We start from the raw sequence: 144,179 nt of genomic DNA, 5'->3' as shown, positions 1-144,179 counted from the left end.
CTCGGAGCCAAAATTTGTACTTTTACTCCACTACAATTATTTAAAAACTTTATTTACTAGTTACTTTGGAGATTAAAAATTTGATTAGAAAACATAACATTACCACTTCAACCCTATACATTTCGGCCATTTGAAAATAGCCGATCTACAAGCTCACAATGCGTCGCGCGACGCATAGATTTTCTACACATTTTGAACTTTTACTACTTTTACTTTTAGTAGGCTACTTTTAGTACATTTTGATGCCGATACTTTTGTACTTTTACTCAAGTACATTTTCAATTCCGTACTTTTACTTTTAATTGGCAGCGGTGACCGAACGGATTGCGGAGCGGTCTTGATACCGGAAGGTCGCCAGTTCGAATCAGCGGTCCGACACGTTACAATTACCACCGCTGAAGTGCTCTTGAACAAGGCATTGAACCACTACGATGAAATGTTCTATGAGCAGGGCCTGGCTGGAAACAAGTTCTTGAGCTTAGCCCAGATACCCTGGGTAAATATAGTAATCATTTCATTACTTGTAACGAAGTAGTTCTAAATTGCAGTATTGGTACTTTTACTTAGCCTAAGTAAAACAATTGAGTACTTTTTCCACCGCTGGATATTTTATAGTCTAGAGTCTCTAGACAGCGCATTGCATAGATAGGACAATATCCGCTATCGAACGGACCTGATTTCCTTACCGCTAGCAGGTGGCTTCATGTTGTGCGCCTTTTCTACAATAATCCTGTTTGCGTTGATGAACGGCGAGACCCGCAGCAGACATGATGCGACTACCAACAGACTCAACCACCGGGGACCAGTCACAGAACCCATGGTTCAACTAAATACGCGCCTCAAACTAGCCTACTGCTTCTTATCATCTCTTGTGGACAAGTGCCAGTGCCTCCTCCCTGCCCCACCTCCTATTCTCTGTCAAATAGCTTAATTTATCTCTTTAAACTTCATGATCTCTGCGATTTTTATTTAACTCATCACACCTTGCCCAATGTGAGGTGTGAGGTTGTGGTCTTTTTTTTCTTCTTTTTTTTAATTATAGGATAGAGTATTGATTGATTGATTTTATGATGAATTCCTGTTCTTTGTCTATATAGAAGTGTCTATTTGTACGTCTCTAAATGTTTTGATGAATTGAACATGGTGGACCCTCTTGTAAACAAGTGTAATGCTTAATTGGGTCGTCCACTCACAGTTAACAGTCTTTTGTGCTTGAAATGTAGGCCTACTGTAATTCTGCAAACTGTTAATAAATATTTCAATCAATCAATCAATCAATCAATCAATCAATCAATCAAATTGATCGATTGATCATTGAAGTAGGCTATTTATTAATAGTTTGCAGAATTACAGCTAGCCTACATTTCAAGCACAACTCCATACAAACTGTTAACTGTGGAACGACACCATAAAGCATTACACTTGTTATGCCTCCTATACGATATAGGCGGCATGTGTATTTCTTCAGTGCAACGAAACAATTATAGCATACTTTCTCCAGGGAGTTATCAATTCATGGCAATAACATAGTTCTCAAGAGCAGTACAAAACCCTATAGGCCTGTGCCTATTTATAGCACATTTGTGATGTAGATGTGTTCTATATTGCAAATGTTTCTAATTTAGCCAGCCATATATGGAGTGTGCCATGAGGCGTGATGTGGCGTGACGTGTCACGATACGTGACCATATATGGAGGCGTGACATGACGCGAAACGACTGACGGGAAATGCAGGTTTTCATAGTACGTCGCAATAATGACTACGGTGCCAGTCAGTGATGACAAGTTATAGCTTATTAATCATCGCTGTTCTGACTTTCTGGAGTTTAGTGAAAGAAAGGGGGGTTGATTGTGTTGCATAATGTGAGTTTGTGTTGTGATAGCTCATTGTTGTGTGTTGGGGGACTTCATTCAGAGGGATTTAGGTCTGCTGTCCAAATGAAGCACAAAAAAAGCAGAAGACAATACAGCACAGGAATGGCTACTGGGCAGGCTGGCAGGGCTATGTGGAGTTAGATTGTAACTGAAATATAGGCAATGCAATGGAAGAAAAAAAAGCAGCTTTCATGGCTCAGTGGAGCTGGACAGCATGCAGGCAGCAGAAATGAAGTGATAGCGAAGGACTATCACATTGTTTGTGTCGTGTGACGGTTTGAGTATGAAAAGCCATGGATGGTAGAGGTCTGTTTAGTTTGTGTGACAGTATGATGATGATGGTCCCAGAGTGTGGAAGCATACATGAGTCACTGTGAGTCATCACTTGATCCAGAGAGACTGGAGATGACTTCAAACAACAGCAGGATGAGTGAGATTATTGGTTGTGTGAGTTTCATTCATAATAACTTTAAAGAAACGCAAACGTCTGGTGTCTGGATAGTGCATCATCCACATGTGATTTCAGCTGGAGGCCTATAGCTGCTCCACGCTCCCCTCAGTTGCCCTCAGATTTCATGTCTAAAGGACGGAAGGACGGAAGGACGGAAGGAAGGACACACACACACACACACACACACACACGGACGGAGTGCAAAACATACTCTCTCCCCATGCCTTCGGCCTGGTGGAGACAATAAAGCAAAAGAAAACTGTTTTTGCTTTAGAGCTGCCGTGGGTGATAAAGTATGTTGTCAGAATTAACCCTAGCTCATGCTCTCAATTTACAATTACAATTGTGTATATGTTATAATTTAGCTATTGAAAAATAGCAGATCTACGAGCTTGTAGGTCTGCTATTTTTGAAAAATCGTGAAAATATTTATTTCAGAAAATTGGAGGATTTAGAAGATTTTTTTTAATTTCGAGGTCAGGCCTAAATGGGTTAACCCAGAGCGACTTACAGTAAGCAAGAACAACACAACGTAATAATACATCAAATACAGAAATAGTCATCAAGAATCACAAGGTAAGAACCTAATCTAACAGTAGATTATCTGTACTGCGAGGCCTATGAGTATACATCTTAGAGTGCTACGTCTACATAAAATGTTAAATTACACATCTAATAAATTGCTAAAATATAAATATAAATTTCATAAGTTTAGCCTGTGCTACGTCGGGCCAATCTCTATGCACACAGGGCATGCATTTCATTCTTTCTATAGGCTTCTTGTGTAGGGAAGAACTGGGTAAAATGCATGTTTCAGGGAATGCGAAAACAATATGCAGTAGCCTACCAATTACAGGTTGATATTAATATATACAGCAGCTATGTGATGGTTCGGATCATGTTATCTTTTTCTTTTTAGTGCTTGGCACTAAAAAGCCAGCCCACTGCCAGCCCACTGCCAGCCCACTGTCTGTCCCTCCTCTATAAGAAATATAAAATAAAGGCGAAAGCCATAAAAAAAAAAAGAAACTGCATCAGGCAGTGTTTATGCTTGTAAACTTGAGGTTATAGATCAGACATAGTATTTATTCTGTCCTGCCATTAATTTATGAAGAGACAGAAAATGTGTGTTTTTTGTTAATTTTGACAAATCCAATGTGTTGTTTTTTTTTTAATGATTTTTTTTTCTGGCCGTGAGTGCCAATGACAAATATAAAAAGTGGAGAGAACCCGCAGTTCTTTATTTCTAATATTTTAGTCGGGTGCTCACTGACCCTGCATGCACAGCCAAATGAAGGACCTTGTGTCTCTCTACTCTCTGATGACTAAATCCAAAGATCCCCGTGTATCTCGGTGAGAATTTTGCATTGCCTCCACATTGTCAATGAGCTCAAAGCAACGCCTAAAGCAATAGCTTCCTCTGAATCCTTTGAGCTCTGTCCATCTAGGGACTGCACACATTTCAAAGTGTCTGCTGCGGCTACACTGCTCAGCATTGAAATCCACACGTCTGCCTCCAGAGTCCTGAGTCTCCCAACCTCTTGCATTGCCTCACCAACCTAATATCTAACTCACACACATCAGCAGCCTCTCGGTCGAACGTCAGACGAGCCCACCATCATCCCAGCAAGCACGGTCAGGACCTGGACTATTGGGGCCAGATCAAGTCAAACCAAGACTAGTCACATCTGACCCAGAATATCACCTGATTTCAACCAACATAAATTCTGCCCACTAAGACGGACGTCCCTGGATGAATCAGAGAGTGTCTGATCGAGGCCAGATCAACTTAAGTCATATCATAACTAGTCAGATCTGGCCCAGAATAAGCTATATTATTTCAACTGGTGAAGACGTCCTAGAAAAGATGTAAATGTCATCCCCATATGGACTGGGATCTCATGGCCTAGTCCTGAACGTCACCGGAGTCACCGGCGGACGTCATCATAACGTCATCATGACGTCATCATGACGTCATTTGGCTTGCTGGGATTGCTTCCAGTCATCGGCTACTATCGCCGTTTTGCGAGGACGCACACAATTTGCTGGCTGGCAGTTCTTGATGTCTTTGGCACTGTCCTGCTATAGTCTCATTCTCCTGGTTGCAATTTGCTGGAACACCCTTGGTATTCCCTCATACAGAATCTTGTTGGTAACATGCAGTGGCGTGCACAGATAGACACTAGGGGGTGCTAGAGCACCACCTGCCCTTGCCCTCTGGACAGCACCCTTTAAAAAAACACACAGTACATACATACAGTGTACAGTATGTGCACCATGGTGACATTGATCAATTCTTGTTAAAAAAAAAGCTTCTAATATATTATTTATGCCCCAAAATCTATAGATCTCACACTATTAAGGCAACCGTCCGGTTCCATGTGCTGCACAAGGTGCCCTTTTTTCACTTGAGCACCTGCCCCTCTGAATGTCTGTGCACGCCACTGTTCACCTGCCCCTCTAAATGTCTGTGCACGCCACTGGTAACATGTACCCTCTTGCTGATGGCCTACTGTAGTAGGCCTACTGCACGCAACATTCTGGTATAGATGCAGCAGCCGTCGTCACATCAAGAGACTTCTGCAGGGTTGGCTTCAGGGTCCAGCATTCACAGATGCCTTATAGAAGAATACACTCCACCATATAGCGTAGAAGAACTGAGTATTATTTTAACGGGGAGGCTCATGGAGTTCCATACACTGGTCATGCCGCTCAGGGTCCGGCCTCCATGCAAGTGCCTTCCTCACGTTCAGGTCTTATTGTTGCTCGGTCGGTGCAGATCTAGAAGATGGTATAGCAGCAAATATTGCTCACGTCAGTTCAACTTCAGTTACAGTTTTACACTATCACTGACCTGACTGATATGATAATGCAGATGTGTGTGCATGTGTGTGCGTGCGTGTGTGTGTGCGTGCGCGTGACTGTGAGCAGTGCACAGTCACACAAAGGCAACCAACCACCTGGCTTATCCCCATTCGACCCAAAAGTCTCAACTCTGAAAACATGCATGCATGGTTGCACATATTCCTGCAGAGGGCACAGCTTCTCTATCTGTGAAAAGGAACATTGACTACATATATGCATGCACCACCCTCATATTGACTTCAAATCAGTTTACAGAGATTATTTCTGTGGGAGATTTGTTTGTTTTTATTTTAAAAGGATATCCCAAACACAGCAAAAATACAACTTTGCAGACAGTGCTGTTACAATGTTCCGTAGTGTGTGTATAGCCATATAGGCCCTGAAACATGACTGTCGTAGAGCGTCATGTGTGAACCATGTTATGGCTATTAATTGGCTATTATAGGCTAATAATGTAACTCGCACGACCTGTGGTTCCACCACCAGCTTCCACCAAAGTACAATTCTACCCTGGTGTGAATTACTGTGTGAAATGAGAGAGAGAGAGAGAGAGAGAGAGAGAGAGAGAGGGAAGAAAAAAGAGAGAAAAAAAGAAATTAAGGGGCAATAATGCGGTAGCCTAAATATTTTTCTCAAGTCTCCTTTCCTGATTGGCTATCCAGGGGTAAACCCAACATTCCGCAGCAGTTCGCCTTTACAGGCTTTCCACTCTTAAGGAAGCACTATATCCATTCTCTCAACTCTAATATCTTCATAAACGCGTTTTTTGTTTACCAGTGGGACTTCACCTCACGGCACGGGCTTTGAGGACTGAATTTAAACTGCATCTTTATTCTTGGATTGGGAACTTTAGAAAATGTTTGCGTCACCAGTTATTGTCGTCATGGCCCTGTATTTCTGTCACATCCACCCTGCATATACACAGGTGAGCTATACCTAATATGGTGTCCACACAGTTTAATAGGCTATATTAGATTGGATATTGGCCATGTATGCTATACTCTGCAGACTGCACAGATCAAATAGCTATAACCTATTGCCTTTATAAGAACTGATGATGACTCACTGCATGAGGCTTTAAATATAATTTCGATGGCTATTTTATTAATTAATAGATACAAGAAAACAAAATTCAAATTGAACTGTAGGTTAATGATAAAAAAAATAGGTAGGCCTAAATGTTCTCAATTATACTACAGCATGTATAGGCTATACGCACGCTCTCTCTCTCTCGCGCGCACACACACACCCACACACACACACACACACGCACACGCACACGCACACACACACACACACACACACACACACACACACACACACACACACACACACACACACACACACACACACACACACACACGCACACAGCTTATCAGCATTATCAAAGGCAGGCAGGACAAAAGGCCTGACAACCATAGTGACCTACAGGCCTTAATTGCTGCATGTATATATATCAGACTGTATATATCAGGCTGATATTTTTGCACTGCTTTTGAAGAAGTGTTGCATATTGTGCAGTGAATGACAGCAATGTGATCAGCCAGATTTGAACCAATACTGTGATGAGAGGCCAGCGGGTTTAGAGAGGGGCTAGAGGAGGACAACCTTCAACCCAAATGTGTAAGACTGTTAAATGTAAAGGACCACTTCACCACTTTTCAACCTATCTTCATATAATAGGTCCTCACTAATAATCATGATAAAATGGCACGATTTTTTCCTACTCTGTATGTGTCTCATATGAAGGCTGTGGGCAGTTTAGAAACCGTCTTCTTTTTTTTTAAACAAGATTGTTTTTACAAAAATGTTTAGATTTTCATTATCGTGAGAACGATGGCTTCCATTTTCGCATTGCAACTTTTCAGGACTAGAAATCCTGCAGTTTCTATTAGCTTGGATTCCCCATCGATGATGTCACTGGAAGACGGTTTCTGAACTGCCCACAGCCCTCCTATGAGACACAGACCGAGTAGAAAAAAATTGCTCCATTTTTTCATGATTATTAGTGAGGACCTATTATATGAAGATAGGTTGAAAAGTGGTGAAGTGGTCCTTTAATTAGCATAATAGCATTCAACTCTTTTCAACTCTTCGGGTACAGAAATCATTCTCCCATACCAGATGCAAACCAAAACAAGTGTGTGCAAGTGTGTAGCCTACAGAGTGTCAGAGGGGCAGGGGCTGAAATCCCGTAAGAGGGCACTTTTGGACAAAAATAGCAAATAGCTGATCTACAAGCTCTCAACGCGTCGCGCTGCGACGCGTTGAGAGTTTGTAGATCAGCTATTTTCGGGGCGAAACCCAGCACTCTTTAGCTATCTAGATGCAGTGTGACGACATGGATTTCCAAACAAATTTGTTCAACGCAAAATAATGTGTTCAAGTTCAGGAGTCTTCAGAAAAATGGCAATTCTCCTGAACGCTGCCTTCGATATGTGGCATGGAAATGAGTGTCATTTGCATTTCATTCACCATGTAGTAAATGCTGCATTCGTGGTCTGGAGAGGGCAGTTGTTTTACAGACGGGTAAAAGGGCAGGGGCTGACGCCCCCTTTGATGTCTATGTGTGCACGTCCCTGGTGTACAGACAGTATACACTATAGGCCTATATGTGTCTGTCTGTCTGTCTGTCTGTCTGTCTGTCTGTCTGTCTGTCTTCTACTCTGTCTGTCTGTCTGTCTGTCTGTCTGTCTGTCTGTCTGTCTGTCTGTCTGTCTGTCTGTCTGTCTGTCTGTCTGTCTGTCTGTCTGTCTGTCTTCTACTCTGTCTGTCTGTCTGTCTGTCTGTCTGTCTGTCTGTCTGTCTGTCTGTCTGTCTGTCTGTCTGTCTGTCTGTCTGTCTGTCTGTCTGTCTGTCTGTCTGTCTGTCTGTCTGTCTGTCTGTCTTCTACTCTGTCTGTCTGTCTGTCTGTCTGTCTGTCTGTCTGTCTGTCTGTCTGTCTGTCTGTCTGTCTGTCTGTCTGTCTGTCTGTCTGTCTGTCTGTCTGTCTGTCTGTCTGTCTGTCAGAGGTTCTGAATGATTTCATGTTGAGGCTGGCTCCTGATCTTGTATTAAGAGAAGACAACAGTAAAACAAGAAGAAACCACGTACCTATAAACTCCAAAATGTTCATTTTTCAGAAAATGAAAAATATGCATTTTTGTAAACAAAGCAATACTGCCTCATTGGTGTTGTATTGTGAGTAACTATCAATTACTTGCATGGGGAGAGGTGTTGGAGTTGGCTGTTTTAGCAGACAGTTTGAGGGTCCAATGGAATTAAGAGGTTTTGTCCGAAGCGCTTTTTTATACTTTCCATTGGTTCAATATCTTTGAGGGGTGCTGCTAGCGTGCTAGCGTTTTTAAAACAAACTTGTGAACGGGTGTGTTTTTTTACCAACACAGTAAAGGGTGTTCAGTAAACATCTAAAACATGGAGTTATAGGTTTTTTCCTCCTGAGTTCAGCAACCACTGTAAAGGTTCAACGACAAGGATTTATTGAAAGTTCCACCAACTAGTTAGTCAGTTTAGATTTTGTGATTCGGAATGGATACCGAGTGTAGAGAAATCCCAAGTCGTGTTAAACCAGTAGACAGTGACTCTAAAATCATCTAGGGCGGGTCGATATGGACAAAATACAATCTTTTTTTTCAATATTTGCATTATCATAACTATCCCAGCAAGCCAAATTACGTCATGATAACGTAATGATGACGTCCTCCAGTGACTCCGGTGACGTTCAGGACAAGGCCAGATCACAGCCCATATGGGGATGATCTTTAAGTCATTTCCAGGACATCTTCACCAGATTAAATAATATAGTTTATTCTGGGCCAGATCTGACTAGTTATGATATGACTTAAGTTGATCTGGCCTCGATCAGACTCTCTCTGATTCATCCAGGGACGTCCGTCTTAGTGGGTAAAATCTATGTTGGTTGAAATCAGGTGATATTCTGGGCCAGATCTGACTAGTCTTGGTTTGACTTGATCTGGCCCCAATCGAAACGTCACTGATTCGTCCAGGTCCTGACAGTGCTTGCTGGGTAATCTCTCAAAACATCACAAGCTTGTACTGTAAATCCAGCTTTTTATGCCATTTTTTTTTAAACGTTTTATTTTTTCAACATGTTTTTGATACAAAATAGGGCTTCTTAAATGCTATAATATCACTTATATCCAACATCCCAGATTCATATCACAATACCGATATAATCGCCCAAGCCCAAGCCCTTAACCCATTTTGGGCGGGAACCCCTTTTGGTGTTTTAAACATTATGTTATAATTTAGCTATTGAAAAATAGCAGATCTACAAGCTCGTAGCGCGCCACCGAGTGGCGCGCTACGAGCTTGTAGGTCTGCTATTTTTGAAAAATCGTGAAAATATTTATTTCAGAAAACTGGAGGATTTAGAAGATTTCTTTTAAATTTCGAGGTCAGGCCTAATATAAATGGGTTAACATCATCCATTTGAAGCCACATGAAATATGCTGCTGAAATAGAAAGAGAGCTTTCAGACTTGTTCATAAACACCAACTCCCCCAGACCCCCGCTAACCCGACTGAAGCCTCTAGCAGTTCCCAGTCCTGTCCCAATCAAAAAGGTGTTTTCAACAAATATTGACTTTTCTTATATAACTCTTGTTGGACGCAAACACTCGTTTGCTGTGTGAAAACACCCATGCATGACTGAGAGGACAGAGCGGTGGAGGCAGAGAAGGAAGTTGTTGAATGAAAAAGAGTAATGAAGGAAAAAGGGAATTAGATGGAAAACAAGCTACTACTACCACCACTCCCCGGCTCTTTGAGCCAATCAGAAAAGGAGGTTGTTAATACAGGTGATGTTTACCCTAAGGGTTGTTTATGCCATACTGACTGACCCCACATCGCACCGCCCATTGCCCCATCAGCACCGCCCATTGGCCCATTTCCCCATCAGCACCGCCCATTGCCCCATCAGCACCGCCCATTGGCCCATTGCCCCATCAGCACCGCCCATTGCCCCATCAGCACCGCCCATAGGCCTATCTCACAGCCCCCTTTCTCTGGAGAATCTAAGTACATTTCCTAATGTAAAAATGTGACAGACCAATATTATTATGAAGCAAACAAGATGGTAAATCAGCTCGAACAGATAGAACAAACCTTACCTTGAGAAAACAAAAGTTGTAGACTTCTTAAATTACCTCTGTTAACATGTAGTGTCTATGGAGTGACGTCACGCTATCACCACTAACGCGGAAAGGGGGCGTATTAAGGGGGAGGGGAAATTCTGTGAGATAGGCCTATTGCCCCATCAGCGACAGCTTGTTGTGAGAGAATAGAGGGTATGCGCGCGACATCATCGTACCAGGAAGTTATGCGGGAACGCCCACTGAGTGGCAAAAAACTACTTTCTGGCGTCGACAGCCCATACATCCAAACAGAAAAGTCTGATTGCATTAAACAATGTTAAACTCACCAACATTGCAGCTGTACGAAAAGCTTGAATTATCCTCTCTCTATCTGCAACGTTTTTGTTTCATAAAAATCCACCATAGAAACGTTATGAGCTACTTTCTGTCAAGAAATGCCCTGCATTTGATTATTTTTCTAAGTATCAGAGTTTGGAAGTGCTTGTTTTCAATAACACAACATTTTGCTGTCTACTGCATTATGTGACATTTAGAAACAGGGGCTCGCAGGACGGTTGAGTGATTTCCAACGATTTCCAAACTCCAACACTCCATGCTGCTCAATGTTTTGCCACTCAGTCTAGATGAGGGGGGCGTGTCCTGATGGGAAAATCATGCATGTGCATACTCTCTAATCGGCTCACAAATGAACAGCCTAGATCAGATCTTTAAGAAACAGGTGCTTAAAGGGGCATTCCACTCATTTTCAACATTTTACTATGTCATTAATGTACCTGTTGTGTGGAAATAATACAAAAGTTCCCCCATTCTGTGTTTCCTAGAACTAGAGGTCTGAAAAGAATCATTAACATGGTGAAACACATCTTGATGATGTCATCAAGATGTGTTTCACCATGTTAATGATTTTTTTCACAATTACATTTCTAGGAAACACAAAATGGGGGGACTTTTTTATTATTTCCACACAACAGCTCTAAGGTATATTAATGACATAGTAAAATGTTGAAAATGGGTGGTTTTCCCCTTTAACAAAGCATCCGATCTGATGCTGCTCACCCTACATGGAGAGTACATCCTTCTCCCATCCGGCCTTCGCTTGCGAGCCCCTTGTGCCACAAAAAACAGGCACAAACATTCCTTTGTCCCTGTCTCTATTTGCACACTAAATGCTGCTGTGGGTAGATCTAGGACATAACTTATGATAAGCACTTTTACGTACTTACCTTCATACTTTTTTACTTACTTTATTTGTCTCGTGCCTAATGCCTATGCACTCGCACTTTTATGACTATCGCATAGCACTTTAACGCCTGCACTTTATTGGTTTATTGGTTATGTGCACCTTTGTACTTTGGTATGATCTGCTATGTGAACTGTTTGTTTATGTGTACTGTCTCATTGTTTAATGTACGTCTATGCTGCAACCCAATTTGCCCTTCGGGGACAATAAACTTGAACCTTGAACCTTGAACCTCTCTATTAGGGGAATACACTAGATAGGCCTAAAGCAGTATAGCTGATTTCTTCCATGCTCCAAAAAAGTACCCAAAACATTTTATATCAGTGCCTCTCAAGCTCACAATGCATGTGAGCTTTAAAGATCTGTTATTTTCAAATAGCAAAAATGAATACATAAGTAGAATTGGGCTCATTTTGCTGGGTGTGTCCCCCCCCCCCCCTCCACACACACACACACAGCCCTTCAGATACCCCACTTTAGAGTAGGCCTACATGTAAAGGTGTTTGGTAATCTTCCTTCCTGCAGGGCCCTCATTCCATTGAATGTCAAAACAATTACTGCTGCTGTAAATGACAGGGATAGCAAACCATGTTCATGGTCCTATTATGCCAAGCACAACCTTCAATCCTGATTCCTGAAATGTGTAATACTGATGCCAAAATGAGCCGAATACAAGAATACAAGTGATAAATTAACTTTCATGAGTCAAAGCTCAAGTGAATTAAACGTCCATAATTTCTGCCAGGATCTTGTTGAATTACTAATCGTAATAACTAATAGTTCACCCTATAGTTGGAACAAAACATGGTGAAGCAGCATTTCACTATTATGCACCACAAACCTGGAATAATATTCCAGGTTACATTAGGAAATCCCCAACCATAGCCGTTTTTAAGTCCAATTTAAAAACGTATTTATTTAACATTGCCTATCCAAATGATGTCTAACAACAGCTAGGTCTTGCCTGGGCTTTAAATTAGCTGTGTTTTCTGTTTTTATCAAAGGTGGGAGTATTTGTTGTAATTTATATGCTCCTATATCTTATTTTAATTGTATCTATTATAATCTGTATTCATTTTAAAGTGCACTGTTGCAATCTGTATTTGTTTTTATTCTGTAAAGCACTTTGAATTGCCTTGCCTAAAAAACATAAAACAAAAAACAAAAAATGAAAAATGAAAAATGAAAAATGAAAAATGAAAAATGAAAAATGAAAAATGAAAAATGAAAAATGAAAAATGAAAAATGAAAAATGAAAAATGAAGAAACTTAAAGACGGTTCTTCACATTGTTTGTTCTTCCCTGAACCTCTACGCCGGTACAGGACTGTCCCAGTCGCCAGGAGATGGAGAGCTCTCTGAAGCAGGTCCAGAAGCTTCTCTCAGCCCATGAAGCCTCCTACCTGCAGAGCCTTCGTACTCTGAGGAAGAAGATCAACCTTCTGCAGGCTGCGTCTAAGCAGCCTGCTGCAGCCAGAGCCAACAACAGTAAGTAGACCAGGGCTGGGCAACTTTGACGATGGAGAGGGCCACTATAGTTCCACACTCACACCAGATGGCCACGTTGCATATTACTGTCGTAGCAAAAATAGCCGATCTACAAGCTCAAAACGCGTCGCAGTGCGACGCGTTTTGAGCTTGTAGAAACATTAAACATCATCAGGCATGTAAGAATGAACATGAGTGTAGTACCATGGTAATACGCATGCATATGCGCCCGTGGCCAAGGCATGAAACCCCTCGAGTATGACTGACTGAACTAACTCCGCAAGCTACGTATCATTCATATAGACTGAAGTAATGAAAGCGGGTTATGTTTGGAATTGTAACAGCTGAAATCAATAGTATATCACTGAGGGCCACATTAAGTGAAGGTGAGGGCCGTATGTGGCCAAATCCGGCCCCTGGGGGAGCTTTCTTGTGGCCCAATTCCAGATTCCAATGTGAATATTTATTACTTTTTTGGTGCGAAGGTATAGCTATCACAGCCACCATGTTACAGCCATATAGCTATCACAGCCACCATGTTACAGCCATATATCTATCACAGCCACCATGTTACAGCCATATAGCTATCACAGCCACCATGTTACAGCCATATAGCTATCACAGCCACCATGTTACAGCCATATATCTATCACAGCCACCATGTTACAGCCATATAGCTATCACAGCCACCATGTTACAGCCATATATCTATCACAGCCACCATGTTACAGCCATATAGCTATCACAGCCACCATGTTACAGCCATATATCTATCACAGCCACCATGTTACAGCCATATAGCTATCACAGCCACCATGTTACAAAGCTACAAGTGCTTTAATGATTTCTGCAATTCTGCCCAATTATTCTGCCTTACACATTAATTAAACATGGAGAAATAAACAGTGGCGTATAATGTATTTGGAATCCATACCTGAGTAGTAATGCAGTTAGAGATAATGTTTTACTCCAGTTGAAATCATTAATTAGAATGGGTCGCTTGGATCAAAGTGTTGTGGTTCAGAAAGGTATCTGGCGTTATTATCAAAATCAAAGCCTGTGCACAATAAGGACCGCCACAGACATGATCCCATCAGACATAAAAAAGAATGCAATACGAAGCACTTTACTTTATTTGTTTATTTTGACGGGACACCGCATATCAATAGCCAATAGATATCAATTTGAGAAAATCTGCAAAATGACGAACCCCCCCCCCCCCCCATAAAAAAGAACAAAGAAAAAAAGAAAAAGATAAAACTACAACATAAAAACAGACAATAGAGTACATTACATTACACAGGCCCTACCATACAGACAGGAGTGTCGTAGTCCCGCCCCCGGAAAATAAATCCCTGTTCATTTTACTCATAGACTTTTCAGAAAGTATTTATTTAAAGACGTTTACGCCGCGGACAAAGCCAACTCTTGTCGTGACAAATCATGACAATAAACACAATGTTTTGGGCCAAACAAAGAATTAGAAAGTAGAAAAAAACGGCAGGTTACAACACTTTTTTTGTTGTTTTTCTTCTTTGTAATTATTTGTTTGGTCCAAAATATTGTGTTTGTTGTCATGATTTGTCACGACTCGAGTTGGCTTCGTATGACGCTACTTTTTGAAATGTCTATGGGAAAAATGCATTGGGATTAATTTCTTGGGCCTGGCGTCGTCATGAAAGGGGGCGGGACTGCAACGCTCTATAGCACACACATGGTCAAGTGGTTAACCATTTTTGTCGTAATATAGTCTTGGCCCCTGACTTAAAGTCATTTTACAATTGTGGCCCCCTGAATACCTCTGAAGTACACTGACACCGCCGGTTGTATGAGGAAAATAAATGCTAATTGTACCATGATGTGTTGTAAGCTTGTATATCTGCTATTACTTCATTTTTCAAAATGTTGATGTTTTCTTTATTTTTTTTATGTGGAAATGTTCACCTATTACATGCAAAAAAATAAGGACGGCTGGTTGAAAGTGATCAATTGTTCTACCTTTTCACCAACCACCTACCCACCCACGACTCAACACACATTCTCAACAGGCACCTGCCCAAAACTGGATGCGCCCATCAACGGCAGAAGATTGGGCAAGGCCCAGACCGTGGGCCATGAGGTGCACCTCCTTTGTGACGCCGGCTACGAACTGCTGGGCTCGGAGAGCAGGGTTTGCCAGGAAAGCCTGACCTGGAGCGGCCAGCAGCCCACCTGTCGTAGTGAGTCCCATCATGACCGCCTGCTAGAAGACGCTAACTCGCTAGACAGCATGCAGTGTTGCATTATTCTATTTTAGTTTAGTCATAGTCTTTGAAACTAAACTTCATTTAGTTTTAGTCATATTTTAGTCACCTGGAATGCTTTAGTGTTAGTCTAGTTTTAGTCGACTGAGTGTCATGCGATTTTAGTCGACTACATCTACAGTTGATTTAGTCGACTAAAATGTATTTTGGCAGGCCTTGATGCCGTTGTAATGACAGATTTTACACTTGCTGAAAATAGCTAATTTAGCCGAATGTTCGCTCCCATGTATATGAAATGTGCGTCACGCCGAGGATTTTGCTGTGCACTATGCCTTTCTCATTGCTTCTGATAACATCTCCCATCCTTTCTCTCTCCACTTCGGCCCATCACTCATCCCTGTATCCGCTCCGCCAATCTTCTCTCACAGTCTTGTCTTCTTGTCTTCTGTGTGGCCCCCCATCCTTCTCTCCACCTTCGCTCCTCTCGTCTAGATAAGATATAATGTCGCATGCATCGCATGATCATGTTTCCCTTTTCTTCGGAACACTTTCTTGGTCATCCAGAGAGGTTATTCATATGCAGCGATATCTGATATTGTGACTCGCGTCCCTTCTGACAGCTTGCCAACTTTCGAGATATTGCTTCAAAGGCTGTTTTGGTATGGCTTTAGTTTAAACATTGACTCGTTTTACTCCGTCTCGCTTTCTCTCTCTTCCTTATTCATCTGTCTGTCTGTCTGTCTGTCTGTCTGTCTGTCTGTCTGTCTGTCTGTCTGTCTGTCTGTCTGTCTGTCTGTCTGTCTGTCTGTCTGTCTGTCTGTCTGTCTGTCTGTCTGTCTGTCTGTCTGTCTGTCTGTCTGTCTGTCTGTCTGTCTGTCTGTCTGTCTGCCTGCCTGCCTGCCTGCCTGCCTGCCTGCCTGCCTGCCTGCCTGCCTGTATCGCACCTCCATACACGCACGCAAACACACACACACAAAGTTAAACGTATAGCCGACGGTTTTACCTTGCATAACCCTCCTCCCTGCCATCTTCTTCCAGACATTAACGAGTGTTCATCCTCGCCCTGTCTAAATGGAGGAACCTGTGTGGACGAGGTGAACCAGTTCACCTGTACCTGCGCCAAAGGCTGGGCCGGAGCGACCTGTCAGAGCCCCTTGCCAACATGTAGGTATATATATATTCATTCCACTGCACACCGCAGGGGATCACTTACTGCATGACGGCATGCGGTACGTGCAGCTAAGTGTAGTTTTGTTATGCAATTTCAGATCACACTTATGCCACTGGCAATCAAGCTCCCCGGCCGGGCAGCTGCAGGCATGGAGTCACACTGACCTCTATATTATAAGGACATGCAGTACTACTGTATATCAAGCAGTTACACATTAACCCATTTAGGCCTGACGTCGAAATAAAAAAAACGTTCGCTCCGAAAGAATATATATTCAAAGATTTGTGCCGCATTTTTACGATTTTTCAAAAAATAGCAGACCTACAAGCTCGTAGCGCGCCACTCGGTGGCGCGCTATGAGCTTGTAGATCTGCTATTTTTCAATAGCTAAAGTATAACATAATGCTTAGTTGAAACACCAAAAGGGGTTCCCTTTTGGTGATTCTGAAAAAAAAAATTCTATGTCAGTCGTTCTCAAACATTTTCATGTCAAGGACCTCCAAAAATATATGTAATTGGCCGCTGACCCCCATCTGAAAATATGTCGTTCCAGTGACCTTCCAGAAGCAAATATTTGAGTTAAAAAAACGTTCGCTCTGCAAGAATATATATTCTTCAAAAATAGCAGATCTACAAGCTCGTAGCGCGGCACTCGGTGGCGCGCTATGAGCTTGTAGGTCTGCTATTCAATGACTAAAAGCATAACCAAATGCTTTAAAAACACAAAACAGGGTTCCCGTACAGAATGGGTTAACCCCAGTGTCCCTATTTTGAGCATGTTGTTATAGGGCCAAAACATCTCAAAAATAGCCTGAGCATATATGCTTAACGTACACTCCGTCGTACGGCGCGGTCACACTGTGAAAATAGCAAACGGACACTGTCATGCTTAACGTGGTTAAATTATGTACAAATGCATGTATACCAGAAAGACATCTGATGCGATGTTAATATTCTGATGCTCCCTCTCTAAAAAATATATATTTACATCCATTCATTTAACTTGTCAGTAGGTATAGAATACATCATATTAACGTTTAACCCATTTTGGGCGGGAACCCCTTTTGGTGTTTTAAAGCATTGTGTTATACTTTAGCTATTGGAAAATAGCAGATCTACAAGCTCATAGCACGGCACCGAGTGCCGCGCTACGAGCTTGTAGGTCTGCTATTTTTGAAAAATCGTAAAAATGCGGCGCAAATCTTTGAACAAATTCTTTCAGAGTGAACGTTTTTAACTCAAATCTTTGCTTCTGGGGAGGTCCCATGGAACAACATATTTTCAGATGGGAGTCGGCGGCCAATTACATATATTTTTGGGGGTTCTTGACATGAAAATGTTTGAGAAAACCACTGACCTATAGAAACAGAAAACTGTCATGATTTAGAACACATTTTGTAGAATCGGTCTCGGTCGAAATGGGTTAAATAACATCAGTTGAGACTGTTGGTTTGAGCTCCACGCAGCTCCCTGATGTGGCTGTGGCAGTGCACACTGAATCAGTGTGGCGGAGTTTGGTTTTGTTTCTCGGTGTTTATTTTCATTCCATACAGTATGGTACTGTAAAGAGTTAGATGCTGCTGTGGCCCATGTGGGTTTTAAACGGAGCTTGACCATGACAGGACTGTCTCTCAATGCTGACCGGCTCTAACACTGCCAGGCCTGTGTGGCCTTTATTTATACTCTCTGACAGCCCTTCAGTACATCATCTTACACGCACGCACGCACGCACGCACGCACGCACGCACGCACGCACGCACGCACGCACGCACGCACGCACGCGTAGAGAAACCACACACATTGATTTGAAGTATTTATTAACAGTTTGTAGAATTACAGTACATTTCAAGCACAACTCGATACAAAAAACTGTTAACTGTGAGTGGACGACACCATAGAGCATTACACTTGTTTACAAGAGGGCCCACCGTTTTCAATTCATCATAGCATTTAGAGACGTGCAAATATACACTTCTATATAGCCAAAAATCACACCCGTGTGAAGTGAGGGGCGCTAATATGTTAAAGTCTAACTCGTGTTGATTAGGTGATGTAATGGTGATGTAAAACGAACGGTGCTAACACAAACATTAAATGCCATTAATAATAAAGAGACAATATGACGTAATGAGTTACGTCATGGCGTTTATTAACAAACATTGAACTAATGTTTATTAAACAAACATTGAACTAAAGACAAACATTAAACCTGTGTATAGGAGGGGCTATAGCGGCCCTCAAAAAACAGGATATCATCATAAAGGAGGTAAAAAGGGGGGGGTGGGGAATTCAGATTTTACGGGGGCCAGTTTCGAATTGCAGCCGTCCGTAGGTGCCCTTTGAGAGCGGTTTTGAAGCAGCCAAGGGATTCACATGTCTTAATGACAGTTGGTATAGGGCGTTCCACATTTTTGTGGAAACGCACTCTTTCACTCACCCCTGCCAGAGACCCTGTGTTAGTTTAGAATAAGCAGCAGCAGCTATTGAAATTTTGACTTCATGTGGCCAACCTGTCATCTATGGCATCTAGTATGACTTCAAATTTGTGTGTGTGTGCGCGTGCGTGCGTGCGTGCGTGCGTGCGTGCGTGACTGCGTACGTGACTGCGTACGTGACTGCGTACGTACCTGTGTGTCTGACCCCAATGCGCCCCCAATTATCTCACTGCTCAAAACAGCTGCAGGGGTCAATAATAGGTCATACTCGGAGTCGGACGGACATATAGGGACAGCTAGACATAAGGGAGTGCTGTACTGTATAGCCTATATGACTCCATGATAAGCGGTGCATGTGTCACAAATAAAATCAAGGACTCGATTGAACAATTCCCCACTGTGTCTGTCTCTCCTGTCCTCTGGGCATATAGTCTTCATCACGTTGACAAACACGTCCGCGGCCACGTCGTCGTCCCACGCAGCTGCCGCCGCCACCACCTTGCCAGCTGCCACCAGCGGGCCGGCGCCGCACGTCCGTCCGTCGCGCTGCACGCAGGTCCAGGGCACCACCCACTGCACCTGCGAGCCGGGGTACACCATATCTGGCAGAGACAGCACCACCTGCACTGGTATAGGACTAATTAACCCATTTTGACCTGAACGATTCTGCAAATGTCTTCTAAATCCTGACTGTTTTCTTGAAAAAGCTATGTTTTTCTATGTGTCAGTCGTTCTCAAACACTTTCATGTCACTTTTCACGATTCTTCAAAAATAGCAGACCTACAAGCTCGTAGCGCGCCACTCGGTGGCGCGCTACGAGCTTGTAGGTCTGCTATTTTTCAATAGCTAAAGTATAACATAATGCTTAGTTAAAACACCAAAAGGGGTTCCCACTCAGAATGGGTTAAAGCCGTTCAATTCGTCATAATACTTGTTTGAGGTGTAATTTGAGGTGCTGTATCATCGTCACTGTCATGCAGAAACCTCCATATTTCAATGTACCCCCCCCCCCCCCCCCCCCCCACCGTAAAATAAAGCCCTACTACTTTGTTGCACAAGAGTGTCACTCAAGAGTAGCAAAAATAGCCGATCTACAAGCTCACAACGTGCCGCAAAGTGTGGTGTTGTGAGCTTGTGGACGTGCTATTTTCACTATTTTAGAAAGAGTTTGAAATTGAGGTTCTAAATAAATAAATATGGAGCCAATGAAAAGTATATAACCGCATTGCATCCATTGAAACACGTGTTCCTTTTTTCGTTTTCCTGAACAAGTAATGATTTTGGACATACCGTGCGAGGTTTTCACTCGACAGTGATGATATATAGGTTGTAACATGTTGGTGTGTGTGTGTGTGTGCGTGAGTGTTCTTTTACAGATATTGACGAATGCGAGCTCTTCCATAACGGACAGGCTGGCAGACTATGCTTACATGCCTGTGTCAACACTCCTGGAAACTACCGCTGTACCTGCCCTGCTGGCTACAATGTGACCCGTGACGGACGCAGCTGCAGAGGTACGTATGTGTACGCGTTTGTTTGCTTCTGTATTTCTTTTGTTTTTCCTTTTTGAGTGGTGCAAACCACTCCCTTACGGACTTATGCGTGTGTGTGGGTGGGTGCCTGGCTGGGTAGGTATGAGCATGAAAACAGCATGGTTGTTTTTCACCACCTGTGCGCAACCTAACACACACACAAACACACATATTAACTATGATGATTTCGGGTGTGCCAGTACAGTATACAGTACAGTAGAGGGTACAGTAGAGGAACCGGCACACAGTAACTCTGTCATTTCTCAACCGTTTCGGACACGGGGCGGCACGTCGGAACCGGCCCGGCCCCCTGGGCGTGTTCCTGGGGGTCTGGAACTCAACCCCCCCCCTCCCCCGGGGACCCCCACATGGTAACTCTGTCATTTCTCTACCGTTTTGGACGCGGGGTGGCTCGCCGGAACTGAGCCGGCACCCTGGGTGGGTTCCTGTGGGTCTGGAACTCCCCCCCGGGAACCCCCACACGGAGTTGCACCACTGACTTCACACGGGTGTAATTTTTTTTTCCTTTTTTTTCTTTTTACAATTTACAAAACGTTAGCAGCTCGAGCCCCAAAAGAGAAATGTAGTTGTCTCCTTGTAAACCTCAAACATACATCATTTAATCACTTACACCGTAAGCAGTATTTCAAACATAGCTCGCAGTGGGTTGCAATGTGACACCATGAGGCATGCTGTGAGCTTGTTTTGCGACGTGACATTTCTCCACTTTTAGTAACATTTTGGACATTTCTGGAAGGTTTCTTTTAAACGTGATATTCCATTGCGACCCCTTAAAAACAGGTCTGCGACCTGCAGAATTGGTCACAGCCGCATGTTAAGGAACCATTTTGGGCGGGAACCCCTTTTGGTGTTTCAAGCATTCTATTATACTTGTTATACTTTAGCTATTGAAAAATAGCAGATCTACAAGCTCATAGCGCGCCACCGAGTGGCGCGCTACGAACTTGTAGATCTGCTATTTTTGAAAAATCGAAGAACGACTGACATAGAAACATAGCTTTTTCAGAAAACTGTCAGGATGTAGAAGACATTTTTAGAATCTGATCTCAGGTCAAAATGGAACCACTGCAGTGCTGTAGGTATTCACAAGTCTACTTCACGCCGTCATGCAAAAGAGCCAGAGACAAAAACTCTGTAAGACAAGACAACAACACATTCACACTGCGACGCAACATTCATCACCAGCACAGTGGGAACTTTCCACACCACAGACTATAGTTGGATGGCTTTCCTTCAGGCAGGGGGGCTGAATGAATCTAAGCCTGTCCAATTTGTACTCCTGTCCCCTCAAACAAAGGATCGGTGAACAGTTCAATATGAAGAAAAGATGTGAAGTATACCCTGTAGCCTGTCATATCAAATAATCACTCATCCCAGCTCCCTTATAGTGTTCCCGGGCATAGAGTGGGTTATGCTTCAGAGAGAGGGGGTGATGTTGACAGGAGGTTTATGCCAGAGAGAGAGCTATACTGGATCCATGCGTACCCTGGAAAGTAGAAAGTTTACAAACTCTAGGTTTAACCCATTTAGGCCTAAAAATATATTTTTTAAATGTATTTTTTTCTGAAAAACATCAATATTTCATGTCAAGGACCCCAAAAATTATCTGTATTTGGCCGCCGACCCCCCCATCTGAAAATATGTTGTTCCAGGGACCCCCCAGAAGCAAAGGTTTGAGTTAAAAACGGAAACTCTGAAAGAATATATATTCAAAGATTTGAGGCACATTTTCACGACTTTTCAAAAATAGCAGACCAACAAGCTCGTAGCTTGTAGATCTGCTATTTTTCAAAAGCTAAAGTATAACATAATGCTTAGTTAAAACACCAAAAGGGGTTCCCGCCCAGAATGGGTTTTAAATGAGGATTTTCAGAACAAACAAAGAGGAGGTGCTGGTCAAACTTGAAAAAGAAGGAGAGGTCGCACGGCTCGTATAGTCACGATGCAAACGTTGGTGTTTATTTTAAGAACACCAACGTTTTGGCACCAAATAAATGCCTTCTTCAGGGTAGGTAAATTAACCCATTTAGGCCTTACGTCGAAAGAAGCAAAGATTTTAGTTAAAATGTTCATTCTGTAATAATATATATTCAAAGATTTGAGGCACATTTTCACGATTTTTCAAAAATAGAGGGTATGCGACTATGCGTGTGACATCATCACCAAACCCGGATGTTATGCAGGAACGCCTACTGAGGGGCAAAAAACTACTTTCTGGCCTTGACAGCCCATACATCCACACAGAAAAGTCCTATATCTGATTGCATTAAACCACATTAAACAATGTTAAACTCACTTTGCATGTTGCTTTGCCACTCGATTTGCCACTCGATGGGCCATTCACTTTAAGCATGCGCATACCCTCTATAGCAGACCTACAAGTTCATGAGCTTGTAGATCTGCTATTTTTCAATAGCTAAAGTATAACAAAACACTAAAAGGGGTTCCCGCTCAAAATGGGTTAAATGAGGATTTTGACATGAGTGTACTATCAATAAATCACAATGGTTTATATCCTCCATGCTTTACGATAGCTACTGCCTGCACTGTGTTGCATTTTCTATTGTTTTATGTTTGGTTTGTAAATAATCTTTTTGGTGTTTCCAGTCTCAGTGGGTCATTTTTTGTGTCGTTTGGGTTACTTTGTTCTAGGTCTGTGGTGAGACCCACACTGATTGCTTTATGCCTGAAGAAGGTCTGTAACTGAAAGCTATATACAAATTAGAAAGTGACCCTTGAGTGTGCATATAGGCTGCCTTTTACAAAGCTTAAAATTAAAACAAAATACAAGATACAACAAGTAACTCACCCTCACAACTACCGTACATTCAGTACACGCACGCACGCACGCACGCACGCACGCACGCACGCACGCACGCACGCACTCACGCACGCACGCACGCACGCACGCACGCACGCACATTTGTAAAGCAGCAGAAACCAAAAGTAATAAAGCACCAAGAAAAGAAGTGACGGTGGTCAGTCACAAGAGACAACTTTATTATACCTACTGTACTTTTTCTCCAATACCAGAAATAAATTCACCACAAAGAGTGAGAGGGTACAATATTGCACAACATATTCCACGGTTTTTAGCCCCACTAGCGAGGGGATCTGACGCTCTGTAAACAGGGGAGGATTATCCAACGGGCCTGTTGGGCCCAGGCCCAGGGGCCCCTGAGCTAGGGGGGGGGCCCTGAGCTTGAGCGTCCGCGTGACCGCGAAGAGGCTCAAGCTCAGGGCCCCCCCCCAAAAAAAAGGGGTAACAGTGAATAACAGTGACGCACACGGTCCTTGTCACCGTTATTAACAATGGGCTTATTCATTTGTGTCAATAAAATAACCCCAAAAGTCCTAAACCGTCATGATACGGTACATTACTGTGTGTTTACTTTAAACCCTCAGTTTGCATTTATTTGGCTTAGTTTTTGGCTGTTTATTATTTTTAAGCAATCCCTTGCTGTAAATTCTGAATATCGCAGGCCTATATGTCATATTTGTTATGCGTACACGTAGGCAGTATGCGCCACGTCGGGAAGAACAAAAAAAAAGCTCCCGGGGACTGGGGGGGGGGGGGCCTTTTGCATGACGGTGGCCCCAGGGGCCCATAATGTCTAGATCCGCCTAGATGTCTGTAAGCTACAAGCTTTTCGGTGCATGAAACGATGTGCAATCAAGTATGAATCAGGCTTAAGGAGCAGCATGGCTACTGGAGCTGCAAGGGAGGCTTTTTTACACTCTTAGTTTTGTTTGAGAGAGAATTTCTGTGTCAATGAATTTTCCCACCTTAACAGTTTAAGGGCCCCAGACGGAGATCACCATCAAGTTCAAGTTCACGGTCAAGTTGCCCGAGACGGAGATTGATAAATAGGACGGAGATTAATGATATCAAAACCGGTCACATCGCTCCACAGCCTAGGAGCGCTTGTTGCCCAATCCTCGGTGTTGCACAACAGTGACACGTCATCGAAAATGTCCCCTGCCTGTTTAGCGGACGACAACGGAAATCTTAAAACGTTCATAACTTGCGATCTAAATCATCCCGTCTAATTATGAAAAAATATCCTGTGTTAGACGGCCCTCCGCGGTCCAGTCGCTAGTCGCGATAGATTTATTCTTACCTCCCGTTGTTGTCGATCGACTCTAGAGTGGTGTGGCTGTTGTTAGCTGCTACACAGACATTCACAACAACTTCCGGTCCCCCGGTAAAAGTGGTCCAGGCGCTATAAATGATGGGCACATTTTATTAATGGATTAAATAGGTCCGGGCCCTCAAGGTGTTCATTTTAATTTATATTGCGTTCTTCTTTCACATAGGCTGATTGACATGTATTTTCTCTCCCTGCATCAACAGACATTGATGAGTGTGCGGCCAGAACGAGCAACTGCACAAGAGAGCAGATGTGCATCAACACCTATGGAGGGTTCCAATGTGTCCGTGTGGAATGTCCTCGCATCCGCAATGCCACCTACGTCAAGACCTCTCCGTCGTGAGTGCTGTAATATCTCAATTTCTATGACAAATAAGTATTTAAACCATTTAGGCCTGACGTCGAAATTAAAAAAAAACGTTCCCTCTGAAAGAATATATACCTATTCAAAGATTTGTGCCGCATTTTTACGATTTTTCAAAAATAGCAGACCTACAAGCTCATAGCGCGCCACTCGGTGGCGCGCTATGAACTTGTAGATCTGCTATTTTTCAATAGCTAAAGCATTACATAATGCACAAACACCAAAAGGGGTTCCCGCCCAAAATAGGTTAAGCAATAAACCCAAAGATGAAATATATGGCATGCCCTATGAACAAGTAAATTGAAAGAAAATGAAGAGCATTGCTGAAAATAAATGGATTAAAATGGGACATTTCTTAGGCACGCACTTGAGAAAGTTTCCCTGCAGCTCCATTCAACTCCTGCTTATACCTCTGTTTTCCAGACGTTGTGAACGTAACCCTTGTCCCATGGACAACAAGGCGTGTTCTCAGACCCCCAACTCCTTCTCCTACCACTACCTATCGGTCGTGTCGAACCTGTCCACTCCCCGTGTCATGTTTCGCGTGTCAGCCATGCGTCCAATGGGCGACACGCTTCGCTTCTCCCTGCTGGGAGGAAAGCAGGCCCGACGCCACTTCACGGTGCAGCGCTCAGACCGGCAGACGGGTCAGCTGATGCTGGTGAGCCCGGTGCCGGGCCCCCTCACGCTGGAGGCCGAGGTGGAGATGGCCGAGCTGGAGAAACGCGTCCAGCTGGGGAGGTACATCACCAAAGTCACCATGTTTGTGTCCCAGTATGAGTTCTAGTTAGAACGGAAGGTTGGGAAAACTGGAATAGGAGAAAGGAATGAGTACTCCCCACTAGGGTTTATTGGTTAAACAGTTCATGGAGCTTATACAGCTTAAACAGCCAAATGCTCTTCACTACAGTAGGTCAGGTATGTGTGTTAGACTAATATGATGGAGTAATGGACATTTTAAACGTGGTAAGATAAACCTTTAACCTGAATACTAGGGGCTCCATTTTCGTCACCGCTAAACCCCTTATCCCTAAACTTCTTTGCCTTTTTTTACTATTTTGTTAAACATTTTTGAATAGTTAAAATGGCCAGTCTACAAGCTCACAACGTGTCAATGTAGATTGGCTAGTTGAACTATTCAAAAATGTTTTTCAAAATAGTAAAAAAAAAGGCAAAGAAGTTTAGGGATAAGGGGTTTAGCGGTGACGAAAATGGAGCCCTAGGTGTATTGCCACTCAAATAATGGTGGCGCAACAGCGTCGCTGTTTTGCACAGTTGCGTGCAAAGCGTTCGGGAACGGTTGTCTTAACGGCGATGTACGTGGAGAGTAACACGAGAAGAAAGAGACGTGTCTCAGAAGACAGAGCGGATGTTTTGGACGGATCAAAGTTTTGTACCATTTATCGTTATAACAGCAGCAGGAATGAGAAGTGTCCAGTCAGTGTGCATCTTTCTGGCATCTGCTTGACGACGGCTGTGGAGGAATTAGTTTGAGAGTGTGCTATTATGCAGCCGTGCCATTACAATTTAAATGTTATGTTGTATACGGTATGTGATCTCAAGAGGAATCTTGTTTTATTTATATTCTGTTTCAATATAACCCCTGCTCAAAATGTTGCTTTCTACTAATACAAATAATTATTAAACATCGTGAAAACAATAAAAAAACTGTTTTTATTTTCATTTTTAGAATGTGCCGTTCTGAGTCACACGGTGATGTTGTCTGGTTTGATCATTTGTAACCATGTGATGATGGTCACATTTTGTACACTTTCTGGGTTAATCGATTTTGAGCGGGAACCCCTTTTGGTGTTAGCATTATGTTATGCTTTAGCTATTGAAAAATAGCAGACCTACAAGCTCGTAGCGCGCCACCGAGTGGCGCGCTACGAGCTTGTAGGTCTGCTATTTTTGAAAAATCCAAGAACGACTGACATAGAAACATAGCTTTTTCAGAAAACTGTCAGGATGTAGAAGACATTTTTTTAGAATCTGATCTCAGGTCAAAATGGGTTAAATTAGCAATGAGGATTTTAGTATACTGTAGGAGAAGGTTGATGTGTGCAAGCTGTGGTCTGGGAAGCACTTGGTCTCTCTGCAGTACAGAGGTGTTGCTGTTCAGCCGGACAGCCAGCCTAAAGACGCCGTGCTCAAAGAGCTACTATGTCCTTACAGTGCGTGAATGACGTTACCTTTCACTCACACAAAAACAAACAACACACATGAATACGCACGACACACGCGCGGCCCCCTACAAGCCAATAAGTAAGCAGGATGACTTGGAGTTTCTTGACTTATCCTTCAGGAGGAAGTGTACATTTGTGGTGTTTTTTTTTCATTCATCCTTTATTATTTATTTTCTCTGAAATACATTGAGGGCAGATTTTTTTCGATATTTTTTTTCAATAATGATTTTTTTTTTCCAATAATGCCGAGATTACAAAAGGCATAATACTCTAGTCTAGTGTAATAATATTGAAAATAAGAACAGCAGGATACAAATTATTGTGAAAAAAGGATAGAACGGAGTATGAAAGAATACATCTTAATTAAGACAATGACAATTTAGAACAACAAGATTAGCGAGCAAGTTTCTAAATCGCCCCAGAGAGATCACGGAGCCCAACCCATTTTGGGCGGGAACCCCTTTTGGTGTTAGCATTATGTTATGCTTTAGCTATTGAAAAATAGCAGATCTACAAGCTCATAGAGCGCGAGTGGCGCGCTATGAGCTTGTAGGTCTGCTTTTTTTTTTAAATCGAAGAACGACTGACAGGATTTAGAAGATATTTTTAGAATCTGATCTCAGGTCAAAACGGGTTAATAAAAGGAGTGCTAAAAATACGAACACTGTTTTTACTATAGCTCTGTGTTGGCCTTGGGGACCAATAATGGGATGTATTCCTGAGAACGTGTTTGATGAATGGAGGTGATGAATGGTGTGATGTTTTGGAGCACTGGTTCACAAAGTGGGGTCCGGCGGGAACACACAGGTTCTATTCAAACTTTTTTTTTTACAAATATTCTCTTATGGGGGTCCCAGGCACAAACTCTTTTCAAAGGGGGTCCACCATGGCCAAATACGTATCAATTTTAAATAATCATGTAAATGTTTTTCACATATGCTGCTCTGCCCACTAACTGGCGTGTGTGTGTGTGTGTGTGTGTGTGTGTGTGTGTGTGTGTGTGTGTGTGTGTGTGTGTGTGTGTGTGTGTGTGTGTGTGTGTGTGTGTGTGTGTGTGTGTGTGTGTGTGTGTGTGTGTGTGTGTGTGTGTGTGTGTGTTGTTGGTTAAACATCATTGTGGGGTCATTAAGTCTTTGCCGTTTTCATTTTGGGTATATATCAATTATTTCTCCAGGGTATATTCTCAGCCAGACCATTGAAATCAATCCACACTTTATAATTCATTAACACAACGATGACTTTCACAAACATAAAACCAAACAATGATCCGTAGTGTGTTGGATTACGTCCTACTGTATCTCAAGCACGTTTTAAGACGTCACTGCAAGTTGGCTTTAATACTGAAATGACGAGAATCCAGTGGCTTTCTCAAAAATCAAACAAACCATGCAGTATACTTTGGTGATTTTGGTAAATGCTGGTCAGCAGTATCATGTAAGTACACTCTGAGTCGTACCTAAAGTCAGTGGGCTAAACGTGCCCGTTAGTCGAAAGAGCTCACGAGGATAAAAGGACAAGTGTGTGTGCTGCCTAGCAGTGCGTTTGTGTTTGTGAAATGACTACGGTATATTCCGTTAGATTCCACCATAGCAATCATTGCTATAACAGAGGTATTAAATCTCCAGCTCTTTAGTGAACAGAAGATACATTTTCATGTAATTATAACACAAGGCACTTTAGATTTATACTTGTTACTGTGTTTTTATCCAGTTGCAGATTGTAGTTTGTCATTTTAGCAGATTATAGTTTGTTTATTTTGATGTAATCATTTATTATAAATAAAGTTTATTATCCCATTCTGGACGGGGACCCCTTTTGGTGTTTTAACTAAGCATTATGTTATACTAGCAGATACTAGCAGATCAGAAAAATAGCAGATCTACAAGCTCATAGCGCGCCACCGAGTGGCGCACTACGAGCTACGAGCGTAGGTCTGCTATTTTTGAAAAACCTGTGAAAATGCGGCACAAATCTTTGAATATATATTCTTTCAGAAGACTTTTTATTAAATTTTTCGAACTAAATGGGTTATATTACATATCACTGTAAACTAAAAGTACGATAGGTGCTGGCAGTCTGCTTCACTATCATTGTCATCAAGGAAGGCCCCTGCACTGCGATGGTTCTGAGAGAGAAGTCACAGAAGGGGGTTCCATGCTGTGGCTGACATACTGTCTGAGACAAGAGTGATGGCTGAATAGAGGACGTCTGAATAGAAGGCGACTCGCCCCAGCCAGTTACTCACTGGCTGAGTACTACACACCAAATTGACCCAGTGGCTCCTCTTCCCGCGGTGTAATAGACCTCTCACTTTTCTTCACTTTCTATCTCTCCATCTTCTGTCTCCTTGAAAGGGGAGTAAAGTAAGCGAAGGAGAGTTGAACGACAGCGTGCGTCTCCCCACATTGTCTGTCCTTCAGGGAGACAAAAGCAGTGTGGCATGTCCAATTTCTGAAGCGCCACGTACGGCACAGCTCTGCAGTCGACCACCATCTGACCACTCGATCTATTTCTGTGTCATACTTCTTTACCATCTGCTGGCTATATATATATGCGGGCTAAGTAACTCATAAATATACATGATATGCTGCGTGTGGAGACGGCTTCATCCATCCTCAAGGTGATCTGTGAGAGCAACCTGCCGTGGTGTCTATAGCCTACAGTCTACTGCCTTGAAGTGCCTTGCTCTGCTTTTCCTCCCTCCACTGCTCTTTCTTTTCCTATCCCCTTCTACATTATCATGTTACGTTCACTCTTTTCATCATTCTATGTATGGGCTTCCATCTGCATTCCCTTTATCTGTGACTCAGAGTTGTGGGCCGAGTCACGCTGATATAGATAAAACTCCCCTATATACTGAGTGCCAGCGGTGAGTTGGGGTCTGAAATCAATATCTCAGTAAAAACTCTACAGCAGTGATAAGAAAACCACCCCTACTCTCTTTGAAGATGAGACTTGGCCACCATTGGTATATAAAGTGAAAGGAAATACCATGCGCTGGTCTGATGTTAACAAAGGAGTGTTGCCAGGTTGGGTGAGCCTTGAATGGCTGCAGACAGGGCTCTGAAGTGAGCATGGCTTTGGGCCATCCAGAGAGGGCAAACCCGGAAGGGAGGGGGATAGTATGCGTGGTAGCAGTGCCCAGTTGTTACAATGGGAGGTCTGTGTGAGGTATGGTTGGTATGGCCGAGCAACAAAACCCTGCCTGTGCCTAGAGGAGTCACCCCAGCGCAGGTATAGTCTACTGTAAAACAGCTAGGTTATTAAAAACGTGCAAGATTAAGAATGGAAATTCAGGCTTAATTTTGTAACATCAGATGTGCTCTTTTTTTTAAATCAACGATAACAATGGCCCGGGCGGCTAGTGTACCGGTCTGGGCACCTAGCCAGCCTGACGGCGTACGGTGTCGCGGGTTCGACTCCCTATCCCGACGACCTTTGCCGCGTGTCACCCCCCATCTTTCTCCCCCCCATTTCCTGTCACCATACTGTACGTGTACACTATCCAATAAAGGCCGAAAAAGCCCAAAAATATATATCTTAAAAAATAAAAATAAACGACAACAACCGTCTTGGGGAGAGAAAAAATAAGTCCGATCTATATTGGTGTGCGTGCGTGCGTGTGTGCAATCTTGTGTAATTTCTCCAAACCATTGACTGTATATGTATACAAATAGGACGTTGGTTCTGAGGAGTACCACTAGTATTTCTAAATCAATTTCAATCCAATTCAATTCTAAAGGCTTTATTGGCATGAGAAAACATACGGTTACATTGCCAAAGCAAAACGTGGAACAATACAATCAAAACAAAATGTAGTGTACAATTGAAAGTCAGAATCTTCAATAAATCAATTTCTATGTACCGAGATCACTCGATGCAGATGGTGCAGGAATACACACAATGGTTAGTATAGTGGGTGCATTGTCTGTCTTCTTTAGGGAGACAGGTCTGCCTGTGATGGCCAAGACTGTGACCGTGACCACTTCACCTGCACATTTCAACCTATCTTCTTATAATTGGTCCTCACTGATGTTCATGATAAAATGCCAGAATATTTTTCTACTCAGTCTGTCTCATATGAGGGCTGTGGGCAGTTCAGAAACCAGTCTGTGTCTCATATGAGGGATGTGGGCAGTTCAGAAACCAGTCTGTGTCTCATATGAGGGATGTGGGCAGTTCAGAAACCAGTCTTTGTCTCATATGAGGGCTGTGAGCAGTTCAGAAACCAGTCTGTGTCTCATGGGAGGGCTGTGGGCAGTTCAGAAACCAGTCTGTCTCATGGGAGGGCTGTGGGCAGTTCGGAAATCAGTCTGTCTCATATGAGGGCTGTGGGCAGTTCAGAAACCAGTCTGTGTCTCATGGGAGGGATGTGGGCAGTTCAGAAACCAGTCTTGGTCTCATAGGAGGGCTGTGGGCAGTTCAGAAACCAGTCTGTGTCTCATAGGAGGGCTGTGGGCAGTTCAGAAACCAGTCTGTGTCTCATATGAAGGCTTGGGCAGTTCAGAAACCAGTCCAGCAGTGACATCATCGATGGGGAATCCAAGCTAATAAAAACGGCACGCTTTCTAGCGTTCTCACGATAATACAAATCTAAATATATATAAAAGATAAATAAATAAAATCTGCCTAACGATGATGTCACTGGTGGACGGGTTTCTAAGCTGCCCACAGCCCTCCTATGATATTAGACAGATTTATTAAATGAAGAGGAAAAGTGGTGAAGTGGTCCTTTAACATTTGTCTTTGTTTTGGGTCGGTGCTCACTGCTCAGGTATTCTGCCATGGTGTATTCTCTGTTTAGGGCCAGATAGCATTCTACTCTGCTTTTGGGTAAATCATGGTACTACATTGCCCCCTACTGGCTGATGAAGAGATATACACAGACTGTCAGAGACGATTGTTTTTTTGATTGAAATATTTATTAACAGTTTGCAGAATTACAGTAGGCCTACATTTCAAGCACAACTGTTAACTGTGAGTGGACGACCCAATAAAGCATTACACTTGTTTACAAGAGGGTCCACCTTGTTCAATTCATAAAAACATTTAGAGACGTACAAATAGACAGTGGTGTTAAGGTGTTATCTTCTTTCTTTCTTTCTTTTTTTTTTTTTATCGATTTAGACATTTTCTTATCTACGAGAATGTCCTGTGGTCACCGAAGGGACACCAGCGGAGCCCGCAGGGATCCGAACCTCCTAACATCTTGCCCCAAATGTTAGAGAGGCCTGTGGGGTGCTTGTGCAATGTATTAGTCCGTAGTTTTCAATAAAGAAGTGTTTTAATCCTGCCTGTGGCCGATCGCCATCCCCCCCTCGTTTACTTCCTGTTTACATTGAGCGTAATTCCTGCTTTCGCCGGATGCGCCATATTATTGGTTGCCATATTAATGGGCTTGTTTTTGCTTGTTTTTCGAGGTGGGTTAGCTTATTTCTCGCACGAGAGTTGGCAACACTGTAGCATCCCGATCCCAGATGCATTGCGAATTTGCGACACACTCAAGTTTAGTTTACGGTAAGCCGCGCTTTTCAGTTCATTGTGTTTACATTTTAGAGTGTTTACATCTTTAATCTGGACCATAAAACGACAGAACCAGCCATGGAATGATTGCTAACATATTGAGGTGTGTATCCCCCTACTCTATGGTGTGTATGTTAGAAGGTTGGCGGGGCTGTTAGCCGCAATTTGCAACTCTAGATTTGTTTACAATGGGATGAATCTAGAGTTGCAATACCCTCCATTGACTCCCCACACATCCAATTTGGTTTATGATCTGCTTGTCTTAAACAACGTTAAACTCACCAACATTGCAGCTGTAGTCCAAGCTTGAATTATCCTCTTTCAATCTGCCGAGCTTGTTTTTCATAAAAATCCCCCGTAGACATGGTATGAGCTACTTTCTGTCAAGAAATTCTGTGCAGGTGATTCTTTTTCTAAGTGCTGGAGTTTGGAAGCACTCGTCATAAGTTACTGAACGGCCCAGCGTACCACCTGTTTCGAATTTGCACATAATGCAGGAGGCAGCAGCGCGACCCGTTAACAAAAACGAGTGCTTTTTTGATGAATTGAACACGGTGGACCCTCTTGTAAACAAGTGTAATGCTTAATTGGGTCGTCCACTCAGTTAACAGCCTTTGTATTGAGTTTGTGCTTGAAATGTACTGTAATTCTGCAAACTGTTAATAAATATTTCAATCAATCAAAACCATGAATTGTATATTTCATATTTATCATATGCCCTTTATGGACTTTGTTTGCAAAACACAAACTTGTACACAGAGTGTACAAGTGGAATCAAGAGTATGATCCATTGTTGGTTCAGTCAGTGTATGCAGCTTTTGGGCAGTAATGAAATGATTACTATATTTACCCAGGGTATCTGGGCTAAGCTCAAGAACTTGTTTCCAGCCAGGCCCTGCTCATAGAACATTTCATCGTAGTGGTTCAATGCCTTGTTCAAGAGCACTTCAGCGGTGGTAATTTTAACGTGTCGGACCGCTGATTCGAACTGGCGACCTTCCGGTATCAAGACTCCGCAATCCGTTCGGCCACCGCTGCCACTAAACAATTTAGCATGTCCAGTCGGTCCAGATGAAGGCTGTGTTTACTTTTGTGTAGCCAACTAGCCATGGTTCACATGACGCTCGTACTTCGACCAGTCATGTTGGGGCTAACTTTTGTACAATGTAGGGTGTTAAATTCGTAATCGTTTGCTCTATCTTGCAGATCTGTCCACCAACCTCTGCCAAAGCAACAAACACAAAACCAAAGGCACTTTTAAGAGCCACGTGTATTGTCTTTCTCTCTCCCTCGCACTCTCTCTGTGTGTGTGTGTGTGTGTGTGTGTGTGTGTGTGTGTGTGTGTGTGTGTGTGACGTACTTTTGTTTTTCTCGTCTATCCGTTGTCTGTGTTTTTACTCGTCACCATGAGTGCCTCAAAAGATCTGCCCACGAAACTTCCAGAACTGAAGGTAATATTAAAAGATATTGATGCACCTCGGCGGAGTCGCCGTGTGAGAAAGTTGGTAAACAAAGATATTGATGGAAAAACCCAGAAGGGAATATTAAAAGAAGTCGATGACTTGATTCCACCGGAGTCGCAATGGAAGAAACCCCCACCACCAGCAAAGAAGGCAAAGGCACCTCGCCCTGAGTCACAATGGAAGAAACCCCCACCAGCAGCAAATAAGGCAAAGGCACCTCGCCCTGAGTCACAATGGAAGAAACCCCCACCAGCAGCAAAGAAGGCAAAGGCACCTCGCCCTGAGTCACCATCGAAGAAACCCCCACCAGCAAAGAAGGCAAGGCAAGGAAAGGCACCTTGCTTAACAAAGGCACCTAACAAAGATGGCGATGGAATCCCAGAAGAGAAGCCCAGATCAAGCAGGAAACGGTCAAATCAGGGTCAGTATTGTTATTGCATTATATATATATTTTATATTTTGGAGATCTTGATTATTTAGACAGTCAAATCAATTTGTCACTAGTGCCTGCCTGGATAATTGAAAGAGTGGAATTAAGTGTAGTACGTACGGTGCCTATGGATAATTCCATTTCTACTCGTTTTTCATTTAAAGCAAACAAACGGAAAAAAACCCAGTCTTTTTCCATTTTTACTCTACAGCTCAAAGAAATTACACAAGGAATGAAAAGGAACGAAAAACGAGGCACTCTGGTGTGCTTTTAATGTTTTAGGATTTGTAGAGTAAAAATGGAAAAAGACGTTTAAAGAGGTTTTTTTTTTGCTTTAATAATGAAAAAGGCTTTATTGTTTTTCAACTAGAAGTAGAAATGGAATTATCCATAGGCACCCGGCCCAGGTCCATAACAACAGTACTACTAATCTGAACTTTACCGGTTCAAACCCAAAGCTCATCCCAGGTCAATAACCAGGCTGCCACTAGCCTTAGGCAATCTTTCAATCTTATGTTGTTAATATGAGTGTTTTCTGTTTTTTTTTTCCATTTATGTTAACAGCTGGTCCAAGTAGAAAAGCTGATCCTGGTTCAGGTTCTCGTCGCAAGACTGTTCCTGCCACTCGCTGTGAGGTGGCTATTGGTGTGTATTTCATTTAGTACAAAGCAATACGTTCATATTATTATATTGTTATAATCTGTCATTGAGTTTAAATGTTAATTACACATTTGTATTACAAATTTGCCAGGATAATTGGCAACTACACTTTTCTCAGACATTCCACGTATCACACTTTTGATCATGTAAATTGCAACAAAGTCTTGTTTTTCAATATTCCATACTATTTTAACAGATTTTCATACATACATACAGGTTTCATACAAGAGCTCCAGCTCTCACTGAACATTGCCTCAGGCGAGGAGGTTCAGGAAGCACCGACACCATCAGCTCCTCTCCTGGCTTCCAGTGACACACGAAAGCGTCCCTTTGCAGAGAGGTGGCGGACAGAGAGACCGCGTCCAGTGGACAGTGCAGCGGCAACAGAAAACGTAGCCCCACCACACATCTGCCAACAGTGTGCCACCAACCCAGCTGCTGTTCGCTGTCATAACTGTCAACCACGCCCCTTCCTCTGCGCCGAATGTGACGTCACCACGCACTCTAGATATGTGCTCCACAACCGAGATGCCATGACCGCCGGGGTCTACCAGCCATTGCCTCCAACCACTTGCATTGTGGATAAGGCTCCTTGCCCTTGTGGTAAGTTCTTTGTTTGTGAGTGCACACCATAACCTGTTCAGTTCTGATACGTTAAGCGTGTTAGTTGGACCACAATGCTTTATTGTCTTGTTGCTTGATTTTGAATGCCCCATGTCAATCGGATTCCCGAGGCTTTTCAGCAATGCAGTCATTGAATCTATTTGACCTTTCTCAAGAAAAGATTCAGGGCTCTATTTTCATTCGAGCATTCTAAATACACTATTTGGGGTTTTAGCAGTGGGGGAAGGGGCGTTCCCGCACTAAAGTGGCTATTTTGGTCACCTGTCTAAATCCCTAAAACACCTCCGCTACCCGTTACATTATGCATAGGTGTGTTTTGGGCGTTACAATAATGAAACCAATCACCGTGCCACATGCCATATTGCCTTTAAGAGATCCCTTATCCGTTGCCCGTTATGCCCAGTTCTATATTGCTTCATATCCTTATGGTCTAAGGCTGCCTTGAAGTCTCACTTGTGCTGCGTTTTTCTTTCTTCCCCCCCAGCGCACATAGCAAAGAACACATCTTTTAATTGAGTCACAACTCGCTCAGATTTCGCTCATTTTTAACATTTCAAAGTGCAGTGTGATCTGTGTGAGCTTTCATTTGGTATATAGATCGTGCGTGTAGGCCGTCTCTACGAAACGGTATCAAGCGAAAATGAAATGTTGTGAAATCGTATTAATCCCCATTTGCTGCGCTGTGATGAAACCGAACGAGCAAATGGAATCACGCGTAATGGCTGGCACAAGTCAAATAACTTCTTTGAGCTAGACAATTATATAAACACAATGGACACAAGGAAGTGACTGGTCACAGCAGGCACTCACTTCTGCTGATTATAGGAAAATATACAAAGGGATGCGTAGGAGAATAAGGAGTTGAAGCAGCCTGACTCCGCGGACATTTCCATCGCAGGCGCGCAATGAATGGAAATGCTTTTAAACTCATTCTTGGCCAAGTACTTATTGCCATCCAGGCCAAAGGCGTTTTTAAAGGGGGGCGACTTATTATTATTTTTTTAATCTTACAACTCTCTTTCTAAAAAAAATAGAACAAATCTATGTTGGCCTGTGCTGAACTATTGCTAGCTATGGATGAGATAAACTTCACTATCGCCTTCTCAAATGTGTGACCAAAATAGCAATTTCGGGGAAAGCAAGCCAACACGCCCATGACCACACCTCGCAAATACTCCTATACTTGTAATTTTCGGGCAGCGGCTGACTTGCGGGCCGCGTCGCGGGTAACGGGCGACGACGAAAATCGAGCCCTCAGTCTCTTCAGGTTCCAGCAATCATGATGTCTTTCCCATTGGACTTTCATGATCTTAATTCACATCGTGCATGGTGTTTTTCAGAGCGCCTTGTTCCTGTGGAGATGCCTGACACCATTTGTAGCTGTCCAAAAGAGGCATTGAGCGTGAAGCCAGGGAAGTCCGTTTCTCTGGTCACAATGGATGGTAAGGAACCAAAGAGCTCTTTTTGTCCTTTTTTTAAAAAGCATCTTGAAAGAATATTTCTGCACTCAATAATTTGCACAAGGTTTGTCATCGGTATGTATATACAATCACTTGCTATTGACTAATGTATGCCACACTGACTGTACAAAGAACCCTAACCCTGTTTAAGTTGCTACATTTTACTGTGTGTGTGTGTGTGTGTGTGTGTGTGTGTGTGTGTGTGTGTGTGTGTGTGTGTGTGTGTGTGTGTGTGTGTGTGTGTGTGTGTGTGTGTGTGTGTGTGTGTGTGTGTGTGTGTGTGTGTGTGTGTGTGTGTGTGTGTGTGTTCTTTCTAGGACTATATGGTCTCAGCATGCCTGGCCTGAGTTGTGAGGCATGCAAAGCCACGTGGACTGCTGGAGTGGACGACTTAATGAATAGGAGCTACTGGCCTGCTAGTGCTACCCTAACCACAGTTTATGCCACAGATGTTTTCGTGTCATTCGAACAAATGAAGATGGCATCGCCAGGGCTGTCCTGCCAGGCATTTTTTAAAATGCTGGATCAGAGAAGTGTCCACTTTGGACGTGTGAGTATTGAACTTATTATCCCATTTTAGACCTGAGGACGATTCTACAAATGTCTTCTAAATCCTGACAGTTATCTGAAAAACCCTATGTGGTCACGGTGCTCAAACGTTTTCATGTCAAGGAGCCCCAAAATATATTTAATTGGCCGCCGACCCCCATCTGAAAATATGTTATATTATATAGGGACCCCCACAGAAGCAAAGATTTGTGTTAAAAACGTTTTTCACGTTTTTTTTCAAAAATAGCAGACCTACAAGTTCATAGCGCAGCACTCGGTGCCGCGATATGAGCTTGTAGATCTGCTATTTTTCAATAGCTAAAGTATAACATAATGCTTAAAACACCAAAAGGGGTTCCCGCCCAAAATGGGTTAACCTACCTGTTTGTCATGTGCGTTGAATTTCCTGTTAATCTATTTGTTGCACATTAATCTATGTGTTGCACATTATCAGTTGTTGATTTTACTTCTTTTGAAATAGACTGGGACGATTTCAAGAAATAGCTTCCAGAAGAGTTTTTTCGAGTGGAAAGCCGTGCAGCACGAGCTGGAGAACCTCTGCAAGGAGGAGCCATTCGCGTGTCCTGCGTGCACACCGGAAATGGCTGCGATATCACTGGAGGGAAATCGCGAACATTATCGCTTCAAGAGTGCAGCCAGGTACTTCTATACGAGTATATTGTAACAGCATATATATATTACTAACTAGAAGAAGTGCCCTTCTGGGCACAGGAGGCACAGGAGGATAGGAGTGTGTGTGATGTTTGGCAAAATGTTTAGGAGTAATATAAACATGTTTTTTTTGTTTGTTTGTTTCTTGCAACTATTTTCTTCATTTTGTTGAGGAAATGCAGAGTCAGATCACTCATAGCATCTCTGAGGATAGAATTCTGGATGAGCAGGACATGTGCAGCATTTTGTACAAAACGGGCTACTCCTGAAAACTTTGGAAGGCAATCTTAGCTAATCAGTGTAGAATCTGAGAAATCCAACAGGCTCGTCTTGATCACATGCCTACAGAGATCATGTGTACCGATTTGCGTGAGATTTGGATGAAATCTGTGCGACTAACATAAACAATGTGTTTTGCAGAAATCGGCCTCATGGTGGCGCTATAACCGGCAGATGTGGAGGGATACAGGGAAAATGTTTTTCCATGGCCTCTAGTGCACATACATAAGTTGTCGATGCAGTTATAGGTAAAAACAGGAATTGGCCTGTTATAGTGCCACCGTGAGGCTGACTTGGGAAAAAAATGTCGTCCTCAGCCTAGTGGAAATGTGCGTGTATAATTTCATGGAAATTGGACACTGTGTTTGTGATTTGTGGCATTTTGTTCGAAACGGACCAATCATGTGAGCTTTGGAAGCCAATCTTAGCCAATCAGGATGGAAGATGGGAAATTGTGCAGATCTGTGTTGATCACATGACTATGGAGATAGTGTATACCGAATTGTGTGATGTATGGATAAAATGTGTACGAGTTATCTACAGAAATGTGTTTTGCCTAAATCGGACTCATGGTGGCGCTATAACAGGCCGTTGAGGAATATTTGGGGTAGAGGTTCGTCGTTGGCATCCAGGGAGTGTGTGTGCAAAGTTTGGCATGGATCGGGCCAACGGTGCCGGAGATTAGCTGATAACGGACGGACGGAAGGACGGAAGGACGGAAGGAAGGACACAAACACACACACACGGACGGAGTGCAAAACATACTCTCTCCCCATGCCTTCGGCCTGGTGGAGACAATAAGTTGGTGTCTAATATGCACCAAGTAACCTCATACTGTAAGATATTGTAAACTGTATGTTTTTGTTTTCTTTAGATCTGAGGAACAGGCCAACTTCGATGGCATCTTCATAGCTAAGGATGAAGACGTGACAAGATTTGTGGACCACATACACCAGAAGACAACGCTTGTAAGAGTGTATACTATAATTGTGAACGCAGTGATTGCGAACGCAGTGAGCACTAACTATGAGACCTAGCAGACCTATGTGTGTGTGTGTGTGTGTCTGTCTGTCTGTGTGTCACGCTGTAACACCACCCGCCCGCCACCAGAGGGCGCAGCTGTATCACACACAAAAAAACACATACACACAACACACACAAAACTTAACTTAACTTAAAAAAAAACGTATAAAGAAAAAACTTTACTTTACTTTATACGTGCACGACTACAATACCCTCATACGAAAAGGTTTTCATCTTCCATTTTCCATACTGTAGGTCCCTGGAAGAGGCGTTTGTGGAGGGCAGTGGTCAGCGGCCAGAAAGAAGAGGTCAGCGACCAGTAAGAGGTCTGGCAGACCTCTGGATGAAGGACATATGGATGAAGAGGGACTGGAGCTCGCAGTGTGTCGACACGGAGTGCTACTCTGTGCCCTGAACATGTACGGGCGAGACATGTATGCCTACCCCATGTACCTGCAACGAAAGCTGGCCAGTAGCCAAAAAATCAGTTTCTTTTGTATGGATATGACCTGCAAATATTGGCCCTACCTCCAAAAAGTTGTCGATAAGTGTCCAGAGCTGAAGCATCTCTTGAACATGAAGCCCTTCCTGTCCGTGTTTCATGCCAACGCCCACGATTTCAAATGTGAGGTAAGGAAACGGTATCGTTGCATTGAATGACTATCTGAACACCAGTGGGTTTTTTTGGTAGCAAATTTTGTCACCTGGAATGTTTTAGTGTTAGTTTAGTTTTAGTCGACTAAATATCATAAGATTTTAGTCGACTAAATCTACAGTTGATTTAGTCGACTAAAATGTATTTTGGCGGGCGTTGATGCCATCGTAATGACTGTTTTTACACATCGTAATAACTGTTTTTACACAAGCCCTTGTAGATTGGCTTGTAGATCGGCTATTTTCAGCATGCAACCAAGTGTAAAATGACTTCTACTGGATCTCTTGTCCACTGGTCCCTTCCTAACATTTTACTCTAGTTTTTATTTGTTGACGAAATTGTCAGTTTATTTAGTTTTAGTCACCATAGCTTAGTTTCCATTTAGTTTCCGTCAGTGAAAAAAGGTAGTCGACAAACATGTTTCGTCTCAGTTTTAGTCGACGAAAACATCACTGCTGAACACCAGTACACAGTGAATGTCACCATCATCTGAGCATTGTATTTGCTGTTATTAATTATATTCAGGTGAAATGGAGTGGGCAGTATCAGGATGGGGCTGGTCTAACACTAGGGGAGGAAGTGGAGCAGAGCGATGCCTTCCTCTCTAGGATCGCAGTGACCACAAAACACATGTCAAAAGCAGGTGAGATGACCACATAACAGCACTAGTTGTTCACATAAGTATACTTAGGATGTTGACCCATTTAGGCCTGACGTCGAAATTTAAAAAAAAATCTTCTAAATTCTGACAGTTTTCTGAAATACCTCATGTTTCTGTATCAGTGGTGCTCAATATTTGATGTCAAGGACCCCAAAAATGATATGTAATATGCCGCCGACCCCCATCTGAAAATATGTTGTTCCAGGAACCCCTCAGAAGCAAATATTTGAGTTAAAAATGTTCGCTCTGAAAGAATATATTCAAAGATTTGTGCCACATTTTCACGATTTTTCAAAAATAGCAGACCTACAAGCTGAGTGGCGCTCTATGAGCTTGTAGGTCTTCTATTTTTCAATAGCTAAAGTAGAACATAATGCGTGAAACACCAAAAGGGGTGCCCGCCCAAAATGGGTTAACACAATATTATGATAATGTCATAATTAATCAATTTCTTTTGGCAGGACGCAACGACATGTTGACTCTCATGGCTATGAACTGGAATCGGCAAAAGAGGGACAATCTGGCAACCACACTGGCTTGCCGATATCGGAAGGTAATGACGGTGTTGTTTTTGGCAGCAACATTTGATTTTAGTTTTAGTCATAGTCTTTTGAATAGTTTTAATTTAGTCACCTGGAATGTCTTAGTGTTAGTCTAATTTTGGTCGACTATATGTCAGGCGGTTTTAGTTGACTAAATCTACGGTTAATTTAGTCGACTAAAATGTTTTTTTTGGCGGGCCTTGATGCTGTCGTAATGACTGATGTTACACTTGCTGAAAATAGCCGATCTACAAGCTCACAACGTGTCGCAGCGCGACGCATTGTGAGCTTGTAGATCTGCTATTTCCAGCATGCAACCAAGTGTAAAATGACTTATACTGGATCTCTTGTCCACTAGTCCCTTCCTAGTTTTTATTTGTTGACGAAATCGTCTATATTTAGTCTTAGTTTTAGTCATCGTAGCTTACCGTAGTTTTCATTTAGTTTCCATTTCGTTTTTGTCAGTGAAAAAAGGTAGTCGACGGACATTTTTCGTCTTAGTTTTAGTCGACGAAAACAACACGTGTTGGCTATGTTTTATTGGCTATGATACTTTCAAGGTCAAGGTCAAGTTTATTCATATGTCCCAAACTGGGCACTTCGTTTTACAGCAGATAATAAAAGCTCTCAAGACATTACAAACAGTACAACATACATGACAACAGACATACGTATACATTATCACAAGATACAAATGCTACATTAAATATAAAGTGCAACCAGGGCTAAAGTGCACCGAGTGTAACTACATCTTTGTCATCGTAGACCACCAAAGATCTTCAAAGCCAGTTGCAGAACCTCGAGTCAATGAAGGTCCAATTTGCAGCGGCAGAGAGCCAGTTGGAAGAGTGGGTCGAGGACGTAAAGGAGTGGGCAGAAGGTAATGCTGTTCTCACTATAGACGAATTCAGAAACGGGTCTCATGGTCGCAGCTTACGTATTTCCGTACTTTATACCTCATACTTGAAATGCTTAGTATGAGGTATAAAGTACAGCAGCCTTGTGTTCATAAAACAGAAAGATTGGGTATTGGGTAAGACTGACGTTGGGTATCTTTCAGGACCTTTCACTGCTTCGTCTCAACCATTACTCAATGGCTCTGGTCTCAGCCACCGCGTTGGATATTTTGTTTTTTTCTTTATGTTGCCACTACTGTTGGAGCAGCCATAAACTACACGGGTTCATCTCGATGTTCTGGGCATCTTTGTAATGTTAGTGTTAGTAAAAAGCAGTTAAAAGAGTAACGTTTGAGGCAGACTAACATCAGTCACTCTACCGTTCACTGTAGTAGAAGAGGTGCGCCTGGTGAGGGTTTAAACCCCGCAGCTATGTCGAGTCCGCCTACAGGAAATATGTAAGCTGCGACCATGAGACCCGTTTCTGAATTCGTCTATTCAGTATTTTAGCTGTGACGTGAGCGCCCCCTCCTGAGATACTTCCGGGTCCTACTTTTGTGTCGCTTTTGTGTCCCCATAGAGTTATACTGTGACGCTCCGTCGGACTAAATCTGAGACGAAAACAACCACGAAAGTCTCATTTACCGCTTTCCTCGCAACAACAAAGCTGCGCTGCTCTCCCAAATCTGGCTGTGACAGGCCGTCTGCCCCACACGGAATACTATCGCCATTTTATTTCATTGTGTCAACTAAATCCTCATTAATGCAAACTAGATTCAACATACTCAAGCCTGCAAACATTCTAAATATGCCCCCGAAATATTTTACTGAGCAAATGGACTGTTACCACCTTCAATAATAATGATATATAGTCTTTATTGTCTCCACATCACATCATATTTTATTTTGTCATGGAAACTTGTACAAAACATTAATAATTCTACTCGAGTTGGAAGCATTAAGACCCATTTTAACCCTCAATGGCTTCCTTTCTGAAAAATAACGTCATTGTAAAAAGATTCACGCGTTTAGATATTCTATTTACAATGAGATGAGGACGGGAGCTGGTGCCACTTGGACCCGGACGTAACGTGGCACTACAAAATGACGTCGGACTTAAATACTGAATACACTTCTGCCAGGTGACCTCAGTAGAGAATTTAATGTCAGCTTCCACTGACATTGTCTCCTACCCTGTGCCTTGTAGTTTTTGTTTTTATTTTCCTTCATGAGCACCTAGATCCTCTACTGCAGTTTTCCAATGACATTGTGAATATTTGTTCAATTATCGTGGCAACCCACCTATTTCTTCTTTTGCAGCACCGGATGCACATGGGCCCGAGGCCTTGGAAACCAAAATTGAGATGCTGGTGGCGAGTCTCAAGGGGAGTATGGCCGGTAACAAAGGTCGTGCCAGCATCCGCCGCAAGATCAGGGGGGAGAAGGAGATCCTGTCTTCTGTCGTGAAGCAATACAACAGAACGGTTCCAAGCACAGAACACCTGTGCATGGATTCCATCCTGTCTGCCGAGAAAGCGTGGCCATGGCAGCTGGAACACAGTGGTATGTACTTGACTATCAACAAATCTGACTCATAACAACGCATAAGTAATTGTCTCCACCAGGCCGAAAGCTTGGGGAGAGAGTATGTTTTGCACTCCGTCCGTGTGTGTGTGTCCGTCCGTCCGTCCTTCCGTCTGTGAACAGCTAATCTCCGACACCGTTAACCCGGTCGATGCCACATTTTGCACACACACTCCCTGGATGCCAACGATGAACCTCTGCCCCAAAATTTCCGGAACGGCCTGTTATAGCGCCACCAGGAGGCCTCTTTGTGCAAAACAAGTTTTTGGACAGTACACCTACAGATTTTGTCCAAACATCACGCAAATTGGTACACAGTCTCTCTAGAGCCATTCAACGAACTCCCACTAGGCCGAGGAAGAAATGCCACATGAACATTTTCAACTCAGCCTCATGGTGGCGCTATAACTGGCCGAAAAGTGTTTTTACCTCTAACTGCACGGATCTGTGGATAACTTTGTATGCCAACTCCCTAGAGGCCAAGGAAAAACCTTTGCCTGGAATTTTTCACATCTGCTCTTTATAGCGCCACATTTTCTAATATTACTCCTTCCGATTTTATCTAAATTTCACGCACATCAGTACACATGCTCTCCATAGTCATGTGATTAAGACGGGTTTGTTTGATTTCTCATAATCCACCTTCGTTGCCTACGATTGGCTTCTAAACTTTTCAGGAGTAGCCCGCTTTGTACCCGTTTTGTACAAATCGCCACAACTACTCAACGCAGCGTCCGATTGTGGTGAAACTGTGCATGCATATTCCCACTAGGCTGAGGAAGAAATGCCACTTGACAGTTTTCAAATCAGCCTCATGGTGGCGCTACAACAGGCCAAGCCGCGTCTCTCACACACACACACACACACACACACACACACACACACACACATGATTATATTACTCCTAAACATTTTGCCAAACATTACACACACTCCTATCCTCCTGGTGGAGACCTGTTTTCTAGTTGATCATATGCTCTCTTGCTTGTTGAGCTGGGGGAGTGGCCAACTTTAATTGATGTGTTTACAAAATGGCAATTGGCAAATCCTACTCATTCTCCCTGTGAATCTTTGTCTTAAATGTATTCCAGAAACTGTCGATCTGAGGGCGAAGAGAAAGGCGTTCGACATGGTCATGGCTGTGAGGAGACTAGAGGAAGAGAAGAGGATCCTTGTGACGGAGATGAAACACCACTGGAAATGTCTTTCGACTCGTGCCGACGGCCTGACGGAGCTGTCCTGCGTTGCTTCTTCTGAGCCAATGAAAGGTATGTATTGCGATAATAATTCATTAGCCTGGCCCCAGCCAGCCAGCGCGCTTTCTGGTCTAGAGGGGTGGGCGTGCATGGAGCAAGTGCTGGAGAATAGAGCGTCGCAGTCCCGCACCCTTTCATGACGACGCCAGGCCCAGGGAATGCTTCCCAATGCATTTTTCCCACAGACAACCCATTTAGGCCTGAGATCAGATTCTAAAAATGTCTTCTACATCCTGACAGTTTTCTGAAAAAGCTATGTTTCTATGTCAGTCGTTCTTCGATTTTTTAAAAATAGCAGACCTACAAGCTCGTAGCGCGCCACTCGGTGGCACACTATGAGCTTGTAGATCTGCTATTTTTCAATAGCTAAAGCATAACATAATGCTAACACCAAAAGGGGTTCCCGCCCAAAATGGGTTAAAGACCTTATAAGCGACCTACAAAGCCAACTCGAGTTGTGACAAATCATGACGATAAACACAATATTTTGGACAAAAACAAATAATTACAAAGAAGAAAAACAAGAAAAAAAAAGTGTTGTAACCTGCCGTTTTTCTTCTTCTTTCTAATTATTTGTTCGGCCTGAAAAATTGTGTTTGTTATGATTTCTCACAACTCGAGTTGGCTTTGTACGAGGCTTAAAAAGGTCTTTTAAATAAATACTTTTTGAAATGTCTATGAGGAAAATGAACGGGGAATCATTTCATGGGCCCTGGTAGGGGGTGGGACTGCGACGCTCTATATTGGTTCACTGATATTTCATTTTTGAGCTGAATGCGAACGAAAATAAAAGCTAGTGTAGTGTGTACCGAGGCTACTCTCATGACCGTTGTTAAAGTTACTAATACAGGCTTTATCTTGTGTTCTACATCCAAGATTCACCGTGGGGCCTGAGTGAAGAAGGATTGAATGGTCTTCAGAGCATCAACCAAAAGAAGCTGTGGAACATCAGAGAAGTGATGAAGCATACACGGGAACGTTACCTGCAGGTCTTGTCTGGAGCAGAGAACATCGACGTTTTGGACGACAACGATGATACTGAATATGACATTGACTCTGAAATGTCTGATGACTAACTGTAATCAGCAAAAGCCTGTGTCAGAGGTTTCCTTTTTTTAATGTTTATTTTTTTGTGGCTTTCGTCTTTATTTTATTTATTTTTTATGGAGGGACAGACAGTAGGCTGACAGGAAATGGGGAGAGAGATGGGGGGAAGACATGCAGTAAAGGCCGTCGGGATCGGGAGTCGAACCCGCGGCACACTGCCAGACTGGATTACCAGCCACGGTGCCTGGACCGCTGAGCCACGGCCCAGGCGTGTCAGAGGTTTCTAAAGCTGGCCATATGACGAGATGTATTTGGGACTTACAGAAGCAAATGACATCTGCAGGCTTGGATACCATCTAATTTGGCTCTCTCACTCCTATGCACACAGAGTGCTATTCAGCCACACTGGAACACTTTTGTTGATGACGGACTGCTTTTTCCTATTTTGGATTACCACCCTTGGTGTGGATTTGTTGTGGAGTTTTTACCAGTGAAATTGTTACTTTATGCAGACTACATGTGGAGTTTTTACGAGTGAAATTGTTGCCTTATGCAGACTTCTGCTTATGCTACTATTTTTCTCAATAGTGATCTGCTTCCCATGTATTTCCTGCTTTTTGCACAGCAACAAAACACATTTATGCTTATAGTAATAAAAGTATTGTCCAGTATAGTGTGTCCAGTGTTCTAAAGCATACTACTGTTCAGCTGTAAATTACATTGTTTGTTTACATGGCTGCACTGTTGGATAATCTTTTTTTATAAAACCAACACAGACAACAGTGTTTGATTAGACAGCGGTCTGTTAACACCCCGAGCGGCAAAAACTGAGGTCTGTCCTATCAAATAATCCCGCTGCGCGCCCAGGACGGAGATTAATCAAAAGTTCCGTCTTTAATCATATAACGGAGCGCACCAGTCTACACATTTTGATACCGATACTTTTGTACTTTTACTCATGTACATTTTGAATTCTGTACCTGTAACAGGGTATTTCTATATTGCAGTATTGATACTTTTATTTAAGTAAAACCTTTCCACCATTAACTAGTGTTAACCCATTCAGGCCTGACGTCGAAAAAATCATTTTCGGAAAGATTTGAGGCACATTTTAACGATTTTTCAAAAATAGCAGATCTACAAGTTCATAGCGCGCCACTCGGTGGCGCGCTATGAGCTTGTAGATCTGCTATTTTTCAATAGCTAAATTATAACATAATGTTTAAAACACCAAAAGGGGTTCCCGCCCAAAATGGGTTAATGGTTAATGTGGTTAAACGCTAACGTGACATGGATGCGTTCCAGGTCTCAATGGATTAAGTATGTCATGTTTGTAGGGGTATAAATAATTCAGCTATATTTAAGATAACTATTAGTATAAAGTGCTTTACAGTAGCACCAGTGGATAGTTAGTTGCTGCGAGAGTGAGGTCTAGCCAACACCAACTCGGGATTCCTGGATCGCTGCCCTCCACAGTTTCCTATCCAACATCAGGTTCTTGAGCTCTGCAGTGTTGTCAGCCAAGCTGTCGCGCCGCAGCACGTCTATATAGGTGGTACGCTTCTTTCCCCTCCTGGCTTTGCCCTGGGTTGGCTCCCATAGGGTCAATTTACTTGCCTCAAGTTCTGGGTGCCTGACGCAGTGCCCTGCCAGCCTCATCCTTCTCTCTCTGACTTTGTCCGTGACCCGTGGTAGGTCCCCATAGAGGTCCACATTTCTGATGCGGTCCGTCCATGTGACACCTTCTGGCATTCTTGTGTAGACTCCATCCAGGGCTTTTTCCTGTTGTACTGTGAGGGTCCATGTCTCGGCCCCATACAGAAGTACTGACTCCACAGTAGCTATGAAGTCTTCTCCCATATCTGATTTCCACACTCTCCTTATCCCGTGCAAGGCTTTCCAGGCAAGTGCTCTCCGAACCTTCAGATCCTGTTCAGTTGAGGCAGTCCAGGCCCCGAGGTACTTTAACACATTTTGTGCCCAAAACGTCTGTGGACGTCCTGGGTATTACCGCACGTGCATAGCCCAAGACGTCTGTGGACGTCTTTGAAAATATATATATATATATATATATTATTTATTTTTTATTTTTTATTTTTTTTTATTAAAAAAAAATCAGAAAAATCAAAACACTTTTTTTTTTTTTTTTTTTTTTTTTTAACAGGTGGTGCCAAAGTTTGTGTTTTCGCCATTGAGAATGCATTTGGCGTTTAAATTAAATAACTCAAACTAAAACATTTCAAAGTAAAAAGTTCCAGCATGTGTCTCCACAGTCAGCTGAATTATAAAAAATGTGAATGGATTTTCTAGGTGAAAGTGATTTTGGGCAGTTTTGCGTGGGCTCTCAATGTGTTAAGTCCTCAACTGGTTCGAGCACCGTCCCGTCTGCAGTGGCAATGGTTTTGTCCTCTGTGTTGACTGCATACTTTTGTTACCAGTGAATAAACCCAAGGTAAAGAAAAAAATCAGACCTGTCTGAAGTGAGTGGTGCTGTACTTCCACAGCCATGGGGCACTGCATGGCAAAAGCCGTCAATATATTGAAATTATTTATTGGGAATGATCCCTTGATGACATGACTTTTAGAGGCTAATCTTTCCAGTGATAAAATGGCATCTAAAAGTAATTAAAAAAAACAAAGAATGTTATTTTTTGCACAGGATCCCCTCACTGGTCAGTAAGGTAAGAATACATTGAGAGGAGTCTTGCAGGAGAACTGACAACAGCCCTGTATAGGAGGGCTGGCCTGGCCCTGGCGGAGATGTATTGTATGCTCCGAGGAACACACTTTTCTAGTTTTTAATCCATTTTTCTTTTTTGTATTTCTCAGAAGGGACATTTCAATCTAGACAATGTGACAGATCATATTAGGAATTAACCCATTTTGGGGGCGGGAACCCCTTTTGGTGTTAGCATTATGTTATGCTTTAGCTATTGAAAAATAGCAGATCTACAAGCTCATAGCGCGCCACCGAGTGGCGCGCTACGAGCTTGTAGGTCTGCTATTTTTGAAAAATTGAAGAACCACTGACATAGAAACATAGCTTTTTCAGAAAACTGTCAGGATGTAGAAGACATTTGTAGAACCGGATCTCAGGTCAAAATGGGTTAAGGCCTATATTCATACTGACACGGTGATAAAGCCACTCACCCGAACACATCTCTCTGTTTATACTCACCACCACCTAACACTGGAGTATGAATAGACCTTTAACCCATTTAGGCCTGACGTCGAAATTTAAAAAGAATATTTTTAAAATGCCTTTTTTCTGAAAAATGTTTCTATATCAGTGGTTCTCAATATTTCATGTCAAGGACCCCAATAATTACAGTAGGCCTATATGTAATATGTTCCAGGGACCCTCCAGAAGCACAGATTTGAGTTAAAAACTGAAACTCTGAAAGAATATATATTCAAAGATTTGAGGCACATTTTCACGATTTTTCAAAAATAGATCTACAAGTTCATAGCGCGGCACCGAGTGCCGCGCTATGAACTTGTAGATCTGCTATTTTTCAACAGCTAAAGCATAACATAATGCTTAAAACACCAAAAGGGGTTCCCGCCCAAAATGGATTAAACCTATTGCAACACCACATTATACTAGTACAGGAAATTAATTACAATAAAACATCAATTCATCACGCCTCCATACGGCGGTCACGCCTCGTGACATCACACCTCCATATATGGTCATGCCTCGTGACATCATGCCTCCATATATGGTCACGCCTCGTGACATCACACCTCGTGATATCACGCCTCGTGCCGTCACATCACGCCTCGTGACACACGTCACGCCACCATATATGGCCATCTCCATATATGAAGACCTCATCTAACCCTGGATAACCATACATGGAGAAGAATGGATCATCACCTAGATCCGACGAGGGGTTGTGAGTCTCGATTCAACGAATTCAATCTGTTCTGAGGAATTTACCAGTCACAGAACTGCTCCGACTGATTCACATTTTCTCTCTATTAATCGGCCAACACCACACCCAAACAACAGTAGGCCTATCTACTGGTTTGAAAACTAAACTACTTGTTGGATTAAGGAGGTTGCTCAGCACATTTGTGACATCACGCCTCCATATATGGTCACGCCTTGTGACATCACACCTTGTGACACGTCACACCACCATGGCCATCTCCATATATGAAGATCATGACACTGACCTTCCATATGTTGATATGACCTCATCAAACCCTGTACACTCAAGACACGCTCAATATATATGTACAATGAAAAAGAAGGGTTTCTCCTTTCTGTGTGGAGTTTGCATGTTCTCCCCATGTCCCCTAGGGTAGGTACCCTCACAAAAAACATGCAGTAATCCTGGTCTCTAAACTGCCTCCCCCTGGCCAGCCGGGGCGCCTGATGGAGGGGAAAGGAACTGGTTGGAATAACGTGTTCCTTCCACGCGCTACGTCCAACCAGGGAAAATCCCCCCTGTCACGTGTAAAGGAGCAACTTGGACACTCAGGCATGAAGGAAGCATGAGTTCGAGTCCGTTGCTCTCCCCATGTCCCCCATATATGGGGACTAGGTTGGCATGAGGGTGTGTAGAGCCCAGGATCACATTAGATAATTGACACAGGGGTGAAAAATGGGTTACAAAATCATGGGATAAAAAAAAAAGAAAAAGAAGGGTTGTCCGCATACTGTGTATCTGCTCCCAGGAAACTTTATTTAGGTACAAGGTACAACGTTTGGACCCTTACGGGTTTTCGTCGGGTCATACCTGACGAAGACCCATAAGGGGTCGAAACGTTGTACCTAAATAAAGTTTCCTGGGAGCAGATACACAGTGTGCGGACGACCCTTCTTTTTCATTGTACGTATATTTATGTTCAGCACCTGTATAATTTCTGGAGATGTGCGTGCTTCCTTTTGGACCCGCGCTCCATATATGGCCAGTACAGAATTCATTCCATATGTTGATCTGAGCCCCCCCCCCCATGCCAAAGCGCCAATGCTCGCCCAGCAGTCTGCCGTCACCCAGGGCGGATGCGTGCTTCTCGCCCAGCAGTCTGCCGTCACCCAGGGCGGATGCGACCTCGTCCAGCAGTCTGCCGTCACCCAGGGCGGATGCGTGCGACCTCGCCCAGCAGTCTGCCGTCACCCAGGCAGAAGCGACCTTGCCCAGCAGTCTGCCGTCACCCAGGTAGATGCGACCTCGCCCAGCAGTCTGCCGTCACCCAGGTAGATGCGACCTCACCCAGCAGTCTGCCGTCTATGGAGTCCGAATAGTCTCAAAAGACTCACAGCAAATATTACAGATTTGTAACTCACAGGTTCAGATTTGCAACTCACGTGAGTGAACTCACAGGTTCACATTTGTGTTTTGTATCCACAAGTTCAGATTTGTGTTTTGTATCTGTATTTCGCATCTGTGTTTTGTATCCGTGTTTCGCATCTGTGTTTTGTATTTGTGTTTTGTATTTGTGTTTTGTATTTGTGTTTTGTATTTGTAATTTGCATCTGTGTTTTGTATCCGTGTTTCACATCTGTGTTTTGTATTTGCGTTTTGTATCTGTAATTTGCATCTGTGTTTTGTATCCGTGTTTCGCATCTGTGTTTGAAACACAAATACAAAACACAGATGTGAAACACGGATACAAAACACAGATGCAAATTACAGCTGGTCCATAGCTCTAATGCCCTATGACGGTGGGCACACTGGTCCATAGCTCTAATGCCCTATGGCGGTGGGCACGTTGGTCCATAGCTCTAATGCCCTATGGCGGGGGGCACGCTGGTCCATAGCTCTAATGCCCTATGGCGGGGGGCACGTTGGTCCATAGCTCTAATGCCCTATGGCGGGGGGCACGCTGGTCCATAGCTCTAATGCCCTATGGCGGGGGGCACGCTGGTCCATAGCTCTAATGCCCTATGGCGGGGGGCACGCTGGTCCATAGCTATAATGCCCTATGGCGGGGGGCATGCTGATCCATAGCTCTAATGCCCTATGGCGGTGGGCACACTGGTCCATAGCTCTAATGCCCTATGGCGGTGGGCACGTTGGTCCATAGCTCTAATGCCCTATGGCGGGGGGCACGCTGGTCCATAGCTCTAATGCCCTATGGCGGGGGGCACGTTGGTCCATAGCTCTAATGCCCTATGGCGGGGGGCACGCTGGTCCATAGCTCTAATGCCCTATGGCGGGGGGCACGCTGGTCCATAGCTCTAATGCCCTATGGCGGGGGGCACGCTGGTCCATAGCTATAATGCCCTATGGCGGGGGGCATGCTGATCCATAGCTCTAATGCCCTATGGCGGTGGGCACACTGGTCCATAGCTCTAATGCCCTATGGCGGGGGGCACGCTGGTCCATAGCTCTAATGCCCTATGGCGGGGGGCACGCTGATCCATAGCTCTAATGCCCTATGGCGGGGGGCACGTTGGTCCATAGCTCTAATGCCCTATGGGAGGCACGCTGGTCCATAGATCTAATGCCTTATGGCGGGGGGCACGCTGGTCCATAGCTCTAACGCCCTATGGGAGGCACGCTGGTCCATAGCTCTAATGCCCTATGGCGGGGGGCACGCTGGTCCATAGCTCTAATGCCCTATGGCGGGGGGCACGCTGGTCCATAGCTCTAATGCCCTATGGCGGGGGGCACGCTGGTCCATAGCTCTAATGCCCTATGGCGGGGGGCACGCTGGTCCATAGCTCTAATGCCCTATGGCGGGGGGCACGCTGGTCCATAGATCTAATGCCTTATGGCGGGGGGCACGCTGGTCCATAGCTCTAATGGACCAGCCATAGGGCGTTAGAGCTATGGACCAGCGTGCCCCCCGCCATAGGGCGTTAGAGCTTGAGAAACATTGGTTTTTCAGAAAACTGTCAGGATTTAGAAGACATTTGTAGAATCGAACTTAGGTCTAAATGGGTTAAACAATCGTAACCTGTAACCTTGTGTTAAATTAGCAACAGTAGTTTACATGGGCATGTCCTTATTATGCTTAAATTATACACAACACAGTCGTGCAACAGAGTAGGTATACTGTTCATGCAGACATCATTTACATCTATATCTGTTACTTTGTAATGTCATGTATTTACACTTTACGGGATGCTGCTTTACATGGTCCACTTGTTCAACCGTGTTCTTTATTGGACTGAGAATTTTATTTCTGGAATTGACTGTCAATTTCCTCAAGCGCTGCCACTATATAGCGGGACACAGGTGACAAAAGCAAATAACATTTGCCCCCCTCAATGGGGAAAGGGCAGTGGGATTTAGAGCCTTGTGACATTATTAAGTCTTCCCAGGGTTATTGATTGATTGATGGAACAAACTTCAGGACTCTCTGAAACTGGTTCCGTTCGATCGGGCTCCATAGAGACATTGTGAATGCACCGGTTTCATGTAACCCAATATTTTATTTGCATCTGTGACTTGTTTTAACATAGTTCAAATGTTTATTGTTTTTCATTATATTGTATTTTAGAATAACTAGGCTACTTGTTTTCATGCATGTTATTTAATCCATAAAAGGTGACATTTGGATCCACCCGAAACATAAACGTGAAATATCCCAAATCTGTTTAGAATGTTCTGGAAGACTAAATGATTGTGTTGTTTTAACAACAAATCATAGTCTTCCTCAATGTTCCAAAATACGTACTGCTCATTAACAGAAACTAACAAAGGAGCCTAATTATCCATGCAGCAGCATTCATAACGAAAAGTCTGTATTGTTTGTGAGCACATATTTTATACTGAAACAAAACAATAATGAACTAGAAAAAGTGCCCTTCCGGGCACAGGTCTCCACCAGGAGGATAGGAGTGTGTGTGATGTTTGGCAAAATGTTTAGGATGTTTTTTTGTATTTGTTTTTGCAACAATTCTTCATTTTGTTGAGGAAATGCAGAGCCAGATCACTCATAGCATCTCTGAGGATAGAATTCTGGATGAGCAGGACATGTGCAGCATTTTGTACAAAACGGGCCACTCCTGAAAACTTTGGAAGGCAATCTTAGCCAATCAGTGTAGAATCTGAGAAATCCAACAGACTCGTCTTGATCACATGACTACAGAGATCATGTGTACCGATTGCCATTTCTTCATACGCCTTTGATGGCAATTGGATGATTTGAGGCATTTTGTTCCAAAAATGTGTTGTGCAAAAATCAACCTGTTGGTGGCGCTATAGCAGGCCAATGTGAAAAGGGTGGGATATATTCCTCAGCCTAGTAAGAAAATGTGTGAAAGATTTCACGTAAATTGCATGCTGTGTTTATGATTTGAGGCTTTTGTTAAAAACGGGGCAATCTTACAAACTGTGAAAGCCAATTATAGCCAATTAGGATGGAATATGAAATATCGGACAGATCCGACTTGAGCACATGACCATAGAGATACTGTGTAACGATTTGTGAGATTTTTGGACAGAATCTGGAGGAGTAATATCAGAAAATGTGTTTTACAAAAGTCGGCCTCCTGGTGGCGCTATAAAAGGCAGATGCGGAAAATGCAGGTCAAAGGTTTGTCCTTGGCCTCTAGGGAGTGTGCATGCAACGTTTCACGCAGATCGGTGCAGTTTTAGGTAAAACTGTGAAAAGCTGCCTCATGGTGGCGCTATAACAGGCCGTTCTGGAAAATGTTCATCGTTGGCATCCAGGGAGTGTGTGTGCAAAGTTTGGCATCGACCAGGTTAACGGTGCCGGAGATTAGCTGGTAACGGACGGACGGAAGGACACACACACGGACGGACACACGGACGGAGTGCAAAACATACTCTCTCCCCATGCCTTCGGCCTGGTGGAGACAACAATGTGTACAATTATGAAGGAGGTTGGCTAATCCAAATCCAAACATAGATCCAAGGATAACAGGGGCCAGGGACTGAGCCCTGTACTGTATTCACCCATTCTGTCTGTCTGTCTGTCTGTCTGTCTGTCTGTCTCTACCAGGCCGAAGGCGTGGCTATCCACTCGATGCCAAATTCTGATTATCTAAGGGATTGTACTATCTAGTCCTATAAGCTCAACTGCACTTTAGCTATAGGAGGATATTATCGTATTGGCAGTTTAATTTGTTCTCCTGCTATGCCACAAAAATGTGGAATTCCCAATAACATTAACAGTCTTAAAGGGCCTATGACACACCCCACAAATTATCATTATGATATTGTAGGCTACATGTTTTGGATGTCATGGAATGGGCTCTTTAAAGGAGTGTATCCCTGCTCTCCTTTAAAAACGCCCTAAAAGAGCACTTAGGCCTACAGGTGGCTGCAATTTGAAAAAGGTTTAAAGAAGAAGAGAAGAACCCCCCCCCCAAGTGTTTATATGATGTTCTGCATATATAATTGTAAAAAGCCATAGGCTTTCTTGGGTTTAAATCCGCTTAAAACAGACCTTGTATTGAACTGTACTTTACTGTGCTTTCCCCCCCTGCAAATTCAAATTAATCAATCAATCAATCAATCAATCAATCAATCAATCAAGTTGTCATATCAGTCATATTGTCTGCATTATCCAGGCTGTACTGTAACTGTTTGACTAGATGACAACAACATTAGATGGGAGGCAAGCTTCATATATACTCTAAGGAGGCAAGTGAGGCAACCCCCAATGTAAAAGAGCTCCACCCCTGATTCCCAACTTCCAAAACTCTTCAGCAGTCGAACCACACACTAGTTTAGGAAGTTAGGATTCTAGGAACTATGTATGCAAGTAATAAGGCAACATAGCAAAGTGAGTATTGTTTACTATTAAATGAAGATAACTAATTGACCTAAAGGTGTGGTTTAGCTGTAAAGGGTAGAGCAGCATTTTGTTTTATAGACCGCCTCATGTTCCTTGTTTTGCTTTTGTTGTTGAGACAGCTGCTAACAGGCTAACTGTAGCCCCTAGCCAGGAGAGGTACGTTCAACTAGCATTAGCTACACAGCATGTATGTACAAACTTTATAAATTTGATTTGTGATGTCGTGTCGTCATATTCATAGCTGTCCAACAAACAGTTTGGGTGCAAACTATTTAATTAACAAGTTGCCAACTTGGCTAACGAACTGGTTGGTTTATTGGTTAGTTGGTTAGTTAGCGGGCGAACCCCATCCCAATGATCCCATCGCTGATCATGGTTTGGTGTGACTGATGATGAAAGACAACTTCATGCGTACTCCGCATAGACTGTACTCCGTCGTATCACCACCGTGTCGCTTTAAAAGAGGCGACCATCTATTCTACAAGCGACATCACACCGGTGGCATTGGAACATAAATGAATGATGCATTAAAGTATGTCCATTCACATCAGCTAGAATAGTATTAGTAACATGATGGCAGTCTGCGACAGGGAGGTCAGAGCGCAGCAGGGGTCCTACTACCTATCAGAGTCATGGCTCTGGGTGCTACACGTAACACCGACACCAGTAACCTATCATATTATGTGACCCAAGAGGTGGCTGTTTTTGGTGCAAGGATGCTCAGTCTTGACTCTTGATTAATGAGTACTGTAGTTAAGTGGTTCTCAAACAGGTTCATGTCAAGGAAGGACCTTAGGGAAGGACCCCCAAATCGACACTTTTGGACCTGCTGACCCCCATTTCAAAGGCTATATTTGGAAAGATGTGTGTCAGGGACCCCATAAGAGAAGCTTTTTACAGCTCCAGCAGTGATTCTCAACCATTTTAATTTCAAGGACCCCCCCCCCCCCCCAGTTTGATATGCATTAGGCCTCGGACCCCCATTTAATGGCATCTCTGGGACCCCCAATTTATATTGTAAAATAACTCTGAGAATGTACAAATGGAACCAAATGGCCTCGTTAGTGTCCATTTGCAGATTTTCAATCTGAATGCTGTTAGGATTTCCTGCGTTTGAGGGCTTGTGTTCTTATCACAAACAATACAATACAGGATTAGGGCTGACCTTGCTTTAAACCACTGTCTTTTTTGTGGGTCGCGAGTGAACGAAAAAACATGGCACTGAGGACGTATTCTCAGTGATGTATCCCAAGGTCATCGGGGTTTCGGGTCTCGCAACAACATACCCCTCACTCAGGTGACCCAGCCGGGGTGATCAAGTCCCGACTTTACGTCCCATTCGCTACCCATGGTCAGTCCCATTAGGGAAAGACAGGGCCACAGTCCGTTGCTCCAGAACTACTCTGCCGGCACTGGGGGTGGACTCCTGTCCGGGCCTCTCCTACGTCTCACCAGGTCCACTCCTGCTCTCACCAGGTGCGGCTCCCTCGCTGCAGAGCCAGGACCTGTGTGTTGCACCAGACTCCCAGCACCAGACACTTCCGCAGACTCCACCGGGGCCAGCGGCCAATTATAAAATACAAATAATTAAAAACATTCCCTAAATTAGAAAACAAATGTATAAGAATGAGTGAAAATAGAAGATCACTCCTGCTATTTTTAGTTTGGGTCCCAGGCAGACGTCTGATTTCTCTTTTTGTTAGGAACCACTGTGTTAACCCAGTAAGACCTGAGGGCCAAAAAGGTGTACTTTTGATGTTGTCAAAACGTTTCTTGCTGTGGGTGGGTCCATGATTCAGTCACGAGTAAAAGACTAAAGAGAGTCGCCTAAAATGGTATAAATCAACAACCTTTTATTTTATTTTTTAACTTGACTTGTATTATGGTGTAAGCCTGATGTCCTCTCATCATGCATACCAGTTGTTTGGATCAATTTTCTTTTTCAATAGGTGATTTCTATGTGGTCATTTTCGTAAACTTTGGTATTCTGTTCTATAACTTTATTGATGGGCATTATTCTGCATATGTGATACTTGATGATTGATTGTTATGGGTGCCAGCTGGGTCACTGCTGGTCAGCTGACTTAGAACAATGTGTATATACGTAGGTGCTTGTGTGTGTGTATACTTCAATGTCTGATGAAGAGCCAATATGTAAGTCCAATGTAGAGTCCAATGGTGTTAAAAAAAAAGGAACGCAAATATTAGTTTTTAAGCTTTGGAGCATTTCCCGTGTGCAGACTTTATTCTTGTTTATCGATTCTACAAATTCTTTTTTTTAAATAGTTCTCACACTTTCAAGATTTTCAAAACGATTTTCAAACGTTAAAATAGCAGAATCATGTACGAGCTTAAAAGCGTGGCACGAAGTGAGTGCTGTGAGCCTGTGTAGCTGCCATTTTTGAATATCCAACGCTAAAACGCAAAAATGACACTGATGCTATTGCTTTCCCGGTTTTAATGGGTTCAATTTCAGTACTGATTTATCCACAAAACATGCAAGGAATAACAGTCCTATAAATAATAAGTTCCACCCTATCAGGTTTTCAAAAGACATTGTAAATCGGCAAAAGCATTTTTGCATGTAGATCCTTCCAAGTCCTTCCAACCATCAGACCTTTTACTGTTGTTGTTGCTGAATATTTTATTTTTCACAATCTGCTTATTTCTGCGCTTAATAAACGCAACATGTAGACATACACACAGTATGTTTAACCCATTTTGGGCGGGAACCCCTTTTGGTGTTCTAAACATTATGTTATAATTTAGCTATTGAAAAATAGCAGATCTACAAGCTCATAGCGTGTAGGTCTGCTATTTTTCTCAAATCTTTGAATATATATTCTTTCAGAGTTTCAGTCTTTAACTCAAATCTTTGCTTCTGGTGGGCGTTCCCTGGAACAACATATTTTCAGATGGGGGTCGACGGCCAATTACATATCATTTTTGGGGTCCTTGACACAAAATATTGAGAACCACTGATACAGAAACATGAACAAATATATTTAAAAAAGACATGTTTTAAATTTCGACGTCAGGCCTAAATGGGTCAAGGAAAAGTTAGATACTGGAGAATAATATGCCATTTGATCTGGGAAGATCATGATTTTACCATGTCAAATGTAATTGGAATTTTGAATGGTCTTATGTGATGCTCCCATGGCAGTGATTGTTGCCTAGCTACTGCAGCCAGACATGTCTAGTGGACAAGAGATCCAGTATTCATTCATTTTACACTTGTTTGCATGCTGAAAATAGAGCGCGACGCGTTGTGAGCTTGTAGATCGGCTATTTTCAACAAGTGTAAAATCAGCCATTAGGACGGCAAAATACATTTAGTCGACTAAAACTAGACTAACACTAAAACATTCCAGGTGACTAAAATGTGACTAAAACTAAATGAAAACTATTCAAGAGACTATGACTAAAACTAAAATAGAAATTTGCTGCCAAAAACAACACTGGTATACAGACCTCCAATCTAATGACAAAGAGCTGTCTTCTTCTCTACATCAGTGGGGACCCAGTGTGGTCCTAGAGGCGGTTCCAGGGGTTCCCCAGCGAAGGATTAAGAACCAAATGGACTGTTCTGTACTCTTGGGTTTGTAACTGAGTGTACAAATGGAACAAAAAGTAGACCATATGTTTCATTTGTTCAGACTATCAGAGTTACAGACTCATAACATAAGGGTCCATTTGGTTTCATTTGTACACTCTCAGAGCAGTCTGTGGCCTAATACAACCCAAGCTGGGGGTCTAATAATAACACAACGTTTGCGAATCACTGCTCTACACCCATCTTTGTTACTGCCTTTTGCTCAGTAGAAAATACATTTTCTTGCAGTAATCCTGGTCTCTAAACTTCCTCCCCCTGGCCAGCCGGGGCGCCTGATGGAGGGGAAAGGAACTGGTTGGAATAACGTGTTCCTTCCATGCGCTACGTCCGGCCGGTGAAACTCCCCCCTGTCAGGTGTAAATGAGCGACTTGGACACTCAGGCATGAAGGAAGCATGAGTTCAAGTCCGTTGCTCTCCCCATGTCCCCCATATATGGGGACTAGGTTGGCGGAGGGTGTGTAGAGCCCAGGATCACATTAGATAATTGACACAGGGGGGAAAAATGGGTTACAAAATCGTTTGATAAAAAAAAATAAGACATTTGTAACTGATAATAATATCTGTATTTCTCTTCTAGTGAGCTGAATATGACATGTCCATAGCGGTCGCGGCCAAAGAACAGACCATGTCTCCCAAAGTGCCGAGTGGGCAGAGCAGAGGAGGGGAGGACACCGCCGTTCAGGTCGCTGTCCGAGTGCGTCCGCTGCTGCCCAAAGAGGTGCTGCACAGCCACGAGAGCTGCATCACCGTGGACCAGGACCAGCGTCGTGTCACCCTGGGCCACGACCGCCACTTCCTCTGTGACTTCCTCTTTGACGAGACGTGCTGCCAGGAGGAGGTCTACAGCGGGTCGGTGCAACCGCTGATAGAGGCCTTCTTCCAGGGTTTCAACGCCACGGTCTTCGCCTACGGTCAGACGGGCTCGGGCAAGACGTACACGATCGGAGAAGCCAATATTTGTAAGTTTACGTGTTCTCGTTCTCCCCACACGCTCTTGTTTGCTTGAACCTAAATGACGATGAAGTTGACACGCATACTGTACATTTGATTGCACCAAATAACCCATTTAGGCCTGACCTCAAAATTTTAAACATTTCTTCTAAATCCTCCAGTTTTCTGAAATAAATATTTTCACGATTTTTCAAAAATAGCAGACCTACAAGCTCGTAGCGCGCCACTCGGTGGCGTGCTAGGGACACGTGAGTGCACACGTGAGTGAACAATGAACATTGTACTGTAAGCTAACCACTTTCTATGTACTTGGTCATATTACGAATAGCGAAAGTAGGGGATCTACAAGCTCACTTGTCACATCGCGACTATTTTCGCATACCATTTTTTTGGGGGGGCGGAAGATTTTATAGGGTCACCAGAATTAAAGTGGTTAAATCAAGTGTTACACTCTGACTCTGCTTCAGGTTAAGCAGGAAAACTTGAGAAAGCCCAGAGGGGCGAAACGTTGTTGTATTTATAGGTAATAAAAAAAAAGAGGGGAGCAGATATATCGTGTGCGGACATTCCACTTTTTTTCTTCATTCTGCTTCAGGTTAAGCAGCACAAAACCCCTCTGCTTTGTGTATTATGAATATATAAGGCCATGTTGTTCCATGTGTGTAGCTTCATTTAGGGATGAAGAGCAGGGCATCATCCCCAGAGCTGTTGCCGAGGTCTTCAAGCTGCTTGATGAGAATGACCTCACAGACTTTTCTGTCCGAGTTTCCTACCTGGAGGTCTACAAAGAGGAATTCAAGGACTTACTGGAAGTGGAGACGGCCAGTAAGCAAATTAACATCAGAGAGGATAAAGGCAACATAGGTATGGATCAATGTCAACAAGTACTCACGTATTAACATAAAAGTACTGTTTTTTTTGGGGGGGCACAGTTAGAAGGTCCTGGGTTCGATTCCTGCTCGCGGCGCTGTGGGTGCTAGCAGCGTGTTTCCTCCTCCGCGTCATCAGTGCCCATACCCAAGGCGGGGTTAGCGAAAGGGCCTTTCTGTGTGGAGTTTGCATGTTCTCCCTGTGTCCCCTAGGGTAGGTACCCCTCACAAAAAACATGCAGTAATCCTGGTCTCTAAACTGCCTCCCCCTGGCCAGCCGTGGCGCCTGATGGAGGGGAAAGGAACTGGTTGGAATAACGTGTTCCTTTCCACGTGCTACGTCCAACCAGGGAAACTCCCCCCTGTCAGGTGCAAAGGAGCAACTTGGATCAGGCATGAAGGAAGCATGAGTTCAGAGCACAGGATCACATTAGATAATTGACACAGGGGTGAAAAATGGGTTACAAAATCGTGGGATAAAAATTATTAGAAAAGAAAAAGTACAGTTTTTTACTTGATATAAATTAAATCTTGTGCAGGTCAACAACAGTAACCACGATTGTGTCTTGTGTCTCTTGTGTGCATGGCACGTGACTCTGTAGTGTTATGTGGAGTGAAAGAATGTGAAGTGGAGGGTCTCGACGAAGTACTGAGCCTGCTGGAGTCGGGGAACACGGCCAGGCACACGGGAGCGACCCAGATGAATCCCCACTCCAGCCGTTCACACACCATCTTCACCGTGCACATGGACCAGCGTCGCGGCGGCTCGCGACTTTCAGGGAGCGCGGCGGGTGCCGGGCCGCACGTCCTGTACTCCAAGTTCCACTTTGTGGACCTGGCGGGGTCGGAGCGCATCCTGCGGACGGGGAACACCGGGGAGAGGCTGAAGGAGAGCATTCAGATCAACAGCGGCCTGCTGGCATTGGGGAATGTCATAGGGGCACTGGGGGACCCCAAGAGGAAAGGAACCCATATACCTTACAGAGATTCCAAAATTACCAGGTACGTTTGTTCAGAAATTCACAAGTAATTAGTTCTTAACTCATTTTGTGCGGGAACCCCATTTGGTGTTTTAAACTTATGTTATAATTTAGCTATTGAAAAATGGTGAACTTGCGGCACAAATCTTTGAATATATATTCTTTCAGAGTGAACATTTTTAACTCAAATCTTTGCTTCTGAGTGGTTCCTGGGACAACATAATTTCAGATGGGGGTCGGTGGCCAATTACATATCATTTTTGGGGGTCCTTGACATGAAATATTGAGCACCACTGATACAGAAACATGAGGTATTTCATGTTTCACATTTTTTTAATTTTGACTTCAGGCCTAAATGGGTTAAATTAAACCCCTAGCATCCCCTATTCTGTACATGTCATTATAGGCAAACATTCAGCGCAACGTTACGAATACGAGGTGAAAATAGCAGATCTATAATGCGCCTTGTGACCTTGTAGTCAAGTAAAATGAGGAGGCCAAGTATAGGGTTTTAAGTGGTTACTATACATACTGTATGTAGCTTTACTTGGTCAGTGTTGGAATTTATTATTTTTGTTTATGTGGCTTTTTTCCCCCCACTTAGGATCCTAAAAGACTCTTTGGGAGGAAACTCCAAGACACTGATGATCGCCTGCATCAGCCCGTCCTCGTCGGACTTTGACGAGAGTCTGAACACACTGAACTATGCCATGCGAGCTCGGAACATTCAGAACCGGGCCACGGTGAACTGCAAGGGCGAGCCGGACCGGGTGGAGGGGCTGGAGCAACAGATCAAGGCCCTTCGCCGGGCCCTGGAGAACCGCCAGCGATCCGAGACCCGCATAATCTCGCACGCCGATCCGCACAGGAGACCTCGACACGGAGAGGCAGAGATGGGTAGACTGCAGGCCCAGAGCGCCCACTACAGGACCTGTACAGATACTGCATACAGGTTACAGCATAACCACATTATTTACAATATAATGTTGTGTTGTAAGATATTACTCCTTTAACTCCTATTATGTTTATGTGGTATTGACACAAATCGTCTCTTGATACTATTGATAACTTTGTTACTGTGTTAGTATCTGCACTCTGCAGGGTTTGTTAGTATAAATTTGGATTAAAGATACAACTATGGATAGAACTATAAGTTCAAGAAACCACCGAAGTGGAAAAAAAAGCAGCACTCCAAAATGGCAGATGCAAGACAGGCTTAGATGCACATTCTATTTATTGAGAATGCTAGAAAAGAAAAGTATTGTTATAAGAACTCAAAAGACATGCCTTTTTACAGTTTCACATTTAAAACTGGCACAAATATTTCATAGCCACCCTAAATACTAAGCTCATGTATGAAATATTGATCTCAGATTTTAGTTTTTTTAAACATACATTAACACCTTGGAGGCCCAGGGCGGAGTTCTCCGTCCAAGTTCAAGGTCATGGTCAAGTGCCCAACACGGAGATTGATAAATAGGACGGAGATTAATGATAACAAAACCGTTTGCATCGCTCTAGAGCCTTGGAGCGCTTGTTGCCCGATCCGATGACGTGTCAAAAAGTGACACGTCATCGAAAATCTCCCCTGCCTGTTTAGCTGACGAAAACGAAAATCTTAAAACGATCATAACTCCCGATCTAAATCATCCCGTCTAATTCTGAAAAAAGATCCTGTGTTTGGCGGCCTTCCGCGGTCCAGTCGCTAGTCGCGATAGATTTATTATTACCTCCCGCTGTTGTCGATCGACTCTAGAGTGGTGTGGCTATTGTTAGCTGCTACACGGACATGCACTGCACACCAGCTTCCGGTGCGCCGGTAAAAGTGGTCCGTGCGCTATAAATGATGGGCACATGGATGAAATGGATTAAATAGTTCCGGGCCTCCAAGGTGTTAATATAAAGCCTTGTTAGTTTTATTTCACTTAACCAAATGTTGTTTTTTTCCCCTTTCCCCCTTCATTATTTTGTTAATCTCCATGAACTCCCACTCAGGTTACTCCACGAGTTGCAGAGCGAGGAGGCTCTGAGTGCAGACCAGAGTCTCCGAGTGAAGGAGTGGCTCTACTCCGTGGAGGAGGAGAGGAGCGGCCTGACCACGGCCTCTGGACCGGACAGCGGCATCGACAACGAGGACAGCGTTACGTTGAGGACGGGAAGGACTGCTTTAAAGAATCAGGTTACAGTCACAATGCAACCGCACGCACGAATAGGGCTCCAACTGTCATTATTTAGTGATTATTCTATCCATTACTTTTTTTTTTTTATTAACTACACTTTCAGGCCTTCAAATCCAGTCCTATATTGTGCTATGTTCACCCAGTTATGGCCATTTGAAGTGTTTAAACTGCTGCAGTGCCCCATATGTGTTAACAAATAGTTTTGTGGCTATTTTCATGGCAGACCACTGAACAGTGTTTGTGTGGGTTGGAGTAGTAGAGCCCAATGATTTCATTTTTTGACCACCTGCAGTGACCGTCTGTCTGCCGCTCCTGTTTGCAAAAAAATAATGAAGTCCCATTTAGTCCCACACCTTTTATCTTGACCGCTTGTTCCCGACTGCAGGTATTTAAATACCGCTCGCGCCAGCAACATTTGCGCTGGTTCCTGGCGGGTATCGTGGGATCCCACTCCCGATACAGGGCTCTAAATTGGAGCAAGACTGGGGCCCCTGGTGTGGCTATTTCTCATGATCAACCCCAGAACTCGGTGGGGATTAGAGCAACAACGTGTACTGTGGCCCCTGAGAGGCTCGACATGGCCCCGGGGGGCCACTCATGGCCCCTGGTGTGACCATTGTCATGTCAGATCCCTGAACAGTGTTTGTGCTAAGTTTTTTGTGGTCCGCAGTCGACCCACCCTCTAGGCAATTTTAATCCATTTTGGGCGGGAACCCCTTTTGGTGTTAGCATTATGTTATGCTTTAGCTATTGAAAAATAGCAGATCTACAAGCTCATAGCGCACCACCGAGTGGCGCGCTACGAGCTTGTAGGTCTGCTATTTTTGAAAAATCGAAGAACGACTGACATAGAAACAGCTTTTTCAGAAAACTGTCAGGATGTAGAATCTGATCTCAGGTCAAAATGGGTTAATATAGGATTGAATAATCTTGAAGCACATTTTTAAATATATTCTTAATATATATATATATATATCTTTGATGTGTTTCAATGAGTCAATGCAAAAAAATAAACCCCTGTTGTCGTACAAACATTTTATGCGTTGTAAATAATGAGCTCACTTACTATTTTCACTATTTTTGAACAATTCCGCTCAAAATCGATTTTTTTATATTTTAGCTTTTTGTTTTTTTTTCTCTCTTTTTTGTTTTTTGTTCTAAATATTTTTGGTGGAATAGACTGATGATACATAATACATGGTTTAGGACCAGGACCCAGAGGCTACAGGGGAGAAATGGAGCCATGAGAGTGACAGGGAGGAGGTCATCGCCCAGCTTCAAGCCCAGGTCCAGCAGCTGGAGAAAGAGAACACAGACTTCCTCGCAGCCCTCGAAGACGCCATGGAGCAATACAAGCAACAGGTCAGTGTTCATTTCGTTAAGACTAAAACTAAGACGAAAAATGTTCATCAACTACCCTTTTTCCACTGACGAAAACTAAATGGAAACTAAATGAAAACTAAGCTATGACGACTAAAACTAAGACTAAATATACTGACAATTTCGTCAACAAATAAAAACTAGACTAAAATGTCAGGAAGGGACTAGTGGACAAGAGATCCAGTATAAGTCATTTTACAATTAGTTGCATGCTGAAAATAGACGATCTACAAGCCCACAACGCGTTGCGCTGCGACACGTTGTGGGCTTGTAGATCGGCTATTTTCAGCAAGTGAAAAAAAAGTCATTACGACGACATCAAGGCCCGCCAAAATACATTTTGTTAGACTAAATCAACTGTAGATTTAGTCGACTAGAATCTTATGATATTTAGTCAACTAAAACTTGACTAACACTAAAACATTCCAGGTGACTAAAATGTGACTAAACCTAAATTAAAACAATTCAAGAGACTATGACTAAAACTAAAATCAAAATTTTCTGTCAAAAACAACTGCAACAGGTCAGACCAGCTTCATCCTTTGATAAAGCAATAAGCCACGAGAGGTCTCAGGTTACCGGGTATTTTACAATGGCTGGGAGGTGTAGCTACCCGGTAAGCTGTGGCTTATTGCTTTTCTAAAACGGTTACAAACATATAGCAATATTTACCTAATAAAACTATTAAATTCACAAAAGTAGCTACGCTTTGCGCCACCAGAGCTTCCTTGTTTTGCTCGGCAAGTAGGCTATGTGACGGGAGAATAGCGCTTGATGTCTTTACAGGGCTGCCTGGAGCCACACATTCACAGTCATATGAGCCGGGCGGTGCTTTGTCTGTGAATCATCATCATGTTATATATTTTGTGTGTGTGAGTTTGATCCTTGGTGGTCTCTCTCTCTCTCTCTCTCTCTCTCTCTCTCTCTCTCTCTCTCTCTCTCTCTCTCTCTCTCTCTCTCTCTCTCTCTCAGAGTGATAAGCTACAAGAGCAGCAGGACCTGATAGCAGAGCTGCAGTGTCTGCTGTCGACACCGGGGCTACTCGGACTGGGTCTGCAGCTGAGACAGCGGCCTCACACTGCCCCTCTGGGCTCCACGCGGCGCAGCAGCCACAACGGAGTGACAGCCAGACAGGTAAGCACTGCCCCTCTGGGCTCCACAAAGAAAAAAGGCTTCTAAATCCTAATAGTTTTCTGAACAACCCATGTTTCTATGTCAGTGGTGCTCAACCTTTTTCATGTCAAGGACCCCCAGAATTATCTCTATTGGGCCACGGACCCCCATCTCAAAATATGTTGTTCCAGGGACCCCCCCAGAAGCAAAGATTTGAGTTAAAAATGTTCACTCTGAAATATATATTCAAAGATTTGCACCACATTTTCACGACTTTTCAAAAATAGCAGACCTACAAGCTCATAGCGCGGCACCGAGTGTCGCGCTATGAGCTTGTAGATCTGCTATTTTTCAATAGCTAAAGTATAACATAATGCTTGAAACACGAAAAGGGGTTCCCGCCCAGAATGGGTTAAGGCCAAGGGGCCAGTGAGGCTATTCAACGTTGAAGCTCTGGGCCCTAGTGGTAGGAGGAGGGACTACAGGCGGACCTGTGTATTCATGACCGGGAAACCCCGTGCAGCTGGGCTTTAACATGTAGGACCATCACTCCCTACGTCACCCCGGACCTCAAATTTGAGGTCTGGAGGAGGTACTTCCGGCAGTCTTCCGGGTGCTTCAAAACGCCACTGAGCAACTTCCACTGTCATGAATAGCTGGGGGGGCGGAGCTTCGCGCCAGTTCAGTCTCTATCCTTTTATATACTCTATGGTTAAGGCAGACGGCTGTGGAATGTGATGCACAACGGACCTGCGCTTATGACTGGAACAACACAAATAAAAACTTCGGTGAAAACGGAAGCCAGAAGCCCAAACTTCGAATTTCTCTTAACTATTATAAACTTTCACGACAGTAAGCCTACAAATAAAATGTATGCAACTAAACTAAATTAGTAGGCTACTAAATTATACTAATTAGTCAATATAAGTAAAATAATATAGCCTTTCCATAGGAGTTTTTATGTTTTTTCCAAGAAGAATACAGCCCTAAAACATTATAGTGGTTATATTATAGGCTATTATGGGAAATTTTACACTAACTAATTTACCTCAGAGAATGTTTTCATTCTGGATACAACCATAAAATGGTCTATGCTCATAGTGCGCCACTCAGTGCCGCGCTACGAGCTTGTAGAACATAATGCTTAAATCACCAAAAGGGGTTCCCGCCCCAAAAGGGCTTAACTGTGGTTTAATATGAAGAAGTGTATTAATGTGTGGAGGACGGTGTGCTTTCTGTTACAGAGCAGTCCAGTGGGGTATGGTAATGAACCATGGGGGGACCAGGAACACATCTTTGAGGAACACCAGGACCCAGAGGACGCAGAAATGACAAACTGTAGTGAAGAGGAAACTGAAACCAGGGAAGGACGCAAGTATGTTTTGGCACATGAATGACATCAGTGGTTCAAAACATTTTCATGTCATTGACACTAATGACCCTCCATTTGAAGAGATATATGCCAGGGACCCCCACAAGAGAGGGGGCCATTTTTATGGCTCTAGCAGTGATTCTCAACCAATTTATTTTCAAGGACCCCCCAGTTTGACATGCATTAGTCTAGAGACCCCCATTTAACCCATTCTGGGCGGGGACCCCTTTTGGTGTTTTAACTAAGCATTATGTTATACTTTAGCTATTGAAAAATAGCAGATCTACAAGCTCGTAGCGCGCCACTCGGTGGCGCGCTACGAGCTTGTAGGTCTGCTATTTTTGAAAAATCGTGAAAATGCGGCACAAATCTTTGAATATATATTCTTTCAGAAGACTTCTTTTTTTATTATTTCGACGTCAGGCCTAAATGGGTTAACACACAAATCTTAAAACGTTAATAACTCGCGATCTTAAATCATCCCGTCCAGTTCTAAGAAAAGATCACGTGTTAGACGGCCCACCGTGGTCCCGTCGCTAGTCGCATTAGATTTAATCATAGGTAAGGTGATCATACCTCCCTGTTGTCGATCGGCTCTAGAGTGTTTTGGCTACATCCGGGATAACATCCGGTCCGTCTGTAAAAGTGCTCCGCTGCTATAAATCACTGGGCGCTATGATTTAATGGATTAAATAACCCCGGGCAATCAGAGTGTTAATGGCATTTCTATCTCTGGGATCCCCAATTCATATTGTAAAATCAATGTTAATTGACCCCTGGGGGTCCCTGGACCCCACTTTGGGAACCACTGAATTACATGTTATATGAAGTGATATTTGACATTAGTAAGGTCACGTATGACCTGTTTGTTTAAACCCTTTGTGGAAAATGTATTGCCTCCGAAAATGTCCCAAATGAACAGGGGACTCTTTGCAGCGTCTACTGTAGAAGTTGTGGCTTGAGATGCATGTTGAAACGTGTTCATCTTTAGCTTTGTTTGTTGTTTTCATTTGCGCCCATTTATTTAAGCTTAAATCTTTTTCTGTTTTTTCTGCATTCAAGGAGCCTCTTATTCATCTCAGTTTTTCCTGGTATGTCTTATTTGTTGAAATAAACCTGAAAAATAGATTGAAGCACAGCTAGGTCTTATATACTGGTGTGTGTGGTCACATTCGACCAGAACAGGTCGCAACACTTTTATCTTTTATGAATTAAAGCTCTATATTCTAATATAGTAATCATTTCTAGAATGTTTGTTCAGTAACAGATTTTCCCGGGTGGGACACCAATTTCATCCAATCAGGGGAGATTTAGTTTAACCCATTTTGGGGGCGGGAACCCCTTTTGGTGTATTAAACCTTATGTTATCATTTAGCTATTGAAAAATGGCAGATCTACAAGCTCATAGCGCGCCACCGAGTAGCGCTATTTTTTTTTAAATTGCGTGATAGCGAAAATGACGTCGGTGACCTCCATTTAATATACCTTGTGTAAATCACATGTTTCCTGTAGACAGGTGAACCTCACGTGGACGAAGAGGGAGTCAGCAGGAAGTAAAGGGCTACTATTTCAGCCAGACCAGCTCTACTCTCTACACTGCAACAAACAAGCATGTGAGTCCATCCTCCATCCTGCATTATGCTCTCAGAAGAAGACGTCAAGAAGTAGAACTTTTTGAGCAAAAAGATGCACAAAAAAGGAAAACAAAAAGAGACAGTGCTGTGTGTTCTCCCATTAGTGTGCACATTTCTTCCTGTTGAACTTTGTCTTGGAGTCTTTCTATTTCTCCGACCTTCCTCTCTCAGCTCACTGATTTAATTTAAGTTTCATTCATTGCTTTCCTTGTACTGCGACCACATAGTCATTGTGACCATTGTTTACTCTACATTAGAATTATTTCTAATATCTATGGCTGTTAATACTTTTGGCTGAAGAGTTGCTAACTAGTGCAAGACTTGCATGGATATCCTTATTCCTATCTTCAATAACAGACATTTTAAGGACACAACAGCCAGGACAATTCCTGGCAGGAAAATTCCTTTCAACAACTAAAAAGGTTGACTAAACAAAACCATCTCATCCCTTTTAAAAATAGGCAGTTCAGGTTGTTCCTACTTGGCTACTTTTCTATTAACTTTGACTTACTTGACTTAAGCCATTTGCTCCTCTAGGGAGTGTAGGCCGTTGACAAATGTCTTCAATTTCTTTTTTTTTTAGCAGTGGTGTATTTAGTTTTTGTGTATTTTGAGGGTGGTTGTTAGCGTTTTACAATAAAAGCAGGAGCAACAGCATAATGTAACTGTTTATTCCTGGTTTTATCCCTCGGTCTGCTGAGTTAGTAGCTCAACGGGCAGATGAGTGGGTGTGAGTTAGGGCATTAAGCAACTAGTCGACTAGTTTACTAGATCAGGTAGATTATAGTTATAGTCACCAATGTACCCAGTTTTTAAATGTACAAATATTTTAAATGTTTTTTTTTTTTTTTTTTACATAATAGGTAGTTAGTCGACTAGTAAACTAGGCAACTAGTCAACTAGTAAAAAGGACTAGAAGTGAATGCCCTAGTGTGAGTGACAAAACGCATACGTACATGGAGTACTTATTCAGTGTTGGGGGGGACATTTTCACCAGTTTAACATCTTAGGTGATTAAGTAACTAACTTCTTAAACAGTTAAAATATAATATAATACGGAAGATCATGTAGTGTAGGCACCATGTAGGCATGCAGATAATATAGTTTTTTTTTTTGGTAAATAGGATAGAATAGAAACATTATCGTCCCAATGGACAAATTTGCCTTTGCTATTGTAGATCCGAGACAATACGAACATGCTTATATACAAGTAAGACGTGCGAACACGGAAAGCGAAAGCAGCTCGTAAATTGCAATAACAACAATTAGAATAAATTACGTACTTTTTTAAGATAGTTTTTTTACGTTTATTTTTAAGTTCTTTTTTTAGTGTGTGTGTGTGTATGTATGTGTGCGTGCGTGCGTGTTGTTTTTTTGTAAGTTTTTTTTTAAAGTTTTGTGTGTGTGTGTGTGTGTGTGTGTTTTTGTGTGTGATACAGCTGCGCCCTCTGGTGGCGGGCCGGTGTTACAGCGTGACACACACAGACAGACTGACACACAGACAGTTTAGGCCAGCTTCTATAGTTAGTGCTCACTGCGTTCGCAAACATGAAAGAAACGCAACAAGGCTTCAAATCCACATTCCACATTCCAGTCCACAATACAACGCTCTTTTCATATCTCTCTCTTCCACACAGCCTACTCCAATGCAGGGGACACCACCGTACGTGATAGTCTGAAGGGTTTCGAGCGGTGCTCGGAAACGGGTCTTCTCCAGGCCCAGCAGAAGATCAGAGAGCTGTCCGTCACCATCCGCATGAAGGAGGAACTCATCAAGGAGCTAGTCAAGACAGGTACAGTAACCAACCGAGTTTAACCCATTTTGGGGCGGGAACCCCTTTTGGTGTTAGCATCATGTTATGCTTTAGCTATTGAAAAATAGCAGATCTACAAGCTCATAGCGCGCCACCGAGTGGCGCGCTATGAGCTTGTAGGTCTGCTATTTTTGAAAAATCAAAGAACGACTGACATAGAAACATGGCTTTTTCAGAACACTGTCAGGATGTAGAAGACGTTTTTAGAATCTGATCTCAGGTCAAAATGGGTTAAAGGACCACTTCACCACTTTTCAACTTCTCTTCCTATAATTGGTCCTAAGTAATGTTCATGATAAAATACCACCATTTTTTCCTACTCAGTCTGTGTCTCATAGGAAGGCTGTGGGCAGTTCAAAAACCCCAGTTCAAAGACACCAGTGACATAGAAAATCTGCGACGTTACATCGCAAGTTCGCAACACGGCTATTTCTGGCAAAGAGATTTGAAGAAACGTGTGTGTGTGTGTGTGTGTGTGTGTGTGTGTGTGTGTGTGTGTGTGTGTGTGTGTGTGTGTGTGTGTGTGCGCGTGTGCGTGTGCGTGCGTACGTGTGCGTGCGTCATAAAAGGTAAAGACGCGCAGGCTCTGAACCGGCAGTACAGCCATAAGATCTCTGCCCTGGAGGGGGAGGCTGCTCTGGCGCGGCAGGAGTTGCAGGAAGCCCAGAGGCAGCTGCAGGACCTGGAGAGGCAGGAACGGGAGACCAGCGCCACGGACAGGACCAGAGCAGCGCAGGAGTGTCGCAGGAAGATCGCCGCCGCTCAGAGCAAAGTTCAGGTTCGTACTCTTTACACAATTCAATTCAAAAAGGGGTTTTATTGGCATGAGAAAACATGCCATTAACCCATTTTGACCTGAGATCAGATTCTAAAAATGTCTTCTACATCCTGACAGTTTTCTGAAAAAGCTATGTTTCATTTAATTTTTCAAAAATAGCAGACCTACAAGCTCGTAGCGCACCACTCGGTGGCGCGCTACGAGCTTGTAGATCTGCTATTTTTCGATAGCTAAAGCATAACACCAAAAGGGGTTCCCGCCCAAAATGGGATAAAATTGAACGGTACATCAAAATAAAATGTATGTACAATTGAAAGTCAAGAATCTCCAATAAATCAATTTCTATGTACCGAGATCACTCGATGCAGATGGTGCGGGAATACACACAATGATTAGTCTTTAGGGTGGTTGTGTTCCATTAGATATGCTTCTATCACAGCAGCTCACACATCTTGCTGCTGTGTTTGCACATTGTTGTACTTTTCTCAACATCTCTGTGGGTGATTGTAATCTGTGGGAAGTATGTGTATAAATCTATGTCTTAGACACAGATTTATACACATGCTGTTTTTGAATAATGTACAGTTGCATGACTTGAATATTCAAATCGTTTTGTCCATTCCACAAATGTCTTTCTTCAGGGAAAAAACCAAGAAATGTGGTTTGGGTATCATATCTGAATGGCAACGTGCTTGTTCTTAACTGAATGGCAACGTGCATGTGATTGCTTGTTCTCATCTGAATAATGGCAACGTGCATGTTGTGACTGGCGTGTCCTCAGGTCCTCAGCCAGCGTCAGAGGGACACGGCCCGCCTGGCCTCCCTGCCTGCGCTGAGCGAACGGCGGGTGACGGAGCTGGAGCGCAGCGTGCAGAGCATGCGGCAGCAGCAGGAGCAGCTGCAGCGCCGGCTGCGTCAGGAGAGCCAGCAGAAGCGCCGCCTGGAGACGGAGATGCAGCGACGGACGCACAGAGTCAAGGTGTGTGACTTCTTCGCCTCGACACCGAACAACGCCTAATGGTTGCGTTCACACGGGCAGATGCAGAGATGCATTGCGTCGTTGCATCAGTCATGTCGCTGCAGGCTTCCATTGACAATGAATGGTAGACTGCTGTCGTTTGCGTCTGCCCGTGTGAACGCAACATTAAGGAGGACAACCTCCTTGAAGCATATTCTTGTTCTCCTTGTCTTGTCTAATTCTTTCGCCACTTGTCTTCCATAATGTCCGTGGCCCTTCCACTGTCCTCCTTCACTGTCAATCTGGATAAGAGCATCTGTAAAATGCCTACATTTAAATTTGATGCTAAAAGTAATGTAAAGGGACAATATTGGTACAGGGGTTACAGATGGTTGCAATTCTAACATGATTTGAGTGGGTGGCATTTAAGCTGTTCAAGATGAATGCAGTTAAATTCAACCAGTGTAATTGTTGTTGATTGGAAGGGCCTTGTTACCCCATAGGGGTGGATTCAGAATAATAATATAATAAATAAATATGGAGATACAAGATTTCTGCTCGACAGTAACGAAATGCGAAACCAGCCTAAAGGTCTCAATGACTGGTCTTGATTCCATGGAAATCTTTCCACTATTTAGGCCTGACCTCAAAATTTAAAAAAAAATCTTCTAAATCCTCTTCTAAATTTCCTTCTGGAATAAATATTTTCACGATTTTTCAAAAATAGCAGACCTACAAGCTCATAGTGCGCCACTCGGTGGCGCACTATGAGCTTGTAGATCTGCTATTTTTCAATAACTAAATCCACCGTACCATCTCTCCCTTTTAGGAACTGGAGATTAAGAACGAGCAGCAACAGAAGATACTGCGTATAAAGACGGAGGAGATCGCTGCCTTCCAAAAACAGAGACGCAGTGGCAGTAACGGCTCGGTCATTTCGTTAGAGGAGCAACAGGTGGGTCAAGAACCTGGAAAGTGACTTCTGAGCAACGCTGTATAACGGTGTTTGTCTGGTTGTGCTCATTGCGAACGCAGTGAGCACTAACTATAGAAGCTGGCCTAAACTGACTGTCTGTGTGTCTGTGTGTGTCACGCTGTAACACCACCGGCCCGCCACCAGAGAGCGCAGCTGTATCACACACAAAACACACACACACACACACACACACACATACACAAAACTTAACTTAAAAAAAACTTGACTTAAAAAAAAACTCAACTTAAAAAAAACGTAAAAAGAAAAAACTTACAAAAAAAATACTTAAAAAAAAAAAACACACGCATGCACACATACACACACACACACACACACACAAAGAGAACAAAAAAAACCCAAAGTACGTAATTTATTCTAATTGTTGTTATTGCAATTTACGAGCTGCGTTCGCTTCGCGCGTCTTACTTGTATTTTCTGTGTGTGCGCGCACGCCATGCATGCGTTAACTCTTGAGTAGAAGATCGAGGAGCAGAAGCGCTGGTTGGATGAGGAGATGGAGAGCGTTCTGGAACAGAGGAGAGGACTGGAGGACCTGGAAGGAGAGCTCACCAAGAGAGAGGAGATCCTGGCCAAGAAGGAGGCTCTGCTGCAAGAACGCAGTGGACTGGAGACCAAAAGACTCCGCTCCAGCCAGGTAAACACACACACACACACACACACACACACACACACACACACACACACGCCTTTCATTCGCAGTGGAAATGTTTGAGTATCAATGGGCTCTATGCATCCACGCCATTTTGGAAAGAACTTTTGGCCCCTTCTCTACTTCCTTCACAGGTGTTACCGATGATACTAATGAAGGCTCTGTTCCATTCTGGTCAAACAGAGTCAGGGTGCTGCTATTGTGCATGTTGGCTCACTGGAAACACTGATACACCAAGTGGGTCTCAAGGTGTCCTCGAGTGGGTTCCAAATGGCCCCGTACGGGCCTGTAACTCAGACCCGTACAACCAAAAGTTTGAAAACAACTGTACACTAAATGGAACAGAGCCTTAATCAGTATCATCGGTAACCGATGAAGGAAGTAGGGAAGCGGCCCGGAAGCCAGGAAGCTTGGAGAAGGAAGTGTCATGGTCACGTGACTGTGCTGCGCCATGACACTTTCATGGACACTTTCATGGGAGCCAAACTCACACCGGAAGTGCAATGAATACATGGCAGTGAATGGAGCCGGCTGGACCAGCTCATAACAAACATTATTCATGAACAATTGAGACCTTTTGTAAAGTAATCACTTCTGGAAAATAACAGAAGACATATCACAGGTTGTTTTCTAATCACTTACTTTTCGATGTGCACAGAGTGCACAGTATATCATTTTATCTGAGGATCTAAACAGCAGCCGGTATCGTTTCTGGCTCCGAAGTATCGCAAGATTTGGCTGCCAGACAGGAAACTATCTTGCGATACGTGGTGCGTTCAGAAAGGTACTTTGTGCTCTTTAGATACCATACCTCTATAAAAATTACACAGTGTACACATCGAATAGCAACACAGCAGACAATAATGTGTTACATGTCTTCTGTTATTTTCCAGAAGTGATTACTTTACAAAAGGTCTCAATTGTTCATGAATAATGTTTGTTATGAGCTGGTCCAGCCGGCTCCATTCACTGCCATGTATTCATTGCACTTCCGGTGTGAGTTTGGCTCCCATGAAAGTGTCCATGAAAGTGTCATGGCGCAGTGACATGACCACTTCTGTTCCTTCTCAGAGCTTCATTGCCGGAAGCCAAGGAAGCGCTGAGAAGGAAGAGAAGTGGTCAAGCTCATAGCGCGCGACCGAGTGCCGCGATACGAGCTTGTAGGTCTGCTATTTTTGAAAAATCGAAGAACCACTGACATAGAAACATAGCTTTTTCAGAAAACTGTCAGGATGTAGAAGACATTTTTAGAATCTGATCTCAGGTCAAAATGGGTTAGAGGAAGTAGGAAGAGTTATTCTGTGTGCATATAGAGCCCCTTCATGACGTGCTCCTGGCGCCCCCCCTCCCCCTGCAGGCCCTCAGCAAGGACCTGGTGACCCTGTCTGGGCGCATCGAGTCTCTGGAGAGGGAGCTGAGCGAGCGGAACGGCCTCCTCCGCAGCAGCAGCGCTCAGGACTCGCAGCAGGTCCGACAGGAGATCAACAACCTGCGGCAGGAGAAGGACACGCTGCTCAAACAGAGGGTGGAGCTGGACGACAAGCTGCGGCAGGGAAACCTGCTCTCCCCGGAGGTCAGACATTAGGAGATATAAGCTCCGGGCAGGAAAACCTGCTCTCCCCCGGAGGTCAGACATTAGGAGATATAAGCTCCGGGCAGGGAAACCTGCTCTCCCCCGGAGGTCAGACATTAGGAGATATAAGCTCCGGGCAGGAAAACCTGCTCTCCCCCGGAGGTCAGACATTAGGAGATATAAGCTCCGGGCAGGGAAACCTGCTCTCCCCGGAGGTCAGACATTAGGAGATATAAGCTCCGGGCAGGGAAACCTGCTCTCCCCGGAGGTCAGACATTAGGAGATATAAGCTCCGGGCAGGAAAACCTGCTCTCCCCCGGAGGTCAGACATTAGGAGATATAAGCTCCGGGCAGAAAAACCTGCTCTCCCCGGAGGTCAGACATTAGGAGATATAAGCTCCGGGCAGGAAAACCTGCTCTCCCCGGAGGTCAGACATTAGGAGATATAAGCTCCGGGCAGGAAAACCTGCTCTCCCCCGGAGGTCAGACATTAGACCAGGGGTGGGCAACTTTGACGATGGAGAGGACCACTATATTTCCACACTCACTCCCTATGGCCATATATTACTGTCGTAGCAAAAATAGCCGATCTACAAGCTCAAAACGTGTAGAGTTTTTCAATGGTACCCCAACGTTCAACCCCTGAATTTAATGATCCAAAATGTATGTTAAGTTATTTGGATGACCCTAAGGATCATAAAAAAACCTTACTATTGCAATTAATGTTTTTGTCAAATCTCATATTGTTTGGCCTATAAGGAAAGGGCACCTATAATCACCACTGAGCAGTATTTTTATCTAGCAAAAGTGTTTAAAAACACAATCCCCACAATGAAAGTTAATAATAGAAATGTAACAAATGACTTGTAACAATTACAAAATGTACTGTGATGCCCAACATGACCCACCTGTTCACCGAAAAATAAAAATAAAAACAAAGTTAAAAAAATAAAAAATAAAAACACACTCCCAAAAAGTGTGTATATTGTAACTTACATCACCAAGATGACAGTTGGCTGAAAACCGCAGGGGTTCTTGGGTTGGGGCTTGTCTGTTTGGGTATTTTCGGTTGTACTTAAAGGGGAAAACCACCCATTTTCAACATTTTACTATGTCATTAATATACCTTAGAGCTGTTGTGTGAAAATAATAAAAAAGTCCCCCCAGTTCCTAGAACTGTAATTATGAAAAAAACCATTAACATGGTGAAACACATCTTGATGACATCATCAAGATGTGTTTCACCATGTTAATGATTTTTTTCAGACCTCTAGTTCTAGGAAACAGCTCTACGGTATATTAATGACATAGTAAAATGTTGAAAATGAGTGGAATGCCCCTTTAACCCATTTAGGCCTGACGTCGAAATTAAAAAAACGTTCGCTCTGAAAGAATATATATTCAAGATTTGTGCCGCATTTTACGATTTTTCAAAAATATCAGACCTACAAGCTCGTAGCGCGCCACTCGGTGGCGCGCTATGAGCTTGTAGATCTGCTATTTTTCAATAGCTAAAGTATTACATAATGCTTTTAATCTCGCAATTTTCCAAAGCTTCTGTCATACAGTCTGGAGAACGGAAGCTCTGATCATGCAAGCGATAAAGCACGGAAGTGAAGCCTCCTACCCACTTTCGTTTCGTCTTTACAGTCGCGCAAATTTATCCTAATATAAATCGAAATCATCTAAAGCATATATAGCTTGCTGCTTTAGAAGAAATGGAAATAACAAAAATAAAAACGGCTTCCTCGCTCGGATTTCGGGGAGGTGCATTCGTGAGATTGTGGAATAGTTGTCTGGCTACGCGAGACTATAACCCATTTTGGGCGGGAACCCCTTTTGGTGTTTTAAGCATTATGTTATAATTTAGCTATTGAAAAATAGCAGATCTACAAGCTCATAGCGAGTGGCGCGCTACGAGCTTGTAGGTCTGCTATTTTTGAAAAATCGTGAAAATATTTATTTCAGAAAACTGGAGGATTTAGAAGATTTTTTTTTAAATTTCGAGGTCAGGCCAAAATGGGATAAAGGCTGTGACCTCTGTTTCCAGGTAACGGTAGGCGTCTATTCTGGCGTTCGGAGGGAGAAAGGTGGATGATGTAACTGTGTGTGTGTGGCGGGTAATAATAGCGATGTAACTTCCGTTGAAATATCCAGTAAAGTGTGTTGTCGCCCCCCCTATCCGTCTCTCCAGGAGGAGCGGACCCTGTTCCAGTTGGACGAGGCCATCGAGGCTTTAGACGCGGCCATCGAGTACAAGAACGAGGCCATCACTCAGCGGCAGAGACAGCTGAGGGCCTCCGCCAGCATGCTCTCCCAGTGGGAGATGAACCTCATGGACAAGCTCAGTTATTTATCGGCCTCCGAGACCAGAGCTCTGCTGTGCAAGTACTTTGACAAGGTCTGTGTTGGTGCGCTTTGTCTGTTTTGGAGATTAATCAAATGATCGTTTTTTATTGCATCCGCTCAGGGCCACATTATGTGGGAACTGGGAAGCCTGTGTGTGTGTGTGTGCGGTTCATTTATTGCGAACGTGCGCGGTTCATTTATTGCGAACGTGAGTGGTTCATTTATTGCGAACGCAGTGAGCACTAACTATAGAAGATGGCCTAAACTGTCTGTGTGTCACCCCTTTTGGTGTTTTAAACATTATGTTATAATTTAGCCATTGAAAAATAGCAGATCTACAAGCTCATAGCTTGTAGATCGCTACGAGCTTGTAGGTCTGCTATTTTTGAAAAATCGTGAAAATGTGGCACAAATTTGGAATATATATTTTTTCACGTTTTTAACTAAAATCTTTGCCTCTCACAACATATTTTCAGATGGGGGGCCGGAGGCATATGACATATAATTTTTGGGGTCCTTGACATGAAATATTGAGCACCACGGATATAGAAACATGAGGTTTTTCAGGGAAAAAAATACATTTTTAAATGTAATCTTTTCGACGTCAGGGCCTAAACGGGTTGATGTGCGTGTTGTTGTGGACGTGCAGGTGGTGACTCTTCGCGAGGAGGAGCGTAAGCTCCAGCTGGCCTTAGCGGACCTGGAGATGCGGGCGGAGGAGCAGCAGAGGCTGGTGGAGTGGCTGGAGAACGCCCTGGACCGCACGACGCTGGACACGGACCGACGGCTCACGCAGCAGCAGAAGGAGCATGAACGGAGCGTACAGCTGTTACTGCAGCAATGTCGGGGTGGGTACCACTGCTGTAAACTCTCTAAGTACTGGACCCTCGTCTGGTTCTGACAGGTAGTGTGTGCAAGCTGGGTGGTGTGTGATAATCCGGTTGAAGTATTCCTTCGGTACGGCGACTGCGGCGGCGGGCCCGGGAGGACAATAACGCGACACAAGACAGTATCACGCTAAAGGTTCACAAAGTTTATTACACAAACAGGAACATATATAGTGCTGGATCATAATGACGTGACAATAAGATATTGAGACAGAATAACGTGCCTACTGCAGCAAGGCTGACCTTGCTGCCGCTGAGATGTCTCTCGTAGCCTATCTATAAAGTATGCTACAGTACAGGCAGTACACAATACATATCAATTACACTGTATCTCAAGTTCAAGTACATAGACTAAGATGTACTGTGCATGGGCTAATATTATAACAGTCACTATCTGCGGTGATCGGTAAAGATCACAGTGGAAGGAAGGAAGAAGGTGGCAAACTTTAACCCATTTTGACCTGAGATCAGATTCTAAAAATGTCTTCTACATCCTGACAGGTTTCTGAAAAAGCTATGTTTCTATGTCAGTCGTTCTTCGATTTTTCAAAAATAGCAGACCTACAAGCTCGTAGCGCGCCACTCGGTGGCGCGCTATGAGCTTGTAGATCTGATATTTTTCAATAGCTAAAGCATAACATAATGCTAACACCAAAAGGGGTTCCCGCCCAAAATGGGTTACCATCCAAGGCAGCTCTTCATCAGGGTCACCTGGGGGCCTTCATCAGGGTCACCTGGGGGCCTTCATCAGGGTCACCTGGGGGCCTTCATCAGGGTCACCTGGTGGCCTTCATCAGGGTCACCTGGGGGCCTTCATCAGGGTCACCTGGGGGTCTTCATCAGGGTCACCTGGGGGCCTTCATCAGGGTCACCTGGGGGCCTTCATCAGGGTCACCTGGTGGCCTTCATCAGGGTCACCTGGGGGTCTTCATCAGGGTCACCTGGGGGCCTTCATCAGGGTCACCTGGTGGCCTTCATCAGGGTCACCTGGGGGCCTTCATCAGGGTCAACTGGGGCCTTCATCAGGGTCAACTGGGGCCTTCATCAGGGTCACCTGGGGGTCTTCATCAGGGTCAACTGGGGGCCTTCATCAGGGTCAACTGGGGCCTTCATCAGGGTCAACTGGGGCCTTCATCAGGGTCACCTGGGGGTCTTCATCAGGGTCAACTGGGGCCTTCATCAGGGTCAACTGGGGCCTTCATCAGGGTCACCTGGGGGTCTACATCAGGGTCAACTGGGGCCTTCATCAGGGTCACCTGGGGGCCTTCATCAGGGTCACCTGGGGGCCTTCATCAGGGTCACCTGGGGGCCTTCATCAGGGTCACCTATCAGGGTGACCCTGATGAGGGTCTGATATGTTCTCTCTCTCTCCTCACAGAGCAAATGGATGAGGGTCTGATATGTTCTCTCTCTCCTCACAGAGCAAATGGATGAGGGTCTGATATGTTCTCTCTCTCTCCTCACAGAGCAAATGGATGAGGGTCTGATATGTTCTCTCTCTCTCCTCACAGAGCAAATGGATGAGGGTCTGATATGTTCTCTCTCTCCTCACAGAGCAAATGGACGAGGGTCTGATATGTGTCTCTCTCTCTCTCCTCACAGAGCAAATGGACGAGGGTCTGATATGTTTCTCTCTCTCTCTCCTCACAGAGCAAATGGATGAGGGTCTGATATGTTTCTCTCTCTCTCTCCTCACAGAGCAAATGGATGAGGGTCTGATATGTTTCTCTCTCTCTCTCCTCACAGAGCAAATGGATGAGGGTCTGATATGTTTCTCTCTCTCTCTCCTCACAGAGCAAATGGATGAGGGTCTTGATTAAGGCTGTCAAAGTTAACGCGTTAATCGTGCGTTAACTCAAAGTCCTTTTAACGGCGTTAATTTAATTAACGCGCGATTAACGCACGGTGAAGTTTGACAGAACGGTTGAGAGACGCATTCATGTGAATGCAGGCAGCTAGATTCCAATAGCCCCGCCTCTCTCTCATACCCCCCCCCCCCCCCCCCCCACTCTCTCTCTACCATTCCCACTCAGTTGAGTCCGGACTCCGGACCGTCAGTACTATAGGGCACTGGGCAGTTGTCAGTTGAGCTGAATGCCTCCGTTGGGCTTGTTATTAATTAATTTGCTTCACAATGTGTTAGATCAGAAGCTCTTTGAAGTGGGCATTGGGCAAAAGCAAAACTCTGGCAGTTTTGGTTGACAAACATAGTTAGTTAGTTGTGAAAGCTTGATGCTAATCATGCTACACAGACCATGCTAATGAGTGCTAAAGCTAATGTTGACTTGCAGGAGAGAGAGAGGGGCAGGGGCTCTCTCGTGTGTGTGTGTGTGTGTGTGTGTGTGTGTGTGTGTGTGTGTGTGTGGTTGAGTGGTTGAGTTTATGATTTTGTTTCCCTCTTCCATGGCATTTGCAATAAAGCAAGCATTCTCCCATGTTGACTATTTAAAACTTGAAAAGCAGTGGTTCTGAACCAGTGGTCCCTGAGGGGATTCCAGGTGGCCCACAGCTAAATGATGGAGGGTTGGTAACCAAATTAACCCAAGTTATATATCTTTAACTTTTGAGAGTGTAAAATGAAACCAAGTGGGTCCATTTGGTTAAATTTTACACTCAAGAGTTGAATAATTGTTAAACAAATGCATTACTTAAAGTTAATTTACAAGAAGTCTACACAATTAGAGAACTTAGAAAACATGTTATTTTGATCAACATACAGCCTGTTATCTCTCCTAATGGTACACATCAATACAGTTCTTTAGTTTGGGCCTGGAAGGCTAATGTCATCAAATGGTGGTCCGTGGCTCAAATGCAGAATAAATAATGGACCTTGATATGAAAAATCTTGAAAACCACTGATTTAAGGTATATTTAGAACGGATAAAAAATATGTGATTAATTTGCGATTAATCGGCGATTAACTATGGGCAATCATGCGATTAATCGCGATTAAATATTTTAATCGACTGACAGGCCTAGTCTTGATATGTTCTCTCTCTCCTCACAGAGCAAATGGACGAGGGTCTGATATGTTCTCTCTCTCTCCTCACAGAGCAAATGGATGAGGGTCTGATATGTTCTCTCTCTCCTCACAGAGCAAATGGATGAGGGTCTGGAAGCTCTGGAAGCTACTAAACAATCAACTAGGCTATGGTCAGAAACTAAAAACCAGGTTTTCAAACATAAACATCAAATCGGACAACACTCTCATCACTGACAACCTTGATGTGGCCAACTACTTGAATATCTTCTTTACAAACATAGCAACAACTCTGGTTAACAAACTGCCCTCCCACTCTGGGCTCTTTGGTGTAGAGCACATTACAACCTTCTACAGAAACCTAGGTGTTTGTAAAGACGATTTTAAACTAGTTATGGTAACAACTGATGAGGTAATTAAGAAACTGAGTGCCCTCCAACCCCACAAGGCCACAGGCCATGACAACATTCCCTCCAAATTTCTCAGAGACTCAGCCATCTCTATAGCTCCAATCATCACCCACATAGTAAACCTCTCCATCAAACAGGGACAGGTCCCCCAAGTTTTGCAAACTGGCCAAAGTAACCCCCTTGCACAAGAAAGGGAGTAAATTAGACCCCGGCAACTACCGCCCTATTTCTATTCTTAGTTCCATCTCGAAAGTGATGGAAAAAATAGTCTATGAACAGGTTGAAAAGTATCTTGCCACTAATAAATTATTGTACGAGTTCCAATCTGGCTTCAGAACATCCCACTCCACTGACACATGCCTTCTCTATTTGAGCGACCACATCAAACAAGAGGTGGACGCTGGCAAATACTGCGGCATGGTCAAAAGGCTTTTGACACCGTGAACCACTCCATACTGGTTAACAAGCTAAAAGCAATTGGTTTCGATAGCACATCAGTGAGCTGGATGCAATCCTACCTGGAGGGGAGAGAACAGATGGTGGAAGTGAACGGAACACTGTCCCCCCCCCTCCCAGTGAGCTGTGGCGTTCCACAAGGAAGCATACTAGGGCCTCTACTGTTCCTAATATATGTAAAAGACATGACTTCAGCTTGTGACTGCAACTTGTTCCTGTTCGCAGATGACTCAGCACTGCTGGTCTCGGACAGGGACAAACTGCAGGTTGAAAATGCCCTCAGCTCTGAACTCGGTAGAATCTGCACCTGGCTCGCTGATAACAAACTATCTTTACACCTGGGAAAAACTGAATCCATTCTCTTTGGCTCTAATAGTAATCTCAGCAAGGCAAATGGCTTCTTGGTTAAAGTGGGTGACAATGTTATCACACGTAAAGATGAAATTACCTACCTAGGTTCCATCCTGGAGGCTAATCTTTCCGATGATAAAATGGCCACCAACGTAATCAAAAAGGTCAACCATAGAACAAGATTCCTTTACAGGATCTCCTCACTGGTCAAAAAAAACACCTTGAAGACCTTAACAGGAGCCCTTGTACAGGGTTTCTTTGACTATGCATGCACCTCCTGGTACCACAGCACCTCAAAGGCCCTTAAAACCAGGCTCCAGACTTCCCAAAACAAACTGGTCAGGCTCCTACTTGACCTAGCCCCCCGAACCCACCTCACCCCTGCCCACTTCGACAGGCTGGAATGGCTTAGGGTCGACGACAGAGTACAGCATATTGCAATGGGTCTGGTCCACAAGATTCGATACACCACCAAGATACCCATGTACCTGTCTAGATACTTCCTTAATGTTAACGAAGTCCACACCCACAACACCAGAGGGAGTGCAACGAACCATGTACAACCCAGATTCGGCACAAACAAGGGACTAAATTATTTTCGCTCCTATGCCACCAAAATGTGGAACGCCCTACCAACTGTCATTAAGACATGCGAATCCCTTGACTCTTTCAAAACCGCTCTCAAAGGGCACCTACGGACGGCTGCAATTCGAAACTGGCCCCTGTAAAATCGGAATCCCTCAAACACGAACGCAAGGACAACACAAGAGACGGTCGCGGCCACACAGCCAACTCAAGGTATGGCCACTGAGCCGACTTGGGGACCCAACGCAAGGACAACACAAGAGACGGTCACGGCCACACAGCCAACTCAAGGTACGGCCACGGAGCCGACTTGGGGACCCAACGCAGCTCCTCCAAGGAAAACAAACAAATTATCTATAGAAGTGTCTATTTGTACGCCTCTAAATGTTTTGATGATTTGAACATGGTGGACCCTATTGGAAACAAGTGTAATGCTTAATTGAGTCGTCCACTCACAGTTAACAGCCTTTGTATTGAGTTTGTGCTTGAAATGTACTGTAATTCTGCAAACTGTTAATAAATTCTTCAATCAATCAATCAATGATATGTTCTCTCTCTCTCCTCACAGAGCAAATGGACGAGGGTCTGATATGTTCTCTCTCTCCTCACAGAGCAAATGGACGAGGGTCTGATATGTTCTCTCTCTCTCCTCACAGAGCAAATGGACGAGGGTCTGATATGTTCTCTCTCTCCTCACAGAGCAAATGGATGAGGGTCTGATATGTTCTCTCTCTCTCTCCTCACAGAGCAAATGGACGAGGGTCTCGCAGGAAGGCAGAGGCATTACGAGGGATGGATCCACAACCTCAGTAAGGAACTGAACCACTACAAAACATCGAACCTAGAGCTGAGCAGCAAACTGAAGGAGCTTTGTGGTTCAGTCGCCCAGCCAAAAGAACATGCCAAAGGTAAAGTGTGGTGTGTCTGTGGTGTCTGCCTATATACCAGTGGCTTTCAACCCTTTTTCATATCGAGGACAATTATTTATTCAGCATTTGAGCCACGGAGTCCACGGACCACCATTTGATGAGCCTCTCGGACCCAAAACTGTGAATATTTTGTTGCATACGATTTTGGGCACAATTCCATGCTGCATTGATGTGGTACCATAGGTGAGATAATAGGCAAACATTGATAAACATAAACATACTGTAGGCAAACATTATCTAATTGTGTAGACTTCTTGTAAATGAATTAATAAATAATAATAATAATAATAGCTCAGATGTATATAGCGCTTTTCTAAGTACCCAAAGCGCTTTACATAAAACAGTAGGAACAATTTTAATTCAAGAAACAAAAATAAAAAGTAAAATGTCGGTGCTAGGTTAAAAACATGAAAGGCTAAGCAAAGGATGGGGGGGGGGGACATCTTAACCAGACCTCAGCTGGGGAAGGCTATCTTGAAGAGGTGGGTTTTGAGTAATAAGTAGTAAAGTAATGCTGATGTTTAACAATAATTTAACTCTTGAGAGCGTAAAATTAAACGGGTCTATTTGGTTTGGGGATTGCTTAATTTACAAGAAGTCTACACAATTGGAGAGTATGTAGAATATTTGTAAGGGGTCCATTTGGTTTCATTTTTCAGGAGTGTAAAATAAAGGTCCATTTGGTTACCAACTCTCCCATCATTTAGCTGGGGACCACCTGGAATCCCCTCAAGGAACTGGTCTATACTAAACTTGCATTAACCCATTTGTTTTAACTAAGCATTATGTTATACTTTAGCTATTGAAAAATAGCAGATCTACAAGCTCATAGCGCGCCACTCGGTGGCTATGAGCTTGTAGGTCTGCTATTTTTGAAAAGTCGTGAAAATGTGGCGCAAATCTTTGAAAATATATTTCAGAGCGAACATTTTTAACTAAAATATTGGCTTCTGGGGGGGTCCCTGGAACTACATATTTTGAGATGGGGGGGTCCGTGGCCCAATAGAGATAATTCTGGGGGTCCTTCACATGAAAAAGGTTGAGCATCACTGACATAGAAACATGGGTTTTTCAGAAAAACGTTTTAGAAACCTTAGGATTTAGAAACCTTTTTTTTTTCTCAGTCCAAAATGGGTTAATTCCTCAGTCTCCCCAGTTCCCTAAAACATGTCGTTCCTGTTTGTTTCCTAGGGCCGGTATCTGATGGCGGCAGCATGGAGAAGCTCCCCAAGTCCAGGGAGGAGATGCGGGAGCTGGTGAACACGCCTCTCCCGTCCACCTGGAGGCGCTCTTCGCTCCCCACGGAGGAACCCGGGGTCATGGAGGAGCTTCACGCAGCGTCGGGGGAGATCCCCTCCCCCGTCCATCGTGTGGTTCAAACCACGACGGCACCCTGGGGTGGCGGAGGAGGAGGAGTCACGTCACTCCCCCTGGTCAAATCCCGGAGAGAGTCTCGCCGATCCAGCCTGAACATTGGACCACTAATCTCAAACAATGCATTGATCGACGTGCGGAAGAATCCTGTTTAAAATAATGGGGATATGTATTGAGACCCTAAATGTATGTGTATATACCTTCTTTTTCTTTTTTTTCTTTTTTTTTAAATAGTTTTATAAACAAGTCATTCTTATACAAAGCACTTTTACGAAGGTAATATTCATGCTGATCGTATAATGTAACTCCTATCTGGCTTTTCCTCTGTTGTTAAAGTCATCGTGTCTTAATGCTTTGATTCATTGTGTATCATTCTGAAAAATAAATGTTTTTTTTTACTCAGTAAATACAATATAGTATTGAATTTGACAACACATTTTGAACTTATTTAACCACATGAACCCTAGGGTCCCTATACCGGCATGTTTTAACCCATTTAGGCCTGACGTCGAAATAAAAAAAAAGTCTTCTGAAAGAATATATATTCAAAGATTTGTGCCGCATTTTCACGATTATTCAAAAATAGCAGACCTACAAGCTTGTAGATATGCTATTTTTCAATAGCTAAAGTATAACATAATGCTTAGTTAAAACACCAAAAGGCGTTCCCGCCCAAAATGGGTTTTTATAACCAAACATTTGGCAATAGCAGAACTACAAGCTCACCTTACACTGCAAGAAATAACTATTAAAACCTTTGTGTGCGCAAGAGAGCGAATTATCTATGGACTTTAGCATACTACTCTAGCTCTGTCTTTGATGTATTGAACAAGGCGGACCCTCTTGTAATCAAGTGTAATGCTTTATTGGGTCGTCCACTCACAGTTAACAGTCTTTGTATTGAGTTGTGCTTGAAATGTACTGTGATTCTGTTAATGAATATTTCAATCAATCAATCAAAAAAAGCTATATAGACCATGCCCATCTTGAGGCTCATTTGGGCTATTTAAACCCTGGTGGTCAAGAGGTGCAGCACATCCACACATTCCAGCGAGTGCAGGATCCAAAAGAATAACTTAAGAAAGGGAAGAGGAAGATCCACACACCGTTTTAAAAGCTCCCAAAACAGCTTAACCCATTCTGGGCGGGAAGTGGGAACCCCTTTTGGTGTTTTACGGCATTTATGTTATACTTTAGCTATTGAAAAATAGCAGATCTACAAGCTCATAGCGCGCCATCGAGTGCCGCGCTATGAAGGTCTGCTATTTTTGAAAAATCGTGAAAATGTGGCACAAATCTTTGAATATATATATATTCTTTCAGAGTGAGCGTTTTTAACTCAAATCTTTGTTTCTGGGGGGGGTCCCTGGAACTACATATTTTCAGATGGGGGGTTGGTGGCTAATTACAGATAATTCTGGAGGTCCTTGACATGAACATGTTTGAGCACCACTGATATGTTTTTTCAGAAAACTGTCAGGATGTAGAAGACGTTTTATAGAATCTGCTCTCAGGTCTAAATGACAATGACTGAAATGACAACAGAGCGGAAAACAATAAAACGTTTGGGCCTCAGGGGCCTTCGTCAGGTATTTAAACGCATCCCATGATTTAAACTAAAGCACAGTGCTCAGACGATCAGCTCCAAAATGGTTTTATTTTAATCTAGTGGTAATCTAAAGGTGAGCTTTGGAACTTGTGAACTTTACAGAGAGGTCAACACAAAGACCTGTGCCTGTGTTTCGTCCCAGGTAAGACCCATCTCTTTCAGCTCCATCATCACTGTCCTTCGCCAGGTGTTCTTTGGTCTGCCTCTCTTTTTCCCAACTGGGGTCCATCTCAAGGCAACCTTGGGTAACCTTTCGTCGGGCATCCTCGTGATACGTGACCGAGCCATCTTAATCCGCATCTCTTTATCTCAAGGGACATACGAGAGCTGCCCGTCTTCTTATAAAGTTCGTCATTTGAGATTTTGTTTTTGACATCAGAAGATGTTGCAATTTTTGCGTAAGCAGCCATTATGGAAGACGCCAACCTTTCTCATATCCTCTTTGGTTTCTCTCCAGCACTCAGAGCCATATAGCAGGTCAGCCTTAACCCATATTGGGCGGGAACCCCTTTTGGTGTTTTAAGCATGTTATACTTTAGCTATTGAAAAATAGCAGACCTACAAGCTCATAGCGCGGCACCGAGTGCCGCGCTATGAGCTTGTAGGTCTGCTATTTTTGAAAAATCTAAAAAATCTTTGACTGTATATTCTTTCAGAGCAAACGTTTTTAACTCCCATCTTTGCTTCTGGGGGGTCCCTGGAGGCTGGAACAACATATTTTCAGATGGGGGTCGGCGGGCGGCGGCCAATTACATATAATTCTGGGGCTCCTTGACATGAAATAGTTTGAGAACCACTGATATAGAAACATTGTTTTTCTGAAAAGTATCATGATTTAGAAGACATTTGTAGAATCTGGTATCAGGTCGAAATGGTTTTAACAGTACTGTTGTAGAGCCTAGCAACCCTACCCTGGAAAACAAAACCTGTTACAGAAACTCTTACTTGTTTGGTTCAAAGAAAATATAGCTCACCTTCAAGGTGTGCCATCATGTATTAACCCCTGAGGGACTCTGGTCAGCAATCTATATACTGTAGGGATTAATGGTTAAATGTGTGTAATAATAATGAGTAAAAGAGACTCCTAAATTTGACGCCTAACCCTCAAACTGTTATTCATCTACAAAATAATGTAACCATAATCCAATGTCTGATTTATACTTTCATTGACATTAAATTGATATTGATAATAGTATCTATGATAGCCCCCATATAATGTACAGATTCACCATTCTCACGTTGCATAGGCCTTCAACTTTTTCCACTCCTCATTCCCACCACTAGATGGTGGTAATGCACCATCATTGCTTTGGGATCTGATCGCCATACACTGCTGATGCTCTCATGATCCATGTTGGTTGGTTGGTTGGTTTAAAGTTTAAACCAGTGGTTCCCAAACTTTTTCATGTCAAGGACCCCCAAATTGACACCAATTAGCCTGTGGACCCCCATTTGAAATGACATGCCAGGGACCCCCACAAGAGAAGATTTGTATGGCTCTTGCATTGATTTAGACAGTCCTCCGTAGACATGCATTAGTCTACGGACCCCCATTTAATGGCATTTCTTTATATTGTAAAATCAATGCTAATTTAACTCTGAGAGCGTACAAATGGAACCAAATGGATCCGTTAGGGTCCATTTGGTTCCATTTGTACACTCTCTGAGTTACAGACCCATAAGGGTCCATTTGGTTCCAAATTATCATTTAGCTGGGTCCCCCCTGGAACTCCCTCAAGGACCCCTGGGGGTCCCCGGACCCCACTTTGTGAACCACTGGTTTAAACAGTTGGCAGAGTATAATTTAGTATAATGTAAGGTTTTGCCCACTCAAATGGTACCTCGTCAGATAAATCCCCACATAGCCTACAACAACTTCCGTGAACCGACTTCACTGTAGTAGCCTTTTCATAAATTATATTTGTACTTTAAGGCTGTCTGCTGTCGTGAAAGTTTATAGTTAAGAGATATTAGGGACCACCATTTTCAATTCATCCAAAAATTTCATATTAGTATGCTATTAAAAAGTGACTTGGTGGAGATGCACAGTATACAAGCTCATCCGTTTTAGGAGAAAGGTTATGGAAATACAGGATGGCATCTACATTTAAACCTATAAGAACAGAGTAATTCATGATTGTACAATGATGCAGCCTAATTCTGACTGTTGTGGTTTTCAGCTATTAACCCATTTTGGGGGTGTTAGCATTGTGTTATGCTTCAGCTATTGAAAAATAGCAGATCTACAAGCTCATAGCGCGCCACCGAGTGGCGCGCTACGAGCTTGTAGGTCAGCTATTTTTGACGACTGACAGAAACATAGCTTTTTCAGAAAACTGTCAGGATGTAGAAGACATTTTTAGAATCTGATCTCAGGTCAAAATGTCTCGATGTCCCAAAAGCATCGTGGAATATTGGGAACTAATTTACAGAGCAGAATAAACGACAAACCTCTGCTCTGATAAAAGTTGAATTCATGTTTCACTGCAGCCTTGCATTATAGTTCCTGACAACAAAAAACTAAAGTCAGGTCATGGAAGAATAATGGACCAGTTATTTTACAAGCTATACACTTCCAAACTTCTCTATACTTCTATTTTTCTGCACTTCCAATAAGAACACAGTAGCAGTACTGTACTATATGTTTAAATTGCATGAATGTAGGGCTACTTAGTATTGATGTTGTCTCTTACCCCCCCCCCCCTACCATTGACATAATATGTAAGCATATATGTTGAAGTAGGTAGGCTGTAATACTTATTAAACTTATAGCCTATCATCGGGCCTATCCACAAGGCTCCTACGATTCTAATCTCCTTAATATCTCTGTTGAGCAAAGTGGACTGAAAGTTCATTGGTAACAAATGGCCAATATAGTGAACAATATTCAAGATATTCTATTATCCCAAATTGATCCACAACAATTTGACTGGATTGCTCTACTGTCCATTTGAACTGGGTGTGTTTTTAATTATCTCTAAATCCTTACTATGACCTGTCCAACAGCAACACTTCATGATCATCATGTAATAATGTATCAGTATTCAATGTGGTTAATGTATTTTATGACAGAGTGACCAACAAATGCAGCCGCCTGCGAATATTGTTTTGTTTACGTGACAGGTTAGTGTGCTTGCTTAGTACCAGTCAAATGGGACAGTTTGTTCAGTCTGTCTTGAGAGACTAGCTCTGCAATGGTCCAGGCAAAACCACTCGGTTCCAACATGTGGCCTTTTCAGTTCCACATTGGCCTTTTTTGCCACTCCATCTAAGCATCTATCAGTATCAGCTACCTGTGGCTGCTCAGTGCTCATATTAAAGGACCACTTCACCACTTGTCAACCTATCTTCATATAATAGGTCCTCACTAATAATCATGATAAAATGGCACCATTCTTTTCTACTTGGTCTGTGTCTCATACGAGGGCTGTGGGCAGTTCAGAGACCCGTCCACCAGTGACATTAGTTCACCAGTGACATTATAATTAGACCTATTATATGAAGATAGGTTGAAAAGTGGTGAAGTGGTCCTTTAAATGTAATATGCAAATTCTGGCATACTGTAGGATGAATAAAGGCCAGTCAGTTCCGAACCTTCCAACTGACATTTGTGTGATTTAAAACTGCAATATGTGCAAGATGGGGAATTAAGCCCTTGTGTAAAACACAGTCTATAAATGTTCAGGGTTTAGTGATGATTCCATTCTAACCATACATTTGCTATAATTTATGCTTCACCTTGTATTTAAGGTACCATAATCCAGTGACACAATTTATATGTGGCCGGTTGGAATTGAGCCTCAGGGGCCACCATAGGGACAGTCCACTTCCTCATTGACAATCAGGTGATTATTTAAAGGCCCTGTCATCTGCCAAACATCAACGCTGTGGGTCTCGTCTGCTGCTGGGTTTTTATTTATACTAGTGCCAGGGTGAGTAACATGTCTCAAGACTGTTGTTTAAATCATGTTCATTCTCTATCTAAGCGTATCTGTTATCATTCAGGTTGATGTTAATTCATTATGAATCTAAATCTAAAAAAAACTTAACTTAAAAAAAAAAATTAAAAAACGACGTAATTTATTCTAATTGTTGTTATTGCAATTTACGAGCTGCGTTCGCTTCCCGCGTCCGCGCGTCTTACTTGTAGTGAAAGGGATAATTATACAAAGGACATGTATGAATGTGTGGGTATACAGTATGTGCATACAGTATGTACCTACAGTACTGTATACTGTGCGTGCGTGTGTGACTTACTGGTACTAGGATTCTTCTGAGTCCTGTGCTCTATGGTCCTGTGGTGTCGAAGGTCACCGGTGGTCTCCATCGCAACTTCATCAACCATGTTGACTTCAGCAGGAACTTTATGTACCTTCCTCTTCTTCTTCTGAAAATAAACCAGGTCAAAAGCTTACAAACCAAGGCACAGACATTTAAATTAAATAATTACAGACCTATACAGCCATATTGCCTTTCATATCCAATACTATTCAATAAAGTAACCTCTGAGAAGCTCCAAGATGTTATTGAAGGACTTATAACCTTCAATAAAACCTTCAATCTGTTTATCATGGAAAACATGGTATAGCGCGTTTCCGAGTTGCTCATGAACATTCTAATGTGATGTATCCTGGTAAAGGTGTATATAACATATTGTCACGATTGATCATACAGCCTACTTGATTAGTTTATACTTTTTTAGATGATGGTGTCATGCGCTAGCTCACCATGTGTTGCATTTCTCTCCCGCCCCGACCTCACCAAAGTTATCCACGCTTTAATTTACTCCCGTGTAGACTACTGTAATTCCCTATACTCCTGCCTCTCAAAAAAATCCATCAACCGGTTACAACTCATTCAAAATACTGCAGCTCGCCTCCTAACAGGCTCCAGAAAATTCACATCACCCCTATCCTGGCCACCCTACATTGGCTGCCTGTCTCATACAGAATCAATTTTAAAATACTTGTATTTACCATCAAAGCTAGATCCGGACTTGCTCCATCTTATATTTCTGACCTACTCGACCCCTACGAGCCAGCTCGCGAGCTAAGATCATCCGGCACAGCCCTTCTATCAATCAAATCAGGCTGCAAAAAAACTGTAGGCAACCGGGCATTCGCTATCCGTGCACCGTCTCTCTGGAATGCCCTGCCCCTAGAGATCAGGCTTGCCGAGTCTGTGCCCCGTTTCAAATCACTCCTTAAGACTCATTTCTACAAAGCTGCATTCGACCCCCTACCCTTGTGATTTGTGATTTTTTTTTTTTTCTGTTGTTGTTATTTTGTGCATTATTGACAATGTATTTTATTCTATAGTCTGCCTCCTTGCTATGTCTTTATATATGTTTCTCTGTTAAAGCACTTTGTGACTGGTTCTTAAAAGGTGCTATACAAATAAAGCTTTATTATTATTATTATTATTATTGTGAGCTTGTAGATCGGCTATTTTCAGGATGAAAAAAAAGGCTATGAATTAAGACTTTAGAATAATCTAGGCACTTCCAGCAATACTCTGAGGTCTCGACCTCCCTTTTGGTAATTTGGTAAATTGGAATTTGGTCATTAAATGATTAGGCATTACACAAATTTTGTGTAATGCCTAATGACTATTTGTGAGATTGAAGACTGGAATAGCATCCCTATTATGGGGCTAACATTCGGTACTGAAGATACTTAGGGCAGTATTATGCGTGTCTTAAGTACCAGGTCTTATTACTTAACTTAAGACCTGGAGGCGTGGTCAATGGCATTGATCACGCCTCCAGGTCTTAAGTTAAGTAATAAGACCTGGTACTTAAGACACGCATAATACTGCCCTTAGTGTAGTGCGACTACAAGTGTAGTGCGACTACAAACTGCAAAAACAAGCGGTAGCCTAGTATAGAGGCTTTTGGAATCCGGTCAAGTATAGGGTTTAAGTGGACATGAATTCCCTACAGATGAACCCACACTCAATCCTGAAATCCGGGCTGAAATAAAATGTGTGCCGCGGTAAGTGTTTGTAGCCTGGCTAATAAGCCAGACTCAAATCACACTGTCGTGTGGTATTTGAGTCTGGAGATGCTGTGTATGGATCTTGTTTCCCGGGGGGTGGGTTCAAACATTTTCTCTTTGACGCAATTGGTCAGAGCTACTGTCAGTCAAAGGTCTCAAGCATTGAATGTCACTGTACCAAAGCCCGCCCATATTGCATACCGTGTCCCGATTGGCCACACCAGTTCTCTGGTGTAGGAACTGGGCGTACAATTGAGCCTCTCCAGACCGTAATCCGCCGGCAGGCAATTTTTTTTGCCAACGGCTGATTCGGTCTGGCTTATTAGCCAGGCTAAAGTGTTTGGGGTTACCTGTCTCTGGGTGTTGTGGGCGTGATTGCGGGCGTGACTGAGGGCGTGGTCTGTCGACATAGTGTCCTGTAGCTCCTCCTCTCCAACATGACTCGACACACTTCTCACCCTGCCATTTCCATAGAAACTACCACACACACACACACACACACACACACACACACACACACACACACACAAATATATTAAATGTATACAGTACATACACAGCATATCCAATATTGACAAGTTTGAACGTGATTTGTCACTTATAAAACATCTGGGTTTCCGAGGCTACTTATAATGTGGTTTGTAATATCATTTGTCATATTTTTCCTGCTCGGTTATACGGACAGCAGTGTGAGATGGTAAATACAGCATTATTGTTTGTTATACATATCGTAGACTAAAAAGCAAAAATAGTGAATAACGTGCATTATTGTTAGTATGGGTTCTACTTTCAGCATAATAACTTACTCTGTCGCCCCCTGTGCTGCCATAGTGGTAGTGTTCTCTACTTCCATGTCTGGGTTGGTATATCCCAGAGATCCCGAGTAGCTTCCCTCCTGCCACAGAAACCACACAAGATGGAGTGATGCCGTGATTTTTGTACTTTTTTCTGTTTTGTATGTGTCTATGGACAAAATATTACTCTAACCCATTTAATCTTCAAAATCCTCCAATCTATTTTGACGATTTTTCAAAAATAGCAGACCTACAAGCTCGTAGCGCGCCACTCGGTGGCGCGCTATGAGCTTGTAGATCTGCTATTTTTCAATAGCTAAATTATAACATCATGTTTAAAACACCAAAAGGGGTTCCCGCCCAAAATGGGCTAATAGACCCCCAGGTGTGGCTAGAATGTTGAAATATGTCTTCCCTGTGTATTTTTTGGTTTCTCAAAAGGCCCAATCGGGGCCCAGGTCAAAAGGCCCAATCGAAAGGACATATAGTGACATCACAATATCATCCCCTCCCCTAACCCCTCCCCCTTTATCATACAACAACAGCTGTGGATGCAGCTTCACCCATCACCATTATGTTTTATGTGGCCACAGCCACCAGTTCATTAGTATGCCTGGTGGGTGTGGCCACATAAAAACATACCTTTAACACTTTCTGTACACTTCTTTGAAAAATATATATTTTACATAATATGTAAAATATATATTTGAATATTATTTGAAGTGGATTTACCAGTAGTAACTCTCAGAGTTACAGACAGGGGCCATTTGGAACTCCCTCAACAAACCCACCTTTGAGAACAACTGGTTCATTATTGCTTGCTAATTGGTAAGAAATAGGAGGAGTAGTCCCAGTAGTAGCAACAGTAGAGATACTAGAAATAACAGTAACATTAGTAGTCGGAGTGTAGTAGCAATATAGCAAAAGGAACAAGTAGTTACAGTAGCAATAGTAGTGGCACTACCAGTAGTAATATTAGTATTATTATAAGTAGAGGTAGTAATAGTACTAGTCTAGCAGTTAGTAGTATAAGTATTAAGTAGTAGTATCTTTTTATTTTACCTTTAATATATTTAGTGCAGGTAGTCTAGTATCTGATTCTCCTTTAGTCCCTCTATGCTCCTGACGATGGCGCTGACGCACAATGTACTCATAGGTACTCAACCTGTTCCACACTGCAAGCGCCACACACACACACACACACACACACACACACACACAGGTTTTTTTTTGCAACTGAAAGGCTGGAAAATGGAAATTAAGAGTTTACAAATAGTATGATAGTAGACATAGTACATGCATACATTTCTTTAATGATTATATCTGGTTTCAGTATTTATTTATGATGCATTTTCTCTATTATTAGGGTTATTGTAGCGGTCAATTTGTGTTGGGGGGCAGGACGGGGGTCGCGAGACATGGCCAAAGCATTTCCGGGGTTCCCCAGCCAAAAACCTTGAGAACCCCTGACTTAAAAGATGACACAGAATTGGCTGTTTTTTGGACTGCAACTTGCGAGGACAAAATGTGTCCTCCAGATATTGTGCGTTGTGATTGGCTGGAAGGTGTGTCATTCTGCACTGTGATTGGCTGAGCATCGCATAACGTGTGCACCACATGAGCCAATATAAGTGGTGGGGGAGAGAGAGCAAAAATGAGGATTGTGTGGTTAATTTACAATGAACGGTATAAAGTAGTTTAGCGTTTTGTTTAATCTAGAATCAATATTTTACTCTTGCCGTGACCATCCAGCGCTGTATCAGAGTGGCACAGAGTCCAAGTATCAGGTTCTATCAGTCCAACTGATCTAGGTAAGGCTACACCGAACCAGAGTAAGAAACTGACACCCACAATCAACCCAGATCCGGCTGGGTTCGAGTTGGGTTCAAACTACAGGACCTGCCTAAAATAAAAGTTGGATGAGATTCATTCAACCCACAAACATCATAGGCCTCAGTGGTGCCATTTTTCATAGCTGATCAAGCCAGTGTTGGTGGGCTGCCACAGGTGGCTGCACAGGTATTGGCTAGTCAATAATTCATCATCTCAAACTCAGAAAGGGTAAGAAGGAGAAAGTGTGTGAGCTTCTGGGCATTCGGAAAAGACTGATGCTATATGAGGAGGGGAAGAAAGAGGTTACCACCTGAAAACAATGAAAGGAGACTTGGTATGAATGATATGGAATGGAAAGTGTGTTACATTTGAAAAACCTGCTGAATAGAAAAAACGTATAGTGGATGCTGACAGAAGAGAGTGACCTGCACCGCGACATTAAGGCCAGGATCTTAAGAAGCTGGTAGCCTAGAACAGGTCAAATAATAGAACCATCTGGACACTGCAGTTTGACGGAGCAAAGAAAATGTTCTGTGGCATGTTTCGTATGTAGGATTTTATCTCGCGTATCAACAGTTTGTTGATTGTTGACAGTTTAATTCATTAAAAGAAAAGCATAGTGTTTCACAGACTATTCATCTTGAGAACACTTATTTTAGGGGTAGAGAAAGTACAATAGTTATCATGGTGAACACTGGCATGCAGCTGATTAGCTTTACCTGTGCTGTCACTGGCTGGATCATGGCAATCACAGTGACGGCCCTACCACAGTGGAAGGTCTCCGCCTTCATCGGCAGCAATATCCTCACCTCTGAAATCAAATGGGAAGGCATCTGGATGAACTGCATCTACCAGACCACTGGCCATATGCAGTGTAAGACCTACGACTCAATGCTGGCCTTGCCTCCAGACATCCAGGCTGCCCGCGCCCTCATGTGTGTGGCCATTTTCCTGGGCTGGCTCTCCTGCACTGTGTCCTGCTGTGGCATGAAGTGCACAACCTGTGCCGGGGATGACCGCCGGGCCAAGGCTGGCATTGCGCTCTCCGGAGGGGTTCTGTTCATTCTGACAGGCCTGTGTGTTCTGGTGCCGGTTTCCTGGACTGCTAATACAGTGGTCCAGGACTTCTACAACCCTAATGTGCCCCTAATGCACAAACGAGAGCTTGGTCAAGCGATCTATTTGGGCTGGGCTGCTTCGGTTATCCTTATGATCAGTGGAGCTGTGCTGAGCAGCACCTGCCCGCACATGCAGGAAAGGGCTGCTGGGTACAGAAGAGGGTACATAGGCCGAAGCTTTGCTAATTCACCGCAACAAGATCCCCCAAAGCCCATTTCATCCAACAGTCTGCCCATGAAGGAATACGTGTAGAGAGGAAAGGAAGTTTGAAGCTGTGGAAGCAGGAAAGATGGCTGTAGAAGAACAAAGCAAAAAGATGAAAGAACACTAAAGATGAGTGGGGTGGGCATTGAGTTGGACTATTGAATTGCAATTGTTCTCAGCATTTACCTGTCTGTAGTTTAAACCTTGTGAATTTAAGTGGCCTATGAATTAAGTGGAAATCCACTTTTGATGAGGTCAGATCATATTTATTTATTGAACAATTTGCTTATTCTTTTTGTAGATTTACCTCTTAATATTTTTCTGAATTGTCTCCAGTACATCACAACCTTTATACAATATTTAATTTGATATTCGGCCATTACTTGCAGTGTAATAAAGAAATGATGTCCTGCCTATTTTGTGCAACATGAGGAAATATCATTGTGATATTATAGGTCAGTAGGTCAACAAACATTTTACATGTATCACCGTCATGTTTGCTTGTGTTGAAGATTGTAGTGATTTCATAGTTATTTTCGTATGGCAATGACACTGCCTGTCACATTTCCAACATTAAACTTGGTTGAAATTGCATGAATCAAAACTGTTTAAGAATAAAATGTGTGTTTTAATGATTATGTTTCTTACATCTTATTGCATTTCCTCAAAAACATAGTCCATGTTTGAGCTGTATTCAAAAAGGCAATAAATCCAGTAGAATAAAAATGATTAATGGGTTCATAAAATCATTGCAGGAAAGTGATTGTTCATTTTTGTCTTCCATTTCCCTAGTGTTGTTGGGGCAAAATGGTTTTGTAAAAATAGGCTTTTTGATTGATTGAAATATTTATTAACAGTTTGCAGAAAGACAGTACATTTCGAGCACAAACTCAATACAACGGCTGTTAACTGTGAGTGGACGACCCAATTAAGCATTACACTTGTTTCCAACAGGGTCCACCATGTTCAATTCATCAAAACATTTAGAGACGTACAAATAGACACTTCTATATAGACAAAGAACAGAACAGGAATTCATCATAATGGAGGTAAAAAGGGAAAAGAAACATATACAGTGAGGGGAAAAAGGGGGGGGATTCACGTTCAGCTCCGTTCCTTTTTTGTTTGCCTTGGAGGAGCTGCGTTGGGTCCCCAAGTCGGCTCCGTGGCCGTACCTTGAGTTGGCTGTGTGGCAGTGACCGTCTCTTGTGTTGCCCTTGCGTTGGGTCCCCAAGTCGGCTCCGTGGCCATACCTTGAGTTGGCTGTGTGGCCGTGACCGTCTCTTGTGTTGCCCTTGCGTTGGGTCCCCAAGTCGGCTCCGTGGCCATACCTTGAGTTGGCTGTGTGGCCGCGGCCGTCTCTTGTGTTGTCCTTGCGTCCGTGTATGAGGGATTCAGATTTTACGGGGGCCAGTTTCGAATTGCAGCCATCCGTAGGTGCCCTTTGACAAGGCTTACACAAGGAAGGCTCACATTTTACTTGAGTAAGTGGTGTGGTGTGGCTTCTGTAAAGGGTCCATTACATACAACTAATACACATACATCCAGTATGTCCGGATCGGTTTATCCTTCTTTATCAGGATTTCTGCTCCTGTACCGTTTAACCACTTCATAGAAAGGCAATTCAGTCTCTTTTTCTTTCTTCATTGTGACTCCATGAAAAGGGACACTTTGAAGAGTACATCTGAAACGAGACACGATAGTAATTAGTTCACATTTAATCTTAATCTTCATACAAGATGGAAAACATACACAAGTGTTAAATTAACGCCAAGTTATTCAAAACTAAATGTTTTTCAGAAATTCTGAAAACATAAAAGAAGTAACATTACATCAGAGCTGATGTCATGTGAGCACACTTTTTTGTAAGCGTAAGTAAGTACAGTCTTTTCCACAGGAACGATTTGAATTAATATATAATCGTGATATGACAAGTGTTGACTTTTAATAGTATTAATCACTTAAGCCTTATTTTATACTTTCAAAGACATTTTTTTTTAAGCTAAAATACCTAACCCATACAACACAATGCGTTGCGTTATGTGTTGTGAGCTTGTAGATTAGATATTTTTTCTTTTTGGCTATGTTTGAAAAGATAATATCATAGTATGATACCAGTAAGACGCCCTAAAGGGCAAGGTTGCATGCACGCATCAGCCTGCGTGACGGCAGACTGCTGGGTGAGCGCTGGTGCTTTGGCGTGGGCAGTCAGATCAACATATGGAATGAATTCTGTACTGGCCATATAATCATATATGGAGCGTGTCTTGAATGTACAGGGTTTGACGAGGTCAGATCAACATATGGAATGTCAGAACAGGAATGACGGGTGGGGAAGGATCAACATATGGAATGTCAGAACAGGTCAGCTCCATATATGGAGATCTAAGGGTTTGAGGTCAGATGTAGAGTTGCTGGCCGGCTCCATATATGCAGATCTAGGTGATGATCCAGTCTTCTCCATGTATGGTTATCCAGGGTTAGATGAGGTCATTGTCATGATCTTCATATATGGAGATGGCCATATATGGTGGCGTGACCATATATGGAGGCGTTAACTTGAGCCTCATTGCCCCCGCGGGCAATGAGGCAATGAGCCTCTGAACAGCGCTCAGCGGGTCAATGGAGACCCAATCGATCTCCGGTTCCAACTCCGATGTTGCAGATTTTCCCCCTGGACCCCCCTGTGGTTTAAGAGGTTAAGGGTCTCCATGATGTCACAAGGTGTGATGGATTGGCATTTGGCAACCATATATGGAGGTGTGACGAACAGACGGCAGATGCAGGTTTTCATAGTAAATGGTCACAATATCACGGTCATTTGGTAAAAATAGTGATATTTGTGCAAAAAAGGAATAAGATATGCACATCCCCAGTTTTTGAGGGGCGCTAGCCCCCTTCTATAGGTTAATATTTGTTTTAGTTCAATGTTTGTTTTAAAAACGCCATTGACAATGAAGAGAAATTAATGTTTGTTTTGTCCCTAACAAACATTAAATCACATTAACAATAAAGATAATTTAATGTTTGCTTTGACACCGTTTGTTTTACATCATCATTACATCACCTAATCATATCCTCATCCTCCTTGATGTTGTAAGATGATAAGAGCGCCCCTCACTTCACACGGGTGTGATTTTTAGATATGGTGATGGACCCAAAAATGATCAAATGAAGAAAAAAGGTAATTTTGTCCGCACGCGATATGTTTGCTCCCCATCTTCTCTTTATTGTAACCAAACAAAGTTTTGCGCATCCAGGGTTTCTCAAGACTTGAGAATTTTCTTGAGATTTTTTTTATTTTGCCCATATCGCCCAGCCTTAATCTGCGTAACAACAACCCTGTATGATGAGGTCTCACCAGTGATCATCTCATCTCCACTGGGTGACTGCAAGGACTCCCATCTCTTAGGGGCTGATTCCAGAAGAGAGAGGTCATCATGGCTTAGGGTCAGCAGCAGAGTCTTCCTTCTCAGAAATCGGAAAACATATGATTGAGGATAATAATAATTCATTAATGATAATGGGGAGGACAAATTAGACCCATTATTTCCTAAAGTTACAAAACTCTTTAAAACTGAGCTCCCTACCATCTTTCTGTCAGTTCAAAGGAATGCTCCTAAACATTTTTCACTGTGATTGCTCCTGCTTCAATTGATTCATTTTATTTTATTGACTGGTTGTTCTGCATAAAGTTCCTTTGTAATTTACCCTGATTTATACTGTATTGTGTTGGATGTATTTGACTCTATTTTGTGTATTGTAACCTTGGCTGCATTGAAAATGAGGGCCTGCCCTCAACTAAAGGTGATGATGATGATGATTGAAAAGAAATAATGAATCATTATTTCTCTTTGTGTTGATCCTTTAAACAGGGTTTCAAATTCTACTGAAAGCTTATAACCCAAACTTGACCCTGACTATTTGCAGATTTACATCACCCATTCCTAGCATCTACTACGCATCTATAGTTCTTCTGAGGAACCATGTTTTTTAGAGACTGGGTAATACTGTAATACACTCAATCTCGCATAAGGATACTGTTGCCGATAGTATCGCTCTGCATCCTGCAGCCACTCCATCATGTCGGCTACTGACGGGGTGGTGGCAGATCTCTGGGTGCAGGTGGATAGGTCCAGGTTGTCTGTGTTCTCCTCATACAACTGGAAGGCTCCATGCACCTGGTTACTGGTGGCATCCTTCACAGACTGGAGAGAAGCCCTGCCAGAGAGAGAGAGAGAGAGAAAATAATGGGTTTGAGTTGAAGGGTAATAACGGTTGAATCTTGCAGATAAGGACATGTATAATGCACATTAATTGCGTTTAAAAGTCTTGTGAATCAAATACATTACTCACATTTTCTCATTGAGCTTGTCCAAGATTATTACCGTTGCCTCGACGAGCTTGAAGTGCAATCGCTCTTGCAAATCAGGGAAGGAGTTCAGCGGAGTGCTGGACAGTTGGACATTGGAAAGAGCTTTGAACTGCTCTGCTACGTTTCCGAGAGACACGACCAACGGGCTACATTCAGCCAGTACAGTGTTCCACACTTTCTGGTTGCTTTGGACACTGAAAGCACGCCCTCAATTTTTGGTGAAGCGATAGTAACACGGGCTTTGACATTTTAAAGTTTCACAACAGTTTCCACAAGCAAATGCCATCAGATCAAGTCACATATGAACAAAATAAAAATGACCCGGTAATACGAAACGTCTTTCATTTGTTACAACTTCTTCCTTCTCCACAAACCACGTTGTATTCACAAATCAGGTCTGTTTAAGGTTTATTAAGTCACACTGCTGCCATGATGCTCTCGGTCTGTACACTGCCTTCCGGCCTCGTGATGTAAACACGGCAGTTCTATGCTATGATTGGTCGAAATCATTTGTACACTGCAACGTAGACATACCTTTGTTACCAGAATGGGTGCGTTCGGAAATGGCGCAATACAAACTGCCAGTGCGCTGAGTGCGCTCTGGTGCGCCATTTCCGAACGCCCTACCATTTTTGGAACGCCCTACCAACAGTCATTAAGACATGTGGCAGCGGTGGCCGAACGGATAGCGGCGCGGTCTAGATACCGGAAGGTTCCCAGTTCGAATCAGCCGTCCGACACGTTAAAATTACCACCGCTGAAATGCCCTTGAACAAGGCATCAACCACTACGATGAAATGTGTTCTATGAGCAGGGCCTGGCTGGAAACAAGTTCTTGAGCTTAGCCCAGATACCCTGGGTAAATATAGATTTCATTTCATTACATGCGAATCCCTTGACTCCTTCAAAGTGTACTGTAATTCTGCAAACTGTTAATAAATATTTCAATCAATCAATCAATCAACGCACCCAGCTTGTAGATCGGCTATTTTCAAATGGCTGAAGTGGTAAATGTATGTTTTGTAATAATAATTATCAACATCTGCCTCTGAGATCATGATGTAGTGTGAGTAGAAATAAAGGTACTGGAAATTAGAAATACTCAAGTAAAGTACAAATTACTTTACACCACTGGTAAACACGGCCGTTCTATACTGTGATTGGTCGAAATGAAAGTCCGCCGTTGCGCAGTTCAACAAAGCGCCCTGTTTGGCTGATCGGTCAATTTGGCTCCTCCCTCTCCACAGATTCGAAAAATTCTGTTCATTTTTCAGTGAGGCCGTTAAAACCCAGAGGACTAGGAGGGACACCGTCCGGTAGCAACAAAACGACGAGACAACACAAAACACACATTAATACGGTAGGGTAACATACATACAGACCACATATAAGGTTGTGTACATTCCCATTTTATGTAGTACACAGTGTATGCAGCCAGATTATGGTGGAATGAATATGAAAAAGTCAGTCAGCTAGCCTAGCAAACGTGCCCACTTCTCATCTAATAGCGTTAGCTTGCTGTTGCTAACGGTAGCTGTTTAACGTTTAACTAAACAGCAGTGAGTATGGGTGCCAATAGCCGCAATTTGCAACTCTAGATTTTTTTATAATGGGATGAATCTAGAGTTGCAATACCCTCCATTGACTCCCCACTCATCATTTTGCGTTTGCGATCTGCTTGTCTTAAACGACGTTAAACTCACCAACATTGCAGCTGTAGTCCAAGCTTGAATTATTCTCTTTCAATCTGCAAAGCTTGTTTTTCATAAAAATCCCCCGTAGACATGTTATGAGCTACTTTCTGTCAAGAAATTCTGTGCAAGTGATTCTTTTTCTAAGTGCTGGAGTTTGGAAGCGCTCGTCGTAAGTCACTGAACGTCCCTGCATGCATCTGATTCGCATTTGCACATAATGCAGGAGGCAGCAGCGCGACCCCTTAATACAAACGAGCGCTTCCAAACTCCAACATTTCTTCTTCTTGACAGAAAGTAGCTCATAACATGTCTACGGGGGATTTTTATGAAAAACAAGCTTTGCAGATTGAAAGAGAATAATTCAAGCTTGGACTACAGCTGCAATGTTGGTGAGTTTAACGTCGTTTAAGACAAGCAGATCGCAAACGCAAAATGATGAGTGGGGAGTCAATGGAGGGTATTGCAACTCTAGATTCATCCCATTATAAAAAAATCTAGAGTTGCAAATTGCGGCTAGGGTGCCAACTGAGTGACTACCAAGCGTTATTTAAATGTTACTGTACAACACAATTGTCTTGTCAGCAGCCGTTCCGCCATACACACAGCCATGGCTCCAAGGAAAAGGACCACGAAACAAAAAAAACACGACGACGTCAAGATGAAGAAGGTGGAAGCCTTCCTTCAGGACTTCGACGGCAAAGGTAACGTGAAGCTCATTCTGTTGCGCAGACGTTAGAAACGATGACATGATGACTACATTACAGGCAGGGTTCATCGCCATGTTTGTGGTGGACATTTTTGTCAAAATTATATTTTTGCCAAGGACATACAAATATTACCAGAAACACGTCCTCCAAGTGGGTTGGGGGACTTTCAGGTTTCCTTGAGGGTGGTCCAAATGGACCATTGTGTACAAATGGAACCAATGGGTCCTTTTACCACTGTTGTACTGGCGAACTCCTAATGGTGTCATAATAAATCAAGAAAACCTGGAGACTGGATCTTAACGATCAACATAACAAGTACATTGTTCTCTCTCTTTTTTGGACAAGGACAAGTTTTGCCACAGACACTTGTCTGACATTTCCACTTGTCTGACATTTCCACTTGTCTGACATTTGTCTGTGTATGGACACATTGATGACCCCTGATTACAACCAATGTTATTGTGTAACAATATCTAGCTACATTCCAGGAATGTGAAATATAATAATTAATTACTAACCGTTGTTTTCGTTTCTACAGTGAAGGCTATAGTTGAAAGGCTGAAGGTGAAGAAAAGCGACCTCCTGGAGAAATCCCAAAATGCTTGCGACATGGCTCTGATCAAGCTTCCCAAGCAGATCAGACAAATGAACTGGTTAGAATATTACAGTAAGTATGCACAAAGCTCATCTGGAACAAATCATGTTGACATTTTTTAATTGGACAGGCCCTGGAAAAAAGAAGAGCCATCATGTTCCCCAGTTTAGTTTGTGCCTTGTGCATATATTTTTACTCTGCATATATGTCCATGCTGTGCAGGGAGTACAGACAGTGGTAACAGGGGACATACCCCCCCCCCCCCCCCCCCAGTAGTGTCATGATTTGTCAGAATCCAAATCCATTATTCAATTTGATTTTGAGATATTGTTGCGTTATAAATGCAAAAAACACACATTCAAATATTTTAACAGTTAAGATCTTTATCAAACTTGATAATAAACCAGTTAAGGGGCGACTGTGGCTCAAGAGGTAGAGCAGGTCGTCCAATGATCCATGGGTCGGCGGTTCGAATCCCGGCTCCTCCTGTCTACATGTCGAAGTGTCCTTGGGCAAGACACTGAACCCCAAATTGCTCCCGATGTGCTGGTTGGTACCTTGCATGGCTTCCGCCGCAATCGGTGTATGAATGTGTGTGTGAATGGGTGAATGTAATGCACAATCTATGTAAAGCGCCTTGGATAAAGGCGCTATATAAATGCACCATTTACCATTTATTTACCAAGATAAATGTACATAACTACTAACATTTTTAATGCAGTGACAATGGTGTAGTCTATGTTTTCAGGACTGTAAAAAAGATTAGTCTGCGTATTCAATGATCAATTTGTCACAGCAAGTCAGAGTGAGATCCAGGTGGTAAAACCACTGGTTCCAGCGATGTAAAGCGTCAGAGCGAGCTGCTGTCTTGCTAGAAGGATTATGCTGAGTGTGCGAGGTCGGGCATTCAGAGCTGAGACTTTGGGAAGTATAACATGGGTTTGTCTTAAAGAGCTTAATGTATGCTACATTATGCTAGTATGTCGCAGGGACTTGCCCTCAATTCAAGCGTTGATGCTAAGTGCCAAGCAGGGAGGCACTGGGTCCCATTTTTCAGAGTCTTTGATATGACCCGGCCAGGGATCGATCCGACCTCCCAGTCCCTGGGACGGCCGGGCACTCTAACCACAAGGCCACTGAGCTGGTAGAGAGTGGTGGTGGTGGTGGTGGTGGTGGGTGAAAGTACAGAAGGGGCATTGGTGATTAGAGACATGCTCTTGTTTGTAATATTGAAGTGTGAAATCAAATCTGAATAGTGACACTCCCATTAAAGTGAGTAAACTAGCATTCATTATTTGGTATCTGCCTCTCTCTTAGGGTCAGAGAAAGCCAAGGAACAAGAAGTGGATCAAGAAACGGTGAGAACAGTGGTTTTAATGAACAGAACCAGATGCAGTGCCGTCTGTTTAGTTGTTTCGGCACCACATGTGTAGGCGGACAACCACCACTGTTACCTATGCCTTGGTACATTCAGTGATTTTCATATCTAGCTTCTCTCCTGTCTGTTTACAGAGAGATGTGGCTGCCAAGGTTGATACTGTCCTGGCTGTGGTCCATGACATCGCTCCAACAGTCAAGAAAAGTAAGTGCAGTACAGCCGCTTGACTCATCCACCCATCTGTCCTAAGAGACCATTACTGGTAATACTGCTGATATTAATCATACAGCACACCTAGTTTACACACACAAGCTTAGCTCTCAAGCTTTTTTGTGTTTTATCCTTTTGACGGCTATCATGTACAAACTTACCATGTGCGCGCATTTTTTTTGCTCGAATTTTGTCTTCCAGCAGCATCCAAGAAAAAGGCCCCAACCAAGGCCCCATCCAAGGCCAAGACTGTGACAGTGAAGAAGGTGGTGGTTACTGTTTTCCACAAGCCCAGACACAGAACAAACAAAAACAATATGTACTATATTATAGACATGAAGTTGAAGTAGATGTGCAGCTGCATTTCTACCATAGACAGTGGTTGATTTAACGGTTTGTGTGTTTCACGATTCAGGGAAGAACTGCAAAGAAGCCACCTCGAACTACAGCTAAAAAAACTGCAGCCCGCTCTGTCACCAAGCAGAACACCTCTGTTAGAAGGTAAGATTGATATCTATATTTCTAAATTTATTGAGTGTGATATTTGGGGGGGGGGGGGGGGGGGGTCTAGCCTCTACCACGATTTTGTTGCTTTGCGCAATCTCAATATCGACTCCTGTAGTCTAGCGTCTAGAGGAGTAGTCACCTCCCAATGTATGAATGAATGAACCATTGTCAAGCGCTTTGAGCACTTGGAAAAGCGCTATAAAAATGCAATTCATTAGTAATATTGATTCCTCAGGCGTAAAAATAATTTGCTACTCTAAAAATGTGTGGATGTATGTTCCAAGTTGTACGCTGCAAGCTTCTCTGGCAAACGGAATAGGAGCTGACTGGAATTATGATAATAATAATGTACCTCAGATCGAATTGAATCGCTCAAATGTATTGTGTTGAAGTTGAATGCATCTCAACAAGAAAATGTATTGTGACGGGAATGTGAAACGTCTTGATAATATGTGATTCACGCATGTAGAAAAAGTTACGTGTTTTACATATAAATGCAGTTTGGGGGGTTTGTGACCATCATGCGGCTTGTTAATTTATTGTCTGACCATGTGCCATTCAATCAATGGTAAGTCCGTAACTAAAAGTCTTTCTGGTTTGTTGCAACGCTAACAAGAATCTGTGTTCAGATCCAACAGGAAGCCCTTGGTTACACCTGCCAGCAACAACTGGACTCTTCGTTATTATTATACTTGAAACCTGCTATGTTGTTAAAATTGTCATTTATTGGTGAATATTTTTGTTGTCGCATAACATTAACCTCTGTTGTACTTTCACAATTAGATCTGATAATCTGATATCATCATGATGTGTGACTGAGTGGCATAATTTACTCCCCTGTTAGTTGTGTAAAGTAAAGACTCAAGAGATAAGAAATGTGGGTGGATGATTTCCATGAAACCATGTGGTTTCAAGAGAATAACCGTCCGATACACAGCTCAGCATATTTCCTGTCAGTAGGCTGGGGTGCAAAACCCAAACTCAATTGTACTATACACCATGCCATACATATTAGGGATATTAGTGATACCAGTGGTCCTTGAGGGGGTTCCAGGTGGTGGTGGTGGTGGTGATAGAGAGTAACCAAATGGACCCTTATAGACCCTTATAGATATTGTTTGTTATCTTTTATGAAGTAATAACAGGTAGACACAGCAATGCTGCTGAAGACCTTTCTGTCTGCCGTTAACCTTTATTGAGTTTTATTGGAATTTATTCTGCACTGTAATTGTATTCCCCCCTTATTTTGTCTTTTAATATATGTTCTTTTCTTTTCTTATGTTTTAAACAGTACTAAAATGTCCTTTTATAATGTGTCTAGTGTTCTGCCTCTCAATGTGTTCATGCTTAATGTGTTAATGTGAAGAACTTTGAATTGACTCGTTGTTGAAATGGTAAATTACATTTATATAGCACCTTTATCCAAGGCGCTTTACAGAGATTGTGCATTACATTCTCACACACACACACACACTCACACACACATCATCGGCGGTCACTTGTATCTAGGGTTGGGATTCGTTAGGATTTTAACGGTTCCGGATCCTTCCCGGATCCCTCTTAACGGTTCCGGTTCCTAACGGTTCCCTTAACGGATCCTAATATTATTTTTTCCCCTTTTTTTCTGACATAGATTATGCTTATATAACTAACCTAACCAAGTACATAATAAACACACATTCATTAATTCAATTATTGAAAATACACTTTACAATTATGAGGTGGCAGTGTGGCACTATTATTTAAACTTCACCACCACCACCACCAGCTAGACACCACAACAATATCATTGTTGCAATTTGTACTGTATATTGCAATTTGTACTGTATATTAAATATAGCCTACAGTACACATTGTAATAATGATATTGTTGTGGTGACAAATGTTGTCTTTAATGTTCAGATTAATTTAATATGAAGGACCCCTTACCCTAATGGAAACAAGCCATAGTGCTTTCTTGGATTATAAAATCGTTTTAGCAGACCTTGTATTGAACTGTAGGCTACGTTCCTGTGCTTTTTTTCTGCAAACTGTTCATAAAGTAATCAATCTATGGAGGTATGCACCTAAACGCTGGGCTCTCAACAGCCACGCGATTAATTTAGAACCAAATCAAAAGCAGTTGAGTTGCTTATAAGTGCAGACAAATTGATTTGGCTCTATACTATAGTTAACGTGATTCATAAAATATCAGACAGAAAGACGTCGAGTCATTGGCGTTCTAAATTAACACCATTAACAACAGTTGTACAATACGCCGCGGCCTAATGAAAAGCTCTGTAGACGACAGTAGTTTTTATTTTCTATTACGTTACTAGCCTGGGGAAAGTGAACGAGCCTTGCATCATCCTCGTCCCCCGCCGGCTAGCTGTGGTGGAGTTGCGGGGAGAGCGGGCACGGCTTTCCGCATGGCTCACAAACGCGATAGATTATTCTCGTGAGTTGTGGACTCGTGTAGGCATATTGATTTTGAGATGTTTCCTCAATGTGGACGTGGTGCAAAACTGCAACTGGTACAAGTTGCAACAACCTTTGCAGCCAGGGAACTATAGCATCGCATTTATTGCACTTGCGTGCTCAGCCTCAGAGTAATTTCCCTCTCTGTTAACCACACTTTGGAGATCTCTTCAACATACTGTCCCAGTCGCTCCGCGGCGGTCGCTGAATGCACAGAATAGTGGGCGTATCCTCCCCGACCCCACTAACTCACTCATGTAGGTTGGGTGACGTCACCCCAGTAACTTGGCTCTGCTTGCATGCATGCACAGACACAGCGGAGCTAAATGACGACTGATGAGATCCGTTTGGGGAACCGTTAATAAAAAAACGATGGAACCGGCTCCGGATCCGCAATGTCGGAACCGGGTCTGAAATGGACCCGGTTCCGAATCCCAACCCTACTTGTATCCGAGTATGACTGTCCTCCTTCTTGGTCCTTGTGGGTCGTCAGGTGGCGATGGAGGGCGATTCTGGACCTGATTACTCTGGTGCAGTGTGGACAGGGGAATGTAGTGGTGGGTTTGGGTTGGACCGGTTTACTGGATGCTCTCTCCTTTCTGAGTCTGCGCTTGTCCTGTGCAGCATGGCGGAGGTCATCATCATATTTTGCAGCACCCTCACGGACAAGGTTTCTCCAGGTCGTCCTGTCTGTTGCCTTGTCTTCCCAAGCTTTGAGGTCAATGTGGCACTTCTTTAGATTTGTTTTAATGTTGTCCTTATACCTCTTCTTTTGACCTCCCAGGGCCCGTTTCCCTTTAACAAGCTGGGAGTACAGGACTTGTTTTGGGAGGCGAGAGTCAGGCATGCGGACAACATGGCCAGTCCATCTGAGCTGGTTTTGGGCAATGGTGGCAGTGATGGTGAGAACGTTTGCCTCCTCCAGGACGCTGGTGTTAGTGCGCCGATCCTCCCAACTAATCCTGAGGATTTTACGGAGACACCTCTGATGGTACGTCTCAAGTGCCTTTATGTGCCTGCTGTATGTGGTCCAGGCTTCTGACCTATACAGAAGGGTGGGGAGCACCACAGCCTTGTATACTAAGATTTTGGTCTTTGGTTGGAGGTCGCGGTTCTCAAAGACTCTCTTCCTTAGCCTCGAGAAAGAGCCACTGGCACAGCTGAGGCGATGGTGTATTTCATCATCGATGACAGCATTTGAGGATAGGAGGCTGCCGAGGTATGGGAAGTGGTCCACATTTTCCAGTGTGATGTTGTCGATGGAGATGTTGGGGGGTAGGACAGGTGTACTGCTGTTTGGTGGTGGTTGGTGGAGGATTTGGGTCTTTTTTATATTAATGGTGAGACCAAGCTGTTAATATAAGATAGGTCCTAGATAGGTCCTCTTCCGAGAGGGCTACAAGGGCGTTGTCGTCTGCATACTGCAGCTCCATGATTGATATGGTGGTGGTTTGACCTTTATGTCCAATCCATCCCAAATCTGAATCACATTGATGGCTTAATCAACGCAGAGCCAAAATCAATTCCATTTTCATCCATAGGGGGCGCTACAATTGCAAAAACAATTAACCGTTTGTTGCAAAAACATGCTTTTGGGGGGGAAATCCCCTCCGAATGACTTACGCATGATCACGAGGGTGACTTGACATTGTAATTGGCTGGTAAAATTACCGGGAGGGGCCTCTATCAGCCAGTGAGGCAACCACACTTTGCAATTTCCCAGAATTGCTTCTTTCTAGTTTCATTTCATTTCACCAACAGCAGTTCTGTTAAATTAAAAGGGAAATTACACCCACACCACAGAACTGCTGTTGTTGAGGTCTTTTATCATGCTTATCACACTGTACAACTTAGAAAAGGAACATTGGTCAACTTTGCTCTTTTACCTTGTACTTTTACTGTGTAATTATGACGATATTTCCCTTTTCATTTCACCCACACCACAGAAGTGCTCTTGTTGAGGTCCTTCCACACTGAAACACACCCAGTGACAGAATGGAAGGTGTTATCCTGGATCTCAACACAACATACATTAATAATAAATAATAATAATGAATGCAGCTACTAAAACTGGTCTCAGTCCTACTTCATTGACTGCGACTACTTTGTGTCTATTGGTAAATTATACAACAGTGACATGCAGAGTTCTGCAAGGCTCCATTCTGGATATACACAGAATCGCACACACACACACACACACACACACACACACACAGACACACACAGACACAGACACAGACACAGACACACACACACACACACACACACACACACACACAGTAGGAGGTGCTATAGGGAGTGGTTTTCTGGTGTGATCAGAAACAGAAAGCAAACGGGCAGAGTTCAGTGTGTTCAACCAACTCAACAGAACCTCATCATCTCTCCTCTCGTCACAGAGCACCGACACAAACACGGTAAGCCACTAAAGAGTTCTCACACTGTACAGATATCTGATCTTCAGGGGTGGCAACCTTTTTGACATTAAGTGCCACTAGACCTGTACGTGCCCGATGCAACTAACGATGCAACTAATGATATACGTTGTCATAGGACCCGTTTTATGTGCCTGTGTGTGAAGACTGCAAACTGAAAAGTGTACTTGGCAATCAATTCGGCCCACTGGCAGAGCCTGATTGGTTGAGCCTCAATTGGCTGAGGCAGAGGCTGGAAAATGCACAGGTGAAAGGAGTTGGCCTCATTAGGCCCACTGGCAGAGCCTGGCCCAGGTGAAAGGAGTTGGCCTCATTAGGCCCACTGGCAGATCCTGACCAGAGCCTTGTGGTGGTTCTGGAGAACCGTGGGTCCGACCGACTCGATTCCTGGCACTGCACTCCCTGTGGGGGTGTGGAACGCGTGTGTCGAATGTGAAGTCGGTGGGTCAAACGGTTCTCAAGTTACGTGCATTACAACCGTACACACGCGTACGCACGCACACACACGTACGCAGAGACGTCGCACGTTATATGCTATTAGATGCTATACTAAATGTTCATATAAGGATATGTGCTAAAGATAAGGGCGACACACAAAGTATACATTCACTGACAGCGTGGAGGAGTCAGGTCAGCTGATAGATTGACAGCTGCAGTTCATTTAGAATGAGCACATTGGTGAGAATGCTTTGCTGACTAGTCCTTCAATGACTCAATGGAAGGCAGAGAAATACACTAATGCATATATTTGGCAATGTATTTGGCATTCTAAAATATCCATTACACCATATATGCTACAATCTTTAGAAATAGTTAGATCTTTCACATCTGGATGTAATGTCAACTAGCAATTATTTATAACCTACCTATCTCCCAGACTGTCCCAGACCCACACAGAGTTAGGTGTTTGGATGAGTGAAATATGTACAGGATGCTATTTGTACATCTTACTTAATTTAACTGACTAAACATTTTTAGATTTATTTTTAATAAAAAAAAGAAAACTCTCTCACGTATGCCAGTGATCACCCTCCCCTGTGCCAATGTTGGCATCTGTGCCGTGCCTACGGTTGCCTACCCCTGCTGTAGTTAGATCACTGCAAAACATCCATCCATCTTCAACCGCTTATCCGTAGTCGGGTCAGTCGCTCCACCAGAGTGTTCCAGACTTCACTCTCCAGAGCAACATTAGTGACTTCCTCCTGGGGGAACCCGAGACGTTCCAAGGCCAGTGAGTCGATGCGTTTCCTCCAACTGCGCCTTCATGGTCTGCCCCGGGGTCCCCTCCCAGTGGGACGTGCCTCAAGGACCTCCCTAGGGAGACGCCTGAGAGGCATCCTAACCAGATGCCCGAACCACCTAAGCTGGCTCCTTTCCAGGCAAAGAAACTGCGACTACTCCGAGTCTCTCTCGTGCGACTGCAAAACATATGTTAGAAATAATACATTATGTACTATGACAAATTACATCATAGACTGCAATTTACAGTAATGTGTTAGTTTCACTGTAGATGTGATCATTGACGAGTCTGTTTTCTGTTCAGGTGACTTCATTCATCAGAGTCACCAGCTGTGATCAACATCTGTACGTTGACAAGACCCAGACAGTAAGTAACCGTTTATTAAGTAAGGGATAATATCTGGCTAGGTGGTCATTGTCGGGAGATAATTCAACGACAGGGAGTTTACACTCCCGCTTATATGGCTAACTAACATAAATTAATACATTGACCCAAAACACAACAAAAAAAGTATTCCATAATTTCGCGCTGGCTGCGTCTGCAGCTGCAGGGCTGCAGCACTGTCGGAAAACAAGGAAGTGAGTTGATCAAATAGAATTTTCGGGTCCTGCTTCGTCTATTTCTCGCTCAAATGTTTTCAAAAACATTTTTAAGAGCAATGTTTAGCTGTAAATGACATTGTGTGTCACTAGTGTGTGTGTGTGTGTTTATGTGACGTGTGGCCGATTAAGTCACAAGAAACTATTAATAAAGTGCACTGTTTTAAAGTGCGGGTGCATATTCACTGTGATACTCTATAAAACTCTGTAGCCGAACTATGCCACCTTTGAGAGGTCTGGTCCTCTATTAAATAATACAAAATATAAAAACAAGGCAACACAGGTTCGAGTTTAAAACCAGGTAAAAGAGCATAAAAATAGCTAAAAACACAGGGAAGGACTGAAACGGAAACCAGCTATAAGGAAGATACAAAATTACAATATTTATTATAAAATTAGGCCTAATTACATGGGTACCTAAAACACCAATTAAAGACAAGACAAATGCTAAAAACTCTTAAACCAATCTAGTCCTTCAACATGTGCAACATTAGCTCAGAGGTAGGGATTGGTGCAGGGGAGGTTCTCTGGAAGAGTAGCCTGGAATATCCTGCTCCTCTTCACAAACAGCTCCTGCAATCACATACACAGGTAGGCCAGTACAACGGTTCCAACATCTCCTATTAAGCAAACGGCTCTGGTAGACAGGTATGTGAGCGAGTACTGCATCAGAAGGTTACTTACAGCGGCGGCCGGCATCAGAACCGGCCACCTACGCTGACACGTAAGCAGCACTCGCTCCCTCTCTCCAGCCTCGTCCGTCTGGGTCGTCTCTCTAGTCTCGGTCCCCTCGATCCGTCACTCTTTCCGTCCCCTGCTGCATTCTGTGGGTCTCTCTCATGTTCTCCGGACAGCCCCCCCCTGGGCAAGGCCAAGCCGGGCACAAACCAGCCAGGGGCCGCGGTCGTGGCGCTTACAGTGTCGAAGGCATGGCTCTCATGGCACTTACAACCCATCTGTGGTCGACGATCAGGGCTACCGCTGGCCCCCAGCTGGGGTGTCCTGGCCCTAGCCCATGGAGCTGCCCCCATTCCTCCTTCTCCCAACACAGCCTTCTCCTTCCTCGGTTTTCTCTCTCCTTTCCAAACACTCTTGTCTTCTTATATAGGGCTCCTGGTTGACCACACCCAACCCAGGTGCAGGTCCTTAAAGCTGCAGGTCCTTGATTAGTTCATGGGTTAGTGGCAGTCAGTGGAAACATAGGTTATATAAATCATGCAACTCAAATCATGCAACTCAAAACACAAATAAATAAGCAAAACAATAAAGTAAAATCACTCGACAATAATCTCACTCTACAGCAACTTAAAGAAAACGTTTCAAACAAACATGCAAAAGGATAACACAGCAAAAGCACAAATATCACAATAAACCAAACACATCCACATTTCCACCGGCTCACATTTACATGGCTGTCATGTTGGAAACATGCAGCTGGTGCTCAGAGGGTTTGATTAGGCAGCGGTCTGTTATACAGCGGAGCGGTCATTATCGACACATAATTCACCGCTGGACCAATCAGAATCAAGCATTCAACCAAGCCATGTAATAATTATTTTTATTACAAAGAATATCCCTTGATGCCGAATGCCAAGCAGGAACTGTCTTTGGTATGACCCGGCCGGGGATCGAACCCCGACCTCCCAGTCTCAGGGCAGACACTCTAACCACAAGGCCACTGAGCTGTTATAAAGTGTTGTATAAGGATTTAATAAGTGCCTTATTAAATATGAATGAATACTTATAGTATAATCAATCACACACAAACATTAATTGCAGTAAGATAGGACAATGTTACATGTGCATTAAACTGTATTAATATGTTGAACACAAATGTGCTCATTGATTTTTAGGAGATTTGAAGACTTCACTGCTGATGTCCATGACCTGCCTTTAGAGTTACAACCAAAACTGACTCCTCAACAACTGAACTGAGAACAGCCAGCACACGTATGATGATATTCACTAACACACTGTCCTTTTAAACTATGCTCAGTGAAAACACACATGATGATATTCACTAACACACTGTCCTTTTAAACTACGCTCAGTGAAAACATAAGTTAGAAAAATGTTTTTCAAATGTGCAATTTATCCAGCGAAGCACATGCTAACTTTGAGGTCATGTGATTTTAATCGTTAAGTATGGTTTCACTGCTAGAGCTTACAGTAGAATGAAAATAATGACACAGATAGAGCCACATGAAATTGTGACAATGCTTAGATATGTGAGATTCTCAGATTATTGCCTACTTTTCTACTGTCACATATTTTACATTTTGATGCAGAGCATTATTCATTCATTCATGCTCCTCAAGTGGCCATAATATACCGCTAAACTAGAACATCTGATTCTAGCCCTCATAATGACCCACTGCACCAAGAGGTTAATCATGCAAGATAAAACATAAAAAGGGTCAAATTATATTATTAGCCAATGGGTTCTGATATTGGGCCATGTTCTGCTCCATTGATGACAGAGCGACATTTGAGTACCACAGACGAAAAACAGTCTAAGTCCAAATTTCAGACTGACCCCTCCACGAAAAGGCCTCGTTGTCCTGAACCCTTATCTATCATTTATATATTATGGATCAATAGTGTGGACTTAGACTGTTATTCGTCTGTGGTACTCATGATGTTTGCCAGACAATCTGAATTTGAATACATGTTTTGTGTGTTGCAGATTGGACCAGAGAGAACTCCAAAGACACACGAAGAAGACTTGACCAGTAAAACAAAACATGTTTTAATCGTTGTTCTGTAAATGTAAACAGCGTATACAGTGTGAAAATGAGTCTGGGGGAATCCATCTGGGGTCCAAAAGAAGTGCAAGAATGCATGGAAAAGATGAGAATAGATCATACAGGGGTACCTGTTACTCGCACAATTGCCCTGAGAGAGGAAAAGGTAAACATAAAAGGATGCAAACGCTTTACCTTTGGTGCTGATTCACCTACACCTAATCACACCATAATGGTTATTGGGGCAACTGGTGCAGGAAAGTCCACCCTCATCAATGGAATGATCAACTACATCCTTGGTGTCAAATGGGACGATCCATTTAGGTTTGTTTTAGTTAATGAGGGTAAATCCAAATCTCAAGCTGAGAGTCAGACAAGTGAAGTTATTGCCTACAAACTCAACCATCAAGAAGGGTTTCAGGTTGACTACTCACTGACCATCATTGACACGCCAGGTTTTGGTGACACTCGAGGAATAGAGAGAGACAAGCTGATCTCAGTTAAGCTGAACGAGCTTTTCACTGCCAAAGACGATGTCTCTGAAATTGATGCAGTTTGTTTTGTAGCTCAGGCCTCTCTTTCACGGCTAACCCCTACACAGAGATATGTGTTCGACTCTGTGCTCTCAATCTTTGGCAAAGACATAGAAGAGAACGTCAGGGTTTTGGTGACCTTTGCAGATGGTCAGGCCCAACCAGTCCTGGAGGCAATCAAGGTCTCAGGGGTCCCATGTCCCAAAACAAAGAAAGGGCAGCCACTTCATTTCAAATTCAACAATTCAGCATTGTTTGCACCCAAATCATCTGGCGCCCACAGTGCAGGTGCATGTGATGATAATAATGATGATGATGATGAGGATGGTGGTGATAGCTCATTTGATCAAATGTTTTGGGACATGGGTATCACAAGCATGAAGAGGTTCTTCAAGGCATTGCCCCTAATGCCAACCAAAAGTTTGACTTTAACCAAGGAGGTCCTCAAAGTGCGACAGATGCTTGAAGTCTCAGTTGAAAACTTGCAGAAGCAGGCCGTGCTTCGGTTAGCGAAGAACGAAGAGATACGACAAACGGCTCAAATCCTCGAAACGCACAAAGCAGAGATGGCTGCCAATGAGAACTTTGTCTTTACGGTCAAGATCAAAAAGCCAGTTCAAGTTTCACACAATAAATTCAACACCAACTGTCAGCAGTGCAGCACAACATGCCACTTTCCCTGTCCATTTGGCAACGATAAGGATAAGTTTAAATGCTGTGCAATGGGACCAGGCGGCAGAGAAGTCCGAGCAAAAACCAGGCCACATGGATCTCATTAAAACCCCCTTATGGCCACCCTAATTAACAGTGGATTGTGCCTTCTACCTGCACTATTCATATGTTTAATTCGTCATTTTAATGCCAATAGAAAAATCCGTGACATACACATCTCATTTTAACACTGTAATTATACCCAGTCCTGATGGTGGCGGTAACTTCACCATTATGCCAATTTTGACCAAATAGAGCTAATCTGGCGATATCACTTCCGGTTCAACACACAACAACATCCGCTAGCTTTCTTCACTGTGTTGTGTTGTCAGATGTCCGGGATGCTAAGCGATAATCGTTTATTTTAATAACCGAGTCAAATTAAGCTCTAATCAAGCCCCAAATATCGCATTTTATGCAGCAATGCATAAAATGCTCATATAAGCAATGCATTTTATGCTATACATCAATACATCATCATGGGTGAGAGCTAGGAGACTGCAAGTCTGGAGTCTCGTCTAGCAATCACTTCAGAGGTTCCCATGCAGGCTACCTGCAGGGGGTAGCCTTTGAGGCTGTGTGAGGTGTTGGAGCATTCTATTGTCTTGAGAAGAGACCACTTGGTTATCTCTCTGCCATATGTTGATCTGTATGTAAATCTTAACCACACCTAGAATTCGACTCTGTCTATGCAAAAGTACTATATATCTCATGTTGTCAATGTTAAACTGGTAGTCTTGGGCAGGCTGGCCACCGAGGTGGTTAGCTTTGTCTGTAGCTCCCGTGGGCCAGGGCCGCGGGAAGCTCTCTGTCTTTGTCTTTGGTTTCAATAAATACAACTTTGATGGGATCTCCAGTTCACCTCTCTGCCTGCGTTCTTCATCTGATGTACTGTAAGGTTCTGACTACAAGTTTGCTTTAGTTTCGAGAGTTCTCTTTAGTTCTCTCCACTTTAGTGAGTTTAGTGTTGTTAGTTGTGTGTGAAAATACACGACACGTGCGAGAGAGGATTTCGGCCGGTTTTAGGTAGATTACATCGGCCGTTAGCCAAACAAGCTAAAAGTTGCTAAATTTTGCTACATTAAGCCCCTGATTACAGGGAATTAAACAATTACGTCAATTACGGCAACGGTAATGAGGGATTTTTTTATTCATTACGTCAATAGCCATAAGAGGGTTAACCCTTTGTCCACCAGTCGACTTTGACGCTTAATCAGGAGTTTGGCCAGGGGTAGGCTGAGCACTGGACATTTCTCTTGTCTTCATGTATGTAATATTGTTTTGTTCTTTGTATTATATGTCAAATGTGTGTATATCTGTTGCATACAAACGTACATGGCCGCTGGGTCGCAAGACAAATTTCAGTGTGAACTGTATGAATAAAGTACTATATCATCTCAGAGTGACATAGTCATGCGAGGGTTACATGGCCAAAGCATTTCCGGGGGTCCCCAGCCAAAAACGTTGAAACCCATGCTCTACCATACTGTAAAGTTTCATAAGCATATGATGCTGCATGTACGCATTATGGGCAAAAGAAGAATTTTCACAAAATAGCAATTTTCATTGGCTCATAAAACCTTTTTTCACAACCATTTTTTCACACAAAAAAAGGACTATAGATTCCCATTTGTATAGGTGCAAAGTTCACGTGTAGAAATGTTCATGTATTTTGATCAAAGATCCTGGGAGGAGATACAATTTAACTGATTTTCATATAATTCAAAATGGCAGGTGATCTAGAGGGTCAGAGGTCAAAAGTAAGAGCACGATACTTGTTCGGCATGAGGAGACGCATGTGTGTATCGAAGTTTCATAGAGCACCGAAGTCTGATGTCAATATCGGTAGAGGCCGCAAATCCACGGGTTCATGTACTTTTTATTTGCATTGTAATCCCCATAGGGGGATTTTAGATCGCCTCATATAATAACTGTTTGAAAAATAAACATGTCATCCCGGCCGTTACACTCATATGGATATGAAGAATCAACTGACTGAGAGAAAACGCTATTGTTACTGCTGCTGAATTAGTTACATTTTCGCTAGAAACAGACCATCATATATGAGTGACACAAACGATAGACACCTCCCTGACAATAACGCCGAGACAGCTTGTTTATTTTTGGACCACAATGCTTATATGAAACGATTTTAAGATTACCCCATCTTATTCTCCATAGAGAAATTACTTCCGTGAATCAGGCAGAACCAGGGGATGAGCGAGTGACGTCAGGACTTCAGCGCTCTATTGTCGACGGTCAAATGGTTCATGAGCTATGCTCGTTCAAAGTTTGCATTTTCAATTGAGTGCTATAGCACCCAGTGCCGTCTCTACAGGGGGGCATTGCCCCCCCCCCCCCCCCCCCCCCCCAGATTGGATTTTGTGCCCCTCCAGTCCAGATTGGCCAGTAGTACCCTACCCTACCAATATTTTACAAATGTTAAATCTATATGTTCTTCATGGTTATTGTAAATATAAACATGTTCAAATTAATTGAATAGTTAATAGAAATACAAGGTAATATATGCATGCAGAAGACATAATGCTCAACATAATATGTTGAGCATTATGTTAAGAAATACAAATATTATTTGTATTTTTGTTGTTGGTGCTGCTGCATAATTGTAGCCTACATGTAGCCTTTTTCAAGCATCACTTTGTTAATAGGCGACTATTTGTTATACATAGGGGGGGTTTGAAAAATGAAGTGCCCCCTTTGGAAAAAAGTATGCCCCCCTGCTGATTTGTGACTGGAGACGGCACTGATAGTGCCACCCTTTGGCCAATGGTCGTGGGCTTCGCATCCTCACCGTTTGGCATGTCCGTCTACCATATTACTGAGTTTCACGAAAACCGACTGCACGGTCCAGACAGAACTGCTATTTTTGTCAGGAGAAGAAAACAGACAAAAACAGTAATTCAGGACTGCATGATTTGTACAGAAACAGAGGATAAACATTAGTGAAAGCAACATTCACCAACCAGTCACAAAGGTAATGCCTTAACCTCAATACCTACTATTGTTCTGAAAAATAATGCCAGTACTTAAGTATTGACTTCATCAAGAGTTTATTATCAGTGTAGGTAAACCGAGTGAACCAATTAACAATGAAAACAACACATAAAATACACATACAATACGGACGTTTCCATAAAAGTTGTATAAAATAAGAGCAAATATAGTGCCTGTAAGGGTGGGTTGCAAAACCAAGGATTAGTTCTAAACCAGTTTAATCTACATGTATTTTTCACTTTAAAAATGGGATATTTTAGATAGGCTGATTCAAAGTTATATCTTCAAATCCAAACTATGACTTGGGGTGATTTAGCTACATCAAGTTGGCAGTTTACCTACAGTATGTAAGGTAAAAATAGTTTACCTATGTACGGTAAAAAATAGTTTACCTATGTAAGGTAAAAATAGTTTACCTATCTATGGTAAAAATAGTTTACCTATGTAAGGTAAAAATAGTTTACCTATCTATGGTAAAAATAGTTTACCTATGTAAGGTAAAAATAGTTTACCTATGTAAGGTAAAAAATAGTTTACCTACGGTAAAAATAGCACGTAAGGCAAATTTCTTGCAGGAAAATAGTAAATACTCACTCAACACACTTAAGTTTTTACTAAGATCAATACTTTTCTTCAATATTATTGTTTTACCAAGGAAACAGTTGATTGTCTGTCCTGATGAAGGTCTAATCGACCGATACGTCGACCTAATGAAGAGCAACATTTTGGCAAGTGTCTGACAGTGTGCGGGACCTCATCTTTGTTGTTCAAATATACCCTTTTTACCAAGGAAAAAATTATTACAAAAAAATAAGTTAGGATCAAGCATCAGAAAAATGTTAATTGTTACCAGCAATAAGCCCTCATATTTATGCCAGTGGTTCTCAAAGTATAGAGGAGGAGTCCTTGAGGGGGTTCCAGGCAGTGGGGGCAAAAATAAAGTAAAAAATGATGACATAGTCATATGATAATTTGTCAGGTGAAACAAGCGCTGTCTCTGTCCCTCATTGGCTTAGGGGGCAGTCAATCATGACTAGGTCGCTTATACAATTTTGATCATGCTCAACTGATGAATAATGAATAAACCATTTTCAGTCACTTATCCTAATTCCTCAATCCTCTTACTATAGCCTATAAATAGGATGACTAAACATAGTACAAATCTAAAATGTTTTAATAAGTGTTTTGGAAGAAATTGTCCTACACAGTTAAAATTTAAATTAAATTAACTAATCTTAGATTAGCTCTAAACTTGGTTTAATTGAATCCTTGTTGGTGCAACCCAGCCAATTAAAATACAGATTGTACACAAGATTTGTTAACCTTTGGCATCCAACATTAAATATGAATAAATAAGTGCATAAATACAAAAAGTGTTCAGTCTTTTTTTTTTTTTTGTGCAACGCCACATACAGGTGATCAATCATACTCAGTCAGAACAGATTCAAGATTAACAAACATCTCCACCTACAGGCTGATCAGGTATTGCGCTAATCTTGAGGCTTGAGAAGTGTACTTGTGACCAGAGAGCTGGGTGCCTGGTTCAAATCCCCAGACCAGGTGAGCTGGGAAAGTGAACAAAAAAAAGCATTCTCCTCTCTGTCAAAGTAGCCTTTAGGCAAGGCACTTAAACCCCAACTGCTCAAGTAGAGCGGTTCACAAACTAGCAGTAGAACACTGTGGTTATATAAGAGACCAGTAGAAGAATATTGTTGCACTCAGGGACATGCACACACAGACATCAAAGGGGGCTTCAGCCCCTGCCCTTCTACCCGTCTGTAAAAAAACTGCATTTACTACGGTGAAAGAAATGCAAATGCCACTCCTTTCCATGCCAGCATTCGGGAGAATTGCTTTTTTTCCGAAGTCTCTAATACATCCATACATCTCCACTAGCTAAAGAGTGCTGTGTTGCGCCCACGGAAATAGCTGATCTACAAGCTCTCAGCGCGTCGCAGCGCGACGCGCTGAGAGCTTGTAGATCTGCTATTTTTGTCCAAAGGTGCCCTCTTTCTATGGGATTTCAGCCCCTTCTCCTCTAACACTCTCTGCACGTCCCTGGTTGCACTGGGCAGGTCCCACATCAACAGTAGGATACTGTGTTTGTATGAATTAGTGTGCATGTATAGCCAGGGCCGGATCTACCATATGGGCACTTTGGGAAATAAATGGTGTCTAAAAAGATTAGTGTTTTATTGTTGGTGAGAAGGGCAGCTGAAAAGTGCAATTGTGTGTAAAGCAGCAACAATGCGCTAGATTGGCTGTCACTCTGGGGGGGTGGGGGGGGTAGGCGACCGGAAATAGGCCAATATAACGGCATAAAACTGCCCCAAAACGGCTCCAAAACAGCAAAAACGTTGCGCGTGCGTGAAGGGGGGCCCTTCGAGCTTCAGTGCCCAGGGGCCCTCAGAAGTGTTAATCCGGCCCTGTGTATAGCAGGTTGTTGCTGCTTGTTTTGATTTTTTTATTACGCTGCCTGTGGTAAAGCATGGTCCAGTCATTTTGGATAGAAAAGGTCAAACGTCATGTCAAGTTCAAGGACGTTATCAATATAACTCAAGTGTGTCCTTGATATGGCCAGACGTTCATGAAACTTGGTGGGAATGATCTGTAGGCTGTATACCCTGAAGAGATGAGAGTCACTTTTGGGCTGAAAACGTTAAAAAAGTCAAGGTTTAAAATCAAGAGACATAGAACAGGAGTTGGTGCAGGCAGCGTTCTGATCCACTGGTGCATTTCTGCAGTGTACTGTTTATAAACAGAGGTGGATGAAAGACCAATTTATTGCAGAAGACCTACAGCAGGGGTTCTCAACCCGTGGGTCGCGACCCCTCGGGGGGTCGCCAAATTATTTTGGGGGGTCCCCAAAATATTTTCCAAGAAAAAAAAGATTCATAGCGCGCCACTCGGTGGCACGCTATGAGCTTGTAGATCTGCTATTTTTCAATAGCTAAATTATAACAATGCTTAAAACATCAAAAGGGGTTCCCACCCAAAATGGTTTAAGGTTATTGTGGCAGTAAATTTATATTGGGGGTCGGGAGGGGGCGGGGCGGGGGTCCCGAGACATTGCCAAAGCATTTCCGGGGGTCCCCGGCCAAAAACGTTGAGAACCCCTGACCTACAGTACGAGATAAATGTGCAGATATTGTCCTGGGGCAGCGCTGGTCGCTGCCATGAGTCATATTTAATTTAATTTCACCACTAGCAGTGTCGTGTTTTAATTGTATACCATGGTACAAGCTGCATTTGCTTTGGATGTTAGGATGGATGGATACAGTATGTCTGCTTAAATTGCATCCATTTGGGTCCATTTGGGTCAACATTGTTGCTGTTCATTGCTGCTTTGGTTTCTTGGGTTTAGGTAGTGTGCTGTGCACACAGGTAATGTGATTGCATTGTGTATTCAGTTAGTTCTGGTAGGGTTTGTATGCACCAATATTCTATTAACTGCGTATGTACTGGTAAAATACAGTAGAACAGCAGCTTGACCATTGTTCTTGGCCTTGTTCTGTAGACATGTAAATATTATGTAATTTGATATTGAGTAAAATGTTTTGGTGTCCGCAGGGTCTTTGTTTCACTACTTTGCGGTCAGCGTCTATAATTCCCACTGTCCCAGAAAAAGGTATCCACATAAATTGATCAAACTACTACTGTGCAGTAGTGCACATAATTGTGTTTTTTCATTTTTCATAGAATAGTAAATGGAGTGGAAATGTAATTTTGGCGAATTTCAGTACATTACAGTTTGGCGTCGCCAACTGACAGATCCAGACAAAGAGTTTGGGCTGCGGCCTACACACACTCTCACGCCAAGTTCCTTTTTATACGCACTGTGTGTGCGAGAAAACACTGCGTATGCAAACCTTTCAGTACGTGCGCACGGTTTCTATATGAGGCCCCACCATGTCAGCGTGGTGGGGACCCAGGCTCAGGGTCTGGTCTCTGGGACGGAGCGGTTGACCACTGGTCCGGCTGACAAACACAGAAGGGGGCTGAGAGGACAGCCGACCTTTACTTCTCGCAGAGGACGAGGTCAGCTTCCGTTTTGTCCATCTGTCATCATTCAGGTTGATAAGTCATGTGCCCTAGCTGTACTATACTGACCTCTACATGTGGCAGGAGGGAATGTGTGATATGAGCACACATGGACATTTCAAGGTATACAATCAATTTGTTACAATTATTTATTTTGTTTATATTTATATTGTGTACTAAACTAGAATTTCGCGGGCCTTCGGCCCGCTCATCCTAACGCGATGCGTCGCAAATGGGAAGAAGGCAATGGCAACCCATGATGTTTTCATTTATGCATTTGCTTGGAAAGCGCAAAGTTGCCAAGCTGGCTGAGTGGCCCTGTTTGGTTTTGTGTATGTGCGTATGAAAGCGAGCATGGCAAGGCGCAGGAACAGTATACTGTACTGTACTGTACTGTAAGTCTTTGTACTGTACTGTAGTCATGTGTACTGTACTGTACTGTTCTCTGTACTGTTGTATTAGTGTTTTATTATTATTATTATTATTACATGGATTAATATTCTGATGTACTGTACTGTACTGTTCTCTGTACTGTTGATATTATAGTTAGTAGTGTTGTGTTATTATTTATTATTATTATTATTATTATTATTACATGGATTAATATTCTGATGTGAGCTTTCTTTCTGTACTGTACTGTACTCATGTGTACTGTAGTGTTCGCTGTATTGTTGATATTATTGTTGTTATTAGTGTAGTGTTGTTATTTATTATTATTATTATGATTGAAAGAGAGCATGGCAAGGCGCAGGAACAGTATACTGTACTGTACTGTACTCATGTGTACTGTACTGTTGTCTGTACTGTTATTAGTGTTGTGTGCTTATTTATTGTTATTATTATTATTACATGGATTAATATTCTGATGTACTGTACTGTTCTCTGTACTGTTGATATTATAGTTATTAGTGTTGTGTTATTATGTTTTATTATTATTATTATTATTACATGGATTAATATTCTGATGTGAGCTTTCTTTCTGTACTGTACTCATGTGTACTGTACTGTTCTGTACTGTTGTTATGATTAGTGTAGTGTTCTAAGTGTGTATTATTATTATTATTATTAGCGTTTTGTGGCGTGTGTGTGTGTGTGTGTGTGCCATTTCAGCTGCATCGCGAGGCGATCCAAATCCCCCCCCCCCCGCGCGCACGCACGCACGCACACACCACACACACACACGTGTCTGCAGTGACACTGCGTTGTACACAGCTGTTCTATTTCATCCTTACTGACTGCCAGAGGCAGTGCTTAACACTGGACGCCAATCATCCAGTGTTAAGCAGTCATCCAGGATTCATAGAACCATAGTTACATACGTGACTTACGTTTTGTGTTGCAGCGCGTTGTTGCAGCGTGTGCGTGTAGTGTTGTTGTTGTTATCCATATATGCGCCTCGGTTCGTCCCGATTGTACCACGCCAGGTGTCGACGCGGTCGTGTTTGCATGATTGTAACTGTGTATGTAATCGCGGCGCTCTCCATCCAAGTTAGAATCAGTGTAGAACCTGTGTTGTTCTTCGTCTTCTTCTACTTTTGGTTTCCGGCAGGCTGTACACTGTGTGTGTGTGTGTGTGTGTGTGTGTGTGTGTGTGCGTGCGCGCGCGCACGCACGTGTGTGTGTGTGTGTGTGTGTGTGTGTGTGTGTGTGTGTGTGTGTGTGTGTGTGTGTGTGTGTGTGTGTGTGTGTGTGTGTGTGTGTGCGTGTGCGTGTGTGTGTGTGTACCGTGTAACTTCCGGTAGTGTTTCCGGAAGTGTGAAAGGTAACACGAAACACACGTGGGTCACGTGGTGGGGTTTTGAGCCATTGGGAAGGGGTGATGTAGTGTTGCCAGGTCCACGTATTGTAAGCGAGTGGTAGTGTGTGAAAGTATAGGCTGTAGGCTGTAGGAAGTCAGGGTTTGCGGCCTTGTTTACATAGACGTGGCAACAATGTTTGACAATGTTGGCGGCGCAGCCAATGAAAAGAGTGGAATCACGGGATGCAGTGTTGCCAGGTCTGCGAATTGTAAGCGAGTTGTAAGTAGCGTGTTGAATGGCATTTGTTCTGGGCTTGTTTTCATAGACGTGGCAACAAATTAGGCGGGGGTGTCGGTGCTTGTGGCGTGTTTGTGTTTATTATTGATATTGCTGTTGTTTGTGAGTGTGGACGGGAGGCGGCTGTAGTGGCAGTGCAATGACAGTTTTTACGCGGGTGTTGTTGAGTGTGGCCGTGCGGCGCGACATGAGGAGATAGCCGTGGATCGACGCGGAGGGTAAGACTGTGTCGTGTTAGTGTGTTGTTGCAGTGTGTGTTGCAGCGTGTTGCAGCGTGTCAGTGACGTAGTAGCTGGTGACTTTATTTTCCTGGTGCCCACCTTGGGCACACCTTTTCAAATGTATAATAGATGTATGTTGTTCCCACTCCTTTAGATCTAGCCACTGCTGCTTTGTTTATGTTCATTTTATATTTGATACTGATTATTTGAGCCATTTATGTGTGAATTCAAATTTGTCTTTTGTTTGTTTCCCCCAATATTGAGCCAGTATTTGTAGTTTTAACTTTCTGTGTTCCACTAATAAATTAATGTATTTGGGGGAAGTTCATGTGTCATTGTGCGAACTTGTTTGTGGGGAACCCAATTTACAGAGTATTCACTTATCCATTCTATTCCTTGATACCTCAATACCTGCAATTTTAATGTTTAAGAAACAAATTCCTTGCCGCACCTGGTTACATATAGTTTCAATTTAACAGGTGGACAAGGATCAAAAGGCTATACAAAGGTAGCCTAGTTACATTTACTCATTGCTTTATTTCTTGCCAAGCAATATTAAGTGCTGATCTAAACCCCTTTCTTTGCTGGTGTCTATAAAGAAGAAACTGTTATTTGCAAGTAATCTTTTTAATCTACATTCACAGGTGGCGAAAGAAGCAATACTGAATGAAAGCCGTGAAAACATCCCTCCCCCAGAATGTCCTCGTCCACACTGTGATGGGGACCCCCAACTTTTAGAGGAATTGGTTAGATATTTGCATTTCCCTACAGAAGACCTTTTATTGACATCTTTCAACCCTTAATCACATCTAGTGAGACTCATCTGTGTGTCATAAATATCTTTGCATGCTGTGTCAACTGCCTCCCTCAGATTTAGTTTGGCTTTTGATTTGCACCATTCAACACCACCCCACACTACATTTAGGCTACCACACATCCACTCACCTACACTACTGATTTCACTGATTAACACACCCCATATCATGGAAGCTTTAAGTTGTGGGCGGTCTTTTAAGTTGTGGGCGGCTGTGGCTCAGGAGGTAGAGCAGCTCGTCCAATGATCCCTGGGTCGGTGGTTCGAATCCCGGCTCCTCCTGTCCACATGTCGAAGTGTCCTTGGGCAAGACACTGAACCCTACATTGCCTCCAATGAGTTGGTTGGTGTGAGCTTGCCACCATTGGTGTGTGTGTGAATGTGGGAAGTGAGGACACTGGTGTCGACTGTTCGCCGCTTCACCTCCCAATGTATGAATGAATGAACCATTGTAAAGCACTTGGAAAAGCGCTATTAAAAATGCTATTCATTATTATTAAGTTATCTTGTGAATAAATATTGTTTTGTGCACTTTTAAACAGTCGTGTGTCTTCCTCCTTTTGTTATGGCCCAGGAGCCGGTTCATAACAGTTGAGAAATGGCGAAAACCAACCAAGCTATTTTCGTGCATGGACAGACAGAGCCAGGGACACACATCACACATGATCATTAGTGAGGACCAATTTATATGAAGATGGGTTGATAGTGGTGAAGTGGTCCTTTAACCCCACACATCATAAACATGGATGTGTGCATTGTCCTACAGCAATGGTTCCCAAAGTGGGGTCCAGGGGTCCTTGAGGCAGTTCCTGGGGGTCCCCAGCTAAATGATCGTTTGGAACCAAATGGACCCTTATGTGTCTGTAACTCTGAGTGCACAAATGGAACCAAATGTCCATTTGTACACTCTCAGAGTGTTGATTTTACAATATATATTGGGGTCTCAGAGATAGACATGCCATTAAATTGGGGGTACGTACGTAGCCTGCATATCAAACTGGGGGCTCCTTGAAATTAAGGTTGTGAATCACCGCTGGTCCCTGGCATATCTTTTCAAATGGGGGGTCTGGACTCCGGGATAATGAGTGTCATTTTAGGGGTACATGTGCATTACATGTGATGCCCCAAGTACAGTATGGCGTATTTCCCCCAGCTGTGCCGGGGGGGGGGGGGGGGGGTGCTCCAGCCCCCCATCCCCCCCCTAGCTGTGCCTCGGGGGAGGGGGTGCTCCAGCACCCCTACTTCCCTCAGCCATGCCTACGAGCTACAACGAAATGAGAAAGTATGGTAAGGGAAAAGTGGGTATAGGAATAGGCCAGTAGAGGGCACTAGAGATCGGTATAACCCCACAATACAAACAAACACCTGACAGCCTAAAAAGCAACCAATTCTTCTAATATTCTTGTAATAATATATCATGTTTTTTTTTTTAATGCAACATATTATTTAGCATAGCCTGCCTATATAGACCTTCACCCACTTTGAGGGCGGCTCCTCCTTGATTTACACTCATTGGCATCGTTCTCAGAAGTTCAAGTTTATTAAATTAAAGTTTAATTTTAATAGTGTGATGAAGGTGATCTTTGGATCTGAGCTTTAGAGAGGGGCCAACACAAAAAACCTTACATGGCCTAGATTAAGAAAATATCTTAATCTTATTGTGCATAATGACGTTTAGTAGGCATATAGTGACTATAGCAGTATAGCCTATTGATAAATGATTTAATGGAGCATGTGACCTTTTAGAGAGACCAGCAAACCTAATTAATAAAATAAAATAAAAAATATATATCTGTATTAATCTAATGAGTTTACTTTAGAGGCCTACCCTCGTGGTTCAATATAGAGGCACAACTTAAAGGAAATGTGAATACATTTTGAAATCGCCTAATGAGCAGACTGTCTGGAAGTTTGAACCGTACCCTGTGTGTGTGTGTGTGTGTGTGTGTGTGTGTGTGTGTGTGTGTGTGTGTGTGTGTGTGTGTGTGTGTGTGTGTGTGTGTGTGTGTGTGTGTGTGTGTGTGTGTGTGTGTGTGTGCGCGCGCGCGGAAATATTTGGTGTAGAGAGGGGGGGGGGGGTCAAGACGGCTGGACCCCTGGGAACGGAACACACTGGACATGTCACTTGAAATGTAGGCCTATTGTCAAGGTGGAGGGGCCATGAAATAAATCTGAAATAGAGTCTAAATAAAGAAATAGAGTCTAGTCTATAGGCCCCCTCTCCCCCTCCCTATTCAAATATGTTAGAAATTTGGGGATAATGTTTTTTTTATATTGCAAAGAATGAAAACCCAAATAGGCACGTCACGACACACACAGTTAACTCTGTGTCTGTCGTCCAGTTGGGCTCTTAATTGGAACGGATTTACGGACCTCGTAAATGTCATCAGCAACAGACAGACGGACCAACAGTCGATCCAGACATCCAGTCCAAGTCCAACAGAAGATTCTAATCTATCAATCGCCTGCAGCTGTGTAGGCTACTAGGCTATGTTACTTGAATCATGATGAGGTATAATCGGTCAGGCCTAATTCCATCAATGCAAAGTTGAACTCTTTCAAGATTGCACGATAAATTGTTATTCACTTCCAGATGAAGCTACAAATTAATAGCCTAAAATGAATTAGTGTGAAAAATGCCATTTTACAACATTCCGATTCGCCAATCAGTTGTAATCAATTAAGGTGCCTACCAGGCCCGGCCTCTATACTGTATACGTAGCCTACTAGACATCTTTATGTTCCTGGAAGTGTTTATTTTCAGGTTCCATTAATCCGAATTTAGCTTTTAAACAAGGGTGTCTATGACCCTTAACAGATTACCCCCCCCCCCCCCCCCCCTACTAACACCCCCCCCACACACACACACACACACACACACACACACACACACACACACACACACACACACACACACACACGCACACGCACACACATTTATTTGATTGGCTAGTAGGCAACTTGGTGGTGATGTGACGTCACTGCAGACGAGCGCTGTCAGAGGAGGAGGATTCGGCGTTTAGAAGTCAGAAGTCTCTCTCCTCCACTGAGAGAGAGAGAGAGAGAGAAAGAGAAAGAGAGGCTCCACACACTGTGAGGAGAGAGAGAGAGAGAGAGAGAGGGGCTCCACACACAGTGAGAGGACCAGAGCACCAGGACACCCGCGGATACGAACAGAGCAACACCGCCGCGGATTGTAAATATTATAGGATTAAAGGCTTATTTCTGCGAAAGATCACCTCGCGTACCCTGTTCGTTTTTGACGGAAATCAAGCTGGCACCGAGCGAGGAGGGACCTATATTCGACCACGGATACAAATAATATTCAGCATGGACATCATGGAGCACAGGAGGCTCAGGAGCAGACATTGTGGTCGTGATATGAGCATCCATAAACGGCTATGATATGAATACCTAGCATAACGCGACTCATGCTTCGCCTGTTCATTAGAATTGCGTGCATATGCAGGTTGCAGACTTGCAACTCACCTGTTCGTTTGGCACGCCAAGGCTTCGCTATTACGACCTGTTCCATGTCCACATAACTGATGAGCCATCCATCCATCCATGCATCCATCCCTCCCTCCTCCTACACGTGGATTAGTTACCGTGCGTGGATGCCAAGGGGCACAGATTCTCACAATGGAAAAGTAAGCGCGTTTGGGTTCAGTCATCCGTTTTTTATCATTTAAACGTAGGCTATTTTAATTTCCCCGGACACACACACATATATATATATACCAGATGCATAGCCACGTTTGAAAATGTCATTTAAAAAAGTCTATAGCCTAGTGCCTACTTCTTTGATCACCCAAATCGTAAAATGTAGGCTATAGTGTAGTCAGACAGTGAGTTAGTCAAGGATATATAGCCATTTCCAGCTGGATAAAGTCCAGTATGGTCGCTTTGAAAAATGCCCTGTCACAATTCAAATGTGAGCTTGCAGGCTATATGTATTGTGACCATGACAATGCTATAGTGTATTACACCAGGGTTAATCAGCAAGGCTATATAGTCTTCTATTAGCTATAATCTTATAGATCGTCATCATGGGTCATGGCATGACGTGATCACGTCGCAGCTGATATAGTTTTCAATATTCTATTTCTTAAGGTTTTCTCAATGATTGCAGTCATTATTCACACAACAAGCCACGCCTGACAAATTGACAATAAGGTGACGGAGGTTTCGTTTCTGCCGTCGAATTTCCAATTAAGCTCTCTGACGTCAGACGTAGCTATACTGATCTGATCGGGGGAAACGTGAGTTCATCATAAGGTTGTTTTCAATTAAAGACATACAGTACCGTAGGCTACAGTACAGTACAGTACAGTACAGTACAGGGGCCTACTGTACACAGGAGGCTATACTGTTAAACAGGTTGTTTTCAATTAAAGACACACAGTACAGTACAGGGGCCTAGGCCTACTGTACACAGGACGCTATATACTGTTAAACAGCAAACGATAACAAACGTTTTTGGAGACTTGCTGATTATAGTGACCCATTGGCTTGAACATAATATTGAGAATAGTGTTAAAGCAATCCTTAATGTATTCACATGGAAGACCCACGTGTTATGGCATAATAATAATAATAATAATAATAATAATAATAATAATAATAATAATAATAATAATAGTAATAATAATAATAAGGGTAATAATATAGTAATAATAATGTACTAATAATAATAATAATAATAATAATAATAGGCCTAATCATTCATAATATAATAATGATAATAATAACAAGAAGCTATAGGCCTACTTACTATCTCAGCGAATGTATGGTTACTTACAACAAGGGCTATAGAAACTGTAATCTTATTACATCAGCTGATAGAATATATTCTTTGTTTTACTTCTAGGCCTGCAAGTGTAGGCTAACACTGCCCATGGCTGAGATGAATTTAGCAGAATGCAGCGTGGATTAAAAATTATATTATATAAGCACTAATCACTCTGAGCCTATTTAGCCTATTTAGTTTAGTAGGATTTCACTCATGTATAATTATTAGATGTGGATGAATCAGATTAGTGCTGTGATCCAGGCCCAGAACAGGCAAATAGCCAACTTTTGAGAAAATAGGACATTGTGATCTTATTGTATGGTATAGTACATGTTTGTATTGGTAGATTATTATTATTGTATACCACTGGTGGGTGGATGGTGGGTATAGATGTTATGGACCCAACATAGATTATAGCTTCAAAGCTGATAATATACAAGCTCTGTGTTAAAAGCCATTTTGACCAGGGAACGATTCTATAAATGTCTTCTAAATCCTGACAGTTTTCTGAAAAAGCCATGTTTCTATGTCAGTGGTTCTTCGATTTAAAAAAAATAGCAGACCTACAAGCTCGTAGCGCGCGCTATGAGCTTGTAGATCTTCTATTTTTCAATAGCTAAAGCATAACATAATGCTAACACCAAAAGGGGTTCCCGCCCAAAATAAGTTATAGCTGCAAAGCTGATAATATACAAGCTCTGATGTTAAAGGTGGGTGTATTCACGTTTGCACTATACTGAACATTATAGGGATTAAAGTATCCAATCCAATCCAATCCACTTTTATTTATAAAGCACATTTTACAACTCAGAGTTTACAAAGTGCTGTACAGAAGAATACAAATAAATACACTATAGGTAAACACAGAGAACAACAGCAAACACACGGAAAATACAAGACGGATATACAAAACAAGGACCATGGAAACTCAACCGGGGTTAAAAGCCAATGTGTAGAGGTGGGTCTTTAGGTGGGAGTATAAGCTTGTGATGCTGCAACAACATCATAATCATTTTTCTTTTTTTCTATAGGAGCCCTCATGCAGACATTAGACCCTGTGGCATATACCATAAGATGGAGTATGATCCTGTCTTTGGTTATCTAGCTGTATGAGTGTTATTCCACCACATAAAGCTAGATAACCGAAAGTAGGAATGTCTCCACAAACCTGTAGCCTGCTGTATACAGCCTGCATGGGGGAAGAAATCAGGCAAGAGGAGGACATGCATCCTTTACAGGTGGGTCTAACTATTCACTCCATCACAGAATGGCTTTTAGTGGTTATTATGGAACGTTTTACAGCATTTATGATGCATAAAGAGTATACTATAGACAACAGTTTGACCTGAGATCAGATTCTAAAAATGTCTTCTACATCCTGAAAGCTATGTTTCTATGTCAGTCGTTCTTCGATTTTCAAAAATAGCAGACCTACGAGCTTGTAGATCTGCTATTTTTCAATAGCATAAATAGTACTATAGATGAATAACAGTTTAAAACCCATTTTGACCTGAGATCAGATTCTAAAAATGTCTTCTACATCCTGACAGTTTTCTGAAAAAAGCTATGTTTCTATGTCACTCGTAGCGCGCCACTCGGTGGCGCGCTATGAGCTTGTAGGTCTGCTATTTTTGAAAAATCAAAAAAATTCAATAGCTAAAGCATAACATAATGCTAACACCAAAAGGGGTTCCCGCCCAAAATGGGTTACGTCCACAGTAATTATCCATAATGTATCAATGATGGATAAGGGGTCAGGACAACGAGGCCTTTTCGTGGAGGGGTCAGAATAAAATTTGGACTTAAACTGTTATTCGTCTATATAGTACTTATATGTTATTGTCAAAATCTCACCTGATTATCCTCATATTGTGTTTGGCCTATAGCAATGTTTTCCCCCCTTCCGTTGAATAGATCATAGCTATTATGTCAAAGCATTGTCTTTAACTCATGACTGTTCTACTAAACACTATGATATAATTACAACCAATCTCTTTCTAATGTAAAGAAAACATATTATCGTTCTTCAGTAGTGTTCTCCTTTATAAACTACAGTTCTCGTTACTTCAAACTCTAAAATATAGTGCCTAGAATCACATCTGACCTTTGGTCCCTATATGGGTGTGTTATAGGCTTGCTGGGTTAGTGAGTTTCGATGTCAGTGTTGAAAACACAGACTCCTTTGGGGCGGAAAACACATGCACTGCATGCACAAATGTGACTGTAGGCTATAGCATGATACTGCAGACCATATTTTAAATTGATATCCCTTTTCCAAACTCAACTACTGTACACCCATTGTGTACAGTAGATACTTCACTTTCAGTGGGATATCGTTTTTATATCCTTATGTATTGGATAAGGATGATTCCATTGCTTTTCACACAAACAAAATGATTAAGCTTTCCCCAATCCTCCTTTGTTGCGGTACTTATTAATGCGAAGTTTAGGAAGAGCAACTGGTGTACAAAATGTTATGCAGTGGCTCTTACACTTAATGCGTGTGCAAGTCCTTTTAATTGTATCATTGCTTAATATTGTGTTTTCTTTGCACCTTTCAGTAAAGATAATAATAAATGCAAGCTCAAAAAATGTATACAATTATTATCAGATCTCGTCAGTACAGCCAGCATATTTTAAACCTCACATCATTAAACAGTTATTTATCAATTTGTTTGGAATGGCTCAAAATGATTCTATCGAAGACGTGATTTTGCTTTCAATTACCAATAAATGAATCTTATGTCATCCCTGTCTTGTATAGCAATTACTGTGTGTGTGTGTGTGTGTGTGTGTGTGTGTGTGTGTGTGTGTGTGTGTGTGTGTGTGTGTGTGTGTGTGTGTGTGTGTGTGTGTGTGTGTGTGTGCGCACACGCGTGCGTGCGTGTTACTGTGTCTTGTGTGAGTGTGGGGTAATGTAATGGTGGTGTGCTGGTGGAGTGGAGTGGGGGGGTTTATTTGTATGATTTTCCCACAGTGATTGCCAGCATTTTACACCATCATGTACAGTATGCAGTTGATGGTAAATACTGTAGCTAAACAGAGATAGTAAGATGAGAGAGTACTGTATATATACAGTATGTGTAACAGCTGTTCAAAAATGTCAATTTAATCGCCGTTCCTAAATCATCAAAGATGGGAGGCATCTTAAATCCCACAAGGGCCAAGACAGGCATACAACAGAGCAGTCCACTCGTTGCTTTCTTGGCATAGATATGGAGGCCATCTTGATTGAGGGTGTTGTACGACTGCGCCTAAAATGGCTGTGTTGGCATAATACCGTATGGCGCTGCATTAATGACTATCAGCATTGCTTTGTCATGACTCCCCTAATCAGCAGCCTCTATCTCACCTCGTGTTCTTCACTATCAACCCACTCTGCTCCAAACTGAGCAGCAACACTTGTGCGGGAACCCCTTTTGGTGTTAGCATTATGTTATGCTTTAGCTATTGAAAAATAGCAGATCTACAAGCTCATAGCGCGCCACTGAGTGGCGCGCTACGAGCTTGTAGGTCTGCTATTTTTGAAAAATCTATAGTACTCTTTGTGCATCATAAATGCTGTCAAACGTGTCAACGTGTGGCAATATATAGCGACGAAACCGCAGTGTAAGTGAGATGTGCATGCATGAAGCAAAAGCACATAGGCCTGTACTGTATATAGGCCCTATACAGTATAGGCCCTATACTGTATATAGGCCTGTACATAGTATTCATCTTATATTGATTTAAATTGTGAACAAACTGACAGGAGATTGTTTGGCCTTGGATTTCGCAGCTTTTTCTTTCTTTCACTGGTAATTTCTCAGTCTCCATCTCTCTAAACACACGCACACACGCGCACACACGCGAGCACACACACACACACACGCACGCACGCGCGCACACGCACACACACACACACACACACACACACACACACACAAAATCTGATAATTCTATACTTTGTATCATCTAAATGTATTGAAATTTAAAAATGTATTTCTGATTGAGCAAATCAGTAAATATTAAATAAGATTTGTATCTTATAACTGCTACAGGGTATAAAGTCTTTATTTATTCATTTCAGATTCACCTATATAGTCAGTAAAATGGATTTGATTTGTCTTACTTATTCTTCCATTGGTGTATAGAGAAGACTCAACAATGATATACATTGATTTAATACAGAACAAACTGATGTGACACACCAGAAGTATAGCCTTCATGTGGATTTAAAATGTTAAAAAGTAGGCCTAATTATACCTCATTGTTTATGAAAATATATTAAAAAAAAATCCAAGCATGATTAAAGATTAATTATATAAATGAGATATGTGTGATACTGTTTTTGGACATGGAAGTAGGTCATTAATTAGCCTCTAATTAAGTACGCCTACAGTATTGGGCTATAGTAAAACAACATACAATTACCTGTATTTATTTCTAAAATAGGATGTGAGCCATGCTTTTCTATTTTTGCTAATTGATGATGTCACGACAGGGCGTGGTCAAGGCCAAGGTTGCCACGGTATTTAACCAGGTGGTCTGTAATCAAGCACAGGTGTTTTTAACAAACACCTTTTTTTAACCGTTTTTAACGAGAGGGCTCATTCATTGGCTGTATTCTGTTGACTGTTATTGTATGCGGAAGTGACAGATCGGCTACAGAAAATACATATATTTTCTTGTTGAACTGAATGGGCACGTTTTGGACATCAACATTATAAACTTCCATCCTCGACTTTCGGCAACTGTTGCCACAAGTATAGGCCCTACAGTTACATTGCCTTGATGGATATGTGCCTACGTTATTGAACGAAATATTGACTTTAACAGTGGATACTTGCGTCAAAAGTAAACGTGTGTGCCCAGGTTTAGTAAACCTCAAAAGATACATCATCATCATGCTCTATTTGGCTATAGGCTACTGTGCTGCATGTATATATTAGCCAGGCCAAGGCCTGACGCATTTGGGAAAGTATATGGGCACGTCTGTGCGTGCACCATGCGGTCCATGCCCAATTAGCCTGAACAAAAGCCTATTTGCGAAGTGAATAAATAGGATAATAAATAATAACTTAGGCCTACACAATACTTTCAAGCTTAAATCCTATGGGTCATAATCATTAACGTTTTAGAAGAATGGGCCTACAAAACTCTTAAGAGGTTATAGTATAGATAGAGGCTCGGGGCACGAGTTAAAGTTTTGGGACATCACATGTCCCAAATTGTGCGTGTCAATGCTGAGTTGCACATGTATTCCCATTAGCAGGTGATGCCAGTATTCACTTAAATTCTAATTTCATTTTCCCGCATATTTGTGATATTCCTTTTTCTTTTCTTTTCTTTTTTTTTCTTTTCTCTTTTTTTTCTAGCTGGGGGCTATAGTTTCTGTGGTCTTTATTTTCGGCAGCAAAGATGGAGTGCCATTGGCACGGTGTTCAGGCTCCACAATTATTTTAATTAAACACTCGCAGCTGCGCACCTGCTCGTTTGCCGATTAATTGTCCTGCATGTTTTTTTATCCTTGTATTATTTACTCCTCGATCGTCTCTGAATCGGTCGGATATTTGTTAAAATGTGTTTTAATTAACTACTGCAGTATAGGCCTACTGCCTAAGACAATGCTTAAATGTTAAATGAATAGGCTATGAATGAATAAGTATAGCCTATATATCTGATTTAGTTATATAGAAAATGTATCCAACATATTACATATAGCTCTGTGCAATTCAATGTTACCATAACGAAATCATAGAATAGCTGTTTTTTTAATTACAAATTATTAGTCACCAAATATTCAATATTGACATAGGCCTACTTACTTATTTGCCGGACTTTGTCTATTTTTAGCCGATGTCAAAAATAGAGAATATATTCAAGACAATTTGCTGCTGTATATAGTCGCGTATTCATAAAATCTCATAATTGTAAAACGGTCTTTTAACCCATATATGTACCGATTTCTACAGGATTATACCGAGGAAAGGCAGTTCCTTTGAAAGAAAGGCGTACAGTCAGAAATAAAATACAAATGTTCATCAAAGACAATAGGCCTATATATAATAAAGGAGCCACGCCGACGCTGCATGTTAATGAAAAGATGCAGACCAGCTCCGTCTCTTAATGTAATTACAGAGAGCCCTATTTAAAGGAACAGCGACATGCACATTATTCACACGAGACTCATCATAGAGGCTTGTCATGTTTGTATTGTTTTGGCCCAGCACAAAACGTCGAATGTCCAATAAGGCTTATATGAGAATGAGACGCAAGTCGCGCAACATATTTAGGCCTTAATGGGACATTTGTCAAACATCAACATTTTGTTGAAAAAGTCCCCAAATCCACCGATATTTAGGGCCAGGCCTTATAGCCTATACTTATAGCAGGCTACTAAGCTATAGGCCTATTGCCTATACAATTCTGCTGTCCGTTTCGTATGTGATGGGCTTTTATTCCGTCACGTCCTTTGCTATTATATGAACAATATTGACCTTTATCTATGGCATAATTTGAAGAAATATAGGCCTATAGCTTAGCCTATAGCCCCACCGGTACTGATGTACACACATATAAGGCCGCCTCATTCTCAGAGAGATTCAGATGACTTGTTGTAGGCCTATAATGATCTTATGCCAGATGTCTATAATAGTCGGATTTTATGCAACATCTCTATCATATTTATATAGCATAGCTAATATTAAACATAATCGAATATTAGCCTATCCTTATACCAGAACAAAGAAACTATTCCCTTTTAAGAGACATATAAGCCACCATGTTTTAATTCATTATCGGACAACTGTGCCTTTAAAAGAGAACCCACGCTTTAATTAGACCAGCTAGGTTACTTCTAATGGGGGAGGGGCCCAGACAATAATTTGCATAATATTGTCAAGGCCAACATGCATGGCAGATGCCTTGGGCTGCATGTTTATGGGCATAATATAGACTAGCTATAGAATACAATTCTTAAGATGACACAAACACAACATTTATACAATTTTAGTCAAATGTGATTCAAGCTGGTATACTCACATAATTAAGAATGTAAACGTTATAACACGTATGTAAGCACGCCTTGGATAAAGGTGCTAAATGCACCATTTACCATTATAGCCTGTTATGTCATTATGTATACATTTGAATCCTGGTATAATTATAATTATGGGGGAAGTTCTCTAAAATATCTAAGTATAACACTGTTTCACTGTTGACATTTTCACACACCAAAAAAAAGACATTTGCCTTTTGCTTTGCAAGAGCAGTTATTGTTCTTCTTGCATGTGCTTTATAATTCTCTTCTTGGCCTTTCTGGATGCTTGGAGAGCTGATGATGTTGGAGTTTGGACAGTATTAGCATCCAGTGTTAAAATAGCCGATCTACGCTGTGTGCTTGTAGATCGGCAATTTTCAGCATGCAACTAATTGTAAAATGACTTATACTGGATCTCTTGTCCACTAGTCCCTTCCTAACATTTTAGTCTAGTTTTTATTTTAATTGTCAGTATATTTAGTCTTAGTTTTAGTCATCATATAGCTTAGTTTTCATGTAGTTTCCGTTTAGTTTTCGTCAGTGGAAAAAGGTAGTCGACGAACATTTTTCGTTTTAGTTTTAGTCGACGAAATCAACACTGATAGCATCAGCATGTGTAGTTCAGTGTGTGTGTGCTGTGTAGTTCAGGGGTTCCCAAACATTGGGTCGGGACCCATTTGTGGGTCAAATCAAGACACATTTTTATGGTCCCTTTATTTTTTGTTTCCCACATTTTGTTTTTCATTATTATTATTTTCAAAACCTTTAAAAAAAAACGTTATTTTTTTTTCATTAATTCAAAACAAATTAAAAAAAAGTTCCAGTCATTTCATGAAGATTCCATGAATTTGAAAACAAATGTTTAAAGAAGTAGTGGAAAAATAGCCAATCTACAAGATCATAACCTGAGCTTGTAGCTCTGCTTGTAGAGATTTTCTCATTTCTGTAGTTTGGGAACCACAGCTGTAGTTGATGGCTGTGGACTGGATATGTGAAATGCTGAAATCATATAGGAAATGTATAAAAAATATATATATGTACAGTATATATGTATATGTATATATGTATAAAATGTATTTGAAGGGAAAACATTTAGAGAAATTTAATTAGCCTACTGTAAAATATTTCACATGTTAAGGGACAGCATTAATCACTTTAATCTGGCATCTATTTTTGGGCATTAAGGTTCATATTTAAAAATTCCACAAAATGAATTAGCAAAAATTGCGGAATGCACATTGTGGGCTTGTACAGTAGGTCATCTATTTGACATCATTGTACACTCATAGATCATTTACTCTACACTTAAACATGCAGCTCTTAAAACTCAGAAAAGGGTGAATGTTGTTTTCTGCCAATGCGGCCCACCCAGAGGCCAGACATATAGCCTAAACCTATACGCATGCGGCCCACCCAGACATATAGCCTAAACCTATACGCATGCGGCCCACCCAGACATATAGCCTAAACCTATACGCATGCGGCCCACCCAGACATATACCCTAAACCTATACGCATGCGGCCCACCCAGAGGCCAGACATATAGCCTAAACCTATACGCATGCGGCCCACCCAGACATATAGCCTAAACCTATACGCATGCGGCCCACCCAGACATATAGCCTAAACCTATACGCATGCGGCCCACCCAGACATATAGCCTAAACCTATACGCATGCGGCCCACCCAGACATATACCCTAAACCTATACGCATGCGGCCCACCCAGACATATAGCCTAAACCTATACGCATGCGGCCCACCCAGACATATAGCCTAAACCTATACGCATGCGGCCCACCCAGACATATAGCCTAAACCTATACGCATGCGGCCCACCCAGACACATAGCCTAAACCTATACGCATGCACCATAACCCATTCTGGGCGGGAACCCCTTTTGGTGTTTTAACTAAGCATTATGTTATACTTTAGCTATTGAAAAATAGCAGATCTACAAGCTCATAGTGCGCCACCGAGTGGCGCGCTATGAGCTTGTAAGTCTGCTATTTTTGAAAAATCGTGAAAATGCGGCACAAATCTTTGAAAATATATTCTTTCAGAAGACTTCTTTTTTTTATTTTGACGTCAGGCCTAAATGGGATAAAGTAAAGACTGTACACATGGGTTGCTGGCGGTTCATGCTGTGCGCCGCTGCAGCTGCATCGCCCGCCGCGCTGTTGGTAAATAGTAGCCCCAGATTCCACATTATCATTCTGATCCTGGCTCCACTCCACAATGGCTGTTTTGTGAAAGGAGCACTTGACAGAGGTCCACCACCCCTTTTCTCCCCAACACTGAATGTCTGTCTGTGTGGGTGCTGCTGCTGCTGCTGCAGGAAATACAGGGTAATGAGGTGGGAACAACGCCCCGCAGCAGACCAGACAGTGGCAGATGCCTGCATTTGCGAAACAGCCACAAGAGTGTGTCCCACGGAAAAAGTTGTCCTTTTGTCATGTGTTTTTAAAACTTTTCGGTGTCACGGACCCCTTTTTGTATAGCGTATATAGACAGTATTTCTGAGGACCCCCTTGTGGACTAGGGGCTCCATTTTCGTTACCGCTAGACCCCTTATCCCTAAACGTCTTTGCCTTTTTTTTACTATTTTGCAAAAAAAAATTGAATAGTTAAAATGGCCAGTCTGCAAGCTCACAACGTGTCAATGTAGATTGGCTAGTTGAACGATTCAAAAATGTTTTTCAAAATAGGCAAAAAAGGCAAAGAAGTTTAGGGATAAGGGGTTTAGCGGTGACGAAAATGGAGCCCTATATGTACCAGATGTAGAGGAAAACATTGCATTGTCCTGCTGTCTATAATTTAGCTATGGTGAAGGAAATTGGATACCTATAATGTGAAGGATGCATGGGGCCTGCTTTGCACTGCAAAGTCTGTGTATAGGGCTTGTGTATAGTATAGGCTCAAGTGCACTAATTCAGCTATAAAGCCACATACAGTACAACATATGAATAGCAATAGTATAACACGTTTGGGCCTTGGGTATACATATTATTTCAAAAGAAGATTCTCAGACCCCCTGGACACATAGCCCATGGACCCCCCAGACCCAAGTTTGAGAATCACTGCGTTTGTTTGCGAACCCCTTTTGGTGTTTTAACTAAGCGTTATGTT

The 144,179-nt window shown here is 42.8% G+C and overlaps 6 protein-coding genes and 1 long non-coding RNA gene across 8 annotated transcripts; 5 read left to right on the top strand and 2 right to left on the bottom strand.

Moving 5' to 3' along the window:
* Window positions 1–5,902: 5,902 nt before the first annotated feature.
* LOC306920225 (fibulin-7) lies at window positions 5,903–25,977 on the top strand. Its single transcript, XM_079496911.1, has 8 exons — window positions 5,903–6,116; window positions 12,872–13,034; window positions 15,083–15,253; window positions 16,316–16,441; window positions 19,315–19,512; window positions 20,261–20,398; window positions 24,792–24,927; window positions 25,376–25,977. Exons 1-8 carry the CDS (start codon window positions 6,048–6,050, stop codon window positions 25,737–25,739), a joined length of 1,365 nt encoding a protein of 454 aa, XP_079353037.1. The 5' UTR covers window positions 5,903–6,047; the 3' UTR covers window positions 25,740–25,977.
* An 8,129-nt stretch (window positions 25,978–34,106) lies between these two features.
* Window positions 34,107–47,116, top strand: LOC306920457 (uncharacterized protein). The gene is made up of 14 exons (XM_079497215.1): window positions 34,107–34,545; window positions 35,119–35,199; window positions 35,431–35,817; window positions 37,179–37,280; window positions 37,616–37,848; window positions 38,329–38,507; window positions 39,673–39,766; window positions 40,077–40,451; window positions 41,002–41,119; window positions 41,599–41,690; window positions 42,445–42,559; window positions 43,896–44,138; window positions 45,251–45,427; window positions 46,292–47,116. The coding sequence occupies exons 3-14, from the start codon at window positions 35,748–35,750 to the stop codon at window positions 46,489–46,491; spliced, it is 1,998 nt and encodes a 665-aa protein (XP_079353341.1). The 5' UTR covers window positions 34,107–34,545; window positions 35,119–35,199; window positions 35,431–35,747; the 3' UTR covers window positions 46,492–47,116.
* An 8,963-nt stretch (window positions 47,117–56,079) lies between these two features.
* On the top strand, window positions 56,080–87,808 carry kif7 (kinesin family member 7). Of its 2 annotated transcripts, XM_079497937.1 has the most exons (21): window positions 56,104–56,176; window positions 56,308–56,344; window positions 60,383–60,764; window positions 61,423–61,620; window positions 62,228–62,627; window positions 63,210–63,557; window positions 64,601–64,784; window positions 65,992–66,147; window positions 67,138–67,299; window positions 68,523–68,653; window positions 70,163–70,263; window positions 71,922–72,077; window positions 72,668–72,876; window positions 73,658–73,855; window positions 74,664–74,789; window positions 75,289–75,465; window positions 76,838–77,053; window positions 79,248–79,454; window positions 80,052–80,250; window positions 85,818–85,979; window positions 87,192–87,808. In XM_079497937.1, the coding sequence occupies exons 3-21, from the start codon at window positions 60,398–60,400 to the stop codon at window positions 87,527–87,529; spliced, it is 4,035 nt and encodes a 1,344-aa protein (XP_079354063.1). In that variant the 5' UTR covers window positions 56,104–56,176; window positions 56,308–56,344; window positions 60,383–60,397; the 3' UTR covers window positions 87,530–87,808. The 2 variants fall into 2 exon arrangements, with proteins under 2 accessions (XP_079354062.1, XP_079354063.1); XM_079497936.1 differs by lacking the exon at window positions 56,308–56,344 and having other exon boundaries at window positions 56,080–56,176.
* Window positions 87,809–92,878: 5,070 nt separating this feature from the next.
* LOC306920160 (borealin-like) lies at window positions 92,879–109,539 on the top strand. Its single transcript, XM_079496809.1, has 8 exons — window positions 92,879–92,915; window positions 105,584–105,699; window positions 106,244–106,372; window positions 107,618–107,658; window positions 107,813–107,882; window positions 108,090–108,154; window positions 108,304–108,389; window positions 109,025–109,539. The coding sequence occupies exons 2-8, from the start codon at window positions 105,606–105,608 to the stop codon at window positions 109,089–109,091; spliced, it is 552 nt and encodes a 183-aa protein (XP_079352935.1). The 5' UTR covers window positions 92,879–92,915; window positions 105,584–105,605; the 3' UTR covers window positions 109,092–109,539.
* On the bottom strand, window positions 93,247–96,945 carry LOC306920019. Its single transcript, XR_013789602.1, has 4 exons — window positions 96,836–96,945; window positions 95,786–95,874; window positions 95,330–95,456; window positions 93,247–93,370 (listed from the first exon to the last, which is right to left on the bottom strand). It is a non-coding gene; the product is annotated as an uncharacterized lncRNA (long non-coding RNA).
* LOC306920314 (claudin-4-like) lies at window positions 98,291–99,270 on the top strand (the record flags this gene model as incomplete). The annotated part of the gene is made up of 1 exon (XM_079497030.1): window positions 98,291–99,270. The coding sequence occupies one exon, from the start codon at window positions 98,291–98,293 to the stop codon at window positions 98,975–98,977; it is 687 nt and encodes a 228-aa protein (XP_079353156.1). The 3' UTR covers window positions 98,978–99,270.
* On the bottom strand, window positions 100,573–103,735 carry LOC306920553 (AFG2-interacting ribosome maturation factor-like; the record flags this gene model as incomplete). Its single annotated transcript, XM_079497366.1, has 5 exons — window positions 100,573–100,613; window positions 102,291–102,400; window positions 102,941–103,150; window positions 103,286–103,498; window positions 103,725–103,735. The coding sequence occupies 5 exons, from the start codon at window positions 103,733–103,735 to the stop codon at window positions 100,573–100,575; spliced, it is 585 nt and encodes a 194-aa protein (XP_079353492.1).
* Window positions 109,540–144,179: the final 34,640 nt, after the last annotated feature.

The sequence above is a fragment of the Electrona antarctica genome (genome assembly GCF_951216825.1).
Source record: "Electrona antarctica genome assembly, chromosome: 3".
Lineage (NCBI taxonomy): Eukaryota > Metazoa > Chordata > Actinopteri > Myctophiformes > Myctophidae > Electrona > Electrona antarctica.
Note: the sequence above shows the minus strand (reverse complement) of the source record. Positions and strands in the feature narration are given on the sequence as shown.

Bases quoted from the DNA above. Each gene is read 5' to 3' on its own strand.
- LOC306920225 (XM_079496911.1), top strand. From the start codon at position 6,048: ATGTTTGCGTCACCAGTTATTGTCGTCATGGCCCTGTATTTCTGTCAC. The intron at 6,117-12,871 runs GTGAGCTATACC...ACGCCGGTACAG, and splicing joins TCCACCCTGCATATACACAG to GACTGTCCCAGTCGCCAGGA. The intron at 13,035-15,082 runs GTAAGTAGACCA...CATTCTCAACAG, and splicing joins TGCAGCCAGAGCCAACAACA to GCACCTGCCCAAAACTGGAT.
- LOC306920457 (XM_079497215.1), top strand. From the start codon at position 35,748: ATGACCGCCGGGGTCTACCAGCCATTGCCTCCAACCACTTGCATTGTG. The intron at 39,767-40,076 runs GTAAGAGTGTAT...TCCATACTGTAG, and splicing joins TACACCAGAAGACAACGCTT to GTCCCTGGAAGAGGCGTTTG. The intron at 41,120-41,598 runs GTGAGATGACCA...TTCTTTTGGCAG, and splicing joins AAAACACATGTCAAAAGCAG to GACGCAACGACATGTTGACT.
- kif7 (XM_079497936.1), top strand. From the start codon at position 60,398: ATGTCCATAGCGGTCGCGGCCAAAGAACAGACCATGTCTCCCAAAGTG. The intron at 62,628-63,209 runs GTACGTTTGTTC...CCCCCCACTTAG, and splicing joins AGAGATTCCAAAATTACCAG to GATCCTAAAAGACTCTTTGG. The intron at 63,558-64,600 runs GTTACAGCATAA...ACTCCCACTCAG, and splicing joins TGTACAGATACTGCATACAG to GTTACTCCACGAGTTGCAGA.
- LOC306920160 (XM_079496809.1), top strand. From the start codon at position 105,606: ATGGCTCCAAGGAAAAGGACCACGAAACAAAAAAAACACGACGACGTC. The intron at 105,700-106,243 runs GTAACGTGAAGC...TCGTTTCTACAG, and splicing joins TCAGGACTTCGACGGCAAAG to TGAAGGCTATAGTTGAAAGG. The intron at 106,373-107,617 runs GTAAGTATGCAC...CCTCTCTCTTAG, and splicing joins GAACTGGTTAGAATATTACA to GGTCAGAGAAAGCCAAGGAA.